Source organism: Cavia porcellus, unplaced genomic scaffold (genome assembly GCF_034190915.1).
Source record: "Cavia porcellus strain 051 isolate PalLab524CR breed Dunkin Hartley unplaced genomic scaffold, mCavPor4.1 scaffold_16, whole genome shotgun sequence".
In the NCBI taxonomy this organism is placed as follows: domain Eukaryota; kingdom Metazoa; phylum Chordata; class Mammalia; order Rodentia; family Caviidae; genus Cavia; species Cavia porcellus.
The window spans coordinates 71,113,195-71,241,077 of NW_026947499.1; the positions used below are offsets into that span (position 1 = coordinate 71,113,195).

The following is a 127,883-nucleotide window of genomic DNA, read 5'->3' on the forward strand; positions in this document are numbered from 1 at the left end:
GTTTCTACTCCTTCTAAGCCTGTACATGGACCCAACTGGGGAACTTGGATTATATATGATAAAATTTCTCATAATATGATAGAAAAAATTGAAACTGATCAGGTTACAATTAACCTTAGATTTAAGCAAATTGCTCATATATTGAGCTGAGAGACAAAACAATCCTTTCATGGGACCCCCCTATACTTATTGTGGAATAGATCTCTACTTGCATAAATTACTCAAAGGACACCCAGACATACTTATGCCTTTAAGGACCAACCCGATATTTCCAGCTCGGCTTACTGTGGGCATAATAACTATAAGGTAATTTATTGTTATGCATGGTCCTGTGTAACATGGGACGTTGGATACCAGTCTGAGAAATATCTCAAAATAATCAAAGGATATAACTCTTCCTGCTCTACCAGTGATGCCTGTAACCCCATCACCTTAGTTTTCCAAAATCCCACGGATCCCAAATGGAAATCAGGATTAACTTATGGGATCCACCTATATGTGTCAGGCACAGACCCAGGAAACACGTTTAAAGTCCAATTCTCACCCACATCCACCCCTAGGGTCACCCTAGCCCCTAAGACATGACAGAAAAGTCTAGAAACAAAAGGGGCAACAGAGACAACTCCAACCTCCTCTCTTGAAACCCTCCCTTCCTCCCACTCTGTCTCAACAGGAGTAGGACCTATTTTCATTGCTTGAGATAGCCTACCAACTCCTAAACGAAACCCACATGATTGGGAACCTCACCTCTTGCTGGCTTTGCTTATTCTCACCACCTCCCTACCTAGAAGAATATGTTAAGACCAATGGTATTTTAAATGGGTCCCCCTCATCTTACCATAACTGGTGGGGGACTCAACCAAAGGTTTCGTTGAGGGACCTTTTCCTGACAGGAGGAAATGGAACTTGCATATATAATGAATCCAATACTCCTCCTAAGTACTGTAACTTATCAGCCTCAATCTCCATCAGCCACCATAACCAAATCAATTAGCATGGGACCGCCCCTGAGGGCCACTGGTGGGCCTGTACTTCTGGATTAACCCTCTGTGCCTATGCAACTGTATTCCAAAAACACTCTCAAGAAATATGTGTTCTTGTCCAAGTTTTACCCTGAGTGTGTTGGCACCCAGAAACTGAAGGTATCACCATCATTTCTCATGAACATATGATCGCCCTTCTTCCAGTAGTGACCAGAGTCAGCCTAATAACTGCGATCGGACTAGGGGCAACCTCACTAGGAGTGAGCCTATATCAGATTGACCTTCTCACTAGACAAATGGACTCAGGTCTACAGTAGCTTCAAAATGCTATCGCTGCACTAGAAACATCCATTGATTCTCTGGCAGAGGTGGCCCTACAAAACCGCAGAGGATTAGATCTACTGCTGGCTAAGCAAGGGGGACTCTGCCTGGCTTTGGGAGAACAATGTTGTCTATATGCAAATAAGTCTGAGATTGTTAGGTAGAACTTAGAAGAATTACAACAAATGTTAGAAAGAGAAAAAACTAGAAGAGGAGCTCAAGGGTGGATGGAGCAAAATTTCAACTTCTCACCATGGATCACTAGCTTAATTGCCAATGTGGCAGGACCCCTTATGCTGATTTTATTATTATAGGACCCTGCATAGTCAACAGGTTGGCCTCCTACATCTTTCAGCAAGTATAAGCCATAAACTGATGGTGCTACACCCATAGGGATATGAAATGGTACCGGTGCACCACCCCAAGCAACCTTAGGAATTTCCCCAAAGAATTGGGGAATGACATAAAAATCTAAACTTGCTTGTTTGCAGGATGTGCCTTCCCCAGAGGATGTTTGCCTAATCTAAACTTGCTTGTTAGTCCAATCCTTACCTGAACCTTGCTCTTCCCAAGAAATGTAACCACTGTGTTCCTGTTCTGTAGTGTGCCGCAAAACGCCCCCCTGCATTGTGAGACCAACAGAAGTTTGGGGTTTTACAGGATAAAAACCCTACTCCTTAGCTGTTAGGGGCGCATTCTTCCATATTGGCTACTGGAGGCTGCGTCAACAGGCCTGTGCTTTAATAGATAATTATTTTCTTCCCCAATTTTTTTTTCCTCTGGCTCCTTCATACCTAGTGAAGTGGACCACCACAAACCCCTGGATTATTGTATGCTGGGTTGAAGAATTTGTATGACATTAATGAAAACATCAGCAAGGGTGAAAATACTGCCAGATAACAACTTTTACACAGATGTTGGCCGTGTGTGTGTTTGCAGGTGAGTAAAATACACTACGTGTGATACTTTGGTCAGGGTTTAAAAAGTTTTCCAATGAAAAGCTGAGTTGCATATTATTTTTCCCACCTTTGCAGTCTAAATTATAATGCCCCATTCAAATTTTATTCATGTATGGTGCTGATGATTACAGCTCCTACTAAAATACACAGCATTTTTATATTCAGTACACACAGATGCAAACTGACTTCATAGAGCTTTTTTGTTTTTGTTTTCTGCTGCTATTTCAATTTATTTAAATTTCTTCATGAGGCAGAAATGTAATGCATTAAGTCAGTTTCCTTTTGAAAACATAAATGCATAGTAATTAGAGACCCAGAGAATTTGGAGAAGCACAAGATTAGCCACGCAGTAATGCAAGCTCACATCTGCAGTAAGTCTAAAAATGTCACAGAGACCTAATTTTGCTTCCATGAAGATGTAATTTGTTTCTTAGCATTTGCATGGGGAATTGGATTGGTGACTTCTGTTTAAATCCATTTACTAGTTCATTTTGCTGTGTCTTTTCAGCTAGGCTACTGGGAAAAAGGCACACCTGTAGGGCAAGGTGGATGCTACTATAGATTTGCAACTTCAAGCCATAAAATGTTTCAAAGTTACCTAAGTTATTCTTCAAGTTTTCTTTAATGAAATTCTCTCCTATATGCATTACTGCTTATTTCAATTAATTCCTATTGATTGACTATTTTTTAATTTTAAAAACAAATCAATCGCAAAAGAATAATATCCACAGTACAGAATTTCATAACAACAGGAAATTGACACTAGTTAATATAATGCATATTGTTATCTTCAAAGTAGTTGCACAGATTACAAAACTTTTTTTAACTCAAACTCACTGTCTTCCCCAACCTCTAATTATTTCATAGAGAAAATAAAAATAGAAGATTCCATAAGTAATGCTTACATGAAGAATTTTGAAATTGTTCTTTAAAAACAAAACAAAACAACAACAACAACAACAAAAAAAAACTTAGCTATGGCTTTGTTTCAGGATTGGTGTAAAAAAAAAAAAAGACTACAGTGAAGTTGCTGATTGGATGTTATCAGATCACCTAAATATTTAGAGTAGAAGATTACATAAGGGCCAGAGCAGACCAGTGGAACTTGGCAATGTCTTTTGTTGGCCTTCTTCAGAAGATCTTTAGCTTCTGGTGACATTTTCTCAGTAGTTCAAGTGCTTGGTTGGATTTCAAGAAATGAGCATTTTCTGTATTATCAAGTCACTTGGGGTAAACTTCATTAACACAATTTTTTTTTTTTTTTCTGTTTCGGGGAATATTTAAAACATGCTCTCTAGAATTTCTTGGCCAAGGTCCACTAACATCAAAGCTCCTTGAACTTGGGATTTCCAGGCATTGCTGAGGAGCATTTCTAATTATAAATTTTCAACAACATTTAGATAAGACCATTTACAGTAAGTCTTTTCACATCTTCTTTCTTCAGGGACTGAAAACTGCAACTATTAGTAAAAATGACTCACAGATTAATCATCATGCTAAGCCTGGTGGTTCTTTATAGCTCCTTTATAATGCGAAGAAAAATATGTTACTGGCATTTGGTACAAGAATGGCATTCGTGACCCTCATCATACATGGTGAGCCGGATGCTTACAGAACACTTTCGCACAGATTTCCCCAGAGACTGCTGGGTTTGAGTGCAAAGTTTGAAAGGAAGACAGGAAGCAAGAAATTCCCCAGATTTGGTCTTGGCAAGTTCAGTTAGGAGACATCCTTGTAATTTCTTCTGAACCACCTCTTCTATTTCCAGAGATAAAGTTAATAAATGTTTCTGAAACATCTTTCTTGACTGTATGCAAAATACCAGAGTTGTGTATCAGTTACTTTTTGATTCCAAATTTCAAGAGATGCACCCTGTTAATCCTCCATGGCTGAATGTTGAGGCACATTATTTTAGTACAAGTAATGGTAAATAGTCTATCACTTTGTCAACAGGGACTTCAACTGAATGTGTCAGTGAACAGCATTTCTGCCAAGAATCTCTAAGTGCAGAATTTTGCTCTGGACACAGTAAATGTCTTAGTGAATTGTAGAAGAAGATATACAACTGCCATTGTCAACCTCTATTTTCTGGAAAATACTGCCAAGAACAATGGCAGTTGCATTAAGAGCAAGCGAGTTTATCAATGCATCTGTCACCCATAATTTACAGGTAACAATTCTTTTTTATATTTCACTAAAACAGAATAATCAGTTGATAAATGGTTATCCAAAGCAACTAGTTTTTAAAAAATATATACACAATCCTTAAAATGAGCTACATTTTCATTCTGAATATATAGAATTTTGTCAGATATTCTTCAAAACTGAATATTGGGATAGTTAAAAGATTTTCATGAAAATGCATATGCTTTCATTTTATTTTTTACAAAACAACATGGTAGAGTATAGAGGAGATCTAAATTTTACGGACTTTATGGAATATTACAGACTATAAGCAAGAAATAATCTTGTTTATTGGGACAATCACAGACCTAACACTGGAATTTACAAGGGAGATGAGTTTGGACAACATACTCCAAGAACATACTGGCTATCGTTAGTAATAATAGTGCAAGAGAACAAATACCAGGCTAAAAGTGTACTTTAGTCACCAAAGAGAAGGAAAACTGACCCACAGGTGTGTTTGGAGATGATCCTGTTTTAGTGTCTAACCGAAGTTTAAAGATAGTGCAGGCTTTACTGTGCTTGGAAGTAGGTCCTCTACAGTGCCTGAGCTGGCCGCACCTAGCCAAGCCTGAAGCGGCAGTGTGATGAGACTTTTTGGAAAACCTTGTTGAGTATTCGTCGTCTCCAAAAGTCACCTAAATCAAACTAAAAGAGTAAGTTTACCCTGCATAGCAGGGAGGTTAAAATGCTGTTTCAGAAGTTAATCTGCTGAACCTCTTCATCATTTGATTTTATTGATGTGGTTAAGAAAAGATGCAAATTATCTATTTAATCATGCTGTGATATATCATGCAGATAAAATTAAGACTGGTTAGAGAAATAGTGAAAACATTTAATTTGATAATTTGGGTGAGTGAAAAGGCAGTTTAAGGGAGAATGACTGAAGTTTACATTTCAACCTCTCCAGTGAGATTTGCAGAATGCTTGATCACAAGGTTGCTAACATTTATTGGAATATTAATTTCCACATATGTCTTTGTATGTCATTCTAATGATTTTATAGGCAAAACTGTCACAGTTGCTTTAAACCACTAAGCATTCATTAAGCACTGTAAGATACTGCAATTTCACATGTTTTTTTCCTGAACCATGCACTTTTGTGGGTCTGCAATTGCAAATAATTTTTTTTTAATCTTAAAATCTCAGAAGACTGTTACTCATGTATAATTACCAAAGAAATTGAAAATGCTTGCTACAATAGTTTCCTATAAATACTATAAAGAATGTCACTGATTGGATGACTTAAAAGAAATTTAGTTCCTCACTATTAGGCATACTGAAATTCCAAGGCATAAGCAGTATAGATTTGTTCTGAGATTGTTTTCTTAGTTTATTTTTTCTAACATTTTCTCCCTAGGTCTTCATATTTTGGTTTTCTGTATATGTCATATTTCCTCTTCTTAAAAGGAAAACAGTAAAGCTGAATTAAGACCCACACTAACAATTTAATTTAATTTGAAATATTCTGTAACTATCCTGTCATTTCAAATACAGTTACATCTTGAGACCGAGATGATTAACACTTCACAGGTGGATTTGGAGGAACAAATGTGGCCCATAAAGCTTATTAACACTGCAATGAAGTAGGTGCTTAATGACCCCACTGACCCATGATTGCATTTATTTATATGATCACTCTGTTAATTAATGATTGTTTGAAGGTAAATGAATGAAGAAGCAGTCTGTACTACTGCGGCGGAGACGCCAATATGTAAAGGATTCTGAAAACAAAAACTGCTTACAGATTAAATTATAGTTCATTTGACTGGGGAGAGGGAAATCACTTTGTCAAATTATGTCAAATTATGTTTCATAGCAACATTTATCCAAGTGAGATACTCCGGATTTGCTAGGAACATTTGCCTCCTGAGGATATTATAAAATGACTGAATATGCACAAAACAAGGGTGCTCTTTAAGTAGGTGACACACTAGCACTACAGTACTGTCCATAGGTGGGATTTGGAAAATTTAACATAAAAGAAAGGACAGGCAAGTGTAGAAATTATGAGTTTTTGCACAACTTTGGAGACTCCAGAAAGCCATGTTTCCTTTTGAAATTTTTGCTTGTTTAGGTGGCATGAATACACACAATAAGCATTTGAACAGGTCACTTTGTAAATTATCATTACCATGCTACCAGGGCATGGTTAGTATTCACATATAGAATAATAATTACCATGTGAGATGATATTTAAATATTATAGTATTGGGTTAGAAAATGAAACATATGGTGTCTAAACCAAAATTATTTTTCCATTTAAATACATCATCATGTAATAATATTTTGCAATTGAAATTATATTTTGCCAACAATTTTATATTTTTCATTATTAAACTTACTGAGGAAAAGCCGAGGATTGTAATTAGCTGTTTAGATGTATTAAAAGTATTATTTAATCCTTTTGAGAAGTTGTTATTATTTTCAAGGTAATAGGAAGAAATTGTTCAGAAATTATCTGCCAGCATCAACCAGGTAATTGTTACCACAGAAACTGCCCCAAAAGAACTTCATTTGTGAATGTGGTGAAAGATTTTCGGGTAAAACTGCAAGCATATGTACACACTTTATAAATACATGAAAATTCTTATTTTGTCTCTTTTGTTTAAAATTAAATGTTTCCTGTATTGAAAAAAAAATTTACAGTGACTTTATTATGATTAAGTTGATTTCAACTTGGTAAATCTTAAGTTTTATTTTATGTTATTTTAAAGAGAAAAAAGAAAACAATTAGGAAGCAAGCAAACAATTAAAAAATAACAAAAGCAAAATGATGCCAATAGCATCAAGAGCAAAAAATATGCTGATACAGGACTTGAAAACAAGATAATAATAATTTAACAATGGTTGTTAGATTGCATATTGTTATCCTCAAAGTAATTGTTCAAACTACAAGATACAGTAATGCAAGATTGATCAAACAAGACAATATCCATTTTATGCAATTTCTTTCCCTTTAACTATAGCTATTATAACTTTTGGATCTCATTTACTCTCTTAGTTTCTTACAATAGTGAGATAATGTGTTTACATGTGCAGTGGTTTCTACTTGCATTCATTTACTTATACAAGTCTCATGTTTATTGTTCTTTATGGCTGAGTAGTACTCCATTGCATAAAAACACCACATCCTTTTTATCCATTCATCAGTTGATGGGCATTTGGGTTGTTTCCAATATTTAGCTATTACAAATTGTGCTGCTATAAACATGGGTGCATATATATCACTGTGGCATGATATTTTCAATTATTCTGACAAAATACCCTAAGGGAAATACCTGGGTCTCCTGGAACCTCTAATCCTAGTTTTTTGAGGAGTCTCCCAAAGAAAGTCATTAGGGTGAGAGATACAGCTCAGGGGGTGGAGGGGAGGGCGAGGAGAAGGGGAGAGGGAAAGGAAGGGAGAGTGGGAAAAGGAAAAGATGAAGCATATTTAGGTCTTAAGCACTCAGCTGTCTAGTTATATCAGACTTACTCCCTTAAGTAACATCAGTAGAGTCAAAGATCCTGTTATGAAAAGTTAATTTTTAAAAATTCCTTCTCAAAGGAATTTTAAAATGTGAACTGCAATTATTGTATAAACAAATACTTTCTTAAACAATTTAAACAATGACATACTCTAAACCATTCCCCTCTAACACCTGAGCTCTTCTACATCCTGCTCTGGGAAATGTGGGGCACCTTCGGGCCACTGTCCCTCTGCAAAACGGTGGCAGGAAGCATCGTCTCCAACCATCACTATGAAGATAAAGATTCCTCTAATAGGAGTGAAGAAAAAAGACTACCAATTTCTTCACAAATCCATAGTGACAGTATTTCCCAGTGTTTCTTTTCAGGCTTTCCCAACAGACCGAATTGAGGAAGATGTGCAGTTTTGGAGTGTGTTTCATGGCCAGGTCTCCCTAGGAAGGGGGCTTGTAAATGCAGTGCAGGCAGTACGAAGTGCAACTCTCTTCAAAATCTTTTGTCTCTCAAGTCTTCTGTGATTTTGTGATAGGTTGTGTGCTGAAAGAGGTTTACAGTATTGTACCTCAGTGACCATGTGACAACCAATTTATCTTTCATGTTATGATGTTTTTGAGCCAAGCAGGTAGCTAAAAGTGTTGAATTATATAATGTTTGAAATACTTATTTAGTTACTGTTAAATTAATTTTTTAAAAGAGGCAGACAGGCTCACTTCCCTGGTAAGCAGCCCTGGCTCTGGCAAGTGGTGGCTACTCCAGGGAGAGAATTAGCCAGTGTCTCCCAAGATCCATGCCATGTTGGAACTTAAGGTGTTGGGAAACCAAGCAACCTGCTCACCTCCCTAATAAACAGCCATGAGCATACTAGCATGCAGGCTGAGACTCAAACGTCCCACGCCCCATTAGCAAGTGGGAGCCAGAGGTCTGAGCATGTCTTGCGAGGTTGGACATATGCAATATTGCAAATAGAGGGATTTCCTTCTATCATCTTTGAAGACAAATATTGTTATCACCGTTTTGCTTTTTTCTGATTAATTGTATTGCTCTATTCAATATTCTGTTTTGACAAGTTCTATAATGTTTTGCATTTCATTTGATTTTGCTATACCTGATTGAAAGAAAAACTATTGTGAAGATAGATAATGAGATACACTATGGTACCTATTACTGTTCTCCCAGTAACCTGTTGTGACATTCAGTGTCAGTTTCACTGCACTGTCTCAATTGCCTTTGTTCTGTCTTGTTCTGTTGTATTTCAGTACCTTCAAAATAATAAAACATTAAAACATAGAGGCAGACATCAAGACACTAACGCTTTTAAAAGTAATTCTTAAATATTCTTTCAGAAAAAATAATTGACACTTGATCTTTATATTGAAAAAATTGTATTTTATTTATTTAATTTATATATCTTTATTTTTTGGTACCAGAGATGGAACTCACAACCTCCTATTTGCCAGGCAGGCACTTATGCCACTGAGCTAAATCCCCAGCCCTTTCAAGGAAAATTTAAAATAATACTTTGCATCATCTGTATATTTCAAAAACAGAAATTGTGGTAATTAGAGTAATCTCTAACACTGTGCCACACATGTTTTTCTGAAGGGTGACTATTTCTTTAATATGATGTTATTGGCATCTCATAAAATTAGCAACAATCCCTTCAAGGTTGCATTCTGTTTAATAAATTTGAAATTATTAGTGAGTTTGTTTGACAGTTGAACTTGGTATTTGGAGAAAGCTGATATTTCTGAACATTTCTTTCAGTTTGTGAGCAAAAATCTGGTGTTATCATGAGTAAAGAAAGCAGATTACTAAGTAGGATATTCAGTAACATTAATAGTACTTGCATGATTCTCAGACATAAAGTACTAGACAAAACATTTTGTAGAATGCAACATATTTTTTAAATTTATAAAGTATTCATTTAATTGGTTAGCTCATTAATATTTTTGAGATATTTTGATTTCTCAAAAATTTCAGGAGCTATATTTTCTGTCTAGTTTTTCGCAAAATGATAAAAGTTGCATATTATATAAATTATCTGCTTTATGAAATGATTTATATATATATATATATATATATTGTCTTTCAGTGTGTCATAGTAAAATTTTAGAAACTTTATATTTTGAATGATTTATAAGCTTATATTTTGAATATCTATTTTGTCAAATTTACTGTGCTTGGAATTTAATTACTTTTTTTTTTTTTTTTTTTTTTGGTTGCTGGGGTTGGACTCACAACTTTGCCTTTGCCAGGCAGGTACTTGTGCTGCTGAGCTAAATCTCTCACCCACTGCATTAAATTTCTAACAAAGAATTTTGAAACTCATGCCAGAAGCTGTTTCATAACCTGAATCTAGTGCAAATTTAACTGACTTCACAAAATTACACACATTATTACCCTATTCCAACTTAAAAATTGATGAGTCTTAAAATAAATTCCTGAATTTTCAGACACCTGACAAATTGCTCAGTACAGTATGACTAACAATAATTACCAAATTGCAGTCCTACACATCATCAAAGCAAGATTAAGGACTAACATCTCATTTAGATTTGTGGTAATACATTCTTCAATGTAGCTTCAAATTTGAAAATGTTATTAATGCAAAACTATATAGTCTAATTTTTTAATTTCAATAAGACCACAAATTTTAAACTTTAATTTTTCCCAGTTCAAGGAACAATTAAAATGCTCATGTTATGTATGACCAGTTTCTGGCAAATACAAGTTTGATGTAGGAAGAAGTGATTTCCAGAATATAAACCTTTCAGCCTTCATTTGGTCATTGTGAGCAAGTGAAAAGAACTCACTGATGAAGAAAAGTGTAAGGCCTGTAGCTGGTGGCTTACATCAGAAGGTGGGCAGAATAATTTTCAATGCAAGGCAAACTATTCAGTGTCCATGATCCTACCAGTAGGTAGAACTTACGAATGATAGGCTTTTGGTTATAGAAAGGAAAACTTGGTAGGAGCTAAATCAGATATCGTTTTCTTCCATTTTAATAATTGAACTTTAATCTTATTTTGAGCATCAATTTTGATAGGTTCTGGAAAATTAATCTCAGTCAATACAGCCCTAGCTCTAGCCCCCTGTTATGGAGAAAATTGAAGTACTTCCAGCTGTCATCAGTGAAATTTTAAAAATATCGTTAGTTATATAAGCTGATAAGAACACTGTAAGTAAAGCTAACTGCAAGGCTTGCATGATATAAACTTTAAAATGATAGTTTTTGGCAAATGTTTACAGAAATTAATTGAATGTAATAATGTATGAAGCTTTTAGAGATTGAATAAAATATTTTGTGTAGTTTACTGTGCTGTTAATTCTATACTGTCAAACTTTATTTCATAATATTTTTCTTCCCAAGTCTCTGATCACTATGATCATTAAGCATTGATGTTGACCTGCATTTCCAAGAATGCAGAATTTCAGCAACATAACATTAAAAGGCTGGGCCCTTTATCCAGTTAATAACACAAATGTTTTCCTTTGTTAGGCTACTTTACTCAATGAAGAATTCACCTTTCCTCTAGCCTTCTGATGTTCCTCCTATAGTAAGGAATCCAGTGTATAGTGATTGGCAAAGCAGTGCACCCCAGTCTTTCGCCCCCTCCTATAAGTTTTATATATGCTTAACAAGCATAGAGTATATACTATACACTTAAGTAATGATAATAACTGGTAATTGAGGTCTTCATATTGCAATTTTACATTGATTTGCTTGAAGAATGAGCATGTGAATTGATTATAAACTTAAAGCAACTAAAATGCTTAATAAAGCAAGTTAGTAAAACTTAATAAATATATAACATGTAACTATATATTATATATGACTATATATTACATATAACTATACATATTATATATGTAACTATATATATTAGTAAAGATATATATTTAATTACCAATTGGAATATACTTAATTGTTGACTTATAAATTTTAAAAAGTTAGCTATTTATTATGTACTTTTATTTCATGCAAAGTATGTTATTTGCATTGTCAATCTCATTTTCATTTTACTTTTTGAGAATTGGAAAAATAGAATTAAACTTAGATTCTTTTATTCCAAAGCTACCCATTATGAACCAATACATGATCTCACTTACTTTTTAGTTTACAGAAAAGTCAATAAATAATAAGATTCAGCAACAGTGTGCATGTCTGTGAGTTCACAGTGCCATTCACATCTTGTTCAGTCACACTACTATTTTTTAAGTTGCCTTTTTATTATTGATTTGTAAGAAAATGTGTATATATTAAAAGAGCAATTAGGGATTATGACCACCACCTTAAAGATTCAGCAATAAATATGAAATGAGTAAACTCCTTTGAGAATCATCATCCCCAAACCAGATTGTAACTGCAAAGTCTGAATACCTCTGCAGTCTGCTAGAGTGACTGAATTTTGTCAAAACTGTTTTGATAATTGTATTCCAGGTCATCTGATGTCCGTAATGAATTCAGTGAACATTTATACAAGAAACACACAATCTTTCTAAACTAGAATTCAGTCTGACAGTTATTAAAAATAATATATGACATGCATTCTTTCATTTGTGATATTGATAATTGGTTTTGTAACACTTTTTACTTGGTCAATCCCCTTAGTGCTTAATTAGGATCATTAGTCTAAACACTGACCTATCTTATTTTCTCTACCGTCTTTATTTCACTTACTTTTTATTCTCTTCTTCCTACTTATTTTGGATTTAATTTACTTATCTTGTATTGTTTTTATGTAAAAATTAAATTCATGAATTTGATGCATTAATTTTACCATTAGCAGATATTATTTATGTTATCAATTTTATGCATATTTTATGTGATTTAACAGTTTTATATTTTTAATATATTGCACTTTGTCTAGCAGTTATTTTTTTCAGTTTGTCTTACTTGGACATCAGCAAGACTTTTGGATTTCTCAGACTATTACTGAAAGATACAGTTTTACTGCCCGAATGTTTCTTTCTTTTCCTTCTACAGTCACATGTATGACAGAGTCAGCACTTTCTTGAGAGTGACTGAGGCACTGCTCATTTTGGCTCAGTTATTTTTCTCCTATTAATCAGATTAGATAATTTGTGTTTATGAGTCTTTCATTTTACTCATGCTTTCTAGCTCTCCTTGTTTTGTTCATCGCCCAAGAAATTTCAACAGGCTTTTTTTAGTGTGATTTTATAATGAACTTTTATAATTTTCTAAGAGTTTTTCCTGGGGGTGGGGGGGGACTGTATCATCATAAAGGAATCACAAATGACCTCTGCTCTGTCTCTGTCTCTATCTCTATCTCTGTCTGTCTCTCTGTCTCTCTGTCTCTCTCTCCCTCTCTCCCTCTCTCCCTCTCTCCTTCTCTCCCTCTCTCCTTCTCTCCCTTACTCTGCTTTGCACTCATTGAAATAGATAACTCTTTGATGACTAAGCAGGAATGCTACAAGTAAAGCCATAATTTGGAGCAAACTAAAATCAAGTGTGTATACTTAGGCATAAAAATGGAGTGCTGTCAAATAAGTGAATTTAGGGGCAAAGGAGTGAATTAAGGGAATTGAGTAGTTATGACTATACCATGTTCTGCCCAAATAATTCTCCACCCTACGACCAGCTTAATTTTCCATATATACCCATTTCAAAATTATGTTCTGTCTCAAAAGATGAGTTATTTTCCCTTTGTAACTGTTACGTGGTGGACCTTAGATGTACTGGAATGTTACATGAACCTGGCTATGACATTTTATCACATTTATATATGAAGTTTAGTTACGTATTCCTACTTCATCCATAATACGTGAGAAAAGTTGTATACTTTTCTTGCTTTCTGTGGGGAACGAATAAAAAATGCAAAAAGATGTGTATCAGTGTTGTCATTAAAATTAGTCAGATTGTGTTCCAAGAATATCTCCACAATTCTCTGGCAGTTTGGTCTTTGAAATATCACTTAAGCTTTCTAAACCTAAGTTCCTAGTCTTAGAAAACATTAAGTTACCCATTTGCATCTTATCAGATATCTGATGATTAACTAAAATATTCCTGGCCAAGTACTTCATAAAACAAGAGATGCATAGTAAGAAATCAATTGTTATTTTTGGTACTTTTCTTTTTGTTGTAATAATAGCTTCATATTTAATATTTCTTTTTCCATTTGGCAAGTGGAAAATCAAAGAACCCTTTTGCCTGGATTTCCACATAGCAGAGTTCTGTGGACTTTTGTAAACCTATCTCTCAGAACTTCCCTAAACCAGGAACTGTCTCTAAACAAACACTTCTAATGATATTATGCAATGTCATACAAATTTATATTTCTTCTGCTGTTGTTCATATTTGACACATTTCCTAGAACTGACTTCTTTACATTCCTTTCTTTCTCCAAAATCTACCTGTTTTAGTCCTCCTATGAGTTAGAAAGTTCTTGATCTGTGCTGTACTTAAATTTACAACTAAGTTGTGGAGAACATGGGAGGTACTGGATGTGTATCATACAGACACTCTGACAGCCATATGTAAAATGAAAAGAATAACAACTGACTGTATTTTATTAGGTTGCCAAAGAAATACAGCAAGAATTACACCATCTCTTAGAAAATTTAGTGTATATTCTTGCAACCAGTGTCCAAGAGGACAATATGAATACCAGATCTTTTTCATTCAAAGGGTGTTCACTGCTCATAGTATGAAAATTACATGACTAATTTCTTTATTTTTAAAGGGAAATAAAAACTATTTTCAGTCTTGTAGTACTGCAGACTTCCCTTCACTTGAGCACCTCAATTGAGACAGATGTATTCTGTATGCTGTAGTTATATTGCTTATGCAATTGCAATAATTTCCTGCTTCTGATTTGTCAGTTTGGGGATTTAAAAGTCATTTGATGACTGGCTGTAAATTATGGATGTTTTTCTCATGTTAAGTAATTTGTGCTGGGAAAATGGAAGGCCTTAAATGAGTTATTTAGTTCTCTTGGTCTGCATATTTCCTTTTTTTTTGTTCAGCTAAACAGGTGTGACAATTTATAGAATTTCACGCAGAGACATGTCTCTAATTATTCCATCTTGAGACTTTGAAATGTGTTTTATGGGGAAATGTCATAAACTTGTTTTTAGATGCATGAATGATTTTCAACATATGGCTTTGATTTTTATTTATTTAGAAACTTCAAAATTAGGAATCTAGAAAATTAAATTTACAGATCCTTATATTTCTTATATAGAAACTTTTCTATTCTTCTTTGCTTCTTAATAACATATTATATCCTGACTACAAGACCATCATACAAAACTACTAATGCATGTTACTCCTTTCAATATGTGTCATCATACTCAATTTCCTTAATGTGCTAATTCAATTGCAGTGATCAGAAATGTCTGTTTTGTTTTGTTTATTCTGTTTTGTTTTTTTTACAGACCACTTAATCATGTGATGGCTTATTTCAGTATCTCAGCTTAGTATAGAGTTTCAGGAACAGGTTTATAGATGACTGTGCTGGATAAGTATTTCCCAGTTCAAGACAAGTAATTACAAATGATAAATACATTTTGAACTCAAATTAAGCCAAATTTCAGTGGAATTTTTCATCATGCTTAAAAGTAACTTTAATAATTATGTGATAGATAACATTAAATTTAAATGCACATATCAGTTAAGTGAGTGTGGGGAAGTAATTTTTGTTTTTATGCATAAACTTTTATTCTACTCTTAGTTTCTCTATGCACCTTAACAGAACAACTTTGATAATAAGATATACTTGATCTTAATGTTTTACAGAGCTTCTTGCACAGACTTTGTTCTGTTTTATGGCATAAACAGCTTCCATTATGGCAGAAGAACCTTCCATTTGGTTTTACAGCTCAAATTCACCTTATGGCCATGTTATATGGAACTGTAATCTCTAATCCTGCCAAGATTGTGTGAGGACAAGCAATTGGTGTTTTAGCCATCCTGGTATTTTCTCCAGAGAACATTTGAACTCCTTGTTCCTCATAGACATTATACTTGAATGAATAACATTGTTTGGTATGATAAGAACTAAAGAGTAAATCTCTTAGCTACTAAAGTCATGCAATTACTTCTATGACACTCAATAATTATTTATTATTTTCTAAATCTAGACCACATCACTTTGGAGATGATAAAAGAGAGAATTGTGTGCATGTGCTCATGTGTGCGTGTGTTTGTGTGTCTGTGTAAAGGAGACAAAAATGAATAAAAAGAATACAAATTTTATGACAGGTATAACAAGTGACATACGTCAGCCAAATGTTCATTCCACAGATAAAAATGTACTATTGTCATTTATTTCAGAAATAAAAATACTTTGTCAAAAAACAAAAAAAATCTTTCTGATCATCTCACGGATGTCAATTTTAAAGTATTACTTTATTAGCATTTTTTAAGATTTCTTTAGAGAAAACCTTTGACTACTGATCATCAATAAAATGTAAACTTACTTCCAAATAAATGTTTTCTCTTTGAAAAAAGATTTTTGTTTCTTTTAATTTATTTTTATTAGAGCTTAGATATTTTATATTAATGGGATAATGTGGAGTTTCCATGTATGAATATATTTCATACAGCTTAAATCTAAATGTAACTATCACGTCAAATAAGTACATTTATTTATGATAAAATCTTGAAAATCTCTATGACTTTTTAGATGTATGGTTTATCTTTGCCATCTCTGATAACCCTGCTGGGCCACATCCCCAAGCTTTGTGCCTCTATCACTGAAATAGCTCTCTTGATCAACTCCTGCCCTGCCCTCATCAGCTTCTGCTAAGCACTCTGCAGCTCTCAGATTCTGCGTGATCAGTTTTTATGTTCATTCCCTGCATGACACCATGAAGCACTGGACTCTCTGTATCTAGTTTACTAACTTTATATGATACTTCCTAGCTCACGCTGTGTTGTGATGAATGGCAGGACTTGACTTGTTTACCACGACTGATTAGTATACCATGGTGTGTATGTATATATGTTCTCTATCCATGTGTCAAACTATGGATATGGAAGTTGTTTCCATTTCTTGACTTTTCTGAATAGTTCTGTACTGAACATGGGAATGTAGATCATATGGTAGTTGTACTTTGAATTTCTTGAGAAATCTTTCTACTGTTTTCCATAGTGCCTTCGATAAATTACAGTACCACCAGCTGTGTCCAAGAAATTCTTTTTCTCCATATCCTCCATTCCAGCTCTTCTTCTCTTTTCTCTTTTTCATAACAGTTGTTCTTGGTGGGATGAAATAATATCTCATTGTGGTTTTGATTTACATTTAATTGATAATTAATGACATTGAACATAGTTTCATATGTCTGGTGGTCATTTGTATGTCTTCTTTGCAAAATGCATATGAAGGTCTAATGCTGATTTTTGAGTTATTTGTTCATTTGATACTTATTTTTTGGTTTTCCTTACGTGTCCTCATTCTCAAACCCTCTCCACGTGTATAGCATGCACTGTAATTGTGTAACCTGCCTGTTCTCTCTTGTTTCCTTAGCTGTGCAGGAGGTTTTCAGCTTGATGCTATCATACTTGTCCACTGGTGCTTTTGGGGTCTTCTCTAAATTTTCTTTGGACATTTCAATATGTGCAGCTTTGTAACATTGATTACAATAGTTTTGTAGTATATTTTGAATACAGATGATATATAGTCTCCTAATTTTTTCTTTTATTTTTCAAAATGGCATAGGCTATATGAGTTTTATAGTCATATTAATTTAAGATTTTTTATCTAGTTTTTCTGGATAAAAGCCATTGGTGTTTTAGTGGAATTTTATTAATTTGTAGATTGTTTTTTGTAGTATGCATATTTTAACAACACTTGAGCCCTTAATCCATAGATGATATATTTTCCTTTTTGTGTGTATTTGTCCCCTTAAATTTCTTTCATCATTTTATAGTTTTGATTTAGAGATTTTTTTTTGCCTATTTGGTTACATTTATTTCTAGAGGGTCTTGATTTCTTATTTCTAGACTTATTATTATAAACAAGCTTGACTTCTTAATTTCTACTTCAGATAATTTGCAATACTCCTGCTTTTGTGTGCCAAATATGTGTTCTGTAATTTTATCAGGCTCTTTACTATTTCCAAGAATTTCCACAGCAATTTTGTGGAGTTTTATATATATACATATATATATATATATATATATATATATATATATGTGTGTGTGTGTGTGTGTGTGTGTGTGTGTGTGTGTGTGTGTGAGGAATGCTTGAGATCAAATCCAAAACAATGAAAGTTCATCTTTACTTAGTTTTTCCATTTTGGAAATTGTTTATTTCTTCCTATTTCCTTCTAGTAATGCATTGAATTAAAGTAGTGAATGTGGGCATCCTTTGCTTACTCTAGGTCCTAGTTAGTTTTCAGCTATTTCTCATGCAGCATATGTTAACTGTTGTCTTATCATTTTTTATGTTGAGACATGTTCCTTATGTGCCTAATTTGTTCAACAATTTTTATCATGAAAGGATATTAAATTTTACCTAGTGCTTGTTCTCTGTCTCCTGAGATTACCTTATGGCTTTTGCCTTCATTATATTGATGCAGTCTCTCTCATATATTGATTGATATGTGGTTAAGCTATATTCTTGCATTCTTGGCCTGAATTCTACTTGACTATGTTCAACAATCTTTTAAATGTGCTTTTGGGTTTTTTTTTTTTTTGCTTATATTTTTCTGAAGTCTTTTGCATTCATGTTCATTAGTAATACCTACATTTTTTTCTTTCTTCATTCATTTATTCTTGTAATACTATTTAATCTTTCTCTGGGGTTCAAATCCAGGGTGTTTTGCATGTTACCAAAGAGATCCATTTCCAGGCTTGACTTCTATTTTAATTGTACTATAGTGTGAAAATTATATAATTTTATTTGCTTTTAATTTTCTTGACATTCATTTTGATGTCCACAAAATTTTGTTAATATGCTATTATATATAAGTTCATTCTATAATCTTGAGCTTTCAGTTGTGTACCTTAGAATTATGCGGTATATTTAATGCACAAACTATATGTTCTACTGGGTACACTTAAGGATTGTCAATAGCAGAAAAATTGTATATTACTATTATGGTTCACTTTGAAAGAGTTATAAACTTTCACCTGACTTGCTAGTGCTTTGATTTTGTAATGGAGAACTCCTTTCTGTTACCTAACATATAGCAGGTTGTTAGGTAGACTGTTTTTGACTGATAGATAGCTATTTCTTCCAAAATATACACTATAAATTAGTTTGTAATATTACTTTAAGTTTTGATAAAAACTTTAGTCTGAAATAGCTCACATTTATTAATATCTTAAACCTCTTTGGTATTCTTTGGTACATATTTTCAAGTATGGATTTTTACTCTGTGCCTTTTGTCTATGTGCTTTTTATCCTCAGCCATCAAGTAAGTCTTCTTCTGCTTTCTGTGTTTGCAGAAGCTTTTGTATTTTTCTAATTTTTCCTTCTTTACCTCTCACTTCACACCTTTTCATAACCTCTATCTCTTATGATCTATGACCTTTATAATTATTTTGTAGAGATTTTACTGTTAATATATTCCTGGTAGTAAATTTACTGTAGACATAGTAGTAGCTTAAAAGCCCTTGAAACACTTATTTTTGCTTGTGACTCAGCAATCTTTGTTTAATTTTGTTTTGCTCATTGTCATTGAAATGTCTCAAAGTCTCCGTGCTGGAAGCCTGTGGAGATTACTTATGCCAAGAGATGATAACAGAGGGTAACTGTTGACTAAGAACTTAAGTATCTACAGGTGGTATTTGCTTCTTGATAACATGATTTCAAGATTCCCAAACAAGATTTTAGGAAGAGTGAAGAAGGAGGGGAAGAAGAGTTATCTACTTTTATAACACTCATAAGAATCATATAGCCTCTTGCTTTTTAAGTACTTATTAGTTGATGTGTGTCTCGAAGGCTTTGGAAGAGTAGGTGCTGTTAAAATAATTTTTGAAGCTATTTTTGATTATTTAGCAAAATATCCATTCTTTTTTTCTCTTTTATGTTATAACACTATGTAAATCTCAGATTTCTTTTTCTTTTGCTGCTTCCTCCAATAAAATCTGTACATTCTACCAAACTATATGCATAACAGATCATTATAATTTTCCCTTTTGCTTAAGCCATATTATGAAAAATTCCATCCTTCAGCGGGCCTCATACTGTTCTGTAGCGTATTTGCCAGCTTTATCATTGGCATCTAATTTCCTGTCATTCATTCTCAGTAACTTTTAGAGATACTTCATAAACTTTCTAACATAAACTCCCCTCCACTAAAAAATCTTACTTCCAGTCATTTGATTTCTTTACTCCCAAATGTTATGACATGAATCTAGATGTCCCCCAAAGTCTAATGCACTCATAGGCAGAGTTTTTGGAGATAGCTGGGCCTATGGTGTGTGTTACTGGGATTAAGGATATGTGGTACTAAATTAAGCCCTGGATTGGAATTAGCAGAATGCTTGGTGTGAATAACAGAAAATCTGAGTGTGTGTGGCAACAATCAGCTGGCTCATAACTTGGGTGGAGTATAAAAGGAGGGTGAGAAGGCTGCCTTGCTGTCTCTGCCTGCTACAACAGGGACTATTTTTCCTCTGTGATGGCCATCTGCCATGTCACCCTGCCTTGGAGCCAGCCAGCTATGGACTGAAATTTCTACAACTAAATTGAAGTAAATCTTTCCTTCTTTGTCTTGTGGATTTGAATATTTTGACTCAGAAACAAGAGTAGTAACTAAGATACCAAGGAATATTAAACTTATCTTACTACAGCAATTCACATCTACTAAGATGCCCAACATGTCATCCTGAAGTCCTAAGTACTAGAATCTCATTAAAATTAATAGAATCTTATTAATTAATTTTCTCTAATTATTCCTCAGTTGTATTTTTGTTTGTTTTTAAATTTTGTTTATAGCAAAAAAACCCAGAAATAGTACATAATTTAAAGAAAAAAATAAACAGTAATGAATCTCTAGTTGATGTTTACATATTGTCCTCTTACAAATAATTTTTCAAGATACAAAAGTGGAACATATAGATGGAAATTCAAACAGGGAGACTGTAAATAGTTCTGTTCAACTATCTAATAAAATCTTACTTATATGATTATCAATCCTGTACAATTAAACATACACACATTTATCCATATCTTCTTTAATGTTGAGATTAAGCAAACCAAACAGACTAAAATCACTCTGAACAAAGAATAATGTTATTGTTGGATTTCACATCATGACACTCTGGAATCAGCGTTAGGTCCTGTAGTGCCTTTTTTTTCCCCTCAAAGTATTTGTTCATTTTATCGTGTCATAAGATCAGTTCTCATAAACTGTTTATAGGATTTCTGCAAGCATGAGTCTTAACACGTATTTCTATCCTTTCTATATTAGAGGGAGGAACAGAACAAAGCAGGACAGAACAAAACATATTTCTATAGACAAATAAAACTACAAGGACATATAAGGCTGCTGTACAAGGAGTTCTACCATGGTTACTACAAATACCATTTTGTAGGTAGTATAGAGCCACAAAAACAGGTAGTAATCAAACCAGAATGGGTGTCAGAGTGAATCATTGTCATTTTCCGTACAGTTGTCTCTACTCTCTAATTTGGTACTATCAACCTTAACAATTTTGAATAAAATCTGCCAATAACAAATAGCAATCCAGCAAATCTGATTTAACTAAGATCAGTCATTATTTAACAGTATAAGTTATACAGGGATCCAGATTAAGTTAATAGGAAATTAAAGATGATTGCTGTGCTATATTCTGATATTTTGGGGATAGCTGTCTGTGCCCTCAGGTCTAGTGCCTGTATACAAACTGGGATGGAATAAGTTCTATCTAAGCAGAGTGGCGTGAGTAATAAGGGTTTTAATTCCTGATACACTATTAGCAATATCTTCTGTTGTCTCTTTTAATACTATTCCTCCCCTTTCACTCCCCCAGGGTGTACTGAGTATTTTTGGGTCTCCCCAGCACCCTCGGTTTTATATTGGAAGAGCAACCTGCTATTTGCCTAAGTGTTTCTGAATTTTCTCATTTGATCTCTAGTTGTATTTCTTTACCTATTAAGGCCTGTTTTTCCAACCTATCTATAAATACTGGTCCAGTTGCCCCTATTACTCTCTGGTTCCCTATCACATAGAATTCTGTTTTTCGTATTTGATTTTTGGTCCGTATATCCTTTTTCAGGTTAATTGTATTTCTTATTAAGAGCATCTTGGTGGACTGTACCTCTTGATCCATTCTCTTTTATTTTTTTTCTTAGTTTACTGTATATAGGCCATCTATATTAGAAATTATATACAACCTTCTCTGCCTCATTTCTGTCAGTTTTTTTTTTTTTTTTTTTTTTTTGAAACCAAAGTGCTACCACTAAAATTTTTGCCTCTCCCGAGGAGGATATTTATTTGGATAGTATTTTCTTTTTTAATTCTAGGCCTTGAACAAGCCACCATTCCTGATAAGTGCCATGTGTGGGTGGGGGGGTAGTTGAATACAAACATAACATTATTTTGAAGATTACTTAGAATTTTTATGCAAAATGAAAACATCGCTTTTAATTTCTAGGCGTCACCAAATTGATTGGCTTCATTTCATAACACTGAAAGGATATATAAATATTTGGCAAATCTATATCTTCTCTAAAAAACCATGTATTAAGATGATGTAAAAGGGAAGCATTTTACAAATGTTCTGCAAGTTACATTTTCTGTATCCAGGAAGAACAAGTATTTATATTAAAATTACAGAAATGCATATATTTATATATAATTACAAAAACATTTGCCAAATTTTGACTTAAAATGTGTTAAATAAGGGCTCTACATATTTGGTGAACTTTTGAACAATATGCCTTGAACTTTCTGAGCTCCGCAGATAATGACTCAGAAATAATCTGAAATTCACTAGAGTATAGATCACACCTATATAGCATAAAAATGGAAAGGTAAATTAGCTAAGTCACACAAAAATATTATGTTAGCTGAGCATGGTGATATATACCCATAATTCCAGCACTTCAGAGGCTGAGGCAGGAGGATCGCTGTGAGTTTGAGATCAGCTTGGACTTCATAATGAGTTCAGGGTGAGCTTGAAGTGCATAGTGGGATCTTGTCTCAATAATGCAGAATAAAGGGCCAGAGATACAACTCAGCAGCATAAGCACCTGCCTGGAAAGCATACTGTCTTGAGTTCAATTTCTGGTACAAAAGAAATACAGAGAAGATGTGACTTTAGTTACCTGAAAGTCTGCATATGGGCTGCAGTACAACTGAGGACAGTCAGACATTAAACCAACCATTTAATCGATACCAAACACTCCATCACTTCAACAGATTATTACATAGACATTTTTACCTAACAATTACTGTTTTTACTAAATTCCAAGTTTATTTCTTATAAATATTATCTTTCACACATTTTATTCTCCTGTGGATAATCTTGATGGCATTCAAATTTGGAAAAATAAATAGCAATATACATAGTTATAAATAAGTTCTATATTCATGCATACTTTTTGTAACTACCTTGAAATTCTGGCACTTGGATTGTGAGAAACAGTTAAATAAAGCTGCATTCCAGCATGTCTCATGATTGCCTTTAAAGTACATGTATACTAACAATAGCTTAGTAGGTTGTGTCCAAAATGTGTCCTCTTTATTTAGCAGTTGAGTATTGAGAACCTAGACAAGATGCATGCTAAGTAAAAGCAGTCATATACATTACGAGTATACAGAGTGATTTAAAAGCATAAAACACACTATACCAAATCTCCTCTATCATTGCATGTCTTATGTTTAATTTCTGAATATATTTCATTTTGATATGAAATGCTCTGAGAAATTTCAAAAAATAGAGCTTAATACAGTAATATCACTATATTTTAAGTATATCCTAAAATATTTTTAGAAGTAGAATAGAAACTTATATAATCACACTATTTCCATTTTGAGCAAGAATACCAAAAAACTGAGTCACAATAGAAAAAAAAAAGTCAGTCTATTTTCAGTAGCATTTTTATAGTCAGAATATTTTTCTTTCTGATTTTCCTGGCTTCAGGAGATAATGGCAGGCTACACTGAATTTCACAGTGTGACTGTGAATGCTTTTCTGAATTAGCAGATTTCAATGTAAAATAAAAGCAGGAGTTAGTGACAGCTGGTTGTGTGATGCTAAGCAAGTTGTCCAGTACCTTAAACCACTGATTTTTCCACCCTTCTCCTAAGTTAATTTACAACCCCATTTTGGCATTCACCTTCACTCATCTTTGTTTTATCTTTGCATCCTGATAACTTCCAGTTCCATCCTTTTTATAGCTCCATTTTTGCCTTCCCAACTAAAAGCTAGATCTAAATCCATCTTCTGTGTGAATTTCCATCTATATAACAATTCCCTGCTTGACAGCACACATTTTATACTTCAAATGTTAGAGATTTACCGTTCGTTTTTATTGATTTTACTAAGACACCACATCAGTTTATATGAGCTCAGTTGCCTAGAAATTTCCAATTATCTTTGTAATTTTGGACCAGCTGACACGGGGGATATTTTAATATCTGATATTTAAATTTGTATTGTTTTAATTCAAAAATAGAAAATATATCTTCAGATACATAAGATTTTATCAAGGACTCCTTGCTTCACAAATTTTAATAATCTAATATATTAATAATGAAAAGGATAAAAAATTCTTGCTATGTGCTGGGTGATATAGTCTCTATGTATTAGGCATTATTAGCACTTACTTTTCAAAACAATGCATTCTTTTAATTGTTACTATATTCCATATTGCACTTAGTAGGAAAAAGGAAGATCATGTTTCTTTCATGAGTTTAAAAGTGTCCCAAGTCCATTCTGACTACTGGTAGAAACATGGTACTTAAAGATTAATGATATTTACAGATTTTCTCTTTAATGCTTTGCTAGAGTTGGCATTCAGGTTTCTGGCATAGGCCATTCTGTTGCTTTCAATTATTTTTACAATTGTTGCTTTAAAGTAGATACATTTTAGCAAAATAGTGACAAGACACAGACTTCTAGGAACACTCATTTCCTACAAAAGGACTATTTTATAGTCTGAAGCTTTAATATACACAGGTTTAAGAATCCATAAATAAATTTTGATATTTCATGTGGGAGAACCTTGTGCGTGTTTCTTTGCTGTGATTTAAGACAGTGCAATCTGGCAAATCCTAAACCTAGGCACTGTCTAGAAATTTAAAGGTTTTTGAAATTTATTTACATCATTGAGTCAGCAGATGCTTGACAGAAGATTTGGCTATGTATAGCTGAGCAAGGATGTTTTTAAGGGGGAGATTTGTTGAGGTTGGAACATCTCTGAAATTTTAACTTATTTTTTCTCTTGCTGAATGATAGTTACAAGTATCAATGAGAAATTTTTCTACAAATACAGATTTCTACAAATACTCTTGAAAAATGCAAACTCAAAATTTTGATAGAACAAAAATGAAGAATGATTTTCATGTAACAGTATCATCTCCTTTCCCAGGAAATTTATGAACCTCTGATAAATTTGAAAGAATAAACATCTATACTCTTTGAGTTTGGTCCTATTTTTAGATTCACTAAGTATTTCACAAAAGAATTCATAAGGATATTAGATATTTACAGTTACCATATTGAAAGTATTTTACTTCTTATGAAGACTCAGACCTTCATCGTAATAAATTCTGCTGAAATAAAGGTGCTTTCTTTAAATGTATGTGCCTCAATTAAATAATTGAGAATAAATATTAAATCCATTTTATACAGTCAGATAATTGGTAGTCACCATATTTCTTATAATGCTTAATGGAGTTCATGGGATTAAAGTATTTGAAATATTGGGATACAATAATAATAAAAATGGAGAAAGGTCAGTTCAATTTCAGATGAAGGCTTTATTTTTAATAGGACGAATCTCGTACTAAACAAATGACTTATTAAAAACTCAAACAATATATAATGTTTGTTATCTATCAATCCTGAAAAGAAAATTGGAACTTTAGTTTTATTTCTTCTTAACTTCAAATAAACATTAATTGGATCAAAGAAATTAAGATTTATTCATTATCATTCCATATGAAACATACAAGGACATGTTTATTATTTTCTTTCAAATTTTATGGAGATAGATAAAATGCTTTAGATATGTACACAAGACTTCTGTTTCATTGGTTAAAGTAATAAATTCCCATTCTTCTTAAAAAATATCCTAGATGTATATTGCCAGGTGATATGGTAATTTTATGTTAAATTGTATAAGAAACAGCCAAACTCCTGGGATTTAACTCTGCGGCATAAGCGCCTGCCTTGCAAGCAACGCAGTCATAAGTTTGATCCCTTGTATCAAAAATAAATAAATAAAACTAAGAAATAGTCAAATTGTTTTCAAATGGCCAGTACTGCAGTCAAGTGCTTGTTATTTATGAATTTAAATATTAATAGTACTGTCAATTTTTTTTTCACTCCTCTTAGCATTCAGCTGCTGTGAAAATTCCATAGCTACCAGTACTGGTACAGTTGTACAATTGCATTTAAAATTTTATGCCCTTAAAATCTGAGAAGATGCAGCAAGTTTGAGGATATCTGAGCTGAACAAGAAATATGACATCGAATAAATACAAAATGGGTTCCAACCGTATTGCATTTGGGTTAGATGGAAGGAGATGATCACTCTGAGCTCTTAGAAGCTGAGAGCCAAGAGAGTGAGGGCACCTGAGGGTAAAAAGAAATCTCAGAGGTGGCTTAGGAGTCTACAAAATGTAGCCCAAGAGCAGAAATGGGAAAGAGAGGGTCAGTGAACTCTAAAGGGCTACAGTGATTTGGAGTCTTTTATGGAATGTGTGTTTTCTATAACTAGCAAATGATGTGTAATTTACTGAATGTGTAATTCTGTAGCTTGTAACTTAAAAAAAAGTGAAATGTAGCCCAAAACACAGGCTATATTTGAAGCAATTACATTGAAACAACTAACACCGTCATATTGAGCCTGTGGTTTCACCAAGAGGCAAAAAAATAGCAGTAAAAAAAAAACAGGCAATTAAGGGTGTCATGGTTTATTTCAGTGGTTCCCAAACCTCATGAATCATGGATGGGACCGAATCTAGCATTTGTGGTTGGTTCCTTGTCTAGCGCTCATATTGGGAGTGTGAGTGCTACACCTGCCTAGGAGTGGAGCCAGGACACGAGGTAAGGGAGGGAGAAGGTGTGTCTGTCTCTCTTGCCAGTTTCCACTTTGCTTTTTGCAGCTGCCATGAACTGTGGCCCTGCCATGCCACCCTGCCTTGGAGCCCACTGAGTATGGACTGAAACCTCCCAAATTGTAGAAATAAACCTTTCCTTCTTTCATGTTGGATGTTGGGTATTTTGTCACAGTCACAAGTAAAAAGTAACAAAGGCAAAAAGGAAAGTCTTAATTGGAATTATAGGAAGAAGCTAGCTCCCAGTGGGTAGCTGACAAAGTTCACCATGTGGACTCTGTCCAGAACGGTTTAAAGCCTAGGAATCTACCCACTACCCAGTGGCCACTCATCACAGGGGGCCTCACAGGCCCAAACACCCTGATGAGAGTTAGGTTGTTTATAATGCAGGATTTAAAAGAAAAATGAATCACTCAGCAGTCCCAATTTCTGTGAAATCAGGCCCTAGCCTGTGTTTAGGGAAGGGATGCCTGGTTATTTGCCATTTTCTACCTTAAAAGCCGATTTCCTGAGAACCAGAGTTCTTAATTGTTTTCCTCAGTTTGTTTCCATATTTTCAGGCCTAACTATCCATGTGGCTTTAATTTGCTTTTAACTCAGTGTGCTTGGTGTTTATGGTATTTCACCAGGTTGTTTGGGCCTGTCCCTCGCTGGCTGGCTATTCCTCAGCTAAATAACTAAACTGCTTCATACAACACTTCCAAAAGTTCATGTTTGGAATCCAGGGTCAGCGTCTCAGTCTTTCGTGCAGCGATTAATAGCGTGGGCTCCATTAGCAGGGACCGTGTAACACTCCTTGGTAGACAGCAGCTGGAAGCACACCTGCAGAGGACCTTGGTACACATGGTTAGAACAATGGGCACACTGCCTCGGACAAAGGGAGAGGACTGTTGATCTCTCCATCTTCATCTCCTTGAACCTCTGACAGGAGTCACACTCTCATTCCACATTCCCAAATGTGAATATCTGTGGTATGCTATGCCTGCATCTGTGTCTTATTCATCATCAGGAGTTTGCATATTTCTTTGTGGACTGATTAATTTATTCATGAACTTGAAAACATGCAAATTATCACTAGGGGTAAAATACTTTGTAAGACTCTTCTTGTTAGACACTCTCATCCATCTAAAATATTGATTAAAAAGCTATGTGGGTCATTTATTCATTGTATATTGAATTTAAACTAATAAGGTCTTTAAGTTTATTCTGTTCATCTATCCAAGAGAATATACAGATGATGATAGCAGTTGTTCTAGTTTAAGTCAATAGTATTGAAAACACCACTAGAAACATCAACTGCCTCATTTTTTTCTAATAAGTGAGAATAGTAATTGACTGTGCTGTTTCTGTGGTATATACTGTCAGAAGTCCTCTCTCTCATTCTTTGATGTGTGTTGCTGCTGGTTTTTCCCATGTTTGTCTTGCTCAATTACTTTGAAAAATCTCCTTCACCGAAGCCAACTTATCAGTTCTTGAAAATTCTGTACATAATCCTATCATAACAGAAGTGGCTTACCTGGTTTCATTAAATAGAAGTTTATCTTCAAAACAATTTTGAGAATGAATTCTCTTAAGCATCAACTTTATTAAAATCCCTTAAAGTTTTTTTTTTCATTTAAAATTGTTTTAGATTAAACTTGGTTTATTAGTATATTTTTCTCATTACAAAGTTATGATTTAGCAAAACTCTTCATTACTGCAATACATATATAGTGTTTTTATGTATCCTCAGATGCATATAAACACACACAAATGTCTACATATTAGATGAAATTTACATTTCAAATAGAAATCTTGTTTAACCTGAAACTTTGCAACTTATCCTGATTGTGATAAAGCACAATCTATTATTTCTTGTGAGAAATATTTTTAAAGTCAATTTTCTTTTTTATACAAAAACAGTTTTCAAGAATCCTGAAAGATCATTGTGTGTGTGCTTTGTTTTGTGCACAATAAATGTGATGCTTATCCTGGATGTTCCCTGAATTCCAGATATTTCACATGTTACATGTGCTTGAATAGATTAAGTTTAACTACAGAAAGTTCACTTCTCAGCAATTCAATGAGCAAAAATATGTTCCTTTCCTTGAGCTTTGAAGTGATAAATAGCAATTAGGAAATTAGTTTTGAACTTCTGAAGCCATTAAAAGTATTTTATTGAAGTCAGAGTGAATTGTGCTATTTTTAGGCCTCCTGGTATTTTTTGTCCTCATTGACTAGTGGAATTCCCACATAAAACTGGCTGAGGAAAAATACTGTGTTTTATTGAAATATTTAATAGGGAAAATGTTGAAAAACTATTTCAAGTGCATTGTTAAAATAACAATGCTTCATTGATGATATGGTTTTGAGTACATTTTATAACCTATTTGACACTTTAATTTGGAAAGTCTTTCTTAAAAGTAAAAATACTACATTATGGATTTAATAAAAGAAAAGAAAAAAATAGAGATGAGTACCAATATTTAAAAAGACTTCTAATTATTATATGGGATCCATCTCACTGTGAGTTCTGCCTTTGAAATAGTAACAATGATTTTAACAGTTACATGATTATATATTTCCTAACTTTATTCATTTTCTCTGAAAAAAAACTCTTCAAGCTATTGCTAAGACCAGTGTTTTTGTGATTAAGATACAACTGAAACAGAAGAATGAAACTCCCTACATACTTTATGTTTGGTAAAAACTGTTGTTCTCTAAAATTGAAGAATGCATTTTAGAAACAAAGGAGGGTAAGAGCAGAATACATTTATTGAGAGAAAGAAAGCTTCTGTCTGAGAGACAGAATCAATGACCCTGTCTTTTTTAGGGATTTTGATAGAGCAATACCACAAGGTAAGGCAGGTCTAAAATGAGGGGAGGACAGGGAGTTCACAAGGTGCACATGAGGTGGGACAAAACTGTGGTCAACCAGTAAGGTTAACTGCTCAGGTAAAATTGACTAAATCAGGAACAAATAGGGAAGCCAGTCACATACCAAGGGGATTAAAGAGCAGTAACTCTTCATACAGAGGATTGGGCTTCTTCGGGGTGACAGTTAACTCTTTGTCTTGAGGTCTGATCCACAGCAGGAGGTGTCTGTCTCCTACAAGTTCACAAGATATCTGGTTCACTGTTTTGGTTTGCTCCAGGGCCTAGCCCTGTTTGACTGCCTATTACATTTCTAACTAACTCACCTGCCTATTGAAAACATTTTCTGTGCGATGAAAGAGAGAGAATATAAAGTAAAAAATAGCCTTCATTCTAAGGATGTGACGAGAACTCCATGACCGCCGGGGCCTGGCTGTCTCTGCCAGAAATGTGGGCCATGGCATATACATATAATTTTTGACTGGGGTAGCGCCTAGGGTGAGCAGATGATTGGAGTTTTCTTTGCACACAAACAGGAGGGGGAGATGTAATTAAGGCTGAGGAAGAAGCAGGAAGTTGTAGGTGTTCCCACTTTGGCCTGTTAGACCACCACCATAATTTCTACTGAGGCAAGAAGCTTTCAAATATTAACAACAAAATTGTATGTCCCTGTAAGTCTAAAGATCTGTGAGTTATGCACTGCATATTCATAATGGAAGAATTATGAGGTGCTGATGAAATATCTAAGCTATTATTGAAGTGCCAATTAATACATTTTAATTAAGAAGTAGGTTCATAAATTTCTTGAATTAAATGAATTAATTTAAATGGGTATATGTGTGGTGTAGTTAAGTAAATTAATGGGGTTCTCTCGTTTATTCTCAAATATTTAAACTGTGCTGTTGATAACAGGAGAAAGAAACTCCCAAACTACTAGATGTCTGGTACATGTTTATGTTCTCTAAAATCAAAGAATGAATTTTAGGAGCAACAGAGGTTAAGTGCAGTATATATTTATCAGCTATTGTCTGATAGAGAGACAGAAGTGGTCCTGAGTGAGTTGCCAAACACTTTGTCTTTTCTAGGGACGTTCATGGAATAAAATATGGAAGTGAGATGGGTCTAAGGCAGGAAAAATATAGGAACTCACAAGACAGGAAGGCATGAGGTGGGACAGAGCTATGTTCAGCCAATATGATTAATTGCTCAGATAAAATTGATAAAATGAAGGAAAATGAGGAACCAAATGACATAGCAAGCTAGCAGGCTTAAAGATCAGTGCCTTTTCCTCTAGGGAGTTGGGATGGTGACTTCTGGGTGAGAGAGACCTATTTAGAATATCAATCATTAGGATGCAGGTGTATTTGTTTGATCTTTTGTGTGAGGTCTGGCCCATGGTGGAGGTGTCTGTTTCCCAACAGTTGCAAGATATCTGGTATTCTGAACTGGCTCCTTTTTGGGCCCAGCCCTGACTGACTGCCTAGAATATTTCTATCTAACTCAGTTGCCTGTAACATTATTATTACCAGATTTTGAGGTGTTGGAGTCTCCTCCTAGAGGCAGTTTCAAGGTTCTTTCCTTCTGAGCAAAAAATCGATGAAAACAAGTGCATAAGGTAGTGAGGTTCTATGTTTACTAAAGGTATGAAAAGAGACATTCTTTGCAGGGCAAGTCTAGACAACTAAAAATGGGGGGAGGAATGCATTCTTCAAGGTGTCAAGAGACCATAGCTGCCAAGAGCTCATGGCAGCCGTCTTTACAATGACCAAGAGCTCACTGGTAGCCATGTTTTCTATGTCCTACTCCTCAGGCTGATGTCAGATGCAGACTGTCCTGTCACAAACATGCCAGGCTTTCATGAGGAGAGTTAAAGATACTATTTTCTGATTTGTTCCAGGTGCAGCACTTTGGAAACTATTCTAGGAATGTGTCCAGGAACTTTGTAACTGATAGGTCATCCCCATTTCCTGTCATGCTCTACTCTCCTACCTCTTTATTAAAACAAAACAAAACAGAATACACCTTAAACACAAATCTGTGCCTTTTTCTACTTTGTGCCACAGTTATATATTATTTGTATCCTAGGTGCATGAACAAAGAAACCACCCACACCCACTCTTTGTGTGCACAAGAGCCTGCTTATCTCACTCAGGTACCAGCAGGGCTAAGTCTGAAAAGAGGGTGGCCCTCAGCTAGGGGAAGGTTTTACAGGGTACTGGGGGCAGGGGTTGCCAAGGGGTTTATCCAGTAGGAGTGCCTGCCTTGAGGAATTTGGTGGCAGAGAGAGCATGGTCAGGCCTCTTCATATGGGCAGGCAGATGTCATCAAGCTTCCGGGAGTTTGGGACTTGATATCTTGTCTTTGTTCTCCTATGTGGTTTCCTGCTGTGTTTGCTATTATTCCTCTAGTTTAGCTTAGTTTCATTCTTTGTTTCTTTTCTAACATTCCTTCTTTGTTTTAGATGTGGTATTTTAATTATTTTGTGACTTTTTGATAGGGTTTTTGGTGTGGTAAAAGAAAGAATATAAAGTTAAAATGGCCTTTATTCTAAGGATGCAGAGAGAAATTCCATGACCACTGGGGGCCTGGCTTTTTCTGCCAGACACATGGTATGGGAGGCATATATATAACTTTGGTCTGGGATGGTGCCTAAATGGGGCATCTCTGAAGCACAAGCAGCCAATTGGAACTCATTTCATGCCACAGGTAAATTGCCTATGGGTGGGGAGAATGACCTTAAGGTAAACATCCCTTGGTCCCAGCTCCCAATGCTGTAATGTCCTGTCTAGGACAAAATCCTTTCATTCCCATATTTTTATTGTTAGGAAAAGGGCAAAGTTTCTCTCTCTTACTACTTACTGCTGAAAAGGAGCATCATATGGGGTTTAGGAAGGCTGATGGGATGACAGTTGATGCCCATGTAGAAGCTGGTACCAGGTGTGTTAGCCAGGACAGCTTATCACTGGTGAATGCCCACACATTAGATTGGAAAACCAAAGACACAAGGTGCTATCAGGAGGCAGGTCCCTATCATATTTAAGGACCCAGGTGAGGTAGAAGGAAAGGTGCCTTGATTTAGATATGTCATTTTATCAGGAACATGGTGATGTTGAACATTTTTTATCTATGGATTTGCTTTTTGTATTTCTTCATCTGACAAATGTGTATAAGATACTGACAAACACAATGAAAAGCAAATCATTAAGATTATACACCATGACCAAGAAGGATTTATCTCAGGTATGCAAGTATGGTTCAACATACACAAACCAATAAATATAATAAACAATATTAACAGAACCAAAGACAAAAATCATATGACCTTCTCAATACATGCAAAAAAATATTTTTGACAATGTCCAACACCCATTCATGGTAAAAACCCTACACAAATTTGAGTAGATGGTTTTAATTCAATCTGATCATCTATGACAAATCAACAGTTCATATCATCCTAAATGGTCAAAAATTAAAAACTTTCACACTAAAATGAGGAATAAGACAAAAAAGTCCACTGTCACCACCCTTATTCAATATAGTTCTCAAAATATTAGACAGAGCAATTAAACAATAAAGATAAATAAAATGAATAAGGATAAGAAAGGAATAAGTGAGATTGTCATTATTTGCATAATACTTTATGTAGAAGACCCAAAAAGCTCTACCAAAAAACTTTCATATATAGTAACCACACTCAGTCATGGTTGAATAGAAAGTCAATATTCAAAAATCAATAGCGTTTTTGGACACAAGCAATAAACTCATAATGAGAGAAATTAGCGAAATCACAACCACTTAATAACCACATCCAAAAAAGGAAACACTGGAGTCAATCTAATAAAGGAAATAGGCCAAATTATGAAAATTACAGTACTCTGAAAAGTGAAGATCCAAGAAGATATTGAAAAGTGGAAAGATATTCGTTGCTTGTTGATAGGAAGATCCTACATCATGAAAATGACTCTATTCCCAACACTGTTTACAAACTTAATTCAATACTGTTAGCATATGTCACAGAACTTGAAATCATACCAGAGAGATACTCTGATAAAGTGAGTATGCATTGGCAGAAAAATAGACTTGAGGATCAGTGAAGCAGAATAGAAAATGCAGGCCAAACTCTAAACACACTCAACCCCCTCATCTTTGACAAAGGGGAAAATATGCTCACTAGAAGAAAGACAATCTCTTTAACAAAGCTCTCTTTGATGCTGGAAAAACTGGCTCTCCACATTCCTAGAACTAAAACTAGACCCATGCCTATCACTCAGCACACACCAAACTAAAGTCAAAATGGATCAAAGCTAAATACTAAAACACTAGCACTAAATCTACTGGAAAAGAATATAGGTAAAAATCTTGAAGACATAGGGGTTGGCAGAGATTCCAAGCACAAAATCCAGACCATAAAAGAAATACTACAAAGAATCAACAATTGGGATCTCACCTTGCTCACCTTGCCTGTGTTCTTTTTTACAACAAAAGAAAGAATCAACAAAATGAAGATACAATCCAGAAAATGGAAAAAAAAAATATAGCCAATTGTCCCTTGGACAAACAGTTTATATTTAGAGCATATAAAGAACTGGAAAAAATTGGGCCTACCAAATTCAAAGCCCCAATCTGACAATGGGCATCCGAGATACATATGTACTTTTCAAAATTAGAATAATGTTTTCTGTATTTCTCAAGAAGAAACCTAAGGCCCAAATTTCTGCCAATGCTAGTAGTAGGTACACATTAGCTCTTTGGGGATGACTTCAAATGAGCAGCTTCCTAGGCCCTAATAGCCTCACAGGACAACTCACAAAGAAATGCCCAAAGGTGCAGGCTTTTCCCGTCTAGACAGGATTTGCCAGGTTGGGCTCCAGTGCCCCTGGGCAAAATGAACAACTGGTAATTGCCTGGAAACCTACTTCTGTTCTGATTGGACTGATGCCTTCCAGAGTCCCTTCCTTCCACACAGTCGGGTCTGTTCCAACATGTGATTCTCAGACGATCCAATGCACAACAGCTTACAGATGCAATCTCAATAAGAGTAAAGAAATTCATGAAATTGGACTTCTAAGCATGATCTGTTTGGTACATAGATCTAGAGTTAAGTTCCATTCATCCAAGAATGTATAGAGTATGTGGACAGAGGAGACTGCGAAAAGAATATTATAAATTTGGTGATATCTGTGTTGTTTTTGAAGGAACTAAGAGCCAAGATTCTGAAGACAGTAACTGCACAAACCAGAACTGAATAAAGCCACAGGGTGTTTTCAAACTGCGTAGGGATGGAAGAATTAGACATGCACCGTGAAGACAGAATAAGTGTAAAACTTAGATACATACCCTAGTTTTCACACTTCCTTTTAAAGATAGCGGATTCCTCAGCATTTTCTACTTTACACACTAGAAGTCTTTGGAGATCTGCCTATGATCATAAAAAAATGTGATATAGTGAAGTGCTTGCAATTCTCAGTGTTTGTCATACTTTAAAATTTCCATTAATAAGTTCTAATTAGCAACTAATACAATGAAGTTTTCCAGAGAGGTTGTGGGAAAAACAAACAACCAAAAACAAAACAAACAACAACAACAACAACAACAACAAAAAAAACAAAAAACAAAAAAAAAAACAAACAAACAAACAAAAAAAAAAAACAAGGAAACTGAAAAGTCGACAGGAGTAAGTACTGGAAAAAGTCATTTCAAAAAAGATAAAAGTAGACTGGTGGAAAGTCAGATGACAAAAAGAGGACTACTGAAAGAAAAAAATTCTGAGAAAAATCAGCAAAAAAATGTATACAGTGTTTTCTTTAATAAGGTTTATTTTCCTTGGCATTACATTTAAGTAAGATTCTGAAAAAAGAGCTTTGTCACATTTAAATTGTTTCATTTATTTTCTTTTTTAACATCACAGTTGAGTCTAATCACAGTGAAATTCAAGTCAGCAATGAACAGCATTCTATTTAATAGTCATACTAAACTTATTCTATCTTGTTGTTGCTTTGTTTTAAACTGTACACAATCTAATACAAAAACATAAGTTTCAGAAAGTTTTCAAGAATGCTTACATATTTATAAGTAAAAAAAAATCTAGGAAAAACCATTAAGCAATTATTTCCACTTTTGAGTGGATAACTTAAATATCTTCACTGGTAAGTCCTTCACATATCACATATGCACGCAATTTGAGTGAAAGTTGTCTGCTTGGCTGTAGGTGAGTAGATCCTATTCTTGAATTTCTCATCAGAAGAAAGCCCGAATTAACAGCAGGAAAACAATGCATCATCGTGAGCAACAAAGAAACTGTAACTTATTAAAGGAAAACAACAGAAGTCATGTGACCTGAGCAGTGGCTCAGGTTAATTCTGTATGCAAGCCATAACTCATGATGAAAAAAAAAAAAATGGATTGGGAGCAAACTGGTGCATGGGATGTGCATGTTTCTCAAGGCTAGAATCAAATTCACAAACCTAACCTTTCTTTCTTTTTTTTTTTTTTTTTTTCGCCTTTTTCCTTTTTTATCAGTACCAGGGATCGAACTCATGACCACCTGCTTGCAACGCAGGTGCTTTTGCTGCTGAGCTAAATCCCCAGCCACTACAAAACTAGGCTTTCATCAGAGCTGTTGTTTCTAACAGATAATATGCCATATGTTTTGCAATCACATGCTAATGGTTACCAGAAAGGAAAGAAGGAAGAGACCAGAATGAAGCTGAACTTATTATTATTTTTTTTTTAGATATTCAGGGGAAAAAATGTTTCAGCCTTGATATTAAAGAAAAAAGGACTGCATGCATCTTTATTGCTTACTGGTGCAACATAGATTACTGAAAACAAACCTCAAAACTGTTCATAAACTTCTGTATCAAAAAATATGAAAGATGTAAACACAATGACCATTAACCAAATAATTTAATTATGTTGAAAAACATGAACATGGCTTAACAGTGAGATATGTCTGAAACAAATTGAGTTAGTTTATTTTTACATACTGTAATTACTAAAAATAGTTGATTTGCCATGGCTAAAAAAAAATTTAGAAATGATTTCGAAGAAGTGAAAATTTCCCTTTGCAAAATGGGTATTGTAAATTTTATAGAGCTGTGTTTGAGTCGTATATGCATGTGTGTCTATGTGTGTGTGAGTGTGAGTGTGTGTGTGTGTGTGTGTGTATGTGCATGTCAATTAATACAATATCCTTACATGTTTATCTTTGGAACTTTGAAGATGTGTTAATGAATTAAGATATGCTCAGATACAGTTTCTTGTCAATGAAACAGTAATCCTAAGTGTCAAACACTTGTAACCTGAAAAGTAGCACATTCTGTAACTGTGTTGTCAATGAGTTTTAATAAATCTTACATTTTTAAAGAACTATGACTTCCCCCAGTAATTTGGACTACTTATTGATATAAGAATTATGCTCTGAAGTTAATAAAGCATAGTAAAACCATGCACTGTATCAGGAGTTCACATGTAAGTGCAGCACTCCTCCTACATCTTTTTTGGCCTCAGTTTCAAGCCAGGATGGTCCAAATTCCACAGCGCTCCACAGTGGCCCTAATGTGCTGAAGAGTGCATGTGTGTTTGTCGTTACTCTAGAAGATATTTGCGAAAGTAGTGTGAAGGGCGAATTTGTGGACTGATTTTGAATCTAAAAAAACTAAGAAGTGCTATGTGGCATTTCATGCATGAAGAGCAGTGATGTAAAAGATCTTCCAAATAATTGTTGTGGAAGGAATTGTCCAAATAGCCAGTACTACCTCTGCTGCAGTGCTGAAAGCCTCTCTAACCTGATCACATTCCTGCATGTCCACAGTTACCTCATTATAATTCCTATACTCTAAACCTCAATTAAACTGTGCATCCTAGTGGCTTTCTGCACTGTTACCTTCTTATGAAAACCTTTCCTCTCCCAGCCACCACTACTTTTTCAGCTTAATCCTGTAACAGTGATGGGGACCAGTGCCCAAACTATGATCCAAAACTGACTTGCTGGGGATTGGGGATTTAGCTCAGTGGTAAAATCGCCTGCCCAGCAGGTGCAAGATCATGAGTTCAATCCTTGGGGAAAAAAAAATATCAACCTGAATGCTGAGGTGTTATTTCAGAAAAAATAACTGATCCATTTACTTCTTTATACTAAACAACAAAAAGAGCAAAGATCACGCATGCCATTCGCCTGCTGGCTTCTTCCTTACACCGATCTTTTCTGAGTCTCTCACAGTTAAGATGCTTATTTCAGAATTGACAAAACACAGACCATCTCACTAATGCTTTACTTTACTTTAGTTCATTTATTAAACTGACATTTTTGTACCCATCTTCAAATTCTGTGAAAGGTTATGGAAATGTAAAAGTAAAAAAGAAAGTTACATTATTTATCCTTACAAACATTAAGAATATTAGGGAGGATAAATGATTAAGGCAATTAATAAAATAGAATTTAGTGACTTGAACTGTGATTCTACATTGTTATTTGCAATTTTTGTACTCACTGTGTACTAAAATTCAGTGTACTGTGTACTGTGTCAATTCAGTTGTAAAAACCTATGAAGTTTATAAAATGGGTGGAAAATAGAACAATATTTGAGAGTGTTATGAGGATTAGAAAAGATTTGCCAGGGGCTGGGGACATAGCTCAGCAGCACAGCTCCTGCCTGGCAAACACAAGGTTCTGAATTCAATTCCTGGTAACAAAGGAAAATAAAAACCCGAAAGAAAGGAAGCGAAATTTTCTAGGGGCATAACAGTATTTGGAATGTGAAGTGTTAAGGCTTATTGCTAGATGTCCCCCTATGGTCTCATGTGCTCCTGGGTGGAACTTTGCAGTGGTGACTGGATCTAGGATGTGTGATGCTAGGATTGCAGCCCCATGCTGGGTGTGAGCATTACTTGCCATAGGGGCAGGTAGCTGTAAAGAAAACAATGGACAGGCAGTGGAAGGGCTGGCTGGATCTGGGGCACCTGCATCCACCTCTCTGTGTGTCTGGAGGACTGTAGATATCTCAGCAAGCAGGCAATCATCGCCAGTTCCAGAGGGCTCGCGGCCTGTGGTAAGTGCTCAGACACTCTGCCACAAGCCCAGACTGTTCAGGACCCTCCAGGCTTCCGGGTGCAGTGAAGTGAATAACTGGGTTTGAGGAATCTACATCTGACTCCCCTTTCTGGCTGCACTTGGAGAACTGTGGAGCTTCCAGCAAGCAGGTGGGCACACAGTGTCCTTGGAGCCCAGTTTATCTGGAAATACAGAGTTCTAAACAGGCAGAAGAGCACCATTGGTTCTACAGGACCAGTGGCTTGGGGGAACTAGGTGCCAGAGTCCCAGGAGCTGGGAACATAGAAGTGGAATTTCAACAGACCCTGAGGAAGCTTTCAAATAACACTTGAAACACAGAAATATAGGAAAATGACAAAACAAAAGACCAGATTACAACCTCAAACCTCCAGCCCATCTCAAGAAACTGTAGGAGCGATGAATATAGAAGAAAATATATGTCATTCACCTCAAATATGGGACATAATAGCTACTGAAATTAACAAGCAACTTCAGGAAGCTTTAAAGGAATTCAAACTTCAAATAATCTCCCAGGTAAAAGAAGAAATGATAAAAGAAATGAAAGAGATTCTGAATATATCTAAAGAAAGCACAGTTTAAAAATTGGAGGGACTAAAAAAAAAGATAGAATGCCTGGATGAGCAATATAAAAAACAAACAGAATACATAATGCAGATGCACAGAGATATACAAGAAATAAAAATCCCCACTGAAAGTTGTAAAAACCACCTTAATGAAAGTGAAGATAGAATTTCAGACCTTGAAGAAAGGATTGCAGCTAGTGAACAGGAAAGGGAAGACCTTTTAAAAATAACAAGGAATCAGCAAATAATAATTCAACAACTGCAAGATTATGCAAAGAAAAACAACATAAGATTGATAGGGATTAATGAAAAGGAAGGGGATGACATAAAGGATGTCAAGAGGATATTTAGAGAATAGCTGAAAATTTCCCAAGCATGAGATCAGAAACCAACATCAGGATCAGTGAAGCATATAAAACTCCAAATAATCATAACCAAAATAAAGCTACACCTAGCCATACAATAATCACCATCCCAGAAATCCAACACAAGAATAGATTATTAAAAGCTGTCAGAGAAAAAAGACAGATCACTTATAAAGGAAAACCTATCCAAATCATAGCAGACTTCTCAGCACAAACAATAAAGTCAAGAAGAGCATGGAGTGAAGTATTCCAGATTCTAAAGCAACATGATTTCCAACCTAGAATGATGTACTCTGCAAAACTATCCTTCAAAATTGATAGTGACACAGGATACTTCCATGACAAAGAACAGCTGAAGAACTTCATGAACACTAAGCCAACCTTGCAAAGAATGTTGAAAGACAGTTTAGATACAAAAAGGAAAAAGCCACTAAGCAAAGCAGATAACTAAACAAAACAGAAACATAAAGATGCAACAGCAGAGATAACATGTCAAAAATAAACCAGCATTTAACAGTCATAACCATTAATGTAAATGGTCTCAATGCACCAATCAAAAGAAACAGACTAGCAGAATGGATCAAGAAACAAAATCCAACCATATGCTGTTTACAGGAAACCCATCTAACCCAGAAGGATACTCACAAACTGAAAGTCAAAGGATGGAAAACAATACTTCATGCAGCAGGAATTTAAAAAAAAAAAAAAAGCAGGAGTAGTCATTCTGTTTGCAGACAACGTGAACTTTAAACCAGTAATGACCATAAAGAATAAATAAGGTCACTACATACTCATTAGGGGAAAACTCCAAGAGGAAGAGACAACTATCTTAAATATATATGCACCAAACTCCAGAGCACCCAGTTATATAAAAAACTATTAACAGAAATGAAAACACAAATTATCAGTAACACAATTGTTACAGGAGACCTTAATACACCATTCACACCAAGGGACAGATCAACTAGACAGAAAATGAGCAAAGAAATAACAGAACTGAATCACACCTGTAAACAAATGGACTTCATAGACATATACAGAATCTTCCACCCAACAACATCAGAATACACATTCTTCTCAGCAGTACATGGATCATTATCTAAAATAGACCATGTGTTAGCTCACAGAACATATTTAAACAAATGCAAAGGAGTTGAAATCATCCCTTGCCTGTTATCAGATCATAGCACTCTGAAATTAGAAATTAATGATAAAAGATACTGCAAAAATCCCACAAACACATGGAAACTGAATAACACACTCTTGAGTAATCAGTGGATCACAGGAGAAATTAAAGAAGAAATTAAACAATACCTACAAGAAAATGAAAATGCAGATTCAACTTCCCCGAATGGGGGATTGCAATGAAAGCCATCCTCAGAGGAAAACTTATTGCACTGAGTTCCCACATCAGGAAAACAGAATGAATACAAATAAATAACCTGATGCTACACCTCAAACAGCTAGAAAAAGAAGAGCAAGTCAAGCCCAAAGCCAAAGGAAGAGAGGAAATTATAAAAATCAGAGCAGAAATCAATGCAATAGACACTAAGAAAACAATCCAAAGAATCAATGAATCAAAGACTTGGTTCTTTGAAAGAATAAATAAAATCGATAAGCCCATAGCCAAACCTATTTAAAAAAAGAGAGAAGAAAAAGCTCAAATTCATGCAATAAGAATGAAAAAGGTGAAATCACTACAGACTCTATAGATATTATAGACGATAATCAACACCTATTTTGAAAACCTCTACTCTCAAAGGTTTGATAACACAGAAGAAATAGATTCTTAGAAACATATGAAGTACCAAAGCAAGATCAAGAAGATGTAAAACTGCTGAATAACCCAAACGCTGTTAATGAAATTGAAAATGTAATTAAGTCCTTACCTACAAAGAAGAGCCCAGGTCCAGATGCATTCACTGCAGAATTCTACAAGAAATACAAAGAAGACCTAATGCCGACTCTCCTCAAAATATTCTATTGAATTGAAAGGGAAGCAATGCTTCCTAAGTCATTCCTGGAAGCAAATATTACTCTAGTACCAAAACCTGAGAAAGACCCAACTAACAAAGAGAACTATAGACCGATCTCCTTAATGAACACAGATGCAAAAATCCTCAACAAAATATTGGCAAATAGGATGCAGCAAATCATCAAGAAGATTATACACTATGACCAAGTGGGATTCATCCCAGGAATGCAAGGATGGTTCAACATACGTAAATCATTAAATGTAACCCACCATATAAATAAAGCCAAAAGTAAGAATCACATGATCATTTCTATAGATGCAGAAAAAGCCTTTGATAAGTTCCAACATTCATTCATGATAAGAACTTTACAGAAAATTGGAATAGATTGTATTTACCTCAATATAATAAAGGCGATTTATGACAAACCAACAGCCAGCATCATACTAAATGGCCAAAAATTGAAAGCCTTTACTTTAAAATCAGGCACAAGACAAGGATGTCCTTTATCACCACTCCTATTTAATATAGTACTGGAAGTACTAGGCTGAGCAATTAGACAAGAGAGAGATATAAAAGGGTTAAAGATAGGAAAACAAGAAGTTAAATTATCATTGTTTGCAGATGACATGATACTCTACATAGAAGACCCCCTAAACTCCATTTCAAGACTCTGAGATATAATAAATAAATTCAGTAATGTAGCTGGATACAAAATCAATACTCAAAAATCCATAACATTTCTATACACTAACAACAAAATCACAGAGAGGGAAATAAGAGAGACCACATTCTTCACACTAGCAAGCAAAAAAATGAAATATTTAGGAATTACTCTTGTGAAAGAAGTGAAAGACCTTTACAGGGAAAATTATAATACACTGAAAATAGAAATTGAAGATGATCTCAGAAAATGGAAAGACATCTGTTGCTCATGGACAGGAAGGACAAACATTGTGAAAATGGCCATTCTCCCAAAACTGTTATACAGATTCAATGCAATCCCAATAAAAATACCATCAACATACCTTATAAATCTAGAGAAATGTCTCCTAAAATTCATCTAGAACCAGAAGAGACCTAGAATAGCAAAAGCAATTCTAAGCAACAAAGGCAAAGCAGGAGGCATCACAATCCCTGACTTGAAGTTATACTACAAAGTAACAGTAGTAAAATCAGCATGGTACTGGAATCAAAACAGAGATGAAGATCAATGGAATTGATTAGAAGATACAACCACAACTACAAACACACTCAACCACCTTATCTTTGATAAAGGAGCCAAGCAGGTTCACTGGAAAAATGACAGTCTCCTTAATAAATGGTGCTGGAAAAACTGGCTCTCCATTTCCCGAAAACTAAAGCTAGATCCATGCCTATCTCCATGTACTAAATTAAAATCTAAATGGGTCAAAGATATGAATATTAAAACAGAAACACTAAATCTATTGGAAGACAAATGGGTTAGAAAACTTGAAGACATAGGGGTAGATAGAGAATTCATGAACAGGACTCAAACCGCATGGGAAATACTTCCCAGAATCAATAACTGGGACCACCTCTTATTAAAACATTTCTGTATGTCAAAAGAAATCTCCAGCATAGTGAAAAGAAAGCCCACAAATGGGGAAAATATTTTAGTGAACTCTCTCTCAGACAAGTGACTGTTGTCTAAAACATAAAGTATTAGATAAACTCAGACCCCAAAATTCAAAGATCCAATCCAAAAATGGGCATCTGAGATGAATACGCACTTCTCAGATGAAGAAATACAAATGGCAAATAAATATATGAAAAAATGTTCATCATCATTGGTCATTAGATAAATGCAAATTAAAACCACACTGAGATTCCATCTCACTCCTGAAAGAATGGCCAGGATCAAGAAAACCAACAACAACAAATGCTGGAGAGGCTTTGGGGAAAAAGGAACTCTCCTACACTGTTGGTGGGAGTGTAGACTGGTACAACCTTTGTGGAGGTCAGTCTGGAGATTTCTCAAAAAGCTGGGAATGGAAGTCCCATTTAATCCAGCTAGTTCACTTCTAGGCATATTCCCAAAAGAACTGAAAGCATCATACCGCAGTGATATATGTGCACCTATGTTTATAACAGCACAATTTGTAATCGCCAGATCTTGGAAACAACCCAAGTGTCCATCAACTGAGGAATGGATAAAAAAGTAGTGGTATTTCTATACAATGGAGTATTACTCAGCTATAAAGAAGGATCACATTGAGATATTTATCAATAAATGGGCACAGAGTGAGCCCATACTCATAAGTGAAATAAATCAATCTCACATGTGTGAATACCAAATAGTTTCCCTAATGTAAGTAATGATTCAAATATACAAAAGCATGTGGTAATCATGATTCCCCATTATGTGGCCCTGAAGCCTTATAAAGTTGTCACTTATTAATTGGAATGGCTTTATTCTGGGCTTCTTGATATGGAAGTATTTGAAGCTATAGTATATGAAGTCATATTCCAATATTTCAAGGAAAAAGACAGACACTATGGTAACTACTATTAAATTGGGTTATTTTTTGGTGAAGCACTAGGTTGGTGAAACTGTCATTCTTTGACCTGTATTGTTATGTTGTTATGTCCTCTTTTATCTCAATCTCTCTGTTATTCATTAAAAAATTATTTAGTTATTTTATGTTTTTTTTAATTAAGGGGAAAAATTTAAAAATTAGCAGGATATATTATAGTAACTTTTTGATTTCCTATTAACTTGATTTGAAGTCCTGTAATACTCCCACTATCTTGTTTTGACTGATTAGACTCTGTTCTATTCTGTATCATAGTATCAAGTTTGAGGGTATAGGGAACTACTTTGAAGGCAATAAGATTCACTAAGATGCCCATTCTGGTTTGACTATTATCTCCTTTGGAAGTCCTGTAATGTTTACAATGTTTAAGTTTTATTGGTCTTGTTCTCTACTGTTTTGTTCAACTTTATAATACCTAATGAGATAGACAATTCTTTTTAAGGAAGCAAGAGGCATTATGGTAACCATTGTTGATAACCTTGTACTCTGCTTTTACATCATGTACTATGTCTAACCGTGGTGTTGACTGACAGCTTTGTTTTGCCATATTTGATTTTATTCTCTTCCAAAAAAAAAAAAGTAAGAATAACTAAGGATTAATAAAACCCCAAATTTGTAAATTTTGTTGTAAAAAAGAGAGGGGAAAGAAGTACTCTAAAGGATACAACAGCAAGTGTATTTAGGGGTGTTAAATAACTGACCATATAATGTTATTGGTTGGATCATTGAACACAACTGTTTGCAGTCTCACTGTTTGAATGTCCACTTTGTATGTTTTGATACTGTGACTTGAGCAACTATCTCTACGATGATAATGTGTAATCTATTAACTGGTGATTTCTTACTTTTTTTTTTTTTTGTAATTCTGTGTTACTTGTACCCTTATACTGTTTTGTTTTGTTTTTTTTTTCTCTTTTTCCTTTTAAATAAAATTAAAAAAAAAATAAAATGGTGCACAGAAAGAGGGGTGCTGTTGTTACTTGCTGCTTGTCATTTGTTGATTCTTCCCTACTTCACTGCTTTGTTGCCCTGTTTTCCATGAAATCTTTTCCTTCTGCAAAGTCTTTCTGCCGAATTGCCCTGCCTTTGAGCTGTCTGAGTATGAATTGAAACCTCTACAAATTGTAAGGTGAATAAACTTACTTCCTTTAAGTTTAAATGTCAGATATTTTGTCTTAGCAATAAGAAAAGTAATTAAGACAGATGATACTGAAGTGCTATCACATATTGAATGAAAACAATAATACTATAATTAAACATCATTTATTTAGTATTAAATACGTACTTTTCACAAAATACTTTATATTTTCAATGAATTTCAAATCTTATGAGAACTGAAAGATGTTGAAACCTTCTATTCTTAAAAATACAGAAAATTTACAATGTTTCACATACTACTTAACTTCGGCTGTACTGATGTTTAGTTCCTAATTTCATGAGAAAGTTTAGATCTAGAGCACCTGAATATTACTTTTGAATTTAGTGTGAATTCAGGAAAATTCAAAATAAAATCAAGGACAAGTTCTGGCTTTCTCATTGCATTCTGTTAGCTTGAATTCTTTCCCTCTGGCTTTTTCCGCTTTCCCCCAAGTTAATACTTTCTCAACACTTGGCTGCCTGATGTCTTGTCATTAATCACTGTGAAGTTAACAGCTAGCACATTGCTTGCAGTAAAATCTTGAGTTTAACTCTGTCTACACAGCGATGAATCAAAGTCCTGAAAATAGAGAATGGTGTCTGTTATGGATTAAAAACTAATGGTCAACTTAATGCCAGTTGAATTACATCAGCTTGGTGCTGAGCATAGATGTTCCACCCAAGGAAAGTTGCCAGTGCAAATAGAGACGTGGAGAAGGAGAAGCTAGGCATTGTGGGTGTTTCTAAGTGTTGCTGTTTTACATTGTTTGCTCTGCAGGAGTTCGACCATTGTCATGGGAGGAGCTGGGGACCTTGTTGGTGAAAGTGGCTGTGGTTCACTTTGGGGAAGCTCTGGTTCTTACATCAAGCATCACTTCCTGGCTTCAGAGGGAAAGACATGTGCCATTTAATCTCCAAGAGAATCTCATCATGCTGGCTTTCTGGCATGCACTCGACTGTGCTTATCACTGGAGGAGCTCTGGCCTCCATGTCACTGAAAATGGCTGTGATTCTTTTCAGGGCAGCCCAGGTCTTTAATATGTGTGTGATTTCTCAGCTGTAGCACAGAACCCTCAACCTATCAGCACAGCTCCTTCGCCCCACTGTCATAGACTTTCTAGCTTCCACTGCTTACCTTTGGGTCTTCCCAGCACAGATCCATAAGAGAGGCTGGTGTGAGTCCCTCTCATGGACTCTAGATCTTCAGTTGGACCTATAGGAGGCATTGTCAGGGACTCTATATTTTCATCTGAACTCATGAAGGACATTGCTGTGGGATCCAAGTCCTTGACTGAATATTTTGAGTCTTTAGTGTTTGGACAGATTTCCTGCATTATCTTGTTTAACTTTGAGAGACCATCATAAAATAATATAAATTCTGTTTCCTGATTCTAATTGTTCTCCTCACAACCCCTGACTCCAACAGTGCATCTTCCAATCAAAGCATTTTTAAAATAAAATTATCGTCCAAGCTTTCATTCTTAAACCATCTTTCTGACAATTTTCTCACAGAAGTTAATGTACTTTAAACATAATACATGTAAAATTTAACTTTATGAAACAATGTTTGTCAGATGTAATTCTTGAAGAGTATTTAAAAGACATATGTTAACTAAAAGTGTACTAGATGTGCATTATTGTTTTGTAAGAGTTTTTTCTATAATTGTTTCTTTCTCAAAGTTGATAAGTTGTAACATGTATCTGAAGGTTTTTAAAGAAAATTATAAATTTGACATGTGATAAATCATGTGCTTCACTGACATTAGAAATCCAAGTTTTGAAACTTGAAATGTTTCTATGATTTATTTTAAAAACCTCTGGGTTAAAACTATTTATCCACATGTATTGCTTCAGATTTTACATTGCTGGGACAAAATATCTGATATAAAGGGGAAGTGTCTTCTTGTCTTAGCATTTCAGAATTGTCAATCCATGGTCAGTTAGCTTCAAGGCAGAAACATCACAGCAGAAGGGGCTGCTGAAGCAAAGATGCTGTCTTCAAAATTGCAGGGAAGCAGTCTACCAGCAAGGAAAAAGCAAGGGACCAACAGACATGTTTCCCAAAGTCATACCTACACGATCAACCCAAACAAATCCATACGTGCAATTTACTCTTTAAAGCCAATCACACTTTCAACCGAAAGTAACCATCAGATCATACACTTAAAAACATCACGCTGTACAGCATTTTCTGCATCAGGGTTTTACACTAAATTTTGAATAGTTGTTATGAAATCTTCTACCTAGATTATAAATGCAAATTTTTATCAATTATGTATGAAATCATGGAAACCAATGGTGTAGGCACTCACATCTTTGGTATGTGTTAATTTGTTGTTAAATATTATCACATTCACTTTTGACATCATTTGTTGAAGCTATTAATTCTATTGTAGATATTAGTGGGATAGTGTGATAGTAAAACACATACATGCTATGCATAGTAATCAAAATATTCATTCTTAAAATGTCAGAGTTTTATTGAATAAACAAAGCTAACTGCAAGATCCTCAGAGAAGGCTATAAATGAAATCTTGGCATGATATTTTTTGAAGGTAGATATTCTATAATCAAAATTTTTAACTTCATTGCTACATCTTTATATTTTAATCTACCTCTCAGTTTAGAGTCAAGACCTTGAAATCTTTTTAAATATGTGTTTTTGTTGGTAGAAAAATTTCCTTTCTAAGCAAAAATAGGCATGATTGTAACTGAGATCGTACTATGAAGATCATTATATCCCAAAAATTAGAAATCTAGCAAATTAACATGAAACAAAATTATCAGAAAATTGAGTTTTTAGTAGTTTAAGTTAGAAAAATTGTACTTAAAATATTTTCCTCCATTTATAAAATGTTGTGGAACTTTATTGTTTAGTTGCTGTGTAAGACTATTATACATTTATAGCAAATCATCCTAAACAGGTAGAGAAAAGCAAGCTTAGATATTTTTATTTATTTGTATAAAGGATTAGTAAAAGTTATCATTTTTCATATCATCCATGAAGCTTTAAGACATAGGTAAACATATACCATTTGGCTCTGCAATTAGGAACAATTGGAAAAGTTTAAACAGGTAATTATTACAACATTAAATACCAAAACTAAGCAAAGTGTTTGAAATTCACTTTCCAATAAGTAACTTGGGAGAAAATTATATGTTTTTCTTATAACTACTATTAAAGCTTAATTTATCTTTGAGATAATTTTTTAGTTATCCTAAAGAGATGATGGATATATTTACTACAGTTGGATGTTAACAGTAAAAAAGACAAAGTGTAAAACATGGGCAGGCAACCAACCAGAAAAAAATTGGAAAAATATGCATAAACTAAACATGACTTTAAAGTGGAAGAGCATTACACTGGGCATGATCATGGAAACCTAGTGTAAAGATAATCAAATTAAATGTAAACAATTTGTTATGAAGACAAGGAGTTTGGATGGACTAGTAAGCTGAAAAGGCCATGATTTCAAATAGCAATTATTATAAAATATTAACCACACCTGGGGGGTGCCAACATTGAAGATTTTAGGTTGGTGAGATGAATTTTTTAAATATATATGTGAAACCATATATATATATATATATATATATATATATATATATATATATATCACCATACTGTAAGGTTATGGGACTCAAAATAAGCAAAAATGCTAATATTAATAAAAGATATGGTTAGATATTTCTTAGAATATTTTTGTGATTTGTTATGATGTTAAGTATTGTTATGCAATCATAGACAAAAATTATTAATATGCAACAAGAGGATCAGAAATAGCCCTTTCATACACATGATATGAAACTTAAACTTTGTTATTCATGAGAATTTTTTGAAATTCTGTGTTCATAAAATCCAAACCTGTATTAGGGAAAGTAAATTAAATAGACCTGAAGTGGGACAATAGAATAATATCAATTGTAATACACATATATTTAGACTGATAATATAATACACCAGGTACCATGTGTGTCACTCAGAATGCTGAATGAGGGAATCACAAAAACAAGTATTCTAGAGATTGGAAAATTTTTACTTGTACAGAATTGTTTAAAAAGAAAACAAACATTGTCAGAAGTTGTTCACATTTTAACTATAAAGCTTAGAAAAATGTATCGCCAACTGTATAGATACTTTCATTCACTCAATTGGACATATGTACATATTTTTGTAAAATTTCAGTCAGTGATGATAGTAATACAATGTGAACAGAAAGGCAAAGCAGAGCTCCTCATATGCACATGGGTGCCCACTTAATGAAAAAGACTGTCACCTCCCTGCTGAAAAACCAACGGAATTTAAGTACTATGATTACAAATTCTTTCAGTGTCTGGGAAGAAGAGAAATCAGGTTTAAAGCTGAAGAAAACTCATTGTGTTTGGCAGTGGATCATGTCACAAAACCAGCCAAACTCTGGGGAAGCTAAATCTGTGGAAATGACATTTTAGGCTCCAACAGCCATGGTGGGTGGTCCTGTATGGGACTTTTGCCTTGATCTTGACTGGCTGCTTTTCAGCATATCTCAGTAGGATTCAGGTAATTCTGGTTTGGGCTGTCCTTGCAAAACTCCTTTTTTCCCAGGTCTGTCTTTCTACCACACCTTTGCATAACTCCTTGTTCTATAGTTCCATATTTTCATCTTGGTCTTACTTGCTTTCCCTAATTTCTTGGGTAGACACTTAAGTAGTTCTAAGGAATAGTTACTGTGTTTTTCAGAATGTTTCCTTTTGTGATTATGGCAACATTATTTTTCCAATTGGTGAAGTATGCAAGATTTCACAATTTTTATGGATAACTGTCTGTTGGCACATAAAACAGTAAAAAGCTCAAATGGCATTTATTTGTTTCCAGTATTAGGGGAAGAAACAAAGCCCTTTCACATTGAGCCACACTGCCAGGTCCCATCATGCCTTGACACTTATTTTTGAGACAGGATCTGTTTTAGTCACTTTCCCATCACTGAGACAAAATACAAGATACTCATAAAAAAGAGGATAATTTTGGCTTATAGTTTCAGTCCCTGGAGTGCTGGCTCCAAGGCAAAACCAGGCAAGCTGTGGAGTATGGCAGAAAAATATGCTCAATACATGGCAGCCAGGAAGTAGCCAAGACCCAAGGAAGGAGATCATGCTTCTGCTTCCGGGTCATGCCCCAGTGACCCATGACTTTTGAGGAGATCCCACCCTAACAATTTAGCTACACACTGCATCAAACTTTAAAATATATGGGGACCTTTTAGATCTATTAGTCACTCACTAAGTTGCTGAGTCTGGGCTCAAACTTGTGATCGCTCACCTTAGATTAAATTTATCAGGGGAAGGATGTAACTCAGTGAAACTACTCTTACCTGGCAAGTGCAAGGTCCTGAGTTCAATTCTGGGAACCCAAACAACAATAACAACATCAACAAAAGAGTTGAGATCAAGGGACTCAACATTGTTAATATTCTTTTTATTAAATTCTGGAAAGACTTTGTGATTCTATATCATAAGATTCATGTTTTCTAAATTCCAGACTTTTTGTCACACATCTTCAAATATGAGCTTTAAACACAGGGAGAAATCTGTACATGAACATTCTTAAATAGAACAGATTTGTGTCCAACACATATAGTGCCAAAATATATGTGAAAATATCAATTATGTGAATGTTTCTTACAGAAAATATTTGGCAAAGCTGCTATAAAATACAAAGCAGAGATTATTATGAAGAATAAAGAACAGGCATAAATCTTACATAATTACAATCACACTATGTGGATACCTACCACTGAAACTAATAAAAACAAATAAAATATATGGAAGAAATATTATCAGCAAAAGACATGTTTCATATTATTTCTTGGCCAGGAAAGCATGAGAAAGTGTTACCACATTAGTTAATTAATGCCAATGTTTCTTCAACAGCATATTTTAGTTTGCATGATGTGCTGAACACTTTGCTATGTTGTTGGACAGCTATCATAGGAATTTGAAAAGAAAGAAAAAATGGAAACAAAGCTTTTGTAAATAAGGAGGGGAAAAGGCTCAAGGGAAGAAAAGAAAATGGAATAAAAGAAGAATCAAGATATATCACAGGCAGGCACAATTTTCCTATAATGAGTGTGATCATTGCATATATATATATATATATATATATATATAATAAAATTAATTTCTTTGAAAAAAGATGAATAAAGCAGATTCACAAGGTAGTCTTCATGGTGAAGCAAATAGATATAAAATAAGACAATTATGCCCAGAGAAGAAATTATTGAAACATATTTTATGGTACACATTAAACTGGTTTCAGCAGGACAAAAATAATTTCCAGCTTTATGCATAATCTTGGTGAAGATATTTTGGAGGCGATGTGAGAAAAGCTCATTAGAGATAGAAAAAATTACATGTGAAAAACACGAGCATGGAAAGCCTATGAGCCACATTATAGTATAGTGTATAAAATTTTTTCTAGAGAGTACAATAAGTGTTCCAAGTGAGAAAATTTTTATTGTCATAAAATTTAGAAAATATTAAAAGTACTTTTATCTGAAGAATTTACAGATTGGCTCTATATTATTCATGCACTGTGAATTTCCATGATTGATAGCAGTAATGCTATAGTACAGAATCAGCCAGGCATGCATCAAATCTTATTTCAAGCATATCTCTATGCCTAGAACACTCTGTCCCATTGAGCACTGTTCAGAAATCATCAGGGTACAGTAAAATGCAGATTTCAGCAAATGCTTTCTCACTGTCATTTTGTGGTCTGAAATCATTCACTCTCTCCACTGACTTTTTGAACAATAATGTGTATTATTCATATTGAGACATTCTTATTAATTTCTAAAAATCTATGTAATAAAACAACTCTTTACATGTCGGAATCCTGTTTCTGCTACCTGAAATTCCCCTTGTCAGACTCCACTGACCTCTGCTATATGTTTCTATTTAGATATCTCCGGCTATAATAGTCTGTTCACTCATTTGTACTTCCTCATTTCTTCAAAGACAAGTGTATTTCTACACTTCTAATTGTAAAGTGTAGTGAGTGTTTATGAATTTTTAAAATTAAAATGAAATTCACAAGCAAGAACTAAGCAAGTCCAAGGGTATAACTATGAGTGCATATAAACATAAACAAAATTTATGATAAACAGTTTAGAAGGTGATGCTTAAATTTAGAGACAAACTGAAAATTGACACAAAGCATATGGTGGAAACCATTTTGTCAACTGTTTATACAAATAATACATCAAAGAGTTAATCAATTACCTTAGGAAAAAGATAAATCCTCCCCTCACTGAAAAAGTATTTCTAATAAAATTTGTGTATACCAAGGAACGTTAAGTCTGTGTAGTTCCAGGCTGAGTCCTAACTTCTGGTCTCCAGTAACTCTCCCACCTTCTCCTGCTCAGCCTCCCGACAGCTGCAGCTAGAGGCCTGGTTTGCTGTTGCCATGGCTAGTTTTCAGGTTACTTTTATTTGTTCATTTTATGGTGCAGGTCACCCGGAGCCTCATAAATGCGAGTTAAGCACTTTTATGACTCAGTTGAATTTATAGCCTCGATTCATTTCAAAAATTTTTAACAAGACAAAAACAATAGAATTTCAAAAGTTCCAGCAGAACATGGTGAACAAATAACAGCAGCCATGGAGGCTCTCTGAGATTACCAGTTTAGAATCCAGGAGCAGTGCCGCATGAGGAGTCCTACCTGAGGGGAGATGTACCCTACTGACCCAGGAACAAACTAAGCTGAGAGAAACCAAACTGCAATCCTGATGCTGTAACAGGAACAGATAAAATCTGAGTGTGGAAGCTGGATCCCATGCCATTGGAAGCCGCAATTTGAATTTCCTACTGCCGATACTGCGTCCCAATCTGCACAGCAGGGAGAGGGAGAGAGACGTATGTGGAGAAACAAACAGCGGCTTTGAGAGCGGGACTGGCAGGGAGCCATACATCAACCTGCGGTGAGTGAGAGAAATGGGGACCCTTTCATAGACTAGGAGGCTCCAACAGAGGACATTCTGGGAATGAGCAGACTAGCCAGAACAGGGCCCTGCAATGACTTTAGTCGCATATTCCCCTCTCAAGCCTGAGTGGTGGGGAGCACTTAGCCTGGTGACACCGCGGACTAAGATCCAGTAGGCTAGCCCAAATCAGGTCCCTGCACCTGGCAGTGCACCCTAGCAGTGAAGCATTCAGTAGGTTGACCTGGAGGGGCGGGCCCAGCAGAGGCTGCCCAGGTCTGTGTCTCCCTAGTACACTGCAGTGGGTGGGAACACCTAGCCAGCAGATTCAAACAAACTGTAACAGACAAAGGGAAAAAAAAATAAATAACTGGGCCTCCTACAGATGCTTGTATGGAAGGAACAAAAAGTATGGGAAAAGGGAGCAACAAGAAAGGGTCCTCAGTCCCCAATCCTGAGAACACTGATCCAGGAAAGGCAAATGCAAAAGAGAATGAGGACAGAAAACATGCAACATCAGACACGGCAGCTATAGACATAAAGCGCTATCTCCGGAGCCTCATAGAAGAGTTCAAAAATGAACTATTTAATGAAATAAAGCAAGAAATAAGTAGAATAGTTAGAGAAATGCTAAGCACCACCCAAGAAAAAGCAGATGGTGGAATGGAATAACAAAAAAAAAAGGGGAGAATTGTTTGATGGAGAAAATAGAGAAAACATAGAATACGTGAAGCAGGTTCAAAGAGATTACCAGGAAACTAAAAACTCTATTGAAAGCTGGCATAACAGCTTGAAAGAAACTAAGGATAGATAATCAGAACTGGAGGACAGATTTGTAAGGTGGGAGCATGAAATGAAAAACTTCTTAAAAATAACAAGAAAACAAACAGCAATAATACAAAGACTAGAAGATGATAAGAGGATCTATAAGTTAAGAATCAAGAACATAAAAGAAGAAGTAGGGACTCAAACAAATGAACTACAAAAGCTATCCACAGAAATAATCCAGGAGAATTTCCCTAATTTAGCAAAAGGTAAAGATACTCAGATGTATGAGGCATACAGGACCCCAGCCACCTACAACCCAAACAGAGCTACACCCAGGCATATAATAATCAAAATTCCAGAAATCCAATATAAGAACAGAATATTAAAAGCCGTCAGAAACAAGAAACAGATCACTTACAAGGGAACACCCATCAGAATTACAGCAGAGTTCTCGGCACAAACCATCAAATCATGAAGAGTGTGTGTGTGGGGGGGGATAATTCAAGCTTTGAAAGACAATAACCTCCAGCCAAGATTGATATATACTGCACAACTGTCGCTAGAAATTGATGGAAAACAAGGTGCTTCCAGGATAAAGAGGAACTAGGGGAATTTGCAACCACCAATTCAACTCTGCAGAGATTACTGCAGGATATTCTAAAAATGAAAAATACCAAGATTCCAGAAACAGTGACAGAGAGGCCACAATGAATGGAGCACAAAGCGAAATAAAGAGGACAAACTGACAACTAATGACAGAAAAAGAGCTCAACAGAAATGAGGCAGAGAAGGTTGGATGGTAGGAACAGCCATTTTGGAGAAAACAAGACATAATAATAGGTAGTGCTGATTTAATATCCTCTTGTTTTGAAGTTCCATCAAGCTTTTGTTCTTCTGTCTCCATCGATTTTAACATGTTTTATCTTATTGGATTTTATTATATGTGATAATATAAACAAAAACTTTTATAGACAAGGAGATTATACAGAAACCATTATTCATTTTCTGTTAGTTGATTGTAAATACCCTGTAATACTGTCATTCTCTTGAACGGTTTTACATTGTCTTGATATGTTTGATGCTACAGTATGCGATGTTATACCCAAAGATTTTAAGGGAAGAGACACTATGGTAACTACTATTATGTCGAGATTATCTTGTGGTGAAACACTATTTTGCTTAAATGGCTATGTTTTGACCTGCACTGTTTTGTTGTTATGCCCTCTTTTTTATCTCATCTCCTTTTTATTATCTACTTTTTCATTTTTATCCTTTTAATTAAGGGAAAAATAAATAAAAAATTGCAGGATATATTACAGTAACCCACTTTGATTTCCTATTAACTTGATTTGAAACTCTGTATTGCTCTCACCATCCTGTTTTGACTGATTTTCCTCTATTCTGTTATGCTTGATAGTACCAAGTTTGAAAGTATAGACAACAACTATGAAGACAATAAGATTCATTGTGATGGCCATTCTGGTTGACTATTATCTTCTTTTGAAGTCCTCTAATGGCTCCAATGTTTTGGTTTTATTGGTTTTATTCTTTACTGTTTTGTTCAATTTATTATAATTGATGATATAGACAATTCTTTTTAAGATAGCAAGAGGCATTATGGTAACCATTGTTGATCACCTTGTATTTTGTTTTTACATTAGGTATTATGTTCATCCTTTTGATTTAACTGACTCTGTCCTGGTATGTTACATTTGGTTTTACTTTCTCCAAAAAAAAAAAAAAAAAAAAAAAAAGTAATAAGAACTGTAGGAGTAATAAAACCCAAAAAAGTTAAAAAAGTTTCTGTAAGTCAAAAAAAATCTCCAGCATAGTGAAAAGAAAACCCACAAATTGGGAAAAGATTTAGTGAACTCCCCCTTAGACAAAGGACTTTTGTCTAAAATATATAAAGAATTAAAAAAAATCAGACCCCCATAATTCAAAGACCCAATCCAAAAATGGGCATCTGAGATGAATACACACTTCTCAGAGGAAGAAATAAAAATGGCAAAGAAAAACATGAAAAAATGTTCAGCATCATTGGTCATTAGGGAAATGTAAATTTAAAAGCACTGAAGTTCCATCTCACTCCAGAAAGAAAGGCCAGGATCAAGGAAACTACCAACAGCAAGTGGTGTAGAGGCTGTGGGGAAAAAGGCACTCTTTTGCACTGTTGGTGGGAGTGTAGACTGATACAATCACTGTGGAGGTCAGTCTGGAGATTCCTCAAAAAACTGGGAATGGAGATCCCATTTGACCTGGCTATTCCACTTCTGGGCATATTCCCAGAAGAACTGAAACCATCATGCCACAGTGATATATGTGTACTCATGTTTATAGCAGAACAATTTGTAATAGCCAGATCTTGAAAACAAGCCCATCAGCTGAGAAATGGATTAAAAAAGATGTGGTATTTTTATACAATGAGTATTAAGCTACAAAGAGTGACCACATTGAGATATTTATAAGTAAATGGATGCAACTTGAGAATATTCATAAGCGAAGTACATCAAACTCACATGTGTAAATGCCATATAGTCTCCCTATGTGAAAGAAATGGTAAGAGCACATGAGACACAAAAAACTCAATAAAAAAAATCTGCTTAAAAAAGAAAAATATTATCTCAGGGAAAATGAAGAAAAATAAAAAGGAAGGGAAAATAAAAAATATATAAACTTATATAAACATACTTAGGATAGCTAAGATGATTGTTCTACAAATTCTGTAAGTTCTTGGAACAAAATAGTTAACATTCAGAGGAATGGAACAATTGTGCATATTATTGTATGATGATCTGAGGAACTCTTGAAGGTCATTATGTAAAATAACAACCCTAGTTATGTGCATACCACCTTGTTTTGAAGGCCCATATTATCAGTGTTTTGGGCTCTTTGCTATACTGCTTATATGTCTTTTTGTTTTGTGTTTTTCTAGGAATTTGTTTTGTTTTGTTTTTCCCTCTAATACAGAAAGAATAGGTATACTTGTAGAGACTCATGCATGCATAGAACTTCTAAACAGTTTATGAGAATCGATTATATAATGAATGATGAAATGAACAGCCACTTTGAAGAAAGGAGACACTAAGGTACCATTGCCAATTCCTTAGCATCATGATTTGAAATCTAGCAATTCTATTGTTGTTTGTTCAGAGTGATATTAGTCTGTTTTGTTTTGTTTAATTTCAACATATGTGAAGGTAGGGACAGCTATTTTGAAGAGAATGAGAGACATTATGGCAGCCATTGTCGACTTCCCAGTTGTCTGGTCTTGAAGACCTAAAATGCCTTCATCATCCTGTTCTGATCAGTTTTTGTTTACCTTTTTATTTTTTATTTTAAAAAGATTAAGATAAAAGAGGACAGAACAAAAGATCAGAACAGAACATTATAAGCAACATAGTATTTCACCACAAGACAACCTGATATAACAGTAGCTACTATAATGTCTCTTTCCTTGAAATATTTGAGTATACCTTCATACATTATAATATCAAACATATCAATATAGTATAAAACCATTCAAGAGAATGAAAGTATTACAGGGCATTCAGAACCAAATAATAGAAAATGAACAATGGTTTCTATATTATCTCCTTGTCCATAAAAAATTTTGTTTATACTAGCACACATAATAAAATCCAATAAGATACAACATGATAGAACCAATGGAGACAGAAGAGCAAAATCATAATGGGACTTCAAAACAAGAGGATATTAAATCAGCACTGGCTATTATAATGTCTTGTTTTCTTCAAAATAGCTGTTCATACTATCACAGAAAATAAAGTCAAACAACCTAGGACAAAACCATTCCAACTAATGAATAAAAACATTATAGGGCTTCAAAGCAATGTAATGGGAAACCATAATTACCATATACTTTTATGTGTTCTTACCATTTCTTACACTAGGGAGACTATATGGTATTTATACATTTGAGTTTGATTTATTTCACTTATGAATATGGTCTCAAGTTGTACCCATTTATTTATAAATATCTCAATGTGGTCATTCTTTATAGCTGAGTAGTATTCCATTGTATAAAAATACCACACCTTTTATATCCATTCCTCAGTTGATGGACACTTAGGTTCTTTCCAAGATCTGATCAGTTATATGCTATTTTGTTTTGTATGAATTTATTGTATGTGAAGATATGGTCAACTATTTGGAATAAAACAAGAGACAATGAGATAGACAGTGAAGATCTCTGGTTGTCTTGCTTTGAAGTCTGTGTCTTTTAGATTGTTTTCTTCGGTTCTGTTTTGTCCTGTTTAATTTTACCCTCTTTAAAATAAAATTAAAAAAGAAAAAAAAACATGCTGATTGCTAGTAAATAATTATTGTTCGATTGTTGGGTTTAGAAATTCCCCTTTGCTCTTAACATTATGATATTTAATACTCAGAATTTGTAGAAGTTTTTAAGTATTTTTCTTGTGTAAATTAGATAATTCATGATTTTATTTTATTGACCTTTTAATATGGCCAAATTTTTTTGCTTTTCTTGTTTGTTATAATCCACTTCAAATGCAATGTTATGTCAGTGCTATTTTGCTTTTTGCAGGTACAGAAACAAAAATGTACCATACTGTGCCTTAAATGAGGAATTTAGTTTCTCACACTTCTGGAACACAGAAGTTTGAGATAAGGTGTTGGGAGGTTTTTTTTTTGTTTTATTCATTTTGTTTATTCCTGCTGAGGCATCTTTACCTCGCAGATGACTGCATCTTTGCTGTCTTTCCTCTGTGCCTCTTTGTCCTAATCGTTCCCCATAAGGGCAGTAACTATATTAAATGTGGGCTCAGCCACATGCTCTCCTTTCCCTAATTACATCTTTAAAGAAACCGCCTGCAAATAAAATTACGTGTGAGGTTCCGGGGATTAGGATTTCAGCACATGAGTTTTCTTTCTTTTGGAGGGAGAATAGCAATTCATCAGTTAACAATTGTTAAAATGTTTTAAGTAATATTTTTTATTTAATGATGATAGACTCATATTCAATCATAGGAAATGAGGATTCCGTATCTCTTTTATCTGGTTTCTCATACAAGTAAAAAAAAAAAAAACAAAAAAAAAAAAAAAAAAAAAAAACTTTTTTTTTTTTTTTTGTTTAGCTTCATAATGTTCTATCAGGGATTATAAAAATGTTTACATTATTATTTGCTTTTAAACTTTTCCCTATTTTCAGCTTGTAATGTGGATAACAAATGTTAAATGACATATATTCTTTTTCAGATATATAAAACAAAATTCCAGAAGGAAAACAGTGAAAATAGAACTCATAAATACCAAACAATAAAATAGAAACTGCTATGATCTTTGACTAACAAAAATGAGTTCAAGTCTCTTAAAAGTCTTATTCTCACAAACTATTAAAACTACATTTAATTAAAGAAGTAACGTAAAAATAATGATTTTTTTTTTTTACTATTCTATGATCAGTTAATGAAACATTACAAGAAAGAATTTGACTTTCAACATTTATGTTAATTCAGGGAGAAAAATCTATCATTTAATAGAAAATTTAGAGATGTTAGGTTCAGATGTGATGTTACTTTGTTCATTAATTTATTCATTATTTAAATTATGGAGTCAGCAACAATGCAAAACACAAACCAAGCAGAGTGATGGCCCCTTCGCCCTGAAAAACCTTATGTCATGAATACCAAGCATACTGAGAGTGTAGAGATAATTATCTATAAAAGTAGAGAGGAGAAAGAGATTTTGATTGGCGTAAATAGACAGGCCTGCACAGAGAAGTAAGGGTACACACTAAGTCTTAAATTCTCTCTAAATTTCCCTGCTGCAAAGGACGTCTTAGAAGTAAGGGGTAACAGAGGCCAGTCTTTCGAGCCTGAAGTGCCTCTTCCATAGGCAGAGCAAAGAGATTGAGCCTCACGCAGTCTCTTTAAGTGGTATGTCTTCAAATGTCATCCTGAATATTTTCCCTATTTAAAGTTATATGCAAATTTGGGGAGCTGCTGCCTATACCTCCTTTCCAGTGCTTTCAGTGCTACCTCTTGCATCTGCACGCCAACCTGTGCCAGCAACACCACCCCGCACTGTCTGGATGACAGCTCCTGTCCTCAGCTGAGCCCATACAGTTTAGCGAAGCTTAGCATCAATGGCCCTTGGCATCACCCAACACCCTGCACCCCTACACTCTGCTCTTCAGCCACTTGGCCCTTTTTAATTTTCACTGACGTGCTGCATGCTCAGAAGTGCTGGGTTTGTCAGGGAACATGAGGAAATCAGCTGAGTCTGTAAGTCTGATCTTCAAGTCCAGCCGTGACGAGAAGCTGGAAATAGAGGTTAGATTCCCACTGTCTGAATCACTAAAGTGATTTGAGGATCATGTCCATTTCTATTCCAACTCTAATTGTCATGGTAAACTGAAATATGACATTTCAACACTTTAGTTCTTCTGCTGTTTGAAAGTGAATGAAATAAACTGAAGAGACAAATTCAAATTTACTTGAAACACAAAGCAAGTATGTACTCAAACTTTAAAGGCATCACAGGATTCCCTCCGGTACCATTTCTCATTAAAAATATTCTTATTAAGCCATCACCTCATTAGCAACTTCTGAAAGATTTCTATGTTTTATACTCAGAAAATATAACAAAATTTATCACAAAGAGTCTATAGGTTGACTCACATTTTAAGATGCTTCACTCACTACAGTTGACTGTTACTGCTTTCATTCATCTCTAATATGATGCAAAATGATTCCCGTAATCATCTCTGGGATTTTCAGGATTATGTCCATAATCATCTCCAGCCTCAAGCACTCTGTTAGTTACACGCTGTCAGCGCTACGAAGAAAAGTCCACAGAAACACACACTTACTCAATCTCTGTGTTTGGTTTGATTTTTTTTTTTTTTAATTTCTGATTGTATTTTATTTTATTTTATTTTTGAAACAGGGTCTTGCTATGTTGCCCAAGTTGATCTTTGGTTTCCTCACTGGCTAGTCTTGAATTTATGATTTTCCTTTTTCAGCCCCATGAATTCTAGGATTGTACTTGCCACCACATCCAATTTTCTTTTTGAATCTTGAACTCTGGAAAGTCCCATAAGGTATTAGGGCTGGAGCAGCAGTCAGTCAGGTCCCATCCCCACACTTCCTACTAGAGACAGAGGAGTCGAAGCTCCAGGAGAGTGAGTGGTTGGCATGACCTCGCTCTTTCCCTACTCCTTGGAATATGCTGTCCCTTAAGCTCCGGAATATTAGACACATGGGGCCCTCAAACACTGTGTTCAATATTTATTCTTCTCCATCTCCCAAGTCCTTTGCCCTGAGGAAGGGGAAGAGCCTGAGGCACATTCTGCAGTTCATCTCTCCTCTGTTCCAAATCCATGCATATTGTCCACTAGTTTAATAAACTGAAAAACAACTCATAATCTAAAAAGCCAAATGATTTTTTCCTCTACTGTAACCCCTGGACTTTATTCTTTTATATCTAACTTTCCACTCGGTGTGTCTTCTGGACTGTCCTTTAGAATTTTAAAATCAACCTGTCACCAAAGTAGAACCTGCTGCCCCTCCCACTCAACTCTGCAGGATCAGTTTATCCTTCCTATAAACGAGGAGGAAAACTTGCATTGTTTTCTTGGCCTCTTTTATATTCAAACCAAATTTCTGATCAGAACCTAAGCACTTGTCCCTACTTTCCTGGCTTCTGTCTCAGTGTTATTGGCTCTAGTCTGCTTCTAAATAGTCAGGCTGGTGCTTCCTACATCACCGTGGACATGGACTCTTAAAATGTTCTGCAAGAAGTGAAGGGTGCTGCTTTTTCCCTCTCAGACCTCATCTGCCAAATTCTCAACTTTTCTCTCTTTGGTCTTACTTCATGGTCTGCACAACTGTTTTCTTACTGTATTATTTAAAAATTAGCCCTGGAGCCCCACCTGATTACAGGTATTCTTTTTTTCTGCCTTTAATTTACCAGATATTTTAATAACAATGAAATATTTATCATATGCTTATATTTACCTTGCACTTTCTCTCCGGAATAAAAACTGAAGGAATTTTATTGTTTTGTTTGTTATTCTATTTCTAGTCCATAGAAGCATAACTTTACATAAAGATTTTTATCAAAATAACTAACTTTAAAAACCCCTATTTATAAAACTGTCATTTCAAAACTTTCTTATGAAAAGGTAAGTGTTTATACTGAAAGTACTGCAACATTCTTTAATGTTACTTTTAGTATTTCTGGTAGCATTGTCTGCTTAATTTCATATAACTGGAGATTTTAATGAATTGGTTTTAGAGTATGCTAATATTATTGACATTTCTGATGGTTTGTTTCCAGCATTTGTGGTACATTCTAAATAGTATTCAATTATGTAGCAACATCACACTAGAAGTGTTTGTTCGTTTCTGTCAAGTATAAGTAAAACTTGTATAAGATTTAAAGTTGAACTTTGAAAAGTCAGGCAAGTTCAGGCAATGATGTACAAGTAATTTGATCATCAATTCTTCATTTGTTTAAATGCAAAGTCCTCATTATTGCTGAAATTAATAGCTCAAGTTTAAAGCTTACTTTGATTTCACACAATTTTTTATGAAAACAATATTTAGAGGTAATTTGAATCAGATATTACCTAATAAAATTTATTTTTAGAACCATGAGCACTATTTCAACAATTTATTTTCTCAATACATAAGATTACTTCCTGCTAATTATATAGCATTGTTACACCCAGTGAACAAATACTTACTCATGTTCACAGTCTGGTCTTGAACTTGTGGCCTCTACTGTTCCTCTCACCTGGACATGCAGGGTAGCTAGCACTATGGCATGCACCACCACAATGACGCAGCGATCACGAGCTGACTTTCTGGGAGCAGGTAGACCATACCACACAAGGAGAACGGGTGACTTCAGGAACAAGAACTGTGTTCACTTCGAGGTAAGGACAAGCACCAGCAACTTCTGTGAAAATGAAGCTTGAGGAAAGAAGACTCTGGGGCCTGCGGTGCTGAGAATCCTCCCACGCTGGAGGGCCTGGTATTAGGAAGTCAAGGAGAATTAACATTCAAGAAGAAACAGGATGCCATTCCCCCTTTAAGGGCTGCTGTGCTGACCCTGACCAGTCTGTTAATGAGCCCATGGGCTCTTCCTTGCGATTTGTAGTATATGATCAGGTCTGCAGCTTAGAGCTACACAAGGAAGAGCCAAATTGAAAGCTGAGGGTGTAGAAAATACTTTCAAGAAATTGGACTGTGTGCAGCCTCGGTGAAGACAGCAGCTTGAAAGCTGAAGGAGTCATAGAACCTTTGATGAAACGAAGGACATGGGAATGGGCCCTTGGTTCTGCATGAGGATTTGCATGTATGGCTATTTCAGTTTGACTGGATTCCTCATTCATAGGGGGAATAAGCATACTTCCTGTCAGTGTGACGAGAATTAACATATCTATACAAGGCTGTGCTCTGCTTAGCATGGAAAACACAGTGTTACCACGAATCTTTAGCTACTGCTGTCGTTATAATCATTGAAATATGTTTTCTTCGCCATGGATATTTTCTTCATTTATTTCCCAAGACTTCCATGAGCTTCCAGTGATTGTGACATATTTTCTGTGAATTTATCCTAATCACGAAAGAGTGCTTCACTCGTAATGATTCCTCACAGGCAAAGCAACCTTCTCTTCCTCTTGCCTTATTGTGTATTCAAGTTCCCTTGGCAGTTTGCACTGAAATTGTGCAACTGGAAGGCTGTGGAACTGGAAGGCTGTTAACACAAAAATAAACTAGCAAAATAGAAGGCTGGAAGCCTTAGTTTAACACAAAAAATAAACTAGCAAAATAGGCAGTGGTCTGGAGCCGCACAATGAGCATCAGAGAAAACGTATTTTATTGTGTATTATTGCTATAAAAGCACATGGGGACCACGGTGGCATGGGTTAGATGTCAGTACTTAGCTTTCTGCTAGGTTATAAAGAGCTTAGTTTCTGTGGTTGCTGGAAAATGCATTAAGAAGTAACACTGACTTGCAGTTATTTTTGTTTTTTATTCCCCAACATTGTAGAATCCCAGAGGCTAGCATGATGAACTACTTTACAATGCTGTTGAGTTTTATTGTCTATTAAAAGGGATCCCAAGACCTGTATTTTTGTTTGCACACCATAATCTGCCCCCAAGTAATTTCTCTTCCAATTAATTGTTGCCAGCAGTCTTGAACTAGAACATCTTTTATTTATACCCCGCTGTTGATCTGCTGCCTGGGAAGGGGATTTATTAGCAATGAAGCAAGTTGTCTCTGATACATTTGACAGTCCCTGATGTCTTCATTGTAATGCACACAAGTTGTGTTATATTTAACCAAAACCTTCAGTGATTCTGGGATCTCAACCACAAAGCAAAAATTAACTATATTTCCCATTATTTTCTTCATCTTATTGAAGACCTGAGGGACAGATGCACTTTAAGGCAAAATAAAATTCTATGTCTATGAGGTGGTCAATTTTGCATTTGCTCTGTAAATAGCTTGAGAGAAAGAAAGATAGCAAAGGAATATAGATTCTTGCATCCAGGCCCAGATTAAGAATTTATCAGATACTTAAGTTTGATATTTTTACAGACAAATTTAAAGACTGGATTGTAGAAAATATGTGTGATTTAAGTTACTATATGTAAAAATGTGTGGCTGTACTTGGCACAAAATAAACACTACGAAAATAGTTGCAGTACATACTTTGAATATAATGGCCATTGATGTTTTATCATGTCAACATATTTACATACACAGTTTCTTGTTTGTATATTGATTACTTAATTTCACTTTTATTAATAATGCTATAGGAAATAAAAATGGGTATATATTAGACTACTTCATCAAATACAATTTAGACAAATTTATTAGTTGAAGAATATAAATTTCTAAGATTCCTGGCATAGACATTTTAAGAAATTTCCTAACAATGTTGATAAACAAGTCTATGCTACTGCTACACACAGTTTTAATAATGCGCTATTCATATCAACAATGTTTAATGTCGTTCCAAAACATAGAGTAAATTTTTGAATTAATGTAAAGTATCATAGATTATTAGTATCAAATTATTTTAATTTACATTTTATTTCTACTGAATTGGTAAGTTTCATTTTTGATCATAAGATTAATTATGCATATTTTGTTTTATTATGTATTCTATTCTGGTTATATTTCTATTAAGGGAAGTTATATTGCAAACATAATTTTGAGTCTTCTGTTTTCACTTATTATTATTCTGTAAGCAATCCTGAATTCAATACATCAATATTTTCAGTTACATAAAATCATTTAAAATCTTATTAACATTTTCTGCAGTTTTTTTATATACATTGAGTTAATCCTAAAATATTTACATTTAGCATTGAGTACACTGCACTCTACTATTGCCCTTTCTGCCTGTATATAGTTTTAATAGCATATTTTATATTGGTGCTAATATACTACCTATTTAATAATTATAGTTCTACCCGATAATGAAATGAAATAATTTTGTTTTTCATATATATGCCTATTGTTAATTTAAAAATGGTTATGTGACTTAAATCATTTACTGTTAATGTTAGTTTTTAGTTCTCTTAAATTTTCAAATTGTACCTTTTCTAAAACTTCAAAATTCTGATTGTACTGAATTTACATGTTTAGTCTTCTGGAACTAAGTATTCTCAGGAGTTTGATATTGATGGCATTAACATGTACAATTAAAAGTTGCATGTGAAATGTCTTTGCATGAAAATTAAACCTGAGTTACTCAAGATCAGAGAGACACTGGTTCTGTGCCTACCTCTGGGTTAGTAACCTTTTACAACTAAGAACAGGAAAATCTACCCATCAGGCTCTACAAAAGTAAGATGATCATAAATACTTCTCCTTCATCGGGTTTTTTTAAGGATCAAGTAAAATCATTTATGCAACCAGGCTATCGCAGTAACTACTTCACAAAGTAGAGCGCTTATTGAATGGGTTAGGTGGGGATTCATAAAATTTAGATATGTGATGCAAGCACTTTTATTGTACTTTGTAAAATTTTGAAAAGTTTACATTTTCCAATTAACTTGCATTTACTAAATCTTATCAAGCACAAGCTTCCCTATAATGAGCAAAATCCTTGTTCTTTAACTCTTAGGCTATACCACTAAATTCAGAAATTTTATCAGTACAAAATACAGCATTTCCTATGAGAATGTTTGAGAGCAGGTACCAAGTATCCACACGTACCCAGCACTTTTAACTGAGCACAGCTGCGCACTCTTACCCTTTCTGCAATGATTACAGTTCCCACCCTTGAACTCAATGCCAGCTTTTTTTACTTTCTCTTTGCTCCTCCTCACTTCATTCCATCCCATTTCTTGCACTTTTTTCTTTTTTTACTGAGGAAAAAAAATTGTGTTAGTTAGCCAATGTTTTTGTCCTCTATGAATTGATCACATGGATATTCACACACTCAGGGAGAAATTTCTACAAGTACTTAGTTAAGCTGGGTGGTTTCCACTTGGAAATGCTATTCCTAATACTTCTGTGGTCAGACGTGTGCAGGCAACATTTTTACAGTAAACTGTAAATTCAACTGCTGATACTTTTGCTCCTATAATGGTATAGTACTTCAGTTAGTGTTTGAATCATACTCTAATAATTTTCTGCATAAATTCATTTGAAATTTCTGCATAAATTCATTTGAATTTTTACAGAAGTTATGGCCAATGCAAATTTACTCCAGTCATGGTTTATTGAAATACTTAAACTGAAGTACACAAACCTTCATTTATTTCTTTGTATATTACAGGTTCTTGGATTTAATCTAATAATCTGATCAATATATCAGATTTCTTGATCCAATTACTACCTTATTTCCAAGCATTCACTTCTTATTTTTAGAAGCAGTATCAGATTTTAAATCTCTCTATCTTCTGAGAAATGACATTGGAAATAAGGAAAAAGGTAAATACCTATCATGCTTTACCTTCGTATAAATAACTAAATTTAGTAAAGTCCCTAATAGTTTTTTATTTTGCCTGTAGGTTAATATATAAATCTGGTCCATTACAGCATTCATGAAGTTCCTATTTGCCATTTCATAGGCTTCAGAAAAAAAAAAAATACAGCATGAGCACAACTATTCAGGGCTCTTATGATGTTGCTGATACATTGTTTATTAGGATGTTGCCCCAACATTTCCTCTTCCAAATATTTAACTAATAAATGTTGGAAAAATACATCAGTTCTAAATAAGTACACTAGTTAACATACTCAACAGCCAAAAATACAGTGCAGACTATTTTCTAAGAATTTAAAACTCCTCGTCTCATCATCAGTCTTCTCTAGCAAGCTTTTGTTTACTAGATGCCATTTCTTTTTGCCTCTTTTTAGCATGACCTCTTCCATGTATTTTGAATGACCTTGCACCCCTAGTTAATATTACTGATTTATATTAGTTATTTATGTTCAGCTTCATAGCCCAGTTTTTGCCGACTGATTTTCAGGATTGTAAGTTTTATGTGAGGCTCCTTACACATGTCTTAAAGCATCCTGAAATTCCCATCATGCTAACATTTTTGGAAATCTGTTAAAAATTCTCTGTTAACTGTAAATTTTCAAGAAAATAAGCTCACCAATCACAGGGCTTGTCTTCCTTGTTTTTTTTGGTCTTTTATGTAGAACAAATATTATTGTTCGACAAGACACAGTGTCAAGACATTTCAGAATATCTCTTAGGTATCTTGCATTTAGAGAAAAATTCTTATTTCATGTGAGAGGATAAATGCCACAGTGTTAATTTTCCATATTGCCTGGAATACATGGTAGGGTTTTTTCATGGTTTTAAAGCAGTATTTGATGCTTCTCTTGCCTATTTTGGCAATGATGAGGACTGAACCCAAAGCCTTGTGCATTCCAGGCAAGCTCTTTATCACTGAACTATGTGCTCAGCACTAGATGCTTTTTCTTCAGTGTAAACAAATATTTTCTTCTTATCTTTTGGACCTATTTTTGTTTTTCTCTTTTTCTTTTTGTTTCTTTTCTGAATATGGATTATCATTCTCTAGGGGTCATTTAACCTTGTCATCTATTTTCCTTAATATGTTCATCACATTTCATTGTATCTTCTCAAATAATGAAGTATGTCTTTCCTTTTTTAATTATTTAAAGAAACATAAAACAGAATAGAAAATGGGCAGAAATAGTACAGGCTTTCAAAGAAAAGAAATAAACAGTAATAAATCACTAGTTGATGTATACATATTGTCCTCCTACAAATAGTTGTTCAAGATAAAAAAGTAGAACATATAAATGGAATTCAAACAGGGAGACTGCAAACTGTTATGTTCAACTATCTAACAAAAACTAAGTAAATGAGTATCAATCCTATACACTTAGACATGTATGCATTTATCTGTATCTTAGTTTATGTTGAGACCTACAAAACGTATTAGATTAAAATCCTTCTGAACAAAGATTAATAATATTGCTGGATTTCACATCATAACACTCCAGAATCAGCACTGGGTACTGCAGGGCCCCTTTCTTTACTTCAAAGTATTTTTTCATTTCATCATGTGTCGTAAGATCAGTTCTCATAAACTGTTTATACATTTTATGCAAGCATGAGTCTTAACGTGTATTTCTATTCTTTCTATATTAGAGGGAGAAACAGAACAAAGCAGGACAGAACTAAACGTAATTCTAAAAACACATAAAACTAAAAAGACATATAAAACTGCTATATAAGAAGTTCTACCATGGTCATGGTGCTGTTTCTTGTTATCATCAACTGAATTGGCTATATCATCGGATAAAGGATTATTGAAAATTTCAGTACATAACAGAATTAACAGAAATACAACTCTGTCAATAGTGTAGAGTTACAAAAACAGGTAGTAATCAAATCAGAATGGATATCATGATGAATCTTTGTCATTTTCAGTATAGTTGTCTATACTCCTCAACTTGATACCAGCAACCTAACAGTTTTGAATAAAATCTGTCAATAATAATCAGTATTCAAACAAGTCAGATTTAACTAACATCAGTCATGATACAACAGTATAAGTCATACAGGGATCCTAATTGAGTTAATAGGAAATTAAAGATGGCCACTGTGCTATGTCCTAGTATGTTCAGGACAGCTGTCTGTGCCTTCAGATCCAGTGCTTGTATTAAAAGTAAGATGGAACAAGTTCCAAGCAGGAAGAGTGGTACAAGTAATAAGGGTTTTGTGATACACTATTAGCTATATCTTCTGCTGTTTTTTTTTTTTAAAAAGACTATTACTCCCCTTTACTCGCCCAGAATGAACTATTTTCAGGTCTCCCCATCGCTAACAATTTTATATTCGAGGGGGGGTCAACCTGCTATTTATCTAAGTATTTCTGAATTTTCTCACTCCTGGGATGGATTTCTAGTTATATTTCTTCATTTATTAAAGCCTGTCTGTTCAACCTATCAATAGTTATCCATAGTTATCCATAGTTACACCTATTACTCTCTGGTTCCCTATCACATTGAGTTCCATTTTCTCATATTTGATTTTGGTCTATATAACCTTCTTCTGGCTAATTATATTTTCTATAAAGAGTCTCTCGGTGGACCCTACCTCTTGATCCACTTTGTCTGTGATTCTCTCTTTTTTCCCTTGTTAGTGTATTTAGACCATCTATATTAGAAATTATATCCAACCTTCTTTGCCTCATTTCTGTTGTGCTCTTTTTTTGTCATTAGTTGTCTGTTTGTCCTTTTCATTTTGCTTTCTGCTACATTCATTGTGGCCTCTCTGCCATTGTTTCTGGAACCTGGTGCTTTTATCTCTCTGTAGAATGTCCTGCAGTATTCTCTGTAGATTTGGATTGGTGATTGCGAATTCCTCCAGTTCCTCTTTATCTTGGAAGCACCTTGTTTCTCCATTGATTTCTAGGAACAATTGTGCAGGATATATCAATCTTGGCTAGAGATTATTGTCTTTCAAAGCTTCGATTATTTAGCCCCACACTCTTCGAGATTAGATGGTTTTTGCCAAGAAGTCTGCTGTAATTCTAATGGGTGTTTCCTTGTAAGTGATCTGTTTCTTGTCTCTGACAGCTTTTAATATTCTGTTCTTAAATTGGATTTCTGGAACCTCAATTATTATATGCCTGGGTGTAGTTCTGTTTTGATTGTAGGTGGCTGGAGTTCTGTATGCCTCATACATCTGAGCATCTTTCCATTTTCCTATGTTTGGGAAGTTTTCCTTCAGTATTTCTGTGAATACCCTTTGCAGTTCCTTTGTTTGTACCCCTGCTTCTTCTCTCACATTCTTTATTCTTATGTTGTAGATTATCTTGTCATCTTCTAGCGTTTTTATTGTTACTGCTTGTTTTCTTGTTATTTTAAAGAAGTTTTTCCTTTCATGTTCCCACATTACAAATCTGTCCTCCAGTTCAGAAAATATATCCTTAGTTTCTTTCAAGCTGTAATGTGAACTTTCAACAGTTTTTAGTTTCCTGGTAATCTCTTTGAACCTGCTTCATGTATTATATGTTTTCTCTATGTTCTCCTTCAAACAATTCTCCCTTTTTGTTTTTGTTCTTCCATTCTACCATCTGTTTTTTCTTGGGAATTGCTTAGGATTTCTTTAAGTATTCTACTTATATCTTGCTTTACTTGGTTAAATATTTCACATTTGAACTCGTCTATGAGGTCCCAAAGATATCACTCTATGTCTATTGGTGCCATGCCTGATATTGCATGTTTTTTGTCCTCATTCTCCTTTGCATTTACCTTTCCTGGATCAGTGTTCTCAGGATTGGGGAGTGAGGGCCCTTTCTTGGTGCCTCCTCTTCTCGTATTTTTTGTTCCTTCCATACAGGCATATATAGGAGGCCCAGTTTCTTTCTTTGTCGGTTTCAGTTTGTCTGAGGCACGCTGTGGTTCTACCCACTGCAGTGTACTAGAAGGTACAGACCTGTGCAGTACATGTTGGTCCCTCCCCTCCAGGTCAACCTACTGAAGTCTTCACTGCCTTAGGGTGCACTGCCAGGTGCAGGGAGCTGGTTGGGCTAGCGTACTGGGCCTTATTCTGTGGTGTCACCCAGGTCAAGCACTCTCCGCCACTCCTACTTGAGAAGGGTATATGTGACTGAAGTCATTGTGGTGGCTTGTTCCAGCCAGTCTCCCAGAATGTCCTCTGTGGAGCCTCCATGTCTATGGAAGGGTCCCTGTTCCTCTCATTCACTGCAGGTCGATGCAGTGTTCCCCACCGGCTCTGTTCTCAATTTGGTTCACCAATTCCCTCTCTCAGAGCATTTGTGTCTCTATCCCAGATGTGCCGATTCAGGCGCAGCAGTGGCAAGGTATTCAAGCCACGGATTCCAGCAGCGGCACCAAGACATTAGCTATTCCAATCGTAGCACCAGGATTGCATTTCCAATTGTTTTCTCTCATCTTAGTTCATTCCTGAGTCTACAGGGTACATCTCCCTCTGCTTAGGACTCCCCACATCGAACCATTCCTGGAATCTAAGCTGGTTATTTCAGAGAGCCTTTGCAGCTGCTGTTATCTATCTGCCATCTTCTCTCTACCCCCCCTTGCCTTTCCTTTTAAAAACAATTCCTTCTTAAAAATCATCCTGTTTACACTCTATGAATCCTCCTGTGTCCATTCTTTCTTCCTTTCCTTCTTACTTCTTGGGTATTTTTCAAGTGCTTAATGAGACTAGTATCTATTTTATTGTTTTTTTTTTCCTTGATAGGACCTTCAAACTTCCTTTCAAAAATTTTTGCAAGACAAATGTTTTATATGAATGAAAACTTTTTTGTTTTAGTAAACTGATGATACTGTTTCACAATCTTGATTCTCATTTCTGTAGTTGAGAGGGTAGATGTTACTTTGACTTATAATTGTCCAGATCTTATTATTACTTTTATTTTTTGTTTATTTATTGTATAAATCTTATCTATGGAGTTTATGGACTCATATCTTGTTTTCTTCTTCTTATTGCCCAGAGGAAAAAATCCTTCAGCCTTTTTGACTCTCCCTTTGCCAGTTTGATTTTAATTTTTCAAAAAATATTAGCTACATTATCACATATTTTAACCCCACTCTGTAAACAGTTGGTCCAGAATATAAGCATCATTACTGATTACTCCAACTTTGCCTTTTCTGGCCTCCTAGCCTAGCTCCCCTATTCAGAATTTAATTTTTTCTTAATTGAACAATCAGACAATCCTCTTAAAAGTATAAGTCAGATTGTGTCATATCTCTGCTATACAAACTCAGCTTTTCACTGTGGCTCCTTTCATCTGAAACATGCTTTCTGTTCCACCCATCACCCTGCTTTCCTTTCCCTTTAGCAGGATCAAGAGAAGAGTCACCCTTATACTTTCTTAGGTGTGCTACACACTTTGTCTGTTTTACTTTGGCACAGATGTTATCAGATACTATCTGTTTCTCTCATCTTCCTCAAATATTAAACCTAATTATTCTTTCTCAGAGATATATTCTCTGATTAACCTAACCATTAGAGTCTGCTTTCACTTTTCTACAAAGTCTGATTTCTTTATGCTAAAATCTTCACGCCATCTTTCCTTATTTCACAGCAAATTTTTCTTGATCTAACGTATACTGTATTTAATTAAATGACTTTCTTGTTTTACTCTGTGTCTTCTCACCAGCTTCAAAGATTTCTATGGGTAGACGTTGTCTTCCTTGCTTTAGTTTGCCAGAATCTGGAGTTAAATCATATGCATAGAATGCTATAAAAATTTTTCCCAGAATAAATGTATATTTATTTGTAACATTTTCATTGTTTTGTATAACAACTAGTGTTTTTGTATAACAACTAGTTTTAAAATTGGATGAATAATACATAATATATCTTTTTGGAGATAAATGAATTCTATATTTAAAATGTTTTGTTAAAGACAAACAGAATCCCCCCCACACACTAATATATACAAAATAATCTATACAAATTAAAGAAAGAGTAAGCATGTTGTGATTCAATGTTTTATTTAAGAACACAGTAGAAGTTATGACTTCACCACGAGGAATATTTTCTTAAAATGCACTCAGGTACACATACCATACACATATATGAGGGAAATATTGTCATATTTTATTACATGATTATTAAGAACTAATCGTGAGAGAACCAGAAAGAAAGTTCAGCTTAACTGAGACGAGCAGTTGTGTTCACAGACTTCGGACAGGACAGGAAACCTATAAAAGCATGGTTTCTCCATTGAACTCTAAATGCATCCCATCAGAAATTTCTAAGAAACAAAAGTGCTTTTAACTTCTACTTAATGTTTAAAATTGTAATGGAAAAATGACAACCACATGGGAAATAATAGAAGCAAGTCAAGTTCAGTTTTAATACTGTTCTTAACTCTAAAACACACAGATTACCACTGAAGCATAACTATAGCTGTATCATATATAGATATACATCTATCTATATATCTCTTTATATATGGAAGCCACATATCAGAAAGCAAATTTAAAAATTTTCTTTTTTCACCTTTATTTATAAATTTAAAATTAAATATAAAAGTTATCTTCAAAAAAGTTATCTTCATTGATTTTAGAGAATATGTCTACAGAGAGTTTATTTTGTAATTTAATACATAGCTTTTTCTATCATTATTTATACAAAAAGGTAACACTTTCCTAGGCTGATGAAAAGATAACTGACCACAGTGCTCAATTTTAATTTTACTTATGAAATTGAGCAAACTAGAGACAAGAACCCATGCCTCACGTGAATATGAGGTTTTTTTTTGTTGTTGTTGTTTGTTTGTTTTTTTACAGACCTAAAGTAGAGCGAAAGTATCTCAAAGAAAATGTACCACAGCCAGACTTCATAATGTGTGGTTCCACACCACCAGCATGATTATCACTTGGGAGTTCAGAAGTGATGATTCTTGAATTTTAGCACTCCCTGCAGAACCACCAATTAGGAGATTAGGAGATTGGAAGTGTATAGCCACTCCTAAACCCTGCCAAGTAATCTCTTATCCTGACCAAATGGGATTCCCATTGTTGCAAACAAATGTGCAGAAGCCAGGAAAAGCACCTGCTTGTTGCATGTAATAAAATAATTTTAACAATGGTTTGCCTTTCAATTTGTAGGTGACTTAATTATATGAATGTTACATTACATGCAATGCCTTCAATACTAAATCCAGAGCAAAAACACATATAATTATGACAGAAATAATAAAATACTGCCAGAATTCAAGGAACTCTCTTACATTTCCTCCAATGAACCCAGATTTTTGAATTTTAATTTTGTTTCCTTTACTTTGATTGTTATATGATGGAACTGTGATATGTGTTCTCTAGTCATAGTTAGCTCTTTTTACTCATGTAACTTCTATTCATCTGTGTTTTAGCTCAAGTAATTTTTTTCTGTGATTCTATGTTTTTTAATTTAAATACACATGTTAAAATTATACACTGGTTCTAATGAAGATGGATATTATTTAGATAATTTCTGGCTTGAAATTATGAATTATTTTGTAAGCTTGCATGAATTTGTATTTTGTTGCTGCTTTAAAAATATATGTACATATATAAACAGATACATATGCAGATATATGAATACATATATATTAGTGAACTTTTAAATATTGATTTATATATCTGCTAAATGTAAATAAATAGAACATTATTTTCAAAGGAATTATTCTATTTGACCTTCTCTTAGAAAGATATAGTTCTGTAATCTGGGGAGCTGAGCCCACAAGAGGTGAGTTCTAGCACACCTATGCAGGCTTGGGGAGAGTTAAGTTCCTCGCTCCCAGGGGTTAAGTGCCTGTCAGCCTTCAAGCCACACTAGACTAGGTTCTGCAGGTTTTGTGCACCTAACTGGACCATCCCCAGTGAACCTTCTATCCACCCGGGGAACTGAGGCCACATGAGGTGAGTTCAGTGCACTGGTGTGGGCCTGGGGATTCTAACATCATCACTCCTAGTGGTTACGCACCTTCCCAGCTTCCAGACACACTGGACTAGGCTCAGGAAGTTTCCTGGGCCTGGCTAAGCCACACCCAGAGACCTTCATTCAATAGGGGGAGCTGAGGGCATATGAAATGAGTTCCAGTGCAATGGCACAAGCTGGGGAGAGCTTTGGATCTTCACCCACGGTGATTAGGAGCCCACCCAACTTTCTGGAAAATGAGGTGGTATGGGAGGTCCTGCGGGCCTGATTGGACCACGTTCAGCAACCTCTATTCATTCCCAGGAGTTGAGGGCATAGGAGATGATTTCCAACATGCCTAGGGGAAGCTTTGAAACATCACTTGAAACACAGAAATATAGGGAAAATGACAAGATGAAAGACTAAAATGCAATCTCAAATATCAGCACATCCCAAGAAAGCCTACAAGCCATGTACATAGAAAAAAATATAAGCCATGCACCTGAAATACCTGAAACAATAGCAACTGCAATAAAGAAACAACTCCTGAAAGCTTCAAAGGAATTCAAAGTAGAAATAATCTCCCAGGTAAAAGAAGAAATGATAAAAGTAATGAACAAATCCTGAATGCAATTAAAGAAGACACAGTTAAAAAATTAGAGAATGTTGCAAAAACATAGATTCCCTGGATGAACAAAGTAAGAAACAAATAGAATATATGAAGCAAATTGAAAGAGATATACAGGAAATCAAAATTTCAATTGAAAGTTGTCAAAAATGCCTCAACGAAAGTGTAGATAGAATTACAGACCTTGAAGATAAGATTGCAGTTAGTGAACAAGAAAGGAAAAATCTTTTAAAAATAACAAGTAATCAGGAAATAACAATTCAACAGCTGCAAGATGATGTAAAGAACAACAACATAAATTTGATAGGGTAAATGAAAAAGAAGGGGGCAACACAAATGATATCAAGAGGCTATTTACAGAAGAAATAGCTGAAAATTTCACAAAGACAAGAAAGGAAATTGACATATGGATTAGTGAAGCACATAGAACTCCAAACACCCATAACAAAGTGAAACTACAACCATCCCAGAAATCCAACATAAGAATAGAATATTAAAAGCTGTTAGAGAGAAAAGACAGGAAAGGAAAACCTGTCAGAATCACAGCAGACTTCTCAACACAAACAATGAAGTGAAACAGAGCATGGAGCAAAGTATTTCAGGTCATAAAGAAAATGACTTCCAACCTATACTGATATACCCTGAAAAACTGTCCTTCAAAATGGATGGAGAAATAAGATACTTCCATGACAAAGAACAGCTGAAGAATCACATGAACACAAAGCCAACCCTGCAATGAATACTGAAAGACAAACAGGCTCTCCGTATTCCAAAAACTAAAACTAGACCCATGCCTATCACCATGTACTAAGCTAAAATCTAAATGGATCAAGGATCTACATATTAAGACAGAAACACTAAATCTTTTGCCAGACAAATTAGGTAAAAGTCTTGAAGACGTAGGGGTAGGTAGATAATTCATGAACAAGAATCAAACTGCACAGGAATTACTTCCCAGAATCAATGACTGGGATCATGTCTTATTGAAAAGTTTTTGCATGTCAAAAGAAATCTCCAGTATAGTGAAACAAAACCCACAAACTGGGAAACAGTCTTACTGAACTCTCCCCTCAGACAAAGGACTTCTGTCTAAAAGATATAAAGAATTAAAAAAAAAAGAAATCAGACTCCTGAAATTCAAAGGCCCAATCCAAAAATGGGCATCTGAGATGAATACACAGTTCTCCGATGTATAAACATGAATAGCAAATAAATACATGAAAAAAGGTTCATCATCATGTGTCATTAGAGAAATGCAAATTAAAACAACACTGAGATTCCATCTCACTCCAGAGAGAATGGCAAGGATCAAGAAAACTACCCTCTTTTATCTCGATCTCCTTTTTTTATTATTTATTTTTTTATTTTTATCTTTTTATTTAAGAGAAAAAATGAATAAAAAAAGCAGGATATATTATAGTAACCCAGTTCCTATTAACTTGATTTGAAAACCTGTATTGTTCTTAACATCTTGTTTTGTCTGATTTTACTCTGTTGTGTTAATGCTTGATAATATTTGAGAGTATAGGCAATGACTTTGAAGACAGTAAGAATCACTATGATGCCCATTCTTATTTCACTATTGTCTTCTTTTGAAGTCCTGTAATGTCTCCAATGTTTTGGTTTTGTTGGTTTTGTTCTGTACTGTTTTGTTCAGTTTTATTATAACTGATGATATATGCAGTTCTTTTTAAGATAGGAAGAGACATTATGGTAACCATTGTTGATCAGTTTGTGTTCTGTTTTTACATCATGTACTATGTCCATCCTTTTGATTTGACTGACTCTGTTTTGTTATGTCACATTTGGTTTTATTCTCTTAAAAAAAAAAAACATAATAAGAACTGTGGGAGTAATAAAACCCAAAATGTGTAATTGTTATTGTAAGAAAGAGAGTTAAAGAAAGTGCTCCAAAGGATATAACTTTATATATATTTAAGCATATAAGTTAGATAACCATATTACTGAGTTTTTGTTGGATCATTGAACAGAACTATTTGCAGTCTCACTGTTTGAATGTCCATTTTGTATGCTTTAATTTTGTAACCCGAACAACTATTTCTAACATGACAATATGTAATCTATTAACTAGTGATTTCCTGTTTATTTTTTTTTAATTCTGTATTACTTGTATGCTTTTTCTGTTTTTTTTTCCTTTTTCTCCTTAAATAAAATTTTAAAAAAGAAAATTACCAATAATAAATGCTGGAGAGGCTGTGGGGAAAAAGGAACTCTCCTGCACTGTTGGTGGGAGACTGGTACAACCACTGTGGAGGTCAGTCTGGAGATTCCTCAAAAAGCTGGGACTGGAGGTCCAATTTGACATGGCTATTCCACTTCCAGGCATATTCCCAGAAGAATTGAAAACATTATACCACAGTGATATATTTGTACCCATGTTTATAGCAGAATTTGTAATAGCCAGATCTTGGGAACCACCTATGTGTACACCAATTGAGGAATGGATAAAATGTTGTGGTTTTATTACACAATGGAGAACTACTATAAAAATGATTACACTGAGATATTTGTAAATAAATGCACACAACTTGAGACCCTACTCTTAAGTGAAATACATCAAACTCACAAATAAAAATATTGTAGAGTCTTCCCAGTGTAAGAAATGGTAAGAGTGCATAAGATTTTATGGTAATCATGATTCCCCATTACATTGCTTTGAAACCTTGTAATGTTTTCATTTATTAATTGTAATTGTTTTATTCTGTTTTGATTTTATTATATGTGACACTATGAACAGATGTTTTAAAGAAAATGACATTATAGTAGCTGTTGCTGATTTAATATCATCTTAATTGGAAGTCCTACCATGCTTTTGTTCTTCTGTTTCCATTGGTTCTATCATGTTGTGTCTTACTGGATTTTAATATGTGAATAGTATAAACACGTTTTTTATGGAAAATGAGATAGTATAGTAGCCATTGTTCATTTTCTGTTATTTGGATCTGAATGCTCTGTAATACTTTCATTATCTTGAATGGTTTTATACTATTTTGTTATGTTTGATACTATTGTATGTGCAGGTATGCTCAACTATTTCAAATAAAGAGACATTATGGTAGCTACTGTTAATATACGGTTGTCTTGTGGTGAAATGCTGTGCTGCTTACATTGTTCTGATCTGATTTATTTTGTCCTCTTTACCTCTGTATCTCTTTAAAATAAAATTTAAAAAAATTAAAAAGAAAGACATGATACTTCTCTTTGATTTACATGTATTTATTATTTGGTGGGTCATACATTTTTATTTGAGCTTCGGTTTTACTGGGTTTTTATTTACAAATAATTTTAAACATTTTCCATATTTACTCTTTGCTTTTTTTTTGAAAAACTTAGTTTCTTCATCTATCTTTTTATAAGAATTAGCTTATAAATCATATAATATATAATGCATTTGTATGGTAATAAATTGTATATAAATGAGTTAGTAGGTGCATGCCACATTTTGACTTACTAGAATGAAAAATATGGATTTATATCCAATTACTTTTGTAGAAATATCTGTTCCCAGAGAGGAATGCATGTTCCGCTCAGAACTCTCCTGTTGAAATACTATTTCTATATATGGTTTCATTTTCCTATGCTCTTTTCTCACTACTAAGAAATGAATTAATGTGTCTAATAGGAAGTACTGAGACATTTTTACCAAGAAACTAGACAAGCCTTGGTTTGAGTCATTTCATTTTTGAAGGATCATAAAGTAAAACCAGATTTGCAATGATTTTCCTCTCTGACCTAACTGGAGGGCAGTAAATGTTCCCCTAAACCAGTGTTTTAGTATTAATAGCAGAATGCATTGCTCCTTTTTGTTTACAGTTACTTGGTGTTGCTGCTGGAAATTAGTTAGCTAATAGAAAATGCAATTTCCTCCTAGAAAAACTTTCATTTAATAAATGGGAACTTTGGCTAATGAATACTATTTAGGTTAAATTGAACTCTAGATTATAAAATTTACGTTCTCTTTTTCTATATCCATAAAGGCTAATTTAAACTCCACCTCACTATTCCCATACCTCACCTAACTCAGTGATCTGAGAACCTGCTTGCATTCAAGGCTTCTTCCTTGAGTTTGGACAGGTGGATGAGTCTATTTTGCAGCTATACTTGTTGTGACAATTTTTGATCTATGTTTGCTTTAAACCTTTAGGGATTCCCTAAATCAAATCATAAACTTTGCTTCTTTTTCAGACAGTCTTCAAACTTTCTCACGAATAATGTCAGGATACTGTATTTCTTGAACTATTTCCTTTGTGCCTCAGCTACCTCACCTGTAATGTGTATAAAGAGAAGATCTATTTCATAAAGTTTGATAAGTCAATAATAATAAAGAGTTAACAACGCTACTGCTTTTGTTGAATAAATAAATGTGACATACCCCAACATGGTCTTTCTCACACAGTTACATGTAATCGATGGATTCTTTAGTGCTCTAGGGCCAACTCAAATGGTTCAAGAGACTCAGTAGCCCACATAATCTAAAAAAAAAAAAAAAAAAAAAAAAAAAAATTCCCTCTGATCATTGAGAGAAGAAATAACTAACATTTGAAAAGAAATGTATTGGGCACCCATTTTCTTGCAAATCAGAGCTCAATCTTGATAAGATACTGAAAGCCAAGAATGAAGAACTTAACAAAGTCACTATTTTTTTTATTACAAAAACTTTTTCCCATGAATGATCAAAACTGAGTTAATCATAAGTGTACTCTACTGGAATTTGCTAAGATCAGTATGTAATTCATAACTTAAAATCATTTTTCATTTACCTCAATGTTTTGCATAATTACTTTTATTACAAATGAGTGTCACTATGTATCTGCATCAAATTGCACTATTACTGAGGAACAGCGGTTCATCCTTGACAAACTCTTCCACAGGGAGAAACAAGTTGTATTTCTTCAGTTTCCTTGTATTTACTGCATATTTCACTCTCCTAATCCTTGAAGGGAGCTCCCAGCAACCATTTGTTTCTTTCCCCATAAGAATGAATGGCAAATTACTATACTAGCTGGCAATGTCTTTGTGTTGTATATCCTCCCAGAATAATAGGCTCATTCTTACCAGAAAGCAGCTAAAATGAACCAATGTGAATAGAATGATCAACCAACCATGATGCGCGATTTTACACAGAATTGCTTTGAGAATTTTTGACACTTCATTAGGTAATTGACTGAAAGAATTTATTGAAATCATAATAAAATGCAGCAAATTAAAGTGATCTTTTATTCGCTATGATTTTTATGGATATATGTATCTTGTTAGGATGATAGAAATTGTTTTATTGAAGCTCAATTATGATTTCTATTAAAATTAAAATGACTCATTATTTGTATAGAATTTCTGCTTAAGTATCTTAGTTTAAATTATGTTGGTTATTTCTTAGACCTGGAGAGTGTGTGTGTTTATACTTGCAACTTTTGAAGTAAAAGTAATAATTACAACTGAAAATTACTTACTTCATCATGAATAAATTTTAAAAATGAATATTTATTCATGTATTATATACATTGTCTCATAAAAAGTACTTCACTGTTAAAACAACCCTACCATAAAACTTAAGCATTGTTCTCTAAGTATACAACCATTTCTCAATTTTCCAGTTCATTTCTTCTAAGACTTCAAATAATATTGATTCTTTTTCATTCCCTCAGGAATGAGCCTTTATTTCACTTTCATTTTTAGAATTTCCTAGTACATTTCTCTCCTTATTCAATTAAATGATATTGTCAGTCTTCACTCATACATTGACACGCCCTCAGATTTCTTACATATCTGTTTTTTTAATGTACCCACTTCCAAAATTCCAAATCATTACTTCATTCATACTTTTTAATGTATTTATGACATTTTTAATTTGTTTACAATAAATTCCTCACATTTCTTACCTCTATCTTCTTTCAATGTAATACCTGAAAAATTTCAAATCTTTAAGTTCATGCTATTTTTTTTTGTGTGTGTGTGTGTCTTTTTCCTTTTTATCAGTACCAGGGATCGAACTCATGACTGCCTACTTGCAAGGCAGGCGCCTATGCCGCTGAGCTAAATCCCCAGCCAGTAAAACACTCTGTACTACATACTTAGAATTTGCTCAAGAATCACTTTTTTTTGCTTCTGTACTCCTTTCTTCTGTAATCAATAACTGTATCTATTTATAGACTTATTCTGATGCCCTCTAAACACTTTCATAGTAGTTGCTTCGTATTGCTTTCTTATAAAATTTTAAATAAATATTTAAACAATATATCAAAATTTCTGATTTAGATTTAAATCTTGGTAAAATATCAAGTTTACCTGCAATATGTCTTGAGTATATACAAAATGAAATGTCAGGTAAAATCTTGATTCTAGTGGTTCACAGCCCACTTTAAACTATTAGTGATTTTACCACTGCTTCTGTTTCTATTCCTATTTTCTTTTAAACCTATGGAAACAAGTATTTGCTCCACTATATGACTGAAACAGCTGTAAAATGTCAATGAAAGTTTCATTGTTAAATCTAATTGCTGGTTGATTCATTCTAATTCTCCATTGGATCAGCGGTATTTGACATATGATTCAGTTTCTAAGTATTACACTTTTGTTGGCCTTTCCTTTGTTGCTCATTTAGTCCATATGTATTCCAAGATTTCTATACATTGAAATGTGCCTGAAATTAAATTTCAGTGCTCTTTTCCTTTCTGTGTGTGTTTAGTCAACGGAGAATCACATCCAGTTTTGGCTTTACATATCGTCCGTGTGAGTGCTATCCCAGCTGTATACCTGCAGTTCTGAGCTGAGCCCTAAACTGAAGATGACCATGAAAAACTGCACAAAATTCATTTGTATGTGTAACAGACATTTCCAAATCAGCATATCCAAATCTGACTTAAATTTTCACATATATTTGAATTCTCATTGCTTTCTGAAAAAAAAAAAAAAAAAAAAAAACAGAAATTCCCCACCTTTTGGCTGCTCACATTAAAACAAAAGACAGAATAAAGGAGTTGTGATTTACTGTTCCTTTCTATTAAAACCATCAGCAAACCTACTAGACTTTAAATTCAAAATATCGCAGGATTCTGACATTGTCTCACTACCTCTTTCCTTCCGTGTCCATCCAGGCTTCATGCTACTGTGTTTGCAATAATGTAAAAGCTCATAATCCTGTTTCTCTGCTTTCCTGTCTACCTTAGAAGCAAACTTTCACCAGTGTGACATTATGATACTGCTCATCCAGCGTTTCACTCTCTGCACAGCAATGCAGAGCTGCTGCAGTAGCTCATCACACTTCTCCCCCTGCACTGACGGCCTTGCAGCCCTTTTTGCAGGCCCAGGTTCCCAGCTCGCGTTCTGCCCTGTGAGCACTCACACCACTCCCAAGCTCAAGATAGTACACGGGCTGTTTCCTGCTGATGTGCTCCGGATTCATTTGTTCATTCAACAAACGCTTTTACTGAGAATCTGTTGTGGGCTAGCAGCATTCAATTTATTTATGAAAACTCAGTGAATAACACAAAAAGAATAACTAGCCCAAACTGAGCTTGTATTTAGAGACAATAGATCATTAGCATAATACATATTTGGTAGCATTCAGAACTCCTTATCCTGGACACACTGCTTCATTTTTCTCCAAAGAATGTATTACATTAAAACTATGCTTATTTTTTCACCCATCTTTCATACCTGTGCTGTGTCCTTATAAACTCATGACTCTGAGGTGAAAGTCTATTTGCTTGATAGTAACCTAAGCACTTAAAGTATTGTTTTTTTATTTATAAGTATTGATACATACATCATCTAACAATTAAAGTATTAATTCATCTGTATCATATGTATGGTAAAGAGTATTTTACAAAAAATGATATCTTTATCAATTAGGGATTCTAAGAAAATACAACTATTTTCAAATTTCTTTTTATCAAATCTGCTAAGTAAGCAAAAATGATGTTTCTAGCACATAAAATGGAAACCATTATGACACAGTAGTTTCAGAAATTCTAGAAAAAATTAGAAGTCCTAATAAATTAAAAGGTGAAGATAGAGAAATTTGTAGCTTAAAATGTGTACAATTAAATATTTGGAAATAACAACAGCAAAAAACATGTCTTTCTATGTTAAAATCTTAGAGGCTAAACTCAGAAATGTCACAATGAATCACCAGGCAAATATTAGAAAAATAAATGTCAAAACATGAGATGAAAGAGTAGAAATAAAATGCAACTTACTATATGGGCTAAAAAGAATACAAAGATAGTGCCACAAGTGCGCAAGGGAAACCAAGAGATGGAAAAGTTACAAAAATTGAACCATAAATTTGGACAAAAGTGTGCTCACACCTCTGAGAAGGGTAGAAGGATTTACAGCGACCACGTGGGCTTCATGTGGCTCTCAGAAGCAAGCACTCTAACATCAACCCTGAAGCAAGATCTAAGCACAGACAGAGACCAGAGTTTCTTGGAACTCACATCTGCCAGCAGGTGTGAAATTACCTCACTGTGGCATCAAACGCCAGTAGATCCACGAGCTATGCCCTGTATGCTGCTTTATCATTAGAAATGCATAATTCTTTACTGAAATGTGAACTCATTAATATTTAAGAGAGAATTTTGAATTCAAAAGCAAGAGTTAATGTAAAAATATTGATTATGTAAGGACTTCTTAAAGGGTACTGTGACACTTCATAAAGGAAAATAATCACTTTGGTGTCAATCAGCATATCATTATAAATTGTGTGCATGGTCTTTCAGACATAGCTAGTGATGAGTGGGTGGAAAGATTTAATAGATGACTTTTCCAAGAAAATAAATTAAAAATAAACATGGAAAACCCAAGAAGAACAATCAAAGAAAAAATTTTAACATAGAAAATAGCTATGAGTGCAAATTTTATAGGATACCATGTCCAGAAATATAAAACAGATGACAAAGAAATTAATTATAAAATAATAATAATTTCCTTATTATTGAACATTGAAATATGATTCCATAATTAAAAATGAAATCTGAATAAAAACTTAAATATATATAAAAAGTCAATTTAATAATGAAGTTTGATTAAAAAGAGAACATTCCAGGATACATTTTGGATAAAATGTTAAAATTCCCAAGAATTTTCAGGACAGAAATTCTAACACAGTAGAAAAACAAAGGACACAAATCAACATTAAACCTCTTCACTGACTGCATAATATGGCAGAGTAAAACAAGTTTCATCTTTTGTTCAGGATATTCAAAATCTGAACTCATATTTATTGATAATTTAATTTCACATATAATGCTATATATGCACTCAAGAATGGAAGCCAAATAAGTGAATTTATTATTCTTAGTATACTAAGAATCAGAGATATTGTGCCCTACAGAAATAACATAACAGAATTGTTAGAGATACAAACTAGAAAATTTAACAAACATACAAAAAATCATTTAAAAAGATGTAACTTTTAAAAGACAGAAATAAAAATCCCCAATAATTGGGAAAAATGACACAAAATCAGTACTTTGGTATCTGCCTGTTTAACACATATGAGTAAAGTAATTATTCACTTTTTTGTTTTTTTGGTCTATTTTCCTTTTTATCGGTACCGGGGATCAAACTCACGACTGCCTGCTTGCAAGGCAGGTGCTTATGCCGCTGAGCTAAATCCCCAGCCGCTGTTCACTTATCTTTTGAAATTACCATGTGTGGTGCCTACATAACATACAGAACCATCTGTAAACAGCAAATGTGTTTAGGGGTGTTAAATAGCTGACTATATTAATGTTTTTGGATCATTGAACACAGCTGTTTGCAGTCTCACTGTTTGAATGTCCACTTTGTATTCTTTGATACTGTGATTTGAGCAACTATTTCTAAGATGATAATATGTAATCTATTAACAGGTGATTTCTTACTGTTTTTTTTTTTTTTTGTAGTTCTGTATTATGTGTACCCTTACACCGCTTTGTTTTGTTTTGTGTTTTTCTCTTTTTCCTTTTAAATAAAATTAAAAAAAAAAAAAGAAAGAAATTACCATGTGTCATCTTTTATGTCGGTGGCCCCCAGGCCTCATGCATTTGCTTTATGCATTTGTGATTGGTACATTGTCCAGTGTTTGGATTGGGGGGTGTGAGCTCTACACTGGCCTCGGGGTGGAGCCAAAGGTGATGTAAGGGCAGGAAGAAAGTGTGTCTCTCTCTCTTGTGGTTTCCCACGTTGTTGTTTGTAGCTGCCGTGAACTGTGATCCTGAGATGCCACCCTGCCTTGGAGCCAGTGAGTGTGGACTGAAACCTCCAAAAACTGTAAGAAGTAAACCTTTCCCTTCCCAACTTTGAGCATCAGATATTTTGTCTCAGTGATGAGTAAGAAGTAACTAAGACATCTTCGTACTATAATTGTCTGTAAGAAATCCAGCCATATCAAAAAAATCATGATTCTTTTTTCAAATATTGTAAGACTGGATCAAATAATTCAAACGTAACAGTTTCTCTATTCCTGAGATTTTTCCTACCATGGAAAATTTGCTTTCTGTCTTTTCAACAAGAAATTAGATAACAATTAATTTCTTCAATTCTGTAGATGTTTACAGTTGATTTAAATCATGTATATACCAATAAAAGTTTTCTTCTTGTCAGAACAGTCTTAACCTTAATTGAAGGGAAATGGACCACTGCTTTCTTTATACTTATTTTTTAAATGACTACGATATTTGGTTGTGTTTTTTGAATAGAGAATGAGAAGAAAAATAACATAGATTCCATATACACTAGTTAGCTGATAGTAATACATTAACCTTTCTCCTTCATAGTTATTATTGTGTCACAAAACAGTAGTCAATTGAGAAACAAATTTTCATAGAAGAGTGTAAATATACTTTATATAAATTAGTATATTTTAATTAAGTAGTATAACAGAAAAACTATACAATTTATATAATGAATTTCAAAGCAGATTTTTAAAAACCCAAATTCATTTCAGTTGTGAAACATTTGCTATTTCTGTCCTACACCTCTAAAAGACATAGTATATCAGTTAATTGTGCAAAAATGACTCTGTATTTTTATGTGAAGACTAAATTGTCATTTATCTTTGCTTTTTTCACTAGTAATGAATTGGAAGATTTTAAATTTTCATTAAATGAAATAACTTCATATTATGTGTAAATATTGTGAAAAATTCAAACTCGTTACTATTTTAATCAGTTTGACCTGATAATGCTATCATAAGGGGTCTAATGCAGGAGCAGTGCTGAATTTGCAAGGCCAGATGGGGCTACACATTAAGTTCAAGGCCAGCCTGAACAGTAGAGCGAAACTGTGTCTCAAAAAACAAAAGACTTTCCCCAAGATGGGTGTGGGGGAGGAGAGTATGAGCCCATGCTCTGCACTTCCTCTGTTGCCCCAGGACAGTGGTGTTGGCTACAGAACATGTCCTGATGGACACCACCATGGCAAGTCTCAACACCAGTGATAAGGCTATCTAACCCCAGAAATTTAAAAGCATTGACACAGAAAAGGAAAGAAAGAAAGAAAGAGAGAGAGAGAGACAGAGAGAGAGAGAGAGAGAGAGAGAGAGAAGAAAGAAAGAAAGAAAGAAAGAAAGAAAGAAAGAAAGAAAGAAAGAAAAAAATGTTAAGGTGAAAAATCAAAATGTAATCTCAAATGCTGAGCCATCCAGGATAAGTCCAGAACACAGAGATGGAGGAAATAAAAAACCAAAAAAATGAACCTCTCTGAAAGGATAACAGCAGAAGTGGAAACCCAAATGGAAGAGGCAGTAAAAAAAAAAATAATCTTTAATGTGCAAAATAAATGACAGACAAAATAAAAGGCCTTGAGGCAGCTTTGGCAAGCAGTTGTAGCCAGATCAATTCCCGTCAGCCACTGCTGCCGCTGGGAATCTTGCTTGCTGCAGGCAGCCAGCAGAGGCAGGGAGATGTAGCCAGATACGCACTGTGCACCTGCAGGCCACCATTAGAGATCCTTGTTTCCCTTGGGCAGTCAGCGCCCAAATTACACAAACAACTCCTGTATGCCTGCCACCGAGAGAGCCCCAGTGTAGGCATACAGGCTGAGAGAAGAAGCCCCACCACCATGCACCCCTAGCGATTAGGGAAGCCTCAGTGTAGATGCACAGGTCTGGAAAAGCCTGCTCCATTTCCTGCTATCTCACTGAGAACCTGGAATCAGAGAAACCCAGGTGCCTGTCCCATTCCCCTGCCCCACAGAGGGTAGGCAATGTGAGAAGTACCTAGAACCCACAGCTGGATTGGTGTGAGGAACCCAGGAGAATGTCAAAACAAAGACCTAAAGAATCCCACACCTCCAACCCACACAGAACAGATCTTGGAGATACAGAAATGAAGAAAATGTAAGTCACACACTTAAAATATGCGAGAGAATAGCAACTGAAGTAAAGAAACCACTTCATGAGACTGAACAAGTAATCAGATAAGAAATAATGTCTCAGGAAAATAGGAAATCACAAAGAGAATGAAAGTATTGTTGAGCAAATCTAAAGACATAGATTTAAAAAAAAAGGCGAGCATAGGACAATGATGGAAACCTTGAGCAAACAATGTAGAAAGGGATTATACTGCAGAAACACATTCAGAGATATTCAGGAAATTAACAAAAATTATCAAAAGGTAGCAAAATTACTTGAAAGAACCTGAAGATGCACTTTTCAGACATGGAAGACAGGATCACAGCTAGCAATCATAAAAGAAAAAATAATTTAAACAAGGTACCAGGAAATAACACATTAATGATTTCACAATGACACAAAGAAAAATAATTTAAGAGTGCTAGATATCAGTGAAAAAAACAACACAAATAAAATAAAATAAAATAAAAACTATTTAAAGAGGTAATAGTAGAAAACTTCCCAAACATGGGAAGTAATAACAGAAAACTTGTCAAACATGGGAAAAAGATCTAGCATGTAGATTAGTGAGACGTATAGGACTCCAACTAACTGTAACTAAAATAAATTATACCCACATGTATAATAATCAAGATTCCAAAACTTGGCACAAGAACAGAATATTAAAAGCTGTTAGAGAAGAGAAACAGATCATCTATAAAGGAAAATCAATCAGAATCATGAGCATACTTGTTAACACAAACCATCACGTCAAGAAGAGTTTGGAGTAAAGTGTTTTAAGTCCCAAAAGAAGACAACTTCCGACCAAGATTGATATACCCTGAAAAACTATCTTTGAAAATTGATAGAAAAACAAGATACTTCCATGATTAAGAACAACTGAAGGAATTCATGGCCACAAACCGACCCTACAGAGAATGCTGAAGCAAATTCTAGAGAAAGATAAAGATGACCATGGTTCCAGGACAGCAGCAGAAGAGGATCCCAAACAAGACAGGCCACTGAATGAAGTGGGGGGCTGGGGGTTTAGCTCAGCGGCATAAGTGCCTGCCTTGCAAGCAGGCAGTCGTGAGTTCGATCCCCGGTACCGATAAAAACGAAAAAAGACCAAAAAAAAAAAAAAAAAAAAAAGAACCAGTGTAGGAGGGTGGCATGCCGGAGACGAACTCTTGCATGCTTGTTGTAACCATTAATGCAGATGATTTCAACTGAACAATATAAAGAAACACATGGAATGTGGATCAAGAAACAAGATTAATCAAAATGCTGTATAAAAGAAATTCATTTAGCTCAAAAGGAAATTCATAGATTGAAAATCAAAAGAGAGAAAACAAGTGTTCCATATAATAGGAGACCAGAAAAAAAAAAAAAAAAAAAAAAAAAAACAGAGATAACTTGCCCATCACCATAGAATTGATAAGAAAGACATGGTCTTGTCATACAATGGAATACTACCCAGCTATAAAGTGGGATAAAATTGAGGCTCTTGTAGATAAATGGTTGCAACTGAAGATCACACTCATGGATGAAATGGTTTGGTCTCATACAGACGAATACTGAGTTACTTCCTTAGCATAAAAAAACTGAAGGAATTAGCAAAATAAAAAAGTACAATAGCTGTTATGAAAGTGAGAGAGGAAGAAAAACCTAAAAAGGAAAGTGGTACACGCCGCTAATTTTCTATTGCCTTGTTTTTAATTCTTGTATCATTTTCATAATTTTGTTAAGTTTGGTTTTATTCTGTCTTATTTTGTTTTATTTTACTGTTTCTGATAATATGGACAACTCTTTTGAAGATAACAGCCTGTATTATGGTGTCTACTGTTGATTTCCTATTACCTTTTTTTGAAGTCCTATAATGCATTAATTTATTGTTTTGATTGATTTTATTCTGTTCTGTTTTGTTTGATTTCATTGTGTGTAATGGTATGGACAGCTTTTTTGAAGAAAATGAGTTATTATGGTAGCCGTTGTTTCATTTTCTATTATCTTGTTTTGAAGTCCCATAATGCTTTCATTCTTTTGTTTTGATTGGTTAAAATCTATTTTGTATTGTTTTATTTTATTATGTGTGAAAGCATGAACAGCTACTTTGAAGAAAATAAGATGCATTATGGTAGCCATTGTTGATTTCCTGTTGTCTTGTTTGATGTCTTTTATTGCTTGTATTATTTTATTTTGTTTTGTTTTGTTTTATTCTCTTAAAAATAAAACAAAACAAAACAAAATAAAAGACATTTAAGCAGACATAGATAAACAAATAGAGGAGTTCAGGAAAATGATAGAAACAATCAATACCAAATAGACAAGAAATGCAATCAATGAAACAGTTTCAAATAGAAGTTCAGGAGACTAGAAATTCCACTGAGAGGATACGTGTCAGTTTGAATGAGGCAAATACAGAACATCAAATATAAAAGACAGGAATGAAACTAGGAACCAGGAAAAGAAAGACAGCTTAAAAATCCCAAGTGACAGTGAAAAATCAATCCAAAAGCTACAGCTGTAAAAACTCTTAATAAGATATATGCAAAGAGAATGCAGCAAATCATCAAGAAGTTTGTACACCACGATCAAGTAGAATTCATTTCAGGGATGCAGCACTTTCAATATATGCCAATCAATAAATGTAATACATCATATCAGAACCCAAAACAGAAATCATATAATTATCTCAATAGATGCAGAAAAAACATTTGACAAGGTCCAACACCCACTCTTGACAAAACTCTACACAAAATTCTGGTAGATAGTCTTTGCCTCAATCTGTGAGAAAATGGAAAGATAGCCCTTTGTCTTGCATAGGAATAATCACGGTTTTAAAAATGGCCAAACTCTCCAAACTGCTATACAGCTCTAATGCAAACTCAGTCAAAATACCATTAAAGTACCACACAGATTTAGAGAAAACACTCCTAAAACTCATTTGGATCAAGAAAAGACCTAGAATAGCAAAAGCAATTCTGAGCAACAAAGACAAGGCAGGAAGCATCACAATCCCAGACCTAAAATTATTCACAAGTTACTGTGATAAAATCAGCAGGTTACTGGAGGAAAAAAAAAAAAAAACAAAGAAAAAAAACAAACAAACAAAAAAAAAAAAAAACAAAACAAAACAAAAAAAAAAAAACAGGCCTAAGAATCAGTGGAAGAGAATAAAAGCTGCAGATGCATCCCTAAATACACTCAACTACTTTATGTTGGCCAATGGAGTCAAACATGTTCACTGCAAGAAAGACAGCCTCTTTAATAAATAGTACTGGAAAAACTGACTCTCTACATATCCCAGACTAAAACTAGCCCCATATCTATCACCATTTACTAAGCTAAAATCAATGGATCAAAGATCTAAATATTAAAGCAGAAAGCCTAAATTTACTGGAATAGAAAATATGCAGAAACTTTGAAGACATAGTGGAGACAAGGAGTTCATGAGCAAAACTCAGATTGCACTGGAAATACTACAGGAAATCAACAAATGGCAGCTCACCTTACCAACAAGCTTTTGCATAATGAAAGAAATCACCAACGGAGTGAAAAGGCAACCCACAAAAATGGGGATAAAAATCCAGTTGTTTCTCAGACTCAGAACTTCTATTTAGAACACATAAAGAATTGGAAAAAAAAGCAACTCAGACTCCCTCAAATTCAAAGACCTAGTCCAAAAAATGAATGTACACCTCTCAGCTAAAGAAAAATGAATGTCAAATAAATACATGAAAAAAAATGTTCAAGATAATTGATCATTTGAGAGATGCAAATTCAAAAAATATTGCAATTCCATCTCACCCCAGAAGGAATGGTTATCACCAAGAACCAAACTGATAACCAATGCTGGAGGGGCTGTGCAGATAAAATAACATCTTTCCACTGTTGGTGGAAAAATAGACTGATGCAACCACTGTGGAAATCAGTGTAGAGATTAAAATAAACCAACAAAAAAGCAACTAGAATTGGAGGTCCCATTCAATCCAGCTATTGCCCTTCTGGATATTTTCCCAGAAAAATTAAAACATCCTACCACAGTGATATATGTGTGTATAGCAGCTCAATCTTTAATAGCTAAATCTTGGAAACAAATCAAATGTCCATCACCCAAGGAAAGCATAAAAGCTATATGAGTTTTTAAAAATATAATAGAGAACTACTCAGTCATAAAGATGGATAAACTTGAGACCTTTACAGGTAAGTGGAGGTAAGACAAAAACAATAACAAGTAAATCAGACCCACATATGTCATAACCATATTGTCTCACTAGTGTGAGAAACTGAAAGAAGAGGATCTGAAATATACAATAGTTACTGTTAGCTGGCAGAAAATGCTCAAAGAAAGCACAAACTGGTACAGGGGGAAAGGGAAATGAGGAAATGGAAAAAGAAAAAATATGTAAGTATGCACAGGATAATTAAGATAGTTCTACAGCTAGCTTCTCTCAGTTACTTGGAAAGAAAGTTTGTGTGCTAATACTGTTTGGATAAGATATCATGCCTGTATCTTATATTCTGAATAACTACTACAAAGACAACAATACACATTGCATCACCTATTCTAACTGTCCTATTCACTTATTTTGAAACTTGGTTTCATTATTATTTTTTTCTTTAAAATAAAAAATACAATATGTTACAACTATAAGATTTCAGAGCACCATAAAGCAAAAAGGAGCTATACAGATGATATGACATTAATTCATTAAAATTTGCATTCTGTGTTAAATTATAAAATCATGTACTAAAAATTTGAGTGACCATGGCATTGGAATTACAGCATTGAAGTAATTCAAACTATAATTTTGAGATATTAATATCAGAATATATTTTTGATCACATAAAGATGATTGAATGTATATTTGTCAGTACTAAAATATTGTATTGAATATGTTAAATACAAGAAATAACTCTTAATTATGTTGATTTATTGTACTGAGTGCCACAAATGTTACTTAGAATCATGGCAAATTGTTTGTGTGAAACTAGTATATCTGTGTTATGGATTGAGAACTGGTGGTCAGCTTAATGCCAGCTGGATTACATCAGCATGGCACTGAGCGTAGATGCTACAGCTGAGGAAAGTGGCCAGCATGAATAGGCAGGTGGAGAAGGAGAGGGTGCTGTTAATGCAGTATTGCATTGAGGCATTGTGGATTCTCCTATGTGTTGCTGTTTGAGCTGTTAGGTTCTCCTGGAGAAGGTTAGTCCTCACATCGAGCATTTTCCTGGCTCTGGAGAGCAAGACATGTGCCGCTTGGTCTCCAGGATGAACTCGTCACACTGGCTTCCTGGCATGTGATTGTCGAGGAGGAACTCGGGGTCTCCATGTCACTGAGGATGGCTCTGGGGCTTTCCAGGACAGCCCTGGTCTTTGTTATGAGTGTGGCTTCTGGGCTCCAGCATAAACCCTCATCCCCCCAGCACAGCTCCTCCACCCTGCTGGCATAGACATTCTGGCTTCCACCACTGACCTTTGGGCCTTCCCGATGTGGATCCATAAAGGAGACTGGTATGAGTCCTTCTTGTGGGCTCTGGAGATCCAGCTGCACTCGTGGGAGGCATTGTCATGAGTTCTGGGTTTTCATCTGGACTCATGTGGGACATTGCTGTGGGACTTAGGCCCTTGACTAAATATTGTATGTCTTTGGTGTTGCAGACAGATTTTCTGTAGTTTCTTGTGTTAACTCTGGGTGACCATCATAAACAATATTATAAACTCCATGTCCTGATTCTAATTGTTCTCTGCACAACCCCTGACTGCAACATGTTTGACATTTCTACAGTACTTACACCCATACTTTTTTGATGAAATCCTTAAGATTAACATGGAATTTAGAAAGGATCATTATTATCCAGTTTTATATTTTCCATTATTGAAACATTATTTAATATATATATGTATATATATATATCCAGTTTTAAATTTTCTTTTATAAAAACATTATTTAATGCGACATTATTAAACTGTCACATGTCATATGGTTGGTTAATTAGTAGCAGATTAATACTAAAAATGTGAATACTGCTTAATCCTCAAATCACTCCATGTTCCTTCCACTGAAATCCTTGCCAACTAGATTAACTTTCTTAAGAAAAAAAGGCAGAGATTCAAATACCATTTGATTGTGTGAATTTGTCCAGCATTCCTACTCTTGTTTACCATTATAGCTATCACAGTTAACTTTCTCAATGCAGGGACAAAATATTTAATTTCCACCAACTGAAGGAAGAAGGGTGGGTTCTGGCTCTCAGAGTGTAAGGTTTCTGTGAACAGTCAGCTGAACCCAAAGCAGAGTGACATGGCATAGGGACATGGTGGAGGAGATGCAGCTTATGGCATAGTGGCAGGAAGTGGAGAGGGACCAAGGAGGCAGGGGCATAGGCCACGGTCCCAGTGATCACCTCCTACAAACAGGCTTCACCTCCCAACACCACATTCAGCTGTGAACTCATCAACAGATTAAGCTGCTGATGATAGCACACACTCATGATCCAGTCACCTACTAGATCACACCTATGAGTGTAGGAGACTTTGGGGATTTTCTGGCTGTGAACCTAACGTATGCTAAATACAAAAAACAAACAAAAAAAATTGTTTCTTTAAATTGATTTGGCTTCTACAAATGAAATTCACCCAATGCATATTTTTTGTGGATACTGGTCATGGCATTTTCTAAAGTAATTCATCAGGTTAAAATCATAAATAGTGCAAAATGCATTTTATTTTGAGATAAGAGTTTCCACAGTTACAGAGATCCTAGACATGTTTACCTGTTACAAAACCATAATTCAGTGTCAGAACTAGAAAACTTACATCTCAACAGTGCATGAAAGTAGATTAGTATCATTTTATCACATGGATTCAGGTTGTCATCCCAGGGATCAATGTAGAGAACTCTTCTAATATTAAAAAAAAAAAAAAAATCCTTCAAGCTGTTCATTCACATTCTCACCTGCTTCCATTCCTCCTACAATCACTAATTGGTCACTAATTGGTGACCATTAACTAACTCTGTGTTTTATATTACATAACCTATTCTGTGATAATCCTGATTTTTAAAAAGCACTCATTAATTTTAGAGACTTTCTATACATTTTACAAAGTGCATGTTCTCATTGTCTGTCTCTGTCTCTGTCTCTGTCTCTCTCTCTCTCTCTCTCTCTCTCTCTCTCTCTCTCTCCTTCTCTCTCTCTCTCTTTGTGTAAAGGTCCATTCTGTGAAGAATCTATGAAAGCATGGTTCTCCCAGGCTTATTGCAAAGAAGATATTTGGAAAAATAGCAGCAGTGCTAATATCTGTATATATTGAGGGCATCACTCTCCAAACTGTCAGACAGACAAATGTAAGCACTTGTCATATCAGGGTGGCTTGGGCAGTGCACATGCACTAGACGGAATATTAAACTGAAGGTATGAGTGAGAGTCTAGAAAAAAATCATCATTCCCAGGTGATTGATAAAGTACAATTAAAATTCTTATCAGTATGTCATAATTTTCAGGCTAAGTAAAATCAGAAAGTTTAATTTACTTGAACACTTAAGTTTTCCATATTTATATGCAAATTTTAAAACACTTTAATCTAAATATTTACTCTTTCACCAGTTTTCTACTTTGGGAGCAAAATAATTTGTTCACTTTTCCTTTTAAGTCTTTAAAAAAATTTTAAGAGCCAGGCATATAGCTCAGCAGAAAAGCACTTGCCGGCAAGCATGAGGTCCTGAGTTCTATTCCCTAAACTCATTGTCATTGTATCTTAGTGTTATTCACATTTGTAACTATAGTTTATTTTACCAATGCCCACATTTGTTATGTGTTGATTTCTTGATGGCAGCCATTCTTTCTGGAGTGATATGGAATCCAAAATGTAAAAAAGATACTGTAATAGTGAAAGAGAAAAAAAAATTGCTCAAAAGGAGTGAACTGGGGTATGGAAAGGAGAAAAGGAAGAAAGGAAAAGATTATATGAATGTAGGTTAACACTTCAAACTGTGTGTGTAAACATATATGCAAGATAGCTAGCTATACTATCAAACTCTGTTAGTTCATTGAAAAGAATAGCTTGTGCTGCCACTGTTTGTTTGTTTGTATTTTGTGCCAAGATCTTACAACCTGAACAACTACATCTATGGTAACAATATGCAATATATTAAATAATGTTAATGCTCTACTATTTTTTGAAATTCTGTATGATTTCTATTCTCTTTTTTCTGCTTTGCTTTTTAAAATAAAACAATGCTGTTACATAAGTTGGGAGTTAAATAGAAGTCTAGCAAATATTATTAAGAAAATGATTGGAAATGTTGTATTTCTAATTCTGAAACTAAAGTTACTTAAGCACACGGTTTTCATTTAACTATTAATTCACAAAAATAATTAACTATATTATTTACTCTGTAGGACTCACCATACAAATTTAAAGAACATTTTTGTTATAAATGATTTTGAAGTTATTTTATCATTTCCTCTGTCACCATGTGAAGTCTTAGACATTCTATGCCTCTTCAGTTTTGTCTTAGGTAAATCTTATCCGCTTGAATTGCATGAAGAAGAAACAACATTATTTTAGGTCTAAACTCCTCATTTTGGAATCACTTAAATGACACTGTTAGAATAAAGATGACAATGAGTTAACAATGAGAAATGAAGAAATAAAGAGCATAGAAAGAAGCCCTGATGATTAATGAATATTTGGATCACAGCGATCAATAACAGAAAAGTCCAGTAAATCTTATTTTATTTTTGGTTTTACCTAACCATTATTAGTACATGGATTTATTGTTTTTTTCCAATTGTTTGTTTTCAATTTTTTTTTTTTTTACCGGAGTTTGAGGGGCATGTGCCACTGAGCTAAACCCCTGACCCTATTTTCCAATTTTGATCACCTCAAAATTTGGTGAATGGAGACAATTATTTTCTCTTTTGATTCTGTGAGTTGACTTAACCAAGAAGTTCTTATTTATAATCACTCATTAAGTTGTTCTCTGAAAGTATCTGGAGTTAGGTTTATCATGAAGCACCTCTTAATTACATGTATATCGTTAGTGTGGCTCTCAGCTGGGCTCTTAGCTGGGCTAAAAGCCAGAACTCTAAACATGATTTCATCCTGTGGCTTGCATTTCTTCATAATGACTGGGATGAAAGCAAGCATCGCACAGTAGGTAGGCAGCTGCTTGAAGTCTGTCCTGGAAGTCACACAGCTTCATTTTCTCCATAGTTTTATACTTGTTTTCAAAATAGGAATTCTATGCATGAGAATTTATTTGCTACCTAGTTACCCAAAGTAACCCAGGGCTGTAAAATCAACTTACTCAAATTCTAGTTGGCATTTATATGTGTTCATAGACTTACCATTTAGAAAAATGTCTAAACTTTAGTGCCACAATCCTACTGCAGCTCTTCAAAGAAAAATAAATAATTCTTTTTACTGTGATATCAAAAACTTTCTTGGAATATATAGCTGTACCAGGGAGGACATTTGGCAACCATGAACAAATTAAGGAGGAAGACATTCAAAATATAAAAAAAAAGTCTTATCTAGTACTGAGAGGGTTAAAAACAAAGCCAGGTCCATGGTGAAACTTCATGAAGCAAGAACTACCTTTACATAGTTCAGAGACAGGAACAAATGAGTCCCTGTACCCATGTAGTCTGAGGTGGAGTTACACTATTTACAACTGAAAACTTTCAAAGTAGCTGACTGAAACAATTTGCAAGTCGCTGAGTTCATTTGAGGGCTTATTTAATTGGTCCATTTTTGCTGTATTGTTAATTTTATCAATTGATCAAATATTAGTTATCTATGAAAACACAATATTCTATACAGTACACAGTAAATTTTGCATAATGTCTTTAAATGAATGTCTTGTTCAAGAGAATAAGTGTAGTTTATCAATACTGGTGTCATTAAACTCTGTTATACACATTGCATATAATATTTCCATACAGTTTACTTATTCACTATCTTTCCTGTGTAATAAATGTTTCCTGTAATAAATGTTTTAGATATTACTGACTTGTGATGTGACATGGAATCATTAGAAACTCTTTAGCAGGAGTAAGGAAAGAAAGAAAAAAACATCTCTTTCATTAAATATTTACTTTGTAGTATCAGACACTGGTTTGTTTGTTTGATTTTGGATCTCCACAGCTATGATTGTGTGGCCTCAGTGTTGTCGGGACTGAAACTCTGAACAAATGGAATTTTGATACTAGTAGTTAAGGAATTGATTTAGAATGTATTTCCAAGAACCTTTCAAAGTTTGCTACAATTGTAAAATATAAAATAAAGACAGGGGTAACTCTTGGTAACTCACTCAATTGAAAGGTTGGAAAATGGTATACTAAAACCATGTAGACACTGTCCAATGTACCGGAAAGAGGCATAATTGGGAGGGACAGGAAATGTAAAATAATTTTTGCACATTTTAGATAAGACATCTGTCAGAGCCAAAGAGAACCTGAGGTAGGTATTCTAGAATGTTTCTATCATTTTAAGGAAGATGTCTAAACTACATACGTATGCTGTCAAAAACATAACCATGATATTTAAAACCACAAAAATCAATCAGTGCAATGCTTGATAGGGAAAACTGAGGTTTTCATATTTAGGTCTTGGATAATTATATTTAAGAGATCCGTATACAGAATTAAGATGTAGGATTCAGTCACTTATGATGAGAAAAATACAGAGGATCACCAGAGAAGTACACAATATTTTTAAAATTTTAAGACAAAATATGTGACCAATACTGGATAAAGGAATGTGGGACAAGATGTTTGCAACTGTCAGCTGGAAAGATGGTTTCCTTGAAAGGATCAGTTTGAAAGAATAGTACGGGAAAATTATTAAAGCTACCTTATAGGTGAATGGAAGTGGAGAAATAGGCTTTTTCTCTGCAGGGTAACAGTGCTGTAGATAAATGGACTGGCAACCTAAGGCAGCTACCTTCAAAACAGGCCTTTTTTAAACGACAGCAAAAATGAGATGAGATGTATTACATGAGTTTTGGCTTAGGGAGGATGGCGGCCCTTAAATCAGGTATAGTAGGAGGAAAAGTGAAATGTTTGTACCAGTGTTTCTTTGCTTTCTTTCTATGCAGTTGTTACAAAATCTAGTCACTCTTTCAATAAATATAAATGGAAATTAAGTTGAAGATTAAAATAAGTTTCCATATGAGAGTGAGATAAGCATAGTTATACAGGTGTACAACAAAAGACATCTCCTGGCGTAAGTGAGGGTAACTGGAGATGAAGAAACAAGAGATTTAAGAATATCGACCAAAGAATACCTGTAGCCATAGGTCATGTAATTCAGTGTAGGTACTTATGGAAGGGCGGGTACACTGGAGACAGAGATGCTGGATAACTGGTAAGGCCTGTGCATTACTGGGTCAAAGAATTGTTAACAGAAAAAGAACTAAGAGTGGGAAACTGGACAGAGAAACAAAGCTGAGGGTGAAACATGAGACTCTTGAAAGTAAGATTACAGAAGCTGTGGTTTTGGAGAGAATGTAATTATAATTATGTATGCTGTTAATACATAAAGCACACCTGAGAGTAAATTACAGTTTCTTTTTCAAGAAATTGAAGCCATGAGTTTCATAATGAACTACATTGAAGCCTCTATCTATCTATCTATCTATCTATCTATCTATCTATCTATCTACCATCTGTTGAAGGGTCTCCCTAAACTGCCCAGATCAGCCTAGAATTTTACAATCCTTCTGCATTAGCCAACCAGAATTCAGCACATGACACTGTACCCAGTTTAGATTTAACTCTTTAAATATGACATAGTGTTTTCCTCTGAGAAGATAGTGTCCTGTGTAAATTCTCCAGATACTGTAGTAATTGAGACACTTCAATTGTTTCCATAATTCAACTACTGTTATAAAAAAACTGTAAAATATTCTATCTATAAATAGAGTGCATATTCCAAAAAATAAAACTATATTCTGATGTTAGTGATTACATTATTTAAACTTGAGGGCATTATTCCAAGTAAACTAAATCAATACCACCTTACATGTGGGATCTTGGGACATAGTATTCAGAAAGTACAATAGTATTTCCCAGGGGCTGGGGATGAAGGGAAGTGTGTGTATGTTGATCAAAAACTGCAGGCTTTTCGTCATCAGGTAAATGATGGATCAACTCTAGGGAAAGGATGTACAGCATGCCGACTATAGTGAATAATGCGGTGTAGTATTCTTGAAGTTTTCTCAGACGGTAGGTCCTAAGTAGGTCCGCCCTTCCCCCACACACAATGTACCGTGGTGACTGGGTCTTTGTATACTGTTTATTAAAACATTGTCATGTCGCACGTCTTACATTTGTGTAATTCTATTTGCCTGTTGTGGCTTAATAAAACGACGGGAGGAGTAAGCAAGTCTGGAGTCACCTGAGGATCACGAAATGTACAGAGTATCGTGATTTGATGGCCTCATCCTCAGATAATTGGAATGTCCCGGAAGGAAGATAAAATAATGGTCTGAATGCCATAGTGAGGAACTATGGGCCATCTACAGAGTACTCAGATCCTGAAGTGTGGGGCCTAAGGAGGGTCCTGCATGTTCACTAAAGAGAGATGCATTCGTGCCTGATGGTTACACACCTGGTTTGCAGGCTATTATGAACTATTTTGCACAATAGAAACACACTTACAATTTGCTTAATGTAACGATTATTGAATGCAATAAAGGTTCTATCATGCATATATCAGCACAATCACCTTCCAAATATATAGAGTTAACAAATGTGAGTCAAAAAGTTTTAATGAAATATGCTCTAGTTTTCCTCAGACAGTAATTATTTAACTCAAAATGTATTGATAATCATTTTTTGTAAAAAAAAATAAAATTGGACATTCCAAAAATATATCCATGGCTTTAAAAAATCAGAAAATTTTGAGTGTTGATTTATAAGCCTTTTATTTTTCCCCACTCAAATTAAAAGATATTTCATGAGATAGTAAGGTTCCATTTTATTTTCTCATCTTGTTTTTATCTATTGCTTATTCACTGAGCTACAATGTGTGTCAGTTCAGTGCATTAACATACATTTTTTTTTCTCTTCACAAGCCATTGTCACCATTTCACTAAATTTGTGATAAGTCTCACCTATCAAACACAGGTAAAGTTGAGATTTTCAGTTCATGTCACAAGTAAAACTGATTATGAATTCACTGTGACTTGCAATAGAACTCTGAATTCACAAAGTCCTCGGTCAGTGTATCTATTCAAAATAAAACTATAAATTTCACATGCATTTTAAAAAATACTTTTTAAAGTTGTGATTACATATTTGGATCAGAAATTTGTTAATTAATATTTTAGTTGGTCATTCAATAATTCTTAACTAAGAAGAAACCTCAATATTTTAGAGTCAATTTTTTAAGAAATGTTCTGCTATATTTTCCTTTGCAAGATGTCATTAAGTCACATATATAAGGCTAACTTTATCTTGTGAGCAAATCCTAAAAGGAAAGTGTTTGCTGAAGTTTACACAGAAGCTTAACTTAATATTTCAATTTTAAGCTATAATGTAGTTAAAATGCATAGGAACTCTTTGACATTTCTTGATAAGAGTAACATGTACTACGATTAATATAATTTGGTATTTTCAGAGACTATTACAGATGAAAGAAATAATTTTTTAATAATCTAAGGAGCTCATTTTGAGAAGATACAATTTCATCATATGACTTTATTCCATTAACCCTACATGTATAAATTTCTTTTACAAAGAATGCATAATCCTTAAGAGTTGTTAGTTCAGTCTGTGTTAACACTCTGTGGTCTCCAAGTCTCTGAGGGCATTGTTGTTTATAGGAATCTTAAGGACTCCCAGTGCTCTACAGAATCTCCAGTATTTCTGAACACGCAAAACTCTTCCACTGTGCCCTCTAAAGCTCATGTGGTCAGCAGCACATTTTCCAGTATCTACAATATGTTTTTCCACCTTCCTTTCCTTTTTTAACTGGAACCAAAGGTCAGTCTTTCTCATAGGCCTCTTAGATGGTCAGTGTTAATCCTTCCTCCACCCGTGTACCCCACGAGAGGAGCGTATATGTGCAAAAGACTTGTTCTGTTTTCTTTCACCTCCCAAAAACTTTAGTCAGGTGAGGTAGCACACGACTTTCTCCCTCCCTTCCCCTTCTCCTTTTCAAATGTCTTTTCCCATCTTGGTTCCTTTTCACCAAAACTAAAGATTTGGGGAATTCACTTGGTGACATTTTTGCTTATTATCCCCACTGTGCTCATTTTCTCGATGACTGACTCCTATCTTGGAAATCCATCTACCTTGGTTACTTGACCTTTGACAAATGTTGTATAAAGTTAGCCCTCTTCCTGACTTGGGTTCATCTCTCACAGTTATATATCACAACCTGCAACACTGTTGATGCAGCCTCATGTCTTCTAATCTGGAACAGTCAATCGCCATCCATTTAGCCTCGCTTTGACCTTTCACCACTGAGAAAGCTAACACTTTGACAGAGATTGAGATGAAGCAGGAGATGATGCAGCTGTGTAGGGAAAATATGCTCCTGGCAAAGAGAGTCTCAAAAGCCGAATTCCTGGCCTGGAGAAAGCAAGGCATGGTAGACTAAATAAAGATAAAAGGAAAACGAAAACAGTTTTCCTGTTGTTTACAAAAGAAATCATAGGCACAAGTAGGTACGAGGAGAACTGTTAGGAAATTATGACAGTGATCCGCAGAGTAGATGATAGAGGCTCTAATGCACCGCAAGGAGGGCATGCAAGAGGTGACCGTAATAAAATCAGTAAGATATTCTTTTAGATTGCACTGAGTAAGAATGAAAAAGAATGAGTACAATGGTTCTGTACCTTTTATCCTGAAAACCTGGAAGGCAGAACTGCTATCATCTTACAGAATTAAAACTGCAACTAAAGCAAATTTGAAACGGCTTGTTAATGTGTGTTTTCCACAAAATCTGTATTTATTTTAAGATCACACTGTCCCCTTCCCACGCCACTCAGGTTCCCATGACATTTAAACAAATACAAAGGATGCAAAATGCCTTCCAGATACTCACTTCACTCTCTTCCTCATCGCTCCTCCAACATCTTATACACGCGGCTCTGACCTCTTTGCTCTTCAGAGTATCCTTTAGTCCCCAGGAGTCTCCCTCCTCAGGTCTCTGTATCTGGGGCTACCGTCTGCAGTACGTTTTCCCAGAAGCGACATTCATTCGGTGGGCACTTCATTCATGAATTTCCCTGAACTGTGTCTCTTTAACCTTATCTTTCCTGCCAACCTCAACAAGCATTCCTAAAGTAACTCGTTTCAGTTACATTTTTATTCATTATTACTGGCTTTATTTTACCTATTTGTTTCTGAGAACCTGTCACTGTCATTACATTTTTTATATACTTAAAATTTCTGTCCTCCCCAATAAGATTACTTATATTAAGACAAATAATTTATTCTTTGAAGAACTTCAATAGTATTTATCTTCTAGGGTCAAATTTATTAGACTAATCAAATCATCAACTATGGAATTTTTTGTTGAATAAGTTTATCATGAAGTTTAAGGAAGGATAAAATATGAATCATTTGTTTATTAAGATCAAGAGAGTGACGTAGTTTCTCGGGTTTTGCCAAGAAGATAAATTGATAAAATAAGTAAGCTTTTGAGTTTAGACCTTTCTCTATGCTCGTAAACGTGGCCGAAGGTCAGCTTGTAGTGGTACCCTGAAATTTCTATTGTAAGAATAAGTTTTTATTTGCTTCACATGCTTTCTCACAAGAACTACAATAGCTACATGACAGGACTGAAATTGATACAAGTAGCTCTGCCTCAGAATCTCCACTTACCTGCCATTAAACAAAACAGACAAAGGGAACTGCGAAGCTTTATTTGAGCCAAAAATTGCAAGTCACTTGTCACAGAAAAGTTCAGCCACCGAATAAAAGAAAATGTACCAGAAACCTCCTCTTAGTTTTTAACAAGGAATGATAACACTCCAAGATAACTGAGGCAAAGAAAACTCTATAGAATTAGTTTGCAACAATCTTTTTTCCATTTGTTAGACTCCTATTATTTCAGAAAACTGTTTCATTAGCTGGAAAACAGGAAGTGAGCACACACTCCCACCAAGAGAGACACTGGTAACACCCTGCCTCTCAAACTAGTTCTTCACAGATGTAATTAACATATATACTTTTTATTTATGGAGATATTCATTCATTATTTTAGTATATAAATAATTTCCATTAATGTTATTAATAGAATACTGCATTTTAAATTTTATGGCATCTATGAATTATCCCTAATATTTTGAAAAGCTAACATTTAAATACTTGCATTTAAAGTGTTATTTCTATTAGGTTTTTTTCACCCTCTATATGGATCTTCTTAGATTTTCTCTATATTGTCATTGTCTCCATTTTAGCAGTAAAAAGAATAACTTCAGTATTTTACATCACTTTGCTTCTTGATTTATTACCTATTTAGAATTACTTTACGAAAAATTTTAACTGTGCTTTAACTAATCTAACCATAAATTGAATATTCTAGGAAATGAGCCCCTTGACCAAGCTGGCTGTCGAATAGTTTGAGCAGCCTCTGTGGGTTTGATAGTAGACTTTGTTCATCCCAGTGGAAGCAGTGAATCCAGATTTTGTGCTAGATAGGGATTGTTAAATTAGCACAGTGAGCACCAGATGAATACCCAGAAGAGAAGGACACTTTATCAGTGTAATATTTTGCCTATGAAAAAAAGAATAGTCAAAGTCAGCCCCACTTAAGTCTTTTTATTTGCTTTATCTGGAAAGAACAGTCACATTCTGAATTTAAGGACCAAAGCATCTAAATTGCTGAGAGAAGGAAGATGCAGATAAAGATGGAGGGCAGATACACCATGCCATGAAAGCAGCTACCTGCAGGTCAGGCATGGAGGTGCACAACTACAATCTAGCATTTCTAGGGCTGAGGCAGGGAGAGCGCATGAGTTTGAGCTTGAGGCCAGCCTTGGCTAAGGCCAGTTGAACTAAGCAGCAAGACCCTGTCTCAAACCAAACAACAGAAGCAAACAAACAAAAGAACAAAAATCTACTTTAATTATACTGCAAGGTTAAGAATTTTAAAAATTATTTCATGAATGAGTGAATTATAGTAAGTTGAATATCATAGAGAATACATCAGAGAGATTCAACATATGAATATGAACTCTTGTGGGAAAAGATCACATGAAGAAGTGACAATTCATCTAGTAGAATATTTCCTTTAGCTAGGGAAAGAACCAGGTTTGCATATTAAAGAAGCACTCACTTCAAACTAGATTCATCATGAAGGCAAACAAAAATTAATATATCAAGCTTCAAGACAACAAAGACAATCTCTCTCCAAAGGAAGAGTAATTAGAAGGAAAAGAAGAAAGGCATCACATTGTTTATTGCAGTTGTGGTAGGAGACGACACACTTTTACAGCCTTGGAAACAGCGGAAAGCATCTGCAGGGTACTATGAAAAGTATTGTTTTCTTTATATTTTAAACCTCACTAATAAACCTTAGATGGCCAGTGAATATTTATGTGTATGCAAAAGGATCAGAAAGTCTGTCATCCTGGTGCCACATCCAGAGAAAATATTCTTACTAAATATCAAATGCAGCATAATCCCAGAAAGGAGGGATGTGAAGGAGAAAATAAAATAAGATACTGTGGAAAAATCAAGATTGAAATGTGCGTTTGTTTACATGCAGATACGTAAATTCCAATAGTTGAAACCTAAATAGATGGTGGAATAGCTGAATACATGAAAAATAGGTTATGAAATGGGGCCCAGAAACAGATAGGACAGACAGTGGGATACATTGTATTTAAAATTAAAAAATAAAAATAAGTTAAACCACACCCTAGGATTTCATATTCTGACTGTTGATTCCTCTTTTAATTCACAGTCCTGATCTTATTGTTGAGGAGTAAACAATAGAATGTGTACCATTCATGTCTTTATGTGTCATTAGTCAGTCTAAATTTTTCCAATTTGTTCCTTACAGTTATGTTGGGATGATACATCTCAAAGAAACCCGGAACTCGCCCCATTTTCCGCAATGTATTTCATTACACTGCTGTCTCCCTCTTCCCCAGGGCCTGTTCCTCAGCCAGCACCTTCTGCTGCTCATCCTGGAGTTCAGCAAGTTCTCCCATCACCTGCTTATCCTTACGGTCCTCAGCAAGCTCCTCCGTGTCTGCACCATCAATGTGCAGACCCACACTCTTGCCCATGGACACAACCTCCTCCACTCCCTGGTGGCAGAACCTTCAGAGTCATGGTCAGCAACACATTCTGGTCTTAGCTTCCTCCAGGGTGTTTGAAGTCTGAAAGGTGACATCTTCCCAGGCTTTGGCAATGAGGTTGATGCACTGGAGAATACTGAAACGTCTCTTCCCAAACTCTTTAATGGTCCAGGACATCTTTTCAGTGACATTAAAACATCTGATAAAGAGCTTTTTATGTGCAGCTTCTTGAAGTTGCTGGTCACTTGCTGGTCTGTGGCTCTAAAGAGGGCGTCATGTAGGGGGAGGACCTTGACCTTTGTGAAGTCACTTCAGCCTCCTAAAGCTGAGGGTGCACTGCCACTTTGTTCATCAGAGGAAGGCACCTTTCAGGCAGTCGGCTGTCAGCTTTCACATAGGCCCCGCAGGACAGGCATTCTGGTCTTGTTTGCATTCTCTTCTTGAGTGTACGAGCGGTTTGGGAACAGGGCATCAGGGCTGGCTTAATCTTCAGACTGGAGCTTGCATCCACACAGCCATAGGGTCACTCTGTCCTTCATGGCTTTGAACCCTGCCGGTGCCTTTTCCTCCTGCATGATACAGATCCTGTTCAGCATCTTTTTCCAGAAGGCCCTGTTTAACCACAGTTGGACACTTGTCAGGTCTAGTTCCCTTCTGCCTTCATGCACTCCATCAGTTCTTTCTTGTGGGCTTCTTCAGTGACCTTTTTAGAACTGGAAGTCTTACCATGTCTTGTCACACAGTAGATGTCACTTCTTTTGTGGAATTTATCAAATCATCCTCTACTGGCTTTAGACTTATACTCTGTTGCACTCCAAAAGGGTTTTCTTGGGGTAAATCACTGTGCAGTGTCCTAGCTTTTTCACAGGTTGTGTCTTCATTACCAGTGTCACCTTCCAGCTGTTTCTCATTCAAAAACACTAGCAATTTTTCCACCTCTTCCAAAACGCGAGTCCTCTGTTTGGTGAGCATCATTACCCTTTTGCCACAGCAGCTCTTTTGATGACATATTTATTCTTCATAAGATGCTTTTCTACAATTTTCTTCTTCAAACCAATGGCTATTTTGTTGAAAACCTTCTAATCATTATTGCTCTGTGCATTCTTGTCACCTTCATACTGCTTCGCACTTCGTTGTTGCTGTTTTTATCTCCATGCTTGGTTTAGAGACATAGTGGATTGAAAAACACTGCACAATGTTGCATGTGCTAAACAGCACACAAACACGTTTCACACTGAGCACGCAGGTCTTTTTATGAGTGTGATCTTGACTAGAGGAAGCTGCGATCACTTATCTGGTTGAGGAGGGTGGATCCATCTGTGTTCATCAGCCAATGAGGAGTTCACAAACTGAAGGGAGATTTTGCTGAATGTTCCTCTTCTTGAACCACATTATTTCAGTGAACAGAAGCATGTGTGAACCTAGGTATTACTCTATTTATGGCAACAGTACTGAAATTCGTGTGTCATATAACCGAAACAATTTACCATTCCTGAGTGTGTTCCTCCTTTAAAATGTAATGGTTTTAATCCAGGGCACACAGAATTTATAAAGACTGAAGAGGATAAAATGTCTCGGAAGTTGTAGCTTGGGGATGGCATTAGTGTGTATTTAAAAAATGAGGGTAGTTATTCCTAATATAAATGAAAATGAGTCATCTGTATCAGGTAAAGATGCCAAGTTGCAAACTGTGAAGAGCAGAAAGTTAATGTATCAAAGCCTTTTAGTGATGTTGCTTGTCTTAAACTGAGGGAATATGGTCTTCAATCCCTTCTTCTGTAAAATTATCTTGTGTATTTATGATGCCATTAAAAAGAATATATAGTTATGTCATTAAGAAGTCAGCTTGCTAACAACTTAAGTTTTGGGGAAAGTATGATTCTCAGTCTTAAAATCTCTGGTGCTTAATTCACAGAGACATATCCTTTCATTGAGTGCCCCATTCACTTACAATAGAAAGTTTATTAAGTGTAGTTTTATGTACAGGGATAATTCTCAAAAATTACTGGGAATAGAGATATGGGAAGTCAGAGCCCATTTTGTAACAACTTTTAGATCACAGCTAATGAACTACAGTATAGTGGGTGACAATCACTCACCACATTGTGGCATAAATAAGGAAACTAAATCACCGTAATTACCCCAAGGGTAACCATTTCATTAGTGTCTACTGTAACTGTCTACACGATGTTCCATTTGTGTCATCGTTATTCCTACTAACAGATCATGGGTACATACATAGGGTTTCTACCAAGCATTAAGATCTGATTTATCATCTTTTACACATTTTATTTATTTCCAAAACTATATTGTTTTGGAATTATTAATTTATAAGAAATATTTACTATAGTAAATATTTTTAAAAATAAATAATTATTTCCCAAACTGTATAATAGCAGTTTTCTTTTTTACTGGGGATCATACTGAGGACCATGCACTTGCAAGGCAGGTGCTTTTGCTGGTGAGCTAAATTCCTGGCCCTATATAATATCAATTTAAAATTGATCTTGTTTTTTTATTCTTAGGAGATAATATTAAGATGGTTCAATAAAACTGTTTTTGGCTCAAATTCTTTTTATATAAACCTCTTTTGAAAGCTAAATTTGTTGAACATAGAAAAAAGAAATGATTAAAACTATCATGTCATAATACATGTTATATTTAATTTAAACAAAATATTTTACATTAGAAGACAGCTAATAGACTATTATAGAAATATTTAAACAGTAACTTGCCTAATTTACAATGGTGTATTTACAGTTGTATGGCAGAGTTTGCTGGAAAGAACTATGAGATAGTAACTGACTGCTGTACACTGCTCAGCATCAGCTGTCTGAATGGTGCTTCAAAGTAATTGGAAGATACATAGTAAGTCATTTAATATACTGCAAAGAAATTTACCACTGCAAGTACAATAGCTTCAGTGAGTATGTATTCCAAATGCTTTTATTAGTTTAAATGAGGGCAATGTAAATTCATATACACATTTATATGTATCAGGTATTAATCATAGTATAGAGATCATTAAAAGATTTATGTTGAGAGGACATTCATAAGTGTTCCAGGGTGTATTTCTAATATGAAATAATCATGCAGATAATTGACTTGTGGTGATCTATTTCTGTTTATCAGTAACTAATGTTGTAAACTCATAAAGTAAATGAAAAATAGCATCTGTGTTTAGGTTGCTTGTCATGGTATATAGTTGTACTTGTTTTACTGTATGATTTGTGAAATATTTTTATGAATACAAAGAATTGTACTATATACATTCTACCATATATTATAACTCAACAAATTGTGCATGAAAGTGGGTTTATTGGAAGAATTACCATGAATGTAATGAGCATAATGTTCAAAAATTTTTGTTCCAAATTTGAAACTAACTACAGTTTAAGAATGGTAGAATGGATGACTTCATTATGGAGTATTTGTATAATGGAATTATAAGTTGTTTAAAACAGATGAATTACCCTTTCAGCCATTATCCAGCAACCTGATTTTTTTCTAACAAGAACTGAATCAGGACCTTGTACTTTCCAGACAAGAGCTGTACTGCTGAGCTGTATCAACAACCCTAACAAAGCTGAATTGCAAAACTTTACTCAAAAAATATATGCACAGAATAATAACTGCTACTTAAATTTTAATACAAGCATAAATATTTTCTGTGATTATATATATATATACATATATATGAAACATAAAAAATATAAACAAGATAGGAAAATTATACACACCTGGTTTATTGGAAGAACTGCCTCTGAGCGACAGAATAGGGAGAGAAATTACAAAAAGTTAGAATTCTAACATATTTCTAACACTAAATTTTTAGAAATGTAGATTTGTGAATAAAGACTTTCCTTTAGTATTTTAAGTATTCTAAAATAAAAAAAGCAAAATTTGGGAATAGATCATAAACAGATTTATACTACATATATGGCCGCATCACTTTCCTAATCACTGAGGCAACATACTCAGTGCTCACAAGTTAAAAGAGGAAAGTTTGCTTTGCCACAGTTTTAGGATTTAGTTCACAGATGGCTGCTTCCAAGGCAGCAATAGCAGGGGAAAAGGTCTGAGCAGAGGAAGCTGGTCAACCCGTGCCACACAGGGAGCAGAGAAAGAATTGAAGAGCCAGGGAGCGACATCTGTCCTCCTGAGTCACCACCTCCAAGCAACGTGGGAGCTGTGAACTCATCTGTGGAATCACCACAGAGGAGAGTAGCACCACCATGGTACAATGCACTGTCCACACACAAATTTGCAGTACATTTTATATCAACCATAACAACATTTTAATAAAAATTCCCACCAGTATAATGCGGAAGGAAAATATACAAAGTAAAAATATGGAAAAAGAAATAACTGTAATACAGTTTTGACATACATATGTCATGAATATCCATTAGAAATATATAAAATTAAAAGTACAAGTAAATCTGGCAAATCTCATTGCATATAGAATCCATATAGAAGTTAGCACATTTTTACAATACACCAGAAACAAATTTTTAAAATGAAATTAATAACAATTGCATTTAAGTGAAATTATGATTCTGATATCATCAAAAATATAAACAGTGATATATGTGCACCTATGTTTATAACAGCACAGTTGGTAAATCTAGGAAACAACCCAAATGCCTGTCAACTAATGCATGGAAAAAATGATGTGATGTTTTTATACAATGGACTATTACTCAGCCATAAACACGAATACACTGGAGACATTTATTACTAAATAGATGGCCCTTGAGAACACACTCTTAAATGAAACCAATTGGACACACATGAAAGTATTGCATTATATCTCTGTCATGAGAAGCCATAAGTATAAGTAACAGTGAAATGTATAATATATGCTGTGAAATAGGAAGTGATGATAAAAAACAAAGAGGAACTGGAGGGTAGAAAGTGGAAGGAAAAAAAAATAATAGAACAAGAATAAAATGGAAACATAGCTTTGTAAACAAGGATGAGAAAGAGAATGATGAAAGGGGAAGGCAATCAGAAAACAAAAGGACAAAGATCCATTGTGTACAGACTCAAATCCCTTGTGATGAATGTGGTCATTATGTATATCTGTACTGAAAATCTTTAAAAAATAAATAAAAATGAACTGAACAGAATAGAGCCAAATCTTCCTGAAAACTATAAAAAATACAAAATAAAATTAGATATTGTAATGGTTGATATACTGTGTCAACTTGAAAATTCCAGAAACTTAACCAAGTAACTCAGTAGTTCTACATCCCGGGGTACTGCATTAGGATATTGTTCATTGTGCCACCTTGAAAAGTTTAAAAGTTTAAGTGACTCTGCAGGGTCATGGTCCTCACTTTGTAAACATCTGGAGGGGAACACAGAAATGGTGTGAATGCCACGTTCACCAGAGGGTGCGTAGCTACCTAAAATACCAGGGAGGAAAAGAGGCGTGCTGTCCCCCTGTTTTTGCTCTTCTTTTTATGGCTGTCTTCAGCCACCTTGAACAATTGCTCGTCAGCCACACTACCCTGCCTGAGAGCCCGCTGATTATGGACTTGAACCCCCACAGACTGGGATCTAAGTAAACCTTTCCCTCCTTAATTTTGGTATCAGGTATTTTGTCTCAGCAACAAAGGAAAAGTAACTAATAGAAGGATGTCATGAATAAGTACAGCTATAACTCACCCGTGGATGGAAACACATGCTACACTTACAAGGTCCTTTCTTCTTAATTGTCTTCCTCAGATTTTTATAGATACTGGAAAATAGTGTAAGAAGTTTATATGGACCTGCAAATGACATTAACTTGAGAAAGGGATGAATACTGAAAAAAAGCTGTCATTTTATCCCTATGCGAACACAAGTGTTATTTTAAAACTAAATGAACAAGAAAATGGTATTGCAGTAAAGATAGACCAGCAAATAAGAATTTTGAGACATGTAGTTCAGGAATATAACTGCAAGAAAATGAACTGTAGAGTCCTAATAAAAATCATAAATGAATTTAATGAGGGAAAGAACTTGTTCCTGTCCAATGTCATGAAAAAGATTAATCTTTACCCCTACTTTATCACTCAGTAATTAACTTGAGATTAAGAATATTATGAACCTCTTAGGAAATAGAAAAAACAGAAAAGATGTTTTTCACTGTCTTGCAATACAGTACGTGGACTTCAAGTACTAAATGTCTGCTCATCAAATGATAAAAATCAATAATTACCAAATTAAAGTTACATTAAATTAAATCTAATTTAGGTCTCTTTTATTTTTCAATTAATTAACCTAAGATGCAACATTTTTAGCAAACTAATCTGATAGAAATATTGCTATCAGGGAAATGTTCAGCAAATATTTGTTTTGCATGAAACACCGAGGCAGGAGGATGGTAAATTTGAGGCCTACCTGGGCAACATACGTAAGCAAAAAAAGCAAATGAGGACACATACCTCAGTGGTAGAATATCTGATTGACATGCACAAGTCCCAGATTCCATCACAAATACTAAAAAAATGTGCTTATGCCATACGAATTTTATGCAAAATAGATTTTAAAATTTAAAATCACATCCCTGATGGTGGGGCTGGCTGGAAGAGAGTGAGTTTGTGCTCTGGCCTCCTCCATTGACCCCAGGGACAGCAGGGCTGGCTGAAAGCATATAAGACCAATGCAAACCTCAAAACCCAGATAATAGCCAAGTGTGCAGATGCACATGCACCTTTCGAGGGTGAAATAATCAGTGAAGACAGAAATGTGGACGTTCTGAAGCAGCAGCGAGAAGACAGCAGTTGGACTTTGGAGATTTCCAACGATGGAAGACCAGTCTCAGCCCCCACATCCAGAGGCCTAGATCAGCTCTACACCCTGCACATCTCTGGGCATAACATGGACATTATCACAGGACTGTGAACCCCAGAAGAAGGTATGTTCTTGGAGTGTTACCAAGAACCCACTGCATCTAGATGACAACCCTGAGGAATGGACATCTCCTTTCTTCCTTGAGAGAGGCCTCAGTGCTAGTGGTACAGTTATATACCCTTGGAGGTTGATGGGCATCAACTCAGGTGGCAAAATAAAAGGAAAAAAGACAAGGTGGAAAATGGCAAGATGCAGAGGTGGGGTGCATCCCCAGATCCCCAGCCCACCCAGGACAGGCTTGTAACTCAATGACTTGGATGACATAGGAAGTCAAACACTGGAACTTTCTAAAATGATGACAAGAAGGAAAAAAAAGTGATCACTCAGATACAAAAACAAATGATGCTTAAAATCAAAGATATTAGAGAAGACACAGGTAAAGTATAGATGATCTTAGAAAAAGATGGAAACAAAAAATGCTCAACATCAGAGAGAAATGGAATCCATGAAACAGATCAAAAAAGAGATGCAGGAAATCAAAACATACATGGAAAGCGTGTGCAACAGACTGAGTGGTAGAATTTCAGATCTTGAAGACTTAATTGAAGCTAGTGATCACAACAATAAAGATACTTCAAAAATAGTAGAAACCATGAGATATCAATCTAACAACTATAAGACAAAGCATAGAAGAAAGCACAAGATTGATTGGGGTCAATAAAAAAGTTAAAGACAGCACAACTGCCATAACAATTATATATATATATATATATATATATATATATATATATATATATATATATATCTCATAGAGGAGCAACCAGATATATGAGATAATTATTAGTAGATGTGGAAAATCAAATGAGCAATTGTAGTAAGAGACCACAATACCGCATTATCACAGAAAGACAGACCAACTAGACAGAAAATCATCAAAGGAACAACAAAGCTGAACCAATCCTGTGAACAAATGGAGTTAACAGGAAGAAGTCACACCCTGAGGCCCCATGCCAGCCACCAGGAGAGATCCAGGAGCCCAACACTGGCCTGGAGAAGAAGCCGTGCCCTAAGACTCTGCCTCCGTAAGAGGAGCATTGGTAAACCGCATCCAGAGATCAGAGCAGCCAGGAGCCCAAAGCAAACCACAGCATGGGGGGAATGGCAGCCAGTGCAGACGCACTCAGGATGCAGCCGTGGGATGATTCCAAGGAACACAGGAAAAGGTCGAGACAAAGGGGCAAAACACCATCTCAGATCTCCAGTCCACACAGAGCAAGTTCAGTGGACACAGACATAGTAGAAATTCGAAGTCACACAATGGAAACTTCTGAAAAAGTAACACTGAATTAAAGAAGCAACTTCTTGTATTATTCTGTTGATTTTACATACCTATGTCTGATGGTCTGGTCAGCTATTTGAAGATAACAAGAGTCATTGTAGCCATTGCTAATTTCCTATTATGCTGTGTTGAAGTCCCATATCATTTTCACTATTTCATTTTATTTGGTTCTAATCTGTTTTTTTTTTTTTTGTTTGTTTGTTTGCTTGTTTGATTTTATTATGTCTGGTGGTATGGGCAGCTATTTTGAAAATAAAATATATTATGGTAGCCATTTTTGATTTTCTATTACCTTGTTTTGAACACATATATCACTTTCATTTTTTGTTTTGATTGGCTCTATTCTGTTTTTATTTTGTTTGGTTTTATTCTCTTTAAAAGAAAAAAGAAAAATATAAAATCAGAAAATTATGATAAAAACAAAATATGATCAATTTTATATAACAAATTCAATTTTTAAGATACTTTTAAATGTACCTGTAATTCTTTATTAGAATGTGAATTGAAAAACATAGAGAGAAATATTGATGAAAGCACAAAAAGAAATGAGAAGAATCGCTAGAGTCAGAATTCCTATCGCGCCCCTTCCTGCCTGGCGAACTAACGGCAATTGCAGCCCTCTGTGTAAAGGGGTTATGGAGGAATTCGACTGCACCAGACCTGGTGCACATGCAGTACACTGTATTTTCCTGGAAGGAGTTACAATCAAGGACTCAGCTATGGCTCCTAGAACCCCCTTACTAGTCCTGTTCACAAGCACTGAATTCCTCATCCAGGCTTTTCATTAGGCTGCCTCTTTGCGGGAATGAATGGAAGGAAGGGCTCAGCTTGGGCTGAGCTAAGACACTGCTCACGTATCTCGAAGCAGGGCCCTTTGGCTTAGACCCTTGCATTCACTGTAATTCTCTACTTTTCTCACTCCTAGTCTTCCCTTTTGCAATCAAAATAATCAGCAAGAATAGTTAAAATCTCATGCACCCAGTAAGAGAGAACATACATCACTTTGGGGAAACAGTTTTTAAGTTAAAAAATGCCTATATTATAACCATTATAATTAACTTTGAGAGATACACAACTATTTATTTACTTACAACAAAACAAAGTAAATTTTATGTGTTTTCTGGGGTTATAGAAAGGTCGACAAGGCATAGCATGGCTACCTTTCGAGAATTCACTTCCAGCAGTGCTACTAGAAATAGGAACGACCATATTTTGTGATGCCAGCTTTCTCCAGCAAGAAGGGAGCAAAAGGGAGGGAAAAGCAGCCAGTGAGGGCAAAAGATAACACCAGTCCACCGTCATCCACCCTATGCCAGAATCCTTCAGGACTTTATAATATTTAACAGTGCAATATTTCATACATGCATATATATATATATATATATATATATATATATATATACACACACATACAATGTCAGGTGCACAAAAACAAAGATCCAGAGAAGATCATGAGGAAAAATGAATGCTTAATTCAGAGTTCTGAGATAATGTGGGAATCCGAGTTAATCAGAGGTTTGATTGTAGCTGGGGCCCATATGATATTTGTGTCGTGCAGCCATCATAATTCTAGAAGTAAATAAACCAGTAGTCTGACAGAGGTTTACTCCTATTAATGGGATGAGACTAAAATTATATTATAATCAGACCACCTTTGATTATGCATTGAAATAAAGTTCCAGAAAGAATGAAACTTACTCTCTGATGGAATTGTGATTAGTTATCTGACATTAAGCACAATAGGCTAGAAAATATTGGAGGGGGATGGTAGACGAAAAACATTAATTCTAAACCATACTCTTCATTATGAGTTAAATTTCTCTATTTTCAGTTCATTTTCTTTATAATTAAACTGGCATAAGAATGCTGCAGTTTCTCATTGAAATTGTGATGAGGAATATCTAATCAAGCACTTTTCAATGTCAGTTGCATTCATAACATTATTAATAAAAATGGATTCAATGATAAACAATTACTGCTTCTGAATTACGAGTACTGTGTTTCTAAAAGCTACTACCTAAGAATAAGCTACTGAAGAAATGAAGAGCTCATAGAAAAATACCTATAAAAATGTTTTCCTTTTTATAAAAGGTATAATGGAATGCATATTAAAATGACTCATTATAAATAGAAATATTGGCGCTGTGATTCTGCCTTATATAATGAATCAGGATATTTTTTCCATAGAGCTTCAGTGATTTGATAACATTTTCTTTCCATTTCAGTAGATAATACAGTTATGTAGAGCCATAGCTTCTGGTTTCAATCTACACATTTATTTTATAGCTTCCTAATATGAAGACTTAGGATTGTTGACTGCTGTTTTTTATCCATCAAAAGGAAATGCCTTTAGAGGTATATACAAAGCTCCTTTGATTGTCTTTTTTTTATATATATAACTTGCCCAGGGATACAGATATAAGGATTTGGCTTGCTTTTTTCTCTCATTTTTCTAATTCTCCTATAAAGCTTCAAAAGAGAACCAAGAAAAAATTAAAATTATTCTACTTCAGCTTCACCATCTGCTTTGTGTCTGTCTTTTACTTCCATCTTCTAGTTAAATCTTTTTTTTTCCTTTCCAACAATTCTCTTTAATAAGAGTAGCAACTTATATAAAGACACATTCAGAAAAATAAAACTCAAATTAGGCTCCATATGAATACAAGTTTTATTGGATATTGTTAAAAGGATTTGTGTATTATTTGTAACAATAAATCATTTAAACAGAATCCTTTTTTAAAAAATGTTTCTGTCTACCAATGTTGCTCTCCCAACCACATGAACAAAGGAATGCTAAGGTTCACATAGTCAAACTTTGCAAAAACCAGGCTAATGACAGCTTTTAACTAAAAGCAAAAGATCATCTGTCATAAGCCTTCTCATTTTCTTCAAAACACTAACAGTGGCTTCCCTGACCTTCATGGAAGAACCCAGTCACTCTGCTGCTCTCAGTCCTTCATCTTACGTTTTCTTCCTCAGGTTTATGATTTGTAGACCGGGTTCTCTTTAGGTATTTCTCCCCCCTGTTTCTTTCTCAGATAGGCCTGTCCTGCACCTGCAGTCTGACCTCATCTATCCCCGACTTGCCCTCATGTTACCCATATCCACCATGGGAGCCCTGTTATTCATATATCCTTTCTCCTGACATATTTTTCACATGTTTTATTGACTATCAGGCTAGTCAGGGAAAAATCTGAAATATAAGCTTCTGGAGATAAAGCTCTGCTTCTTCGCACAGCACTGACCACTGCAGAGATGTGAGCAGGTCCAATCACCTTACTCTGGTGTATGTAAAGTATTTATAAGGGGACTTCCTGAAGAAAGAGCATAGACTCCTTTACCTGATTAAAAAAGACACCCTTAATGTTGGCGTGGTCACTCCTAGCCTGATCAAGCCTCCACATATTCCAGAAATACATGAAATTTTAGATGAGATGATATAGTGGTCAATAGCAGAATTATATTACACATAAAATATAATTCACATAAAGGCCAAACAAAGAAAAATACTTTGGGTAAACTAGGAGGATTATACACAGCCAAGATATTAATATACATTGATACACAGTTACAGAGTCTGAAATTCACCTAGCAGCAATTATGAATGTGTGATCTAAGCAGAAATGTAGGCACTTTATCCCAGCAGCCCAAGAAACACATTCCACAGCAGCCAAAGACACCTCTTCATAGTACACGAACACCTGTACTCTTCTGAGATGCTTCCTTGCTTTCTTCAGACCGTGGGACTCAATGATTATTGTCCTAATTTGTGCTGGAAGTTGCGGACATGTGGGAAGGAATGTTGAGGGTCGGAAACTGGGAAATCTTGGTGGCACCCCAGTTGATTCTGTGCCCTTCGTGATATTTGGCATTGTTTAAAAATTAAGCAGTCTGCCACTGATATCCGTTAAGGAGAAGCGAGACTTATTTCTAATCATTCGTAATGCACAGGACGTCCCCATAACAGCAAGGAAACCCTGGATCCAAAATGTCAATGCTTTCAAGGCTGAGACCATATTTACTTGAGAAAGCTTAGACTGGAAGGTAGAGAATAATGAAGCAGAATGATACAAAGCGTGTGACTTTATGAAAATTTGAGAGCATTAGACTTATCAAATCTGTTTCAGGTTTGAAATCCTTAAGATGAGATAGACTCCCCACTGGGAAACCTCTTTTCCTTCCTGGGGAGCCTCCATCTGAAAGTGGAGTCCTTATAATTAATTAACCCATCTAATATTCCTGCTTTTTGCTTTCCTTTGTTGGAAAAAGACTAAGATTTTTTTTCCTTATGTAAAGAAATGTATGTGTGTATATATTTTCATATCTGTGTACTATGAACTCTGTCAGTTCCTTCTTTGAACTTAACACTTTTGAATTGCATGCTATTTTGATTGTTTGCTGTCTTCATTTATATTATTGGACACTGAGTTAAAAGATTGCAGTTGTGTTAAACAGTGTGAAGTAGTGTGATACCAATAGAGCTCTTTTCTGTCTTGTTTTAAGGAAAAGGAGAGGTGTCAAGATTCTAGCTTTATTAAACATGACATAGCTGAGCCGGGGCCACTGGAATGACCTCATCCGGGTGGAGCAGTGCCATCCACTTAGCAGTCTCTCCTGTTCCTTCCTATTCTGTGCCTTATATCCTGGAGACAGCCATTTCTTCTTTCCTGTCCTTCGTGAGCATATTTCTCAATGGATTTCTAAATCGACCTCAGTAACTTGGTGTTTTCTTCTGCTGCTTGCAGACTGTTGAATGGAAAGTGGACCAGTGCTTATAGTAGTGCCTCTTCACTTTAAGTTATGTCTTTGTCCTGGGTGTGCTCCTTTTTTTTCATCTAGTTCTTCAGTGCGTTCCAGTCACTTGGAACACCTTCATATTTCAAATATGTAAACAAAAATATAGATGGACTTGGAAGACTATTTTCAAAAGATACAAGAAAATATATTTGCTAGAATTCATGGTTAAGTAATTCTCAAACTGTTTCATTCCTGTACAACTGTTAATCATAAATATGACAGTAATTTCTTTTATGATCAAACTTACATAGTATTTTGGGGGTCCTTTAGCTTCTTCTGAGAAAGCATACTGTATTAGAAGACCTCAATTTATAAGAATAAATGGAAATTAAAAATTATCTCATGATTTCCAAGGTATGCCAAGAATTTTGTGCATGAAATAATGTGTATGTGTCTTAGTAATTCAAGGATTCAGATAAAAATATTCAGAGGTTAGCGTCATTAACACTCGCTCATTCTCTTTATGTGAATCAACTTGATTACAATGAGTAGTATTTTGTAATTCCGAAAGTTTTCTACCAATTGATTGTAATAATAAATGCTACTAATAGAAAAGAACATAAAACTAACAATGACATATTGCTGGAGTCAGAAACTTCTCGAATTTTTTCTATTTTAATTTGCCTTTAATATTATCAATCTTTTATAAAAGCAAGTAGCAAAGCAGATGTGAAGCATGTATCTTTTTATCAGACTCAGTAAAATTCCTGTGAATGATTAAAATAAGCAGACTCAAAGGAAACAAGTTTGTTATTTTCAGTGTCTTAGAGAAATTAGTATGCCAGTGTTTCTTCATTAAAACTGGACTGGAAATGAAATGGGAGGGACTAGCTTGAAGAAGTTTTTTACTATTTAAGTAACTTACCTCTCACTATTGAGGAGAAATCAATGAAAACCAAAAGTATAAAATTTATGAGAAATGTCTGGGCACAGAGATTTTTGGCTGCATGATGGCATCCAAGTGGTTTAAATTCTGATGTCTACAACTGACAGATGTGATATAACACAACAAAAACAAATTCATGAATGTGATTAACTTAGGGATTTTGAAATGAAAAGATTATCCTGAACTATCAGACAGACACTCTTTAATCACATAAGTGCTCAGAAGAAGGCCAAATGAGAAGTCAGAAACAAGCAGGGTGCCATAGTAAAGCCCTGTAATCCCAGCACTCTGGGAAGCTGAGGTAGGAGGACTGCAAGTTCAAGGCCGGCCTGGGCAAGTTAGGGACTTACTGAGATATAAACAAGGGTCTGGGGACGCAGCTCATTGTGAAGGCAGTCGTTAGTATCTTAAAAAGTAAGTTATGGAAACAAAATGGCAACTTAGTGATAGTGACCAGTGAGAGAATGATGCTCTTTGGAGATGGAAGCAGAGATTCACAACCAGAAACTCTAGGGCACCCATACACAGAGGCTGGAAAAGACCAGATTCTCCTCCCGGTCCCTGCAGAAGAAATCAATCTTGCTGACATTTTCCTTGAGTCTAATGACACTGATTTCACTTTCGACCTCTAGAACCCTAAGACATGACTAAATCGTAGCTTGTTTTGGTAGCAATAGGAAAGGAATCCACAGAGGTTTCACACAATATTTTTAGCACATATGCAAACTGACTACCTGAAAATAATTAGAGAATCTCTGTAAACATATAAACATAAACAGATGACGACAAATGACCCACAAGTATTTCAGCTGTATATAAAACATTCCAAAAATGAGAAGTGGAGAGGAAAACTAGAAGGTCAAACATGAAATACAGTGAAAACCAGATTTATTTATTTATTTATTTATTTATTTATTTATTTATTTATTGTTACTGGGAATTGAACTCATGACCTAGCGCTTGCTAAGCAGGCGCTTATGCCACTGAGCTAAATTCCTGGCTATACTAGATTTATTTTTAATGGGAAGTTTTAGTTGAATTTAAGGCTCTCTGAAGTGATTAACAAAAAAATTTTAATGTATGTCAGGAAAATTTTAAAAAAATAGCAAGATGATTTTTGGTAGTATATCTCCAAACAATTAATTGGTTCTCCATGAATTCATCATGTTGTTTAATAAAATTCTGCTTTTACTTTGTCATGTTTGTTGGTTCCATTGTCAGTTACTTAGGAAACAACAGCCAAGCTAATACAGTAAACTCTTGGCAGTCAATACTTGTGCTTCCTTGTTACTCATTCAGATCGGAGTAACACCTGCTGTTACTGTATCTTATACGTGGAAGTATCTTTCTAACTCACAATCCGCACCACAACATGTGAAATAGAATGGGATGTAAGCAGTTAATTGACTGGAATAACAGCATTAAATGCATGCAAAACAGTGCATTCGCAAAGCACTACTTAATTGGTATTCTTGCCAATACGGAAATCTATTAGTCAGAGACTGTAGTTTGACTGTAAAAACCAAACCAGCATTGATTAAAAATCAAGAAATCCATGCTACAAAGTGAGAACTAAGAGTAATGTGCTAGGCAGCCTTTTGAGTGCCATGTGAATGTAGGTATTAGAGGGGCCTATGGTGTAGCCAGTTATCAGTCTTCTTCACTAAGTTTTGCTGAGATTCTTATTAATACCTTTGCAGAAAACATCTATATATTTTCTTCATAGTCATCCAGGATTCTTTCCTTCTTTTTTGGGCGATGTCACTGGTAGAGAGCATTGAAAGAATATTCATTGAAAAAATTATGTTGTGGAAAGTATCTCAGCACACAACACTGAACAAGACAGAACATGAGTGTACTTCAGATTTCACAGTATTCACATACTGACTTTATATTTTGTTAAAAACACACACAAAGAAAAACAGAAAGTGATTCCATAAATTAATATTAAATTAATATTTTTTATCTCTTAAACATTGAACAGGCAAAAAATTTATCAGCACTAAGAATTGCAGACATAGAACAACCAGAAAAGAAATCTTACCAGGGCTCGGTAGAAAATGAATGTTGGGAATTTGTTTGATTGAATTTATTTATTATTTACAAATGTAGATCAAGCCACAATTATTCTGACAGAGAAGAAATTTACTGATCATTTTGTCAATCATCAAATGTTCCTAACCTAGTAATCACTAGAAGACCTAACTCTTTTTATTTTTCTACTACTCTTCACAAAGATAATATGACCTGTTTTAAAGTAACTTTTTAAGTCAAGTTGCAGAATTCAATTATGCAATTGCACTAAAAAGATCTCACATGCTGTATTTTGTAGTTGCATTTTTATTCAAAGAAAAAATTATACATTCTTTCTGTACAATGAAAAGTTACCAGAAAAAAGTAAATTTCACCTTTAAAAAATTCACTGCATCTCTTATTTTCACTCAGGGATCCTCTAACTGGCCAAACATTTTTCAATGCCAGTACCCTTGACTTTAGTAATGAGATTGAGAGCAATACAGTGGTGTCCAGGGTGAGTGAGCTGAACTTTGAAAAGACCTAACATTTCATCATTAGAACGCATAATCCAGAAACCACCTGTAGGACATATAGAAGGAATTATAAAGTCACCTAGAATCCCCCACAAAGAGTGGAAATGATGATGATGTTTAATGTCTGTAGCCCAATTTTGTCATAAAGTACTTCGCTGTGGGTGTATAATACATTTATGTTTTTAGAATATTTCTATTGATGTATTATTAATTTTAATTTTATGGGTTTTATAATATTGAACAGTGAATACTTAGGGAAAATTTTTAAAAAAATATATTTTTAATTTTTTAATATTTATTGGTTATGAAAAAGAATCAAATTTTGCAATGTTGACTGCTTTTTGATATACAAAGTATAAAAAGTAACAACAGAAACAAATTTTTATTGAGCTACAGCAAAACACCACTGCAAAAATTCACTACTTCAATTACTGCGCACGTTTTAGTCAGGGTTTGTGTAGCCACTAGCTGAGCTCTAGATGTTCCCTGGTAGGGAGAAGCACAGACAGTGAAAGGATGAGAAAATTAAGAAGAGACAAAGCTGGTGTCGGTGGGGCCCTCATCCTCCTGATGGGAGGAAAGGAACTGCTCAGCCTCTGTAACAGGTTTATTTATGCCCTCCAAGGAAGAATGTCATTTCATCCCTGCTGCCTAGCAACTTGTTTCTTGGGCTGGCCCGGGCCCCTTGCCTCCTTGGTGCTTACTTATGTGGCTTGTTTTGGTCTCTCTGTGTTTTCAGTGTTGGTCTCGCTTTAGCCACACACATGTGATCAATCTCCTGCCTCAACAGCTCCTTAAAGTTTTGTGAGGAGAACAAGACAATATAGGCCACATAATTTATAGCATTATGTTATAATGGTCACCCAAAGAGTCAAATACAAAAGAAAACGTGTAGTAAATCTGTGCACACACTCAAACCCCAAAAATCCAGCTGTGGGCCTGAGTCCCATAACAATGTACTGCACAGTACAGCTGAAGACTTACAACCCATGACAATCTCTCACCCCCACAAGCCCAACCAGAGGCCTAGTGCTCACCACAATGTCTCCTGCATTTTGTATCAAAGATTTGTGCTGGGAAGGTCCAAAAGTCAGTGGTGGAAGCTAGAAAGTCCATGTCAGTGGTATGAAGGATCAGTTCCAGCAGGCTGAGGGTTCTGCACTGGAGTCAGGAAATGATGCTCAAACTAAGGACCAACAGTCCCCAGAAAAGTACCATAGTCACTCTAAGTGGCAACAAGGTCCTGAGTTCCTCTGAGAGCAGCTGAGTTCATATCAGGAAACCAGCATGACGAGCTTCTGTTGGAGACTGAACAGTACACCATCTTCCCTTCCAGGACCCAGAAGCAGTAAGTAAGCAGCTGAGATGCTCCAAAGTGAACCACAGCCATTCTCAGTGACAGCAAAGATCCATGCTCCTCCTCTGATGAGAACAGCCAAGTACACAGCAGGAGGGAAGCTCAACAAGCTCCTCCCAGAGAACCAACAGCAACAGGAGAACCAACAACACCATGGAGCATGCGCAGCACTTCTTCTCCCCTCCGGTTCTCCTTTAATGCTGTTGGCAACAATTCTCAGATGGGCCTTGCACACTCAGCAGCATGCTGATGCAGTTCAGCTGGTGTTACAAGGCGACCAGCAGTTATCAGTGCACCACAGCACACATGCAGGCTTCACACGTGTTCCATACACAGGCATCACCCACCATGGTGGTACATGTGCTTTGTTTTTCTGGCCAGTTTGTAGGATATATTTGACATCTTGTTGGTCCTTCTGCTTTGTTAGGAGGATTTTATTATATTACACAATGTGTAGTTAACAGGAACATAAAATATCCATAAAATAAAATGTTAAATAATGTATCTATTGTGCATTTAGAATAAACATCAGTATTTTCACATTAAATGTTTGTTTTCAAAACCTGAAAAAATAGTATCTGAAATAAATTTCTTTACAAACTACAATGAAAATATTGATAGAACTGCACCACAAAAATAAATGTTACTTCAATTGTCACACTCGGAGTCTGCACACATGACAGATGTTTGCTCTAGTCACAAGTCTAGCTTATGCTGATAGCACATGTGAGTAGGTTTCCTTTCCTGTGTGTTAAGTCATTATTGTCATCTTCTGGTCTTCTCATTTTGTCAAGAGAATCCGACTATATTATACAATGTATACTTAGTGGGAAATAAATATCAATAAAATAATATATCAAATATGTATTGAGTATTTAGAGTAAACATCAACACTTTCACATCAGTTATTTACTTGCTTACAAAACCTAAAAGATAATATCAGGAATAAAAACCTACATGAACTACAGTATAAATAAAAATTAAAGTCTACCGCAGAAATAAACTTTGCTTCAGCCATCGCATCCATGACAACCTCATGCTCCATACACATACATTGTGATATATTGTGATGGCATGTATAGCTTTCTCCTGTCCTTTCTTGTAGGGAACAGTTGGCATCTTTTTGGTTTTGCTTTTGCAATCGTAGTCCTTTGCAATGCGGTGCCCACCTGTTCCTTTGCCAGTTCACAGGTGTGCTCCACAATTTTTTGCATGGTTGTCTGGGCATGAGTTCCAGTCCTGAACTTTTAAGAAAATTTCTCCATGACATTTTGTACTTGTAATTTTCTTTGTAAATTAACAAACTACTTATGTCACCCATTGTTTAGAATTAACTAAAATAAAATGATTGTCCCCTGCTTTGTGTTTCAAGTAACATCATGGTTATTGAAAAATTTACCAACATCTCCTGTACCTTTGGTTTTGCTGTAGGGAGTCATCATCACAGCATTTTGTGGAGACCTCCCTATTAACATTTCCATCAAGGTGCAGCATTGGCATCAGCAGTGCCAGTTTGTTTTTCTTTGCTATGTTTCAGGTCAATGTTACATCTTCCTGAAAACAAAGGATTGTGCTATATAATTCTCTGTTTTGAAAATGCAGCATTTCACTTGGAATTTCTGCTTTGTTTGTGTGTAAACTTGTGATTTGCTAGCAAATGTTACATTACTGGAAAGTGATAAACCAATTGTTCAATATCATATTCGGATTAGTTTAGAACTTAGGAGAAACAAGTCTTTTCACAATATCATTTGGTTTATTACCACATGAGTAAGGACCTGGTGGCTGAGTTAGTATATAAAATGCATAATTTTTATGCCATATTTTGAAAGTTTTTAAAGAATATAGTGGTTAATGCTACAGCAACCATAAAATACTGCGAGACATTTGTCAATAATTATGTAATCAGATGTTGCACAAATTTCTTGACAATTTCCCACAAATATCTCAAATGATAAGTGTATAGCAGTCAATTTCTAAGTTTGTTTTCTGTCTAGGCAGTTGGTTGTGTCACCCAACCTTAGGCATTTTTCAAGGAAACAAATATCCTCAGTGTCATCATTATTCTACAAAACCTCAAGCCACATCCACCACTTTTGCATAAAAATTTTGTATTCCCACAATTACCAATGAAAATCCCTGACAGGTACAGCAAACCTATGAATGACTTTTGATGCATACAGAATGTTTTACATATATTTCAGCATTTCCATATTTTGCAGCATCTTATAGCATTTTATCTGCTACAAATAATTTCCAATACTGAAAGGCAATACTGGATTTCTATCTAATAAGTTTCACCCCAGATAAGACCTTCATTATATTTGTAGACCTAGTTCTAAGATTGGGTCTTTCATTGTGTGACTATTTTGTACCATTTCTCTTAGTCAAATATATACACACATTGCTGTTTTCTTCTTCATCTGAATCAAGGGAGTCTGAATTCCTTGTCTATGATCATTTGAGTCTTGCTCCATTTCCCTGTAGCAGGAACTTTGACTCCCATCCTTAACATCAAAACTATTATCATCCTCAATATCCATGCATGAATGATCTGATGATTTATTTTCAACCTCCTTCAACACTTGCAAATATGGTTTATCATGTGCCATTGTAATGAAGTGGGCTACTTCTAGCAGAAAAAATTTAAAAATTCACTTTTAAAACAAATCCTAAATTCATAGATATTTAGTAGTGAGCACTTCATGAGTGAAACTTGCCCATGCTGCTTGGATCTCTTGCACACACCTTGCAGTATGTCTGCCAAGTGGATAAACAAATGGGGTTTTGCATTTTTCTAGGTGCAGCTACTATGAGTCACACCTACATTCCATACATGCTAAAATACAGTATACAGAACAGGAATGTGATCTGGGTGTATTTTATCCAATATCATGCTCAGGTAAAATATACACAAACTTGTTAGGGCATTATGTGGGTAAAAGTCCCAGTCTGGCACTATTGCGTACATGTCCACCTTTGCTGTTCAATATAATGAGTGAGTAAACACAAAGATTGCTTCCCTGTATCCCTCAGGCACAGCTTCTGAGATGCGCAACTGGCTTACTATTATGCTAAAAAAATTTACAGTAGAAAACTTCGAGATTAGTTTTTGTACTTCATTGTTATGTTCTGTTGGATTTTTAATATAGTCCAATTTGACCTCCTTTATGAAGGGCAACAGATAAATTCAGCCTAAAGTCAAATCCAGCAAGTTAAAAAAAAAATATTTCTCAACTCATGCTAGAGTACTATATACAGATTTGCTTTTTTTTTTTTTTTTCGCATTACTGCTCTTGCATATTTAAGATTTTTTCTGTTTAGCAATGAATAGAATTCTGTGATTGATATTTTGGTATTTTTGTTCTTTATTTCTTTTCTTTCTTTTTATTGTTGTTACTGTGGATGAAAATGGCACCCTTGTGCTTGACAGGCAGGCACTTATGCCACCAAACTATATCTCTGGCCGGATAGTTTGGTATTTCTTAAGAGTTGAAACTTTCTAATCACCATTCTACACTTAATAATGAAAGTTAACTAAATTTTATTGAATTGCTAATGTCATGTTTCTAATGTTAACATTTAATTTTGGAAGACTGATTC

The 127,883-nt window shown here is 34.9% G+C and overlaps 1 protein-coding gene across 1 annotated transcript; it reads left to right on the plus strand.

Annotated features, from left to right (window-relative positions):
- The first annotated feature begins 3,529 nt into the window (after nt 1-3,529).
- Eys (eyes shut homolog) lies at nt 3,530-113,403 on the plus strand. The gene is given in 7 exon segments (XM_023560701.2): nt 3,530-3,912; nt 3,947-4,067; nt 4,070-4,364; nt 4,366-4,433; nt 6,887-6,990; nt 106,360-106,581; nt 113,128-113,403. Coding segments are annotated over 7 exon segments (1,263 nt in total). The 5' UTR covers nt 3,530-3,735.
- Nucleotides 113,404-127,883: the final 14,480 nt, after the last annotated feature.